This window comes from Lathyrus oleraceus, chromosome 5 (assembly GCF_024323335.1).
Source record: "Lathyrus oleraceus cultivar Zhongwan6 chromosome 5, CAAS_Psat_ZW6_1.0, whole genome shotgun sequence".
Classification (NCBI taxonomy): Eukaryota; Viridiplantae; Streptophyta; class Magnoliopsida; order Fabales; family Fabaceae; genus Lathyrus; species Lathyrus oleraceus.
In genome coordinates, this window is record NC_066583.1 from 166,390,701 (window position 1) to 166,534,879 (window position 144,179).

Here is a 144,179-nt window from a genome sequence, read left to right on the forward strand (position 1 = left end):
AATTGCTGCCAACACTTAGAATCAACAAACTCCCCCTTTGGCAAATTTTGGCTAAAACATATATTTGTCCTTTTTGTTCACAAGGTAAACTATCAGCAGTTAAACAACTTAACAGTAGTTTAAATAGCAGCAGAAGCAAAACAACTACTAGCTATAGCTACTAGTAATACACACATGCACAAGGGTACTTCTCCTCCCCCTAAATTTATGCAACACAAATAGAATTACTAGTTATGGATGCAACTAGTAAGACACACAAATGCACAAGGGTACTCCTTCTCCCCCTAAATCTATGCACACACCAAATAGTCTCTATGAACATAACAGCTACTGTAACTCCACCACCTGTACCAGCCAGAATGTCATTCTAACATCTGCTTCAACAACACCACCTGTGCACCATATCAGACATCCTTTTTGACATCTGTAAACAGAACAACATTCTGTTTTAACACCTGCGCACTTCCTTTAATAATAGCTGTCCTCCAGCTATATACATCTCACAACTTCCACAACAGCTTCCATATCAGCACTTCTCCCCCTTTTTAGTCAAAATTGACCAAAGGTGACCTTTTTCAAAAATAATAAAACTTCAGTCTTTCAAACATCAGCATCAGAATAGCTTCCAACCACACAGTCTAGTCTTCGCCATAACACAGTTTACCCAGTCAGAACTATCCTCTGGGATAACCACAAACTCCTTTACTTGCTATAGGTTCTCATGAACACAGATCCCCAACTTCCCCCTTAAACATTCAAATTGATTGGCATCCAAAGCTTTAGTAAAAATGTCTGCTAATTGCTTTTCAGTAGTAACATGCTCCAGAGTTATGATCTTTTCTTCTACAAGTTCTCTGATGAAGTGATGACGAATGTCAATGTGCTTTATCCTGCTATGTTGAATAGGATTTTTGGAAATATTTATGGCACTCAGGTTATCACAGTATAATGTCATGACTTCTTGTGTGACATTGTATTCAGACAACATCTGCTTCATCTAGACTAGTTGAGAACAGCTACTCTCAGCTGCTATGTATTCAGCTTCAGCAATGGATAGAGATACACAGTTTTGTTTCTTGCTAAACCATGAAATCAGATTTTTCCCCAAAAAGAAGCATCCCCCAGATGTGCTTTTCCTATCATCAGCACTTCCAGCCCAGTCAGCATCACAGTAACCAGTCAACATGGATCCAGATCCATGAGTATGCAACATCCCATAGTCACTGGTGCCATTGACATATTTCAGTATTCTCTTCACTTGGTTTATGTGACTGACTTTTGGTTCAGCTTGATACCTAGCACAAACACCTACATCAAATGCAATGTCAGGCCTGCTTGCTGTGAGATATAGCAGACTTCCTATCATGCTTCTGTATAGACTCTGATCTACACTGACACCATTTTCGTCTTTGGAGATTTTCACATGAGTAGGAGCAGGTGTCCTTTTATGGCTTGCATTTTTCATGCCAAACTTCTTCACAATGTTCTTGGCATACTTGCTTTGAGATAGAAAGATAAAGTCTTCCATCTGTTTGACTTGTAGCCCAAGAAAGTAGGTCAGTTCTCCAACAAGGCTCATCTCAAACTCAGATTGCATTTGTCTAACAAAATGTTCAACCATCTGTTCTGAAATCCCACCGAATACAATGTCATCTACATATATTTGTGCCACCATGAGCTTTCCTCCTTCATTCTTCACAAACAATGTTTTGTCAATACCTCTTTTCCTATATCCATTGTCAGTGAGGAACACTGTGAGTCTCTCATACCAAGCCCTGGGAGCTTGCTTCAACCCATAGAGGGCTTTCTTTAATTTGTACACATTTTATGGAAGATTTGGATCTCTGAATCCTTTAGGCTGTTCAACATATACTTCTTCATTTAAGTAGCCATTCAGGAAGGCACTTTTTACATCCATTTGAAACAGCTTGAATTTCAGAATACATGCCACTCCAAGCAATAGTCTAATGGATTCAAGGAGAGCTACAGGAGCAAATGTTTCATTAAAGTCTACTCCTTCAACTTGAGTATATCCTTGAGCTACTAATCTAGCTTTGTTTTTAGTAACAACCCCTTGTTCATCAGATTTATTCTTATATACCCACTTTGTTCCTATGACATTTACTCCTTCAGGTCTAGGAACCAATTCCCATACTTCATTCCTCTTGAATTGGCCTAACTCCTCTTGCATGACATTGATCCAGAACTCATCAGTCAAGGCTTCCTTGATATTTCTGGGTTCAATCTTTGACACAAAGCAGTCATGTGAGATCACTTCCCTTGATCTAGTAGTGACTCCTTTATCTGGATATCCTATGATAAGATCTTTGGGATGATCCTTCTGAATTCTGATAGAGGGTCCCTTGTTGATTTTGTCATCTTCAGGTTCAACTTGAGGAGGTTCTTCTGTAAGAACAAAAATTGTTCTACAACAGATTCCTTGATTTTGATGATAACAAAGGATGAAACCAAAAATGGCACCCTAACGAAAAGTTTCTAAGTGTGCAGGGTTCTAAAGAAAGAAGGAAGAAATCTGATAATGTCATCAGATACAGAACCAGATCAGAAGCATATTATCATATGATCAGAAGCATCTGAAGTGGAAACACGTTCAAGAAAGTCTAACTCTGAGCAAAACAGCAAAGTATCAGAAGCATCTGAACAAGGAGTAAGCTCTAGAATGTTCTGACTCTGAACAACGCTATCTCTAACTTCCAGAAGTTATCAGCGCTGTCTGAAGAAACTATCTGAACTCAACATCAGAAGCAAGATTCCAAGATTCTCCAGAAACACAAGTACTCTGAGCATGGAATTGCTAATCATGAAAGAGTAACGTTAAAGTCAAGTAAAGATTTGCAAATGGATTTCCTAATAGAGAAAGAGACGTTAATCTCCAATTTCAATAAAGAAGATACTACTTGTGGTAAGTAGTCATTTCAAGGAGAGAAAGTTATCCTGCAAAAGCTATTTAAGTGATGGCGTAAATTCATTTTAATATCCACCAGTTTCAACTACTACTTCAACTGATATATAAAATGAGCTGCAATCAACTTTGAAGAAAAAAGCCAACAAGCCAAATTATACTGAAACATCAACGCTCAAGAAAAACACTCTTGCTCTCTAAGATCTTCACGAAGCTTTTGCTTATAACGTGAAAAACTCTTGTTCTTAATACTGTAATATTTGCTTTCTTAGAAGCACTCTAGATTACATAAATCTTTTATCTATTGTTTGTTTATTTCCTCAAGTGACTCTGTGAAGTCTGTATACTTGAGAGGACTAAGAGATCTTTCTCTTAGACGTTGTTTGTAATCTTTCAAGATTAGTGGATTAAGTCCTTGTTGAAGGCGAAATCACCTCGGCCGGGTGGACTGGAGTAGCTTTGTGTTATAAGCGAACCAGTATAAAATCCTTGTGTGATTTCCTTTTTGAAAAGCTCTTATTTTTCCAAACAATTCAAACCCCCCCTTTCTTGTTTTTCTCACCTTCAATTGGTATCAGAGCTCCGACTCTGTTATTGATTTTCTAATCAAACACTTAACAGTGTAGAGAGATCCAGTGCGAGAAAAACTATGGCCCACTCAAATGAAAGAGATAGTTACAATGCTAAGCCTCCTGTCTTTGATGGAGAGAAGTTTGACTACTGGAAAGATAGAATCGAAAGTTTCTTTCTGGGTTATGATGCTGACCTCTGGGACATTGTCACAGATGGATACACACCTCCAATCTTAGAAGATGGAGCTGAAGTTCCCAGAAATAAGATGTCTGAAGATCAGAAACGTGTCTTCAAAAATCACCACAAGGCCAGAACCATACTTCTCAATGCCATATCGTACAACGAATATGAAAAGATCACCAACAGAGAAACAGCCAAAGATATACTTGACTCTCTGAAGATGACTCATGAAGGAAACTCCCAAGTCAAAGAGACGAAGGCTCTGGCGCTTATCCAGAAATATGAAGCCTTCAAAATGGAGGATGACGAAGCTATAGAGGCTATGTTTTCTAGATTCCAAACTCTTATTGCAGGTCTCAAGGTGCTAGACAAAGGATACACAACTGCAGATCATGTTAAGAAGATAGTCAGAAGTCTGCCAAAGAAATGGAGACCTATGGTTACTGCTCTGAAGCTGTCAAAGGATCTGAACAATATCAGCCTTGAAGAACTTGTCAGTTCTCTCAGAAGCCATGAGATAGAACTAGAGGAGGATGAGCCTCAGAAAAAGAACAAGTCCGTAGCACTAAAGTCCAGATCTGAAAGACGGAAACCTGACAGAACCAAAGCTCTCCAGGCAGAAACTGAAGATACTGACGACTCTGAACCAGAAGACTCTGATGATGAAGAAGAGTTGTCCCTACTAACCAGAAGAGTTAAGCAACTCTGGAAAAAGAGGAACAACAACTTCAGAAGACCAAGACCCAGAGGGGATCGATCAGAATCTACTTCAAAAGGTAAATCTAACAAAGATATTACCTGTTATGAATGTAAAGAAACAGGTCATTACAGGAATGAATGCCCCAAGCTAAAGAAAGACAACTCTAGAAAAGAAAGTATCAAGAAAAATACCTTCAGGACAAAGAAAGGACTGATGGCTACCTGGGATGATAGTGAATCTGGATCATCAGAATCTGACTCTGATGAACAGGCCAACGTGGCACTTATGGCTACCACATCCAGGAGTAGCTCAGATGAAGAATCTGAAGAGGTATTTTCTGAACTTTCTCGATTTGATCTAGAATCTTGTTTGTCAGAAACTCTTAGCTCATATCAGAAATTAAAACAAAAGTTTAAAAACATTAAAGGTTGTCTTAAAGCAAAATTTGAAGAATGTAGTGAACTTGAGATGACAATTCTAGCACGAGAAGATACAATCAGATCTTTAACATTAGAAAGAGATGGAGCAAAGAGAAAAAGCTTAAAATTAGAAGAAGTGTTGTCTCAAGCACCACAAACTTCAAATAAAATAATTTATAAATACGAAGAAGCCTTTCAAGAATTTCTGAAGAATGGGATAGATAGGAGTATTATGGCATCCATGATTTATGGAGTAAGTCAGAACAATAAAAGGGGAATTGGGTATGATCCTAAGGAAGATAAAACTTCTACCAGTGACCAACTTAAATCTCCCTTTTCATATCATTACACACACACACAAGAACAAAAATTTAAAAATGCTAGAAAACCCAAAGTTATAAGAAACTCTGGGAAAACTAATCTGAAAGGACCCAAGAGATTCTGGGTACCGAAAGATAAGATTATCTATGTTGCAGATATCCTATGCAGCAAAGTTCAGACACCAGTCATGGTACCTGGACTCTGGATGCTCGCGACACATGACGGGAAGAAAGTCTATGTTCCAAAGTCTGGAACTTAAAGACGCTGGATTTGTAGGCTTCGGAGGAGATCAGAAAGGAAGGATCAGAGGCTCCGGAACTATTGGTAATGGTACTCTTCCCTCTATATCTGATGTTCTTTATGTAGAAGGATTAATGCATAACTTGTTATCCATAAGTCAATTAAGTGATAACGATTATGATGTAATCTTCAATCAAAAAACATGTAAAGCCATTAATCAGAACGATGGCTCTGTCCTTTTCACAGGAAAGAGGAAAAACAACATTTACAAAATAAATCTTTCTGATTTAAAAGATCAAAATGTTAAATGTCTAATGTCAGTTCACGAAGAGCAATGGGTATGGCATAGACGCTTGGGCCACATTAGCATGAGGAAACTTTCTCAGCTAACTAAACTCGAGTTAGTCAGAGGCCTACCTAAACTGAAGTTTTCTTCAGATGCTCTGTGTGAAGCTTGTCAGAAAGGAAAATTTTCAAAAACATCTTTTAAAAAGAAAAATGTTTTTTCTACCTCTAAGCCTCTGGAACTTCTTCACATTGACTTATTTGGTCCTGTGAAAACAGCATCAGTTAATGGAAAGAAGTATGGACTAGTCATTGTTGATGATTACAGTCGCTGGACATGGGTAAAATTCCTAAAGCACAAGAGTGAGTCTCACTCTGTATTCACTAGTTTCTGTTCCAAAGTGCAAAAAGAATTTGACTCTAAAATTATTAGAGTCAGAAGTGATCATGGTGGAGAATTTGAAAACAAAGATTTTGAAGAATTATTTGATTCTAATGGAATATCCCATGATTTCTCCTGCCCTAGAACTCCACAACAAAATGGAGTTGTAGAGAGGAAGAATAGGACACTCCAAGAGATGGCCAGAACCATGATCAATGAAACTAATGTAGCAAAGCACTTTTGGGCAGAAGCTGTAAATACAGCGTGTTACATTCAGAATAGAATCTCTATAAGACCTATTCTAGAAAAGACTCCCTATGAACTGTGTAAAGGAAGAAAACCAAACATTTCATATTTTCATCCTTTTGGATGTTCTTGCTTTATATTAAATACTAAAGAACATCTGAACAAGTTTGATTCCAAAGCACAAAAAGGTATTATGTTAGGATACTCAGAACGCTCTAAAGGCTACAGAGTATACAACACAGAAACCAAAATTGTGGAAGAATCAATTCATGTCAGATTTGATGATAAGCTTGACCCTGAAAAGTCAAAGCTAGTTGAAAAGCTTGCAGATTTGGAAATCACTCTTGTAGAATCTTATAAAACTCCAGAAGCAATTGTCACTCAGAACTCTGAAGAAATCAAATCTCCAGAAATCCCAAAGAAAGTCAAAAGTCGTATCAATGTATCTGAAGATTTGATTCTGGGAAACAAGGACGAACCTGTCAGAACCAGATCTACCTTCAGGACTTCTGAAGATACTCCTCTGGGACTAGTGTCTCTGATTGAGCCTACGTCTTGTGATGAAGCACTTCAGGATAACGACTGGGTGGCAGCTATGCAAGAAGAATTAGATCAATTCTCAAAGAATGATGTCTGGGATCTCGTTCCTAAACCCAGAGGCACTCACGTCATTGGAACCAGATGGGTATTCAGAAACAAGCTGAATGAGAAAGGAGAAGTCGTCAGAAATAAAGCTCGACTGGTAGCTCAAGGTTATAGTCAACAAGAAGGTATTGATTATAATGAAACTTTTGCTCCAGTCGCAAGGTTAGAATCTATTCGTCTTCTTGTATCCTTTGCTATTAATCATTCTATTAAATTATATCAAATGGATGTCAAGAGTGCATTCCTTAATGGTTATATATCAGAAGAAGTGTATGTCAACCAACCTCCAGGTTTTGAAAATTCAAATTTTCCAGAACATGTTTTTAAACTTAAGAAATCCTTATATGGACTTAAACAAGCTCCCAGAGCTTGGTATGAACGATTAAGCAATTTTCTTCTGGAACAAAATTTTATCAGAGGGAAAGTTGATTCTACACTCTTCTGTAAAAACCTTAATAAAGATCTCATGATATGCCAGATTTACGTTGATGATATTATTTTTGGTTCTGCTAATATTTCTGTTTGCCAAGAATTTTCTAAGTTAATGCAGGCAGAATTTGAAATGAGTTTAATGCAAGAACTAAAGTTCTTTCTGGGAATTCAAATTAATCAAACTCCAGAAGTCACGTACATTCATCAAAGCAAGTACATTAAAGACGTTCTGAAGAAGTTTGACATGACTGAATGCAACTCTGCAAAAACTCCCATGCACCCAACTTGCATTCTTGAAAAGGAAGAGGTAAGCAACAAGGTTTGTCAGAAGCTCTATCGAGGTACGATAGGCTCTCTTCTCTATCTGACTGCTACTCATCCTGATATTCTCTTTAGTGTCTGTCTGCCAGATTCCAATCAGATCCTAGAGAATCTCATTTAACAGCAGTTAAGAGAATTCTCAAGTATCTGAAAGGAACTCCTAACCTGGGCCTGATGTATGAGAGAACATCAGAGTATAGACTCTCGGGTTATTGTGATGCAAATTATGCAGGAGATAGAATAGAACGAAAAAGCACTTCTGGAAATTGCCAGCTTCTGGGAAACAATCTGATATCCTGGGCTAGCAAAAGACAATCAACAATTGCTCTATCAACTGCAGAAGCAGAATACATCTCAGCATCACTGTGCACAACTCAGATGCTCTGGATGAAGCATCAGTTAGAAGATCTACAAATCTTTGAGAGTAACATTCCTATCTTTTGTGATAATACTGCTGCTATTTGTTTAAGTAAGAATCCCATTCTACATTCCAGAGCCAAACACATTGAAATAAAACATCATTTTATCAAAGACTATGTTCAGAAAGGGATAGTAACATTGAAGTTCATTGATACGGAACATCAATGGGCAGATATCTTTACTAAGCCTCTAGCTGAAGATAGATTTCTTTTCATCTTAGAAAATCTGAACATTAAAAATTGCCCTGAATGAAGTGTGGCTCTGAAAATGTAAGATGAGACTCTGATAAAAACAAATATACTTCTGCCTCTGACTCTGATACTTCTACCAGTTAAGAAGATATCTGGGTTAGAAATCTCCAGGAATCAATCTTTTGGTATTCCTGAAGATCAGATACATCAACACGTGGAGCACTAAGCGTCTAACCCTAGAACTTCTAGACAGCTGTCAAAAGAAATTCAAAGGACAGACGTTTGAAATCTCCTTGAGCAGTGTGCGTACTGTTGGGATTAGACATTCATTAATTAGCTGTAATCATTTTTCCCCCAAGCGTGCAATCTTGAGCCTTGTACTAACGCAATTTGATGTGTCGTTTTGCATGTGTTTTACTTAGAGTATATAAACACTTTTCTCACATTTCACACACTTATCACTCTCACTCACTCTAAAACCCTAAACCTCTCTGAAGCATTCTCTGCAAACTCTCAATATTCATCTTCTTCTTCACCATGGACGCTCAACAACAAGAAGTGTTTAACTTTTCTCAACAAATAGAATCAAGCTCAACTGCTCAAACTTCAAGCATTCCAACTCCAACGGTTACAGGCGTCTCTATCACCCCTGTTTACAAAGAACCCCACGTTCTTGACCGTGAACCCCATATTAACCTATCAACCCCTTTTGAAGGACTGGAAGTGTTGTGTGAAACGCTAGTAGATTTCGACAACTTGAGGAGAAATGACGTTGATCTTACTGGAGAACTTCGTCAACAAGGGTGGGAAAACTACTTCCAAAGGCTTTATGGTCCTGTTTACCCACTTCTCATCAAGGAGTTCTGGAGATTTGCAGATGCTGATGACCATTTCATCGTCTCCTTTGTTTTGGGAGTAAAGATAGTAATTACTGAAGAGTCAATTGCTTCTTTACTGAACATGGAGAGAGATGGAGGAAAAAGGATTTACAACATCCCTCCTAGGTCAAAGCGCATTACTGATGTAATCAATCCAACAATCTTCAAACCCAACACTGAAGGAAATCTTTCAAAGAACAAAGAGCTGCATCAGAACCTCAGAGTGTGGCTGAAGATCATTCTGGGAACTATTCACCACCGTCCAGCCTCTAACTCCTCTGACTACATCAATGCAGATCAGAAATGCATTCTGTATTGCATTCAGAAGGGTGTGAAGATCTGCCTCCCTGCTCTCCTTTTCAGATACCTCAGAGATTCTGTCAAGGAAACCAGAAATAACATGAAGCCCAGATCCTACATTCCTCTGGGAAGGCTCATATCTGATGTCTTCATTGAGAATGGACTGGTAGATCATCTGGAAAAGACCAAACTGATGGATGATCTGGCAATAGATACTGGGAAGCCTCTGAACGCCAGAAACCTCAAAAGTATGGGAATAATCAAGAAGATTCAAGTCAGACCCACTCTGGACACATCCTGGGATTCGTTGAAAGATCAGAGGAAGCTGCCTCATGGTCTTGCTAGGTTCTACAAGAATGAACCCAGAGATGCGGTTGCAATCTATCTTCAGCGTCTGCTGGATGAAGGTGTTGACATATCTGACTTCAGCCTCGACGATTGTCTGGATTCAGAAGAAGACTTCGTCAGATACAAGAGAGGTCTCTCTGAGAAGAAGATTGCATCACAGGCAAAGAAGGCCAGAATTGGAGAATCTTCTGGAAGCAGATCTCCAGCTCCTCTGAAAATCTCTACTGGTATGTCTGTTCCTCCTATTTCCTCTGTACCTCCGATGGTTTCCTCTACCCCTTCCTCTAATCCTCTCCCAACACCACCAATTTATACAACTTCTGAAATTCCACCTTCAACCATCAGAACCTCTCAGCCTTCACCAGTTTTAAATATCGCCCGTACATTCATACCTCCTTCTGAACCTGAACAAATGAACCAAAGCACTTCCTCTTCTTCATCTTCCACAGCCCCAGAATCACCACCATACCTCAACATTTCTTCTGACCAAGAATACTCAGACCCTAACTCTCCAACCATAGCTCAAATTTATGCTTAAAAACTCGCTTCACAACAACCAACAGAACCTGAAATAACTTCACCACCACAACAAACAACTACCCTTACTTCTGAAATACAACCTTCTGAAGACCAACCCTCTGACCTTCCCACTTCTGATATCAACCCACCAAACACCTCTGCTGCACCTGAATCAGAAACTGAAACTGTACCCTTAGATTTAAACCCTCTTTATGCTTCACCCCAAAGATCTGAACCTCACCCTGAATCAGAAACTGAACCATAACCTCTAACTCTAAATCTCAGCCCTCCAACATCTCCACCTCATACCTCTGAACCTGACCTTTCTATACCTACCCTTGAGGAAGCCATCATGCTGGTTGCAGGGGCTTCAGTACAAAAGGTCAAGTCTCTGACCACTAACTCTGAAGTCAGTGATGATCCTAAATCTGTAAGGACACACTGGAACAGAGTCATTGGCTGGATGACCTCTGAGGCTTTTAGACTGAAGAACATCTCTGAACAAGTCAGAAATGGCTACATCAGAGATGCTGAGGCAAGACTCCAGGAAAGACTTGCCAGAGAAGCTGCTGAAGAAGCCAGAAGGCTAGAGGAAGAGAGACTTGCGCGAGAAGCTGAAGAAGCTAGAAGGCTGGAAGAAGAAAAAGCAAAGGAAGCTGAAGCTAAGGCTCTGGCGGATGCTGAAGCGCAAGCTGCTGCTGAAGCTGAAGCGCAGGCTGCTGCTGAAGCACAGCAGGCTCTGACTCTGGGGGAGTCCTCTTCTGTTATCCCTATGGTTCTTCAGACTCTGAAAGAACTTAAGCAAGATCAGAATGAACTCCGGGCCAGAATGGACAAGCAAGATACTGTCAACGACAACATCCAGAACATGCTTGCTATGCTGCTTCAGAGAATGCCTCCGCCTCCAAACCCTTAGGCACTTAGGATTTATTTTGCTTGCCTGTTGTTTTATTTTATCTGAATCTGATGTTTTCTAGTTCTTGTTGCCTTTGTGCTTTTATCTAAATACAATGTTTTTCTCTTCAATTATTTATTTTTGCTATGTCTTTTTGATTCTGACAAAAAGGGGGAGAAGTCATTAATAGCTCTGATGAAAATATTGTCTAATACCTTAAGCATTCTGCAACATATTTTTTCTTATATTTATCTAACCTGGACTTAAGAACTTGCAGAAGGTATCAAGAAACCTCTTTACTTAGAAGCTCTGGTAAGAACTTCTGAACTTCCAAGCACTAACTCAGGGGGAGCTTCTGTCTATCTGATCTGATATTATTCATGTTTCATCTGCTAATTAAGTTTGTTTTGTCATCATCAAAAAGGGGGAGATTGTAAGAACAAAAATTGTTCTACAACAGATTTCTTGATTTTGATGATAACAAAGGATGAAACCAAAAATGGCACCCTAACGAAAAGTTTCTAAGTGTGCAGGGTTCTAAAGAAAGAAGGAAGAAATCTGATAATGTCATCAGATACAGAACCAGATCAGAAGCATATTATCATATGATCAGAAGCATCTGAAGTGGAAACACGTTCAAGAAAGTCTAACTCTGAGCAAAACAGCAAAGTATCAGAAGCATCTGAACAAGGAGTAAGCTCTAGAATGTTCTGACTCTGAACAACGCTATCTCTAACTTCCAGAAGTTATCAGCGCTGTCTGAAGAAACTATCTGAACTCAACATCAGAAGCAAGATTCCAAGATTCTCCAGAAACACAAGTACTCTGAGCATGGAATTGCTAATCATGAAAGAGTAACGTTAAAGTCAAGTAAAGATTTGCAAATGGATTTCCTAATAGAGAAAGAGACGTTAATCTCCAATTTCAATAAAGAAGATACTACTTGTGGTAAGTAGTCATTTCAAGGAGAGAAAGTTATCCTGCAAAAGCTATTTAAGTGATGGCGTAAATTCATTTTAATATCCACCAGTTTCAACTACTACTTCAACTGATATATAAAATGAGCTGCAATCAACTTTGAAGAAAAAAGCCAACAAGCCAAATTATACTGAAACATCAACGCTCAAGAAAAACACTCTTGCTCTCTAAGATCTTCACGAAGCTTTTGCTTATAACGTGAAAAACTCTTGTTCTTAATACTGTAATATTTGTTTTCTTAGAAGCACTCTAGATTACATAAATCTTTTATCTATTGTTTGTTTATTTCCTCAAGTGACTCTGTGAAGTCTGTATACTTGAGAGGACTAAGAGATCTTTCTCTTAGACGTTGTTTGTAATCTTTCAAGATTAGTGGATTAAGTCCTTGTTGAAGGCGAAATCACCTCGGCCGGGTGGACTGGAGTAGCTTTGTGTTATAAGCGAACCAGTATAAAATCCTTGTGTGATTTCCTTTTTGAAAAGCTCTTATTTTTCCAAACAATTCAAACCCCCCCCCTTTCTTGTTTTTCTCACCTTCATCTTCTTCCTTATTTTTGTCTGAGAAGTCAGCTGGAGAATCATTCAGAGATGTCTCGCCATTGTCTGTGACATCCGTCTGTTGGTCATCAACCACAACATTAATGGATTCCATCAATACATTAGTTCTGGAATTAAAGACCCTGTAAGCTCTGCTGTTTGTTGAATAGCCCAGAAATATTCCTTCATCACTTTTGGGATCCATCTTCCTTCTTTGCTCACGATCAACCAGGATATAACATTTGCTACCAAATACATGGAAGTATTTGACTGTAGGTTTTCTTCCTTTCCAGACTTCATAAAGGGTTGTGGGAGTCCCTTTCTTTAATGTCACTCTGTTGTGAACATAGAAGGCTGTGTTCATGGCTTCAGCCCAAAAATGATAGGGCAATTTCTTAGCATGAATCATAACTCTGGCTGATTCTTGAAGAGTCCTATTTTTTCTTTCCACCACACCATTTTGCTGGGGAGTGATGGGAGATGAGAACTCATGATGAATTCCTTCTGAAGAGCAGAATTCAACAAATTTGTTGTTCTCAAACTCCTTCCCATGATCACTTCTAATTTTGACAACATGAAACTTTCTTTTTCCCTTTGAAGTTTCAAACAAAGCTCCTTAAAGACTTCAAATACATCAGATTTCTCTCTTATAAAATTGATCCAGGTGTATCTTGAGAAATCATCCACTACCACATATGCATATTTCTTCCCACCAAGGCTTTCCCACCAAGGCTTTCTACTTGCATGGGTCCCATCAAGTCCATATGAAGGAGTTCTAGGACTTTGGTAGTTGTGTCATGTCTGAGCCTCTGGTGTGACATCCTTGTTTGTTTTCCAATCTTATAAAATTGATCCAGGTGTATCTGGAGAAATCATCCACCACCACATATGCATATTTCTTACAGAATTTGTCACCAGTGGGGTTCGAACCCAGGACCTCCCTGAATCTGTACATGCCTTACCACTAGGCTAGAGAGGTTGTTGTTGAATACTTATGCAATGAATAAATATTAATCTAAACCTTAATTAAGATAGATTAATGAATTAATTGAGCATTATAGCTCCGTTTTGAATGCGGACGGATGCATTAGTAAGATAATGAAAAAGGCTATTATTATGATATCATATTGTAGTGTATTATGCGTCTTACAAATTCTATGAATTTTATTTTGATGGGTGTTAAACATGGTTGATATGTTTGATTGTGAAATAACATGACTAAAGATAACGTAAAGGATTATTATTATTGTTCCATGTTATAAAATATTATGTGATTTATAAATGCCATGAATTTTATCATGATATTGTATGAATGTGTATGTATACCATTATTGGATTGTGAACAATTTCTGGTTATGGATGTGCATATGTAATCATAGATGATGTGTGGTGATGAATGTGTATATGTACCAATTGTGAGTTATGGTGGTATGTGGAATGTTAAGATGGTATAGGTCTTAATTGCATATGTGTTAGTATATGTGCATTCATTCATAGCATGGTTGACTTCATTGTGGAAGTGGTGAAACTGTGGGTTCACATGAGCAGACGTTGATTCTTAATTGGAATCAGGCGTAGTATTAAGCGGTGATCCTTCATTAGAAACAGACGTAGCAGACGTTAATCCTTAATTGGGATTAGGCGTAGTTTTAAGCGGTGATCCTTCATTGGAAACAGACGTAGGGCTTTGGTCTTGTCTGGATCGGAAGCGTGGCTTGGATTCTAGATATTGAATCGGAAAACGGTGAAACTTTGAGTTCACATTGCGGTACCACATGCATAGAGTCACATTGTCTTGCATTGAGTCGTCTATAGTTATGTGATCATTGAATGTGTGTATTAATGTGAGTGTGATGTACATTTGAATTATGTGAAATGATTGTCTGTTAATATCAGTGATATAATTATACAAAGTGTGATGAATCTTAAATTGTGTTTTAATTCATTGTGCCTTATTATGCTATTTCATAATGATTTGGAATTCTCACCCTTTCTGTTTGAATGTTACCTTTACATGGGTATCGTGCAGATACTATCGAGTAGTATTGCTGGAGTAGGTGGATGGTAGCTCGTTCAAGATTAGCTGGAGAGTTCCGTATTTAGTTTGAAGTTAGGTAATGAGTCAATGCTCTGGTCATGTAACACTGGGTAGATTAGTGGTATTGAACTCCTATTTTATTTTGATATGCTTTATGTCATTGATTGTTTTATTTTATTTGATCATGGTATGGGACATGGATCATCTTATGAAATACATGAGTATTCTTTATTTTCCGCTGCGAACGCATATTGCTTGAATATTCATGTTGAATGAAATGTGTTATTTTGAATGACCAGGTGTATTGTTGGTTTTTGAAAGTTTTAAGTTTCGAAAACGTCGATGTGACGCCCTTTTCTTTATATGCGTGCTTATTTACTCTGATTATATGCTAAATAATTTGGGGTAGAAAAAGGGGTGTTACAAGATCCATTGTTAAGCATTCTTACATACTTAGTCATCTCATCTAGTTTGGAATTCAAGAATACAGCTTCAGTCTTCAATTTTGAGATGGTTTTCACAAACTCTTCCTTTTCATTTTCCAGCTGAGCTATCACTTTCTTCTGGCTTTCAACTTGTCTGCACACTCCTGCACTTCTGTGGCACAACTCTTTGTAGGTAGTGGCCAGCTCTTCAAAGGTTCTTTCATCATCAATTGAGTCTTCCTCAGACCCCCATCTTCCTGTCAATGCAGTCACATGGTTTGTAGCTTCTTCTGTTTCACTTCCATCAGACCAAGAGGCCACAAGACTCCTCTGTTGTTTCTTGAGGTAGGTCCCACATTCAGTTTTAATATGACCATACCCATTACACTCATAGCACTGAACTTCTTTGGGCTTTTCTTCAGACTTTGTTTTCTTACCAAAGCTGTTGGATTTACTGATGTCAGATGTGATGTTCTTGACATTGCCCTTTGCTCTCACATCTACCTTTTTCATCAGTCTGTTGAACTGTCTTCCCGGCATTGCTATCTCATTTTCCAGGTCTTCATCAATATCTTGACCACCTTCCTCATCTTCCTCTTCAGTGTTTGACATAAATGCTATGCTCTTGGCTTTCTTTTCAGCTCCATCACATATTCCCATCTCAAATGTTTTGAGGGATCCAATTAGCTCATCAACTCTCATATTTGAGATGTCTTGAGATTCTTCTATGGCTGTTACTTTCATAGCAAATCACTTGGGGAGTGATCTGAGTATTTTTCTTACTAACTTTTCATCTGACATCTTCTCACCCAAAGCTCCAGAGGCATTGACAATTTCAAGGATACTCATGTAGAATTCATGAATATTTTCATCTTCTTTCATCCTTAAGTTTTCAAACTTGATGGTGAGCAGCTGTAGTCTAGACATTTTCACTCTAGAGGTGCCTTCATGAGTGGTTTTGAGAATGTCCCAAGCATCTTTAGCTACTTCACAGGTGTTTACTAATCTGAAAATGTTCTTGTCCACTCCATTGAAGATGGCATTCAATGCTTTAGAATTTCCAAGGGCTAGGTCGTCCTCCTCCTTGGACCATTGTTCTTCAGGCTTTTTCCTAGCAATGGCTTCTCCTTCTTTAGTAACTACAGGGTGCACCCAACCTGTCAACACAACCTTCCAAGCCTTGTTATCAAGAGATTTTAAAAAAGCTATCATTCGAGGTTTCCAATAGTCATAGTTAGAACCATCCAAAATTGGGGGCCAATGAACAGATCCTCTATCTCTCTCCATTGTACCAGAAAGTATTATCCCTAGATCTCACCCAGAACCAGAGCAGGATGCCTGCTCTGATACCAATTGAAATTCTGGTATCATATATAAGATGTCGAAGGTAATGTCACGACACTAATATCTGTTACCACAAATAGGATAAAGATACAGAATGGTAAAGCAAATGACACAAGCAATTGTTAACCCAGTTCGGTGCAACTCACCTACGTCTGGGGGCTACCAAGCCAGGAAGGAAATTCACTAAAATAGAATTAGTTCAAAGACTCTCCGTACACTTCAACAAGTTACAGTCTTTCTCACCTAATCTCTACCCGTGCAATTTCTACCTAAGCACTCTTAGATATGTGAACCCACTCACTTCCCTACAATCACACCTGTGATCTTAAACAACAATCCCTTGAGAAAAGAAAATACTTTTCAATTACACACTCTTGATTTTACTTCACAATTTCAATCAAGAAGACACACTCTTGATCTTGCTTCACAGCTTTGATCAAGAAGACACACACTCTTGCTTAACATCTTTAGAGTGACAAATTACAACCACAAATCAGTCCAATTCAATCATCAATGGATGACTTGAATGGCTTACAAGTCTCACGACTAAACAGACACAAACCCTAGCTCTCTCTCTATATTTCGCTCAGTATTGGTTGTGTGTACAAACAGGTTTTCTAAGTCCCTTTTTATAGAAGCATCCTGCTGGGCTTGGACATCTTGAAAACCCTAAATCTATTTTCCAATCAAATCCTTTTATAACAGCTGGTTAGGTCTCCTTGGCAAATAAGTAAATTTGGTTGTAATCCATGATTGAATGCGCCAGCTAATCAGATCTTCAATCATACAAAGATTGCCATTAATTGTGCAATCACAAAACACCAGACATTCACACTGAATGTTCTGTGTACAGTATGTCGTGACATCGGGTCTGACATCCTGGAAAAATCTTGCATAATCCAATAATTCCTTTTATAACTTCCAGCAGGTACAACCATATCAGATGCCATGACCTTGTGTATGTCATCTGAAACAATCCTGCATGAACATGTCTTTCATTTAAGCTCCAGCAGGTACATCCAATATCATAAGCCATGGCATTGTATGTGGCATTCTGAAACAATCCTGCATGAACATGTTCTTGAACTCCAGCAGGTACATAGGATATCTCATGTTAAGACATCACACATAACATCTTGTGAACATTCTTTGTTTTACCAAAATTGCTGCCAACACTTAGAATCAACATTAAGTATAAAGTCAAAAGGTTTATCTGTGCAACAAAAAAGAAACATCATCATCAAAAATACACCAAACCTCATAGGACCTTCAAGGGAAAGAAAAGGAAGGCTATGAAGTTCTTTATAATAAAACCTTTTAGAGGAAATGAGAAGAATCATAAATGCTTTGTTTATTGGAAAGTAGGTCATTTCTCTAAAGAGTGTTCTAATAATACCCACAAAGTCACAAACCTGATCAACTCTCTTCAACCTCTAGAAGGAGACTTAAAATCTTTGTATTCTGAACAAAGCTCTACTTATGAAGAAACAATTTTTGGCCTTCAGGACTCTTCGTCTGATGAAGCATTATTTTCAAAATCAAAAGATGACAAATATTTCCCTGTTGACTCCTTCAAAGAGATATGAAGCTTTCTTCCTACTCCACCCATCCCTTGTGTTGAAGTTCATGTCCTCGTAACAAAGTTTTCCCGTCCGAAGAAAGTTATAGCTTATATGGACACTAGGGCCCAAATTACAATGATGAATCCTAGCATTCTCCCAGCAGAATCATAGGTGACACATGCTACATACTTTGTAGCAGCAAATGGAAAAGTTTTCAGGAAAAATTTAATGACCAAAGAAAAGATATGAATTAAATTCTTCCTAGACTGTATAGTCTGGACCAAAGTCATTGGCAGTAATCTTCCAAACAAAGATATTGTAGTAGGAATTTATGTATATTCAGTCGCAAATAAACTTCAAATTCTCCCCATAGGAATCAAATTCAAAAGATAATTCAAACCTTATTCTGGAATGTTGAAATTATATTCACTTTCTAAAATCCCTGCTGGCTATGAAGAAATCAAGTCCAACCTAATCAAACTATGCGCAGACAACCATGAAGACTTTTTTCTAAATTCCTTTTAAGATCAATGAAGATGTTAATCCAACCAAGGCCACTCATCCATAAAATTTTTCATTAGCTAGGGAAGATTGCAACCAACTACTTATATAAGGTCTGATAGAACCCACCAAATCAGAATGGGCTTGCCAAGCATTTTACATAGAAAAGAGATCTGAAAAGTTGAGAGGAAAAAAGGCTAGTAATTGATTACAAACTTCTAAATCATTTTCTCAAAGATGATAAATTTCTCATTCCAAAGGCCTCGTCCTTAAATGTTTTCATCAAAGATGTCCAAATCTATTCCAAGTTCGACCTTAAGTCATGATTTTGGCAATTGGGTATCGATCCTGAGGATCATTATAAAATAATGTTTTGCATTCCTAACCTCCAATACCAATGGACTGTGTTACCATTTGGGTTTAAGGTAGCTCCATAACTTTTTCAAAAGAGCATGACTAGAATTTTTGAGCCTATTATCAATAGTATCATCATCTATATTGATGATGTTCTATTGTTTTCAAAAGATGAAAAAACCCATAAATAATTATTGGGCCAATTCCTTCAAATAGCTCAACAACATGGAATGATACTCTCTGAAAAGAAAAGCCAATTGGGTCAAAAAAATTGATTTTTCATTTCTCCCAAGGGAAATATAATTCCCAGCCTCACATTGCTCAAGACGTGCTAAACTTTCCAGATGAAAATCTTACGATCAAACAAATTCAACAATTATTTGGTATTATCAATTATATCAGAGATTTTCTACCAAGACTGGCAATGTATACCAGTCCTTTGTCCCAATTACTCAAGAAAAAGTCGCCACCATTGGGAACAAAGAAAAATGAAGTTGTTAAGGCTTTAAAGAAGATCACACAAACTCCTCATGCCCTGAAAATCCATGGGAATGGTAAAATGATTTTGAAGACCAATGCTAGTGATCACTATTGGGGAGAAGTCTTGATAGAAGAACTTGAAGGAGAAAAATACTATTGCGGTCATGCCAGTGGCCAATTTAAAGAAGTTGAAAAACACTATCACACCACCTACAAGGAAACCCTCGCTATAAAAATGGGAATCCAAAAGTTCGACTTCCACCTAAGAGGTTACCAATTTGAAGTCCAGATGGATAATTCCTCTTTTCCCAATATCCTTGAATTCAAAAATAAGATGCCATCATATCCTCAAACCATTCGCCTCAAATATTGGTTTTCCAGATATGATTTCTCTATAAAACATATCAAAGGAACTCAAAATGTGATCCCTGATATATCATCTCGACCTATGAAACCTATCTAGATAATCACAGCCAAGCACATTTTCCCTCTTATTCTTATGGTCAAAACCACTACCAGCCTATGCATCCACAACCAAGAATCTTCCTTCAAGAATCAATGCATCCTCTTCACCGTCCCAACTCAAGCAGTATTCCAGGAACAATCTCTTTTATGACATGACAAAAATCATAAGAAATAAACTCTCGGATCATACTCCTTATTTCCAGACACACCTTTTCTCCTACCAATTTTAATAAATGTAAATGCTAAATTCACAAAGAAAAACCATTCATGGTATATCTGGTGTGCCACTAGTTTGTACTTTATGCCTGTTCTTATTCCCATATAAGCCATGTATCAACATATAATGGAACCCGAGAACCACAACTCCCTGATTTGTACTACTCTTGAATGGTACTCTCCATTACAATGGTGGGGAAATCAATTAAAATCAGTCATAGACAAGGTCAAAGAGCGAAGATTAGCCTTAGAAGCTATTAACTAACTTAAGACTATTTTCTTTTTATACAAACCTTATCAAACATATCCTGCAACTAAGCTACTTGATTGTAAGAGTTATGTTCACCTTTAGGAAACCATTGATGGTTATACAAAGAACATAAATAATAGTACAACTTGCATAAGTCATGAAAATTTCAGAAGACCGGAAGTTGGAGAAAGCTCAACTCAAGCCACACAGCAGAAACGAGATTCTCCAATGGAAGTTGAATTCTAAGAAGAACATGTGGAAGAAACTCATAGAAAATTAATGGATCACACTTACATGATGGATGACATCTGGCAGCATAAGTCATCTCATTTTAGAGATTTCTTTTATGATGAAAACTTATCCGATCAGAATATGTCTCCAAGTCATGAGTCCATCTTTAAAGACTAATTGGGCAAGTGTCCCTTATATGTCACAAGAATGGTTATGAATAGTGTTTTTTTGTCATTTTGTGTAATAATACTCCAATTATGTATCCATAGGTGATAAGTGTGTCAGAATCTTGAAAAAAAGGCATTTATATAGTATTAAAGATGTTGCTTGTAAATAATGTTGTTTTTGTCCTATATGTACCTCTTTGGCTATAAAAAGGAGAGCTCTTGTAACATATTTTTCACGAGGAATCACAAATAAATCTTCTTTTGTGCTTAAGAACAACTATGTTCTAAAAATCTTTTATTTCTCCCTAAAAGCTTTAGTTATTATATTCATATCATAATTGCCCCACATAGATGTAAGTATGCTCTACACTTGCCTCAAAATGAGGATCTTGTGTATCAGAAAACATTTGACCTTCGATCCATACTACGATCCTCGCTATTATGGAATGTCAATTTTAATTGTTAGTTTGTGTTATACTTATAGTTGGCTATTTGATGACGATACAATTAAGCTGGTTTCATGATATGTGAGGCTTCAGGTCAACATGGTATCAGAGCCTCGCCAAGAAGAGGGGGTGCATATGGTATGAATATAATAAAGATAATGAGTAGCGGAGATAACCATTTAAACATGGGTTGAACTTGTCTCAACTATGGATGGAAAAACAGGCCCGACCCTCCGTACATGTCCATTTTACCTTAATTTTTTTGCGGGGTGGACCGAAATTTTAGGTTTGCATCCTCTAATATGTCTGTCACGCCACATCCCATTTTTTGTGAGATTTTACGGGTGTGAACATTAACAAAAATTTATGCAACTTAGCCTTTAAGGATGCAAGGCCCACATGCCTGCCCCACCATCATTTTTTCACGGAGCGGACCAAGGTTTTAAGTAGCACCCTCAATTATGTCCTTTTCCCCATCCAATTTTTTATGGGGTGGATATGTTTGCTACCCTTAGTGTTAGCTTCTGATGTAACAGAAGTAATTAAGTATGTGGGATTTGTCAAACTATTTTTCCATCTCATATGTTCGTTCCTTTGAGAAGATTTATATACCAACATATGGTTGCATCCTCCAGGTTCCTAAAGGATCTTGCATTTGAGTGATCATGATGCACCTATGATGGTCATCTGTGTGAATAAGGCAATGCCATGTTCTTGAGGGTCACTCTTCCCACCAAATGTCACCAAAGAGAATGGTTTGAAAGTATTTTGGACAAAGGCTTCTATGATTTTAGTAGAGAGAGTTGGAGGGTATTTAACCTCCATTATATCATATAGTACATCTTCATGTTTCTTTTTATGCTCTAGTTGTTGGATGATCTAGATCGTGACTTGTAGATTTTGGTTTAGGAGATCCATAGCGGCTTGCATCTCTGCTAGGGCTTCTTGGTCGCCAAAACATGATGCAACATATGCGACAACCATTATGAAACAAAGGCTACGTCAGCAAAACGTTTGAACATGTGCAATCCAAAACTGTTTTATCGAGGTCCCATAGTGGATATCAACTATATTTGTCGTGCTTACAACAGTATAGACCATGTATTTGATATGAAAAACAAAAAGTCATACATAGTTGATTTATAAAGAATCACATGCTTAGCCTGATACTAAAGGTTGATAAATATATCCTTTCATTACCTAATGAGAAATGATGAGTCATGGGGATATTTTCTCGACTATGAACAATGTGATCTCACTTCATATAGCAAGGTGGTGCATGACTCACTTCTGAGACTATCTCAGAGCATGTCGACTTTGCCCACATGTTGCACTTGTGATCTAGCTTACCTAACCTAAGCTAAAACCTCTCGTATTCCTGACATGACTGGAAGTGAATGAACCAAATTAGATAATAATAAAAGGGTGAACTGCAATATTTACGACGCTCCACAACCCCTAACACAAAATCTATAAAAGAGAAATGTTTAAAGAGAAACATAATGGTCCACTCATTATAATAAATGTTTCTTTTACACGTTGTTATAAAAATTATTAGTTAAATGGGCAAAATTTCCCCCTTAAATATACGTAAAAAAAATTATTAAATAAATAAAATTTTAAAAATAAAAATATCTAATTATAATATTAATACATTACTTAATCATTTATTTCAGATATATTATTTAATCCATTCATATATATATATATATATAATATATATTATATATATTATATATAATATAATATATATAATATATATATATATCAACCGATATCTAATAATATATTTAAAAATAGTTACATTAATTTTAAATAAATTAAAATAAATAAATATTTCCTCCGTTCCTTTTTAAGTGTCTCATTTTTAAAAATAAATTGTTTCTGTTTAATTGTCATTTGCAAAAAGTTCAAAGTAATATTAATTGTATTTTTATCAAAATTATCCCTAATTAATTATTACATAGAGAGACAAAATAAAATAAATATAATAAATAATTAAGGATATTATAAGTAAAAGAAATATTATTTTTTGAAAAATAATGATAATGATTAACTTTTTTGATATGGATAAAAAATCAAAAAATATAATTTAAAAAATAAACTTATAATAAGTTAAAGATAATAATCTCACAAATTTATTGAAGTTAGATAAATTTAAATAAGAAAAGTATGAGAAAGAGTATGAAAAGTTAAAATGGCAAAAAGCATTTGAACATGGGCTGGACCCGTGTCGACGGCTGATGTAACGGAAGTCATTAATTATGCCGGATTACCAACCAAACCCTTCTCCCTTTTCAATACAATAAACAACTACTACAACTATTTAATTTTCGAATGGAGTTTTTTTCATCCATCAATTAATAATAACACGTTCGTAATTTTAATACATTTAAATATCCTAAAATAAAAATTGATCTTTTTAATTACCAAAATTATATAATTTCGTACATCACCGATTCATGTACAAAGCGCGTATACTGAAAATAAAATAAAAACTGCAGTGTGTGAAGTGTTGTAGTTGTAGTGCTAGTAATTCACAAATCTCTTCTCTTCTTTTTCTCTCTTCTTCAATGCATCACAAATTCATAGGAACATTCCAAAACCCCAATCATTATAATTCCTCCACTTGCTTACTTTACAACTCTTGATTCGATCTAAATCACAAAACCCCTTTTCACTCATTTCTCGGTAAATTTCTCTTTTTCCTTGGGTTTTCCGCTCTAATTCGTATCTTGTTTGATTCTTTTTCTGTTTGCTTTCTGTTGTAGTTGGTTAGGGTTTTGAGCAGAGACGAAGATGGGTGAAGGTGAGCGTTTTCAGCTGGGGACTGTTGGCGCTTTGACTCTCTCTGTGGTTTCTTCTGTCTCCATTGTTATTTGCAATAAAGCGCTCATGAGTTCATTGCATTTTATTTTTGGTAACTTTTCCACTTTTCGTTGTTGCAATTTCTTTTCACTTTGTATTTTTTTTTTTTACTGATTTTATGTTTATGTTGTTTCGTTTGTGTTCTGATAGTATCAATTGAGCTTTGTTTTGTATGATTTGTTGTTGGAATTGGATTTTTTTTTTTTTTTGAATTTTGTACTTCAGCTTTTGCATCTTTTGTTGTTAGAATTATTCAGTGATGATGCTACTTCATCTTAGGGTGTGTTTGTGGAAAATTTGGATTGAAAGTTATGTTTTACCTGCTTGGATTAGTAGAAATATGAGAAAGTGGAAATTGAAATTGAAATGTACTTCATTTTCGGTTTTGCTCGGCAGTCGTTTTCCACCAACTTAACCTATTATGCATGTAGTAAGAGTAGAACTTTTAGTCGGGTTTGTCGAATTTTAGAATCTATCTTTTGGCTTTATGTTTGGAATTGGAATGTAGTTTTCTTGATACGCTTCGTGGGAACGTGGCTTGATTAATCAATTTGTTGGTGTCCTTTCTTTTTCGAAATTAAATATTGGCACTTTGGAAGTATAGATTATTGTTGTATTTGTAAACCGTTACGGAATCTAGGATTATGTCATTCTTCCTGAAGTTGACACTGCAACTGAGTAATTGGAATATTGTATAAGTTGCCTCATAAAGAATACCACTATTGAAAATTTGAGCTTTCACTTTTATGTTCAGTGAATTGTTTGAGACTACAAGCTGAAATTGTCTTTTTATTGCAGCTACAACTTTGACAAGCTGGCATCTACTTGTCACATTTTGTTCTCTTCACTTGGCACTTAAAATGAGATTCTTTGAGCACAAAGCTTTTGAGCAGAAAGCTGTTGTTGGATTTGGGATTTTAAATGGAATCTCAATTGGACTTTTGAATTTGAGCTTGGGCTTCAATTCTGTCGGCTTCTATCAAGTATGGTTTTGGTTTTGATTCTGTTTGTCTCACATGTTGATTTGATTGTTCTTGACTTTGAATGTCTTTGATATTTGTATTCAGATGACTAAGCTTGCAATCATTCCTTGTACTGTACTCTTGGAGACCCTATTTCTCGGGAAGAAATTCAGGTTCTATTTAACTTCCTGTCCATACTAAGCTTTTTAAGACTGTTTGTCGTTATATACTTAAATATCTTAATGGTGTCGCTACATACTTAAATATCTTAATGGTTAAGTATGTATCAGTCAATAATTGTTTATTAACCTACCTAATTTGTCCGTTTTCTTTTCTTGTTCTCGAATTTTCCATGCCCTCCCTGGTTCATTGTTTTGACCTGAAATATTATGGTATCCAGTAGTCATGCACCCGTGCTCATTTTTAATGCCCTAACGTTGCTTTCTTTAACAGTTTTTCCATTAATTTTTAAATTGTAAACTAGATTAATTGTTCTCTTTTCATTGTCATTGCAGTAAAAGAATTCAATTTTCCCTATCTATCCTCCTTATGGGTGTCGGGGTCGCAACAGTCACAGATTTGCAGTTGAACGCTCTGGGATCTTTCTTATCTCTTCTGGCCGTGATTACAACATGTGTTGCTCAGATTGTATCCTTGAAAATACTTAGTTTCACTTCACCTATGTTTAGTACCAACACTGAGATAAATTTTGTGATAGATTGAATAGAAATATATATCACCGGAGTCAAAGTTTTGAACATGCTTCTCTGTGCACTATTTCTTCCCCAGTAAGATGTTTTTTGACGATATGATCTGCTAACTATATAGTGAAAGAAACGCCTTTGGGCACTTGAGAGACGATAACCTGTTCTAAGGTGTACATGAAGTGCTCAAAGGGTTAACATGCAGAACATCCCTTGCCTCTCTTTTTAACTTGCAAGCTCTCTTGTGCTCACTCTGCTTGTCTTTGATCAAGTGCCGTTTTTTTTAATCTAGAGACTATCATTTATGTCATTTGAACACAATTAGGAGACACATATCTCCATATTGTACTTGAAATATCTCCATATTGTACTTGAAATGTTTACAAAAAATGGTTGACTGATAAGTTTGTATGGTTAATCGGCTCTTTTTCTTTGAGTGTATTGTCCTTAATTAGCTGCTTTCAGATGACAAACACTATCCAGAAGAAGTATAAGGTTTCTTCCACCCAGCTTCTGTATCAATCATGTCCATACCAAGCAACAACCCTGTTAATCTCTGGTCCCTATCTGGATAAACTTTTGACCAGTCAAAATGTATTTGCTTTCAAGTACACAACGCAAGTGACGGTAAGAGTTGAAAAGTATTCCTTAGCTTCCTTTTTCTCCTCCACATAGGCTCGCTTTTCATTGTTTTTTTTCTTCTTTCTGCTTTGCAGGTTTTCATAGTTCTTTCATGCCTCATCTCAATTTCTGTCAATTTTAGCACATTTCTTGTAATTGGAAAGACATCTCCAGTCACCTATCAGGTTCTTGGACACCTAAAGACATGCCTTGTATTGGCATTTGGTTATACTTTGCTCCACGATCCATTCAGCTGGAGAAACATCATGGGTATTCTGTTGGCCATGGTTGGGATGATTCTATATTCTTACTATTGTACTCTTGAGAATCAGCAAAAAGCCGTTGAAGCTGCCGCACTAGCATCCCAGGTTGGTTTTACTCGACTGACTTTACTTGGGTCTTTGCACTTTCGCATTATCATTTACTAAAACAACATTTGTGACACTGTTTTCACTAAATCTTTGCAGGCAAGGGAAGGTGAATCTGATCCTCTAATTAATTTGGAAAAAGGAAGCAGCGCTGTGACTGACAGTGTTGGACATATGTCCCCTGTATGGAGCAAAGACAAAGACTAAGATGTTTATGACCTCTGTTAAATCATTGTGGAGAAACAGTTATAGTTTCTATAGAGGGTTAAAACCTGTAAACCATATGGAATTAGGAAATGCTGCCAAAACCGTCTTATTTCTTAGTCTAGTGTACTGTGAATCGTTTGCCAACTATCGATATTAGGGAGAGGAACAATTACATGATCATGTCACAATTCTCTTGGCCACAAATATGGCTCGTACTAGTAGCAGACATTTCTTGGTGATATTTTCACATCATGTTACATTCATAATTTTATATATACATATATCCAAACGTTTTTCCCTCTCGTTTTTTAGCTTCTTTTTGTTTCAGCTATATCATGTCTTGATTGTGATCCTAACTAGTTCCCTTGACCAAAAAAATGGTGTGGGGGAGTACTTTTCAAACCCTCACATTTTAAAAATGTTCACACATGTTTGGAACTGTATTTTCGGATAGCATATAAAACATAAATAAAAAAGAGAATTTCTTAAACCACCATAATGCACTGTGAATTTCAATAAAAGTTTTTTATTACGAAAATGCATATTCAGATACACTCCAAGACACACTTAACAAAGACCATTCCGAATTATGTTTTTTTTATTTACTTTTGTTTGGAGATGCATCTCTGGAATGATTATGTAGTTACATCAACAGAAAAGTAATTTTTCAAAATAAAATTGACATTCATAATATAAAATAAACATTGCAATGATGATTTCAACATAAATTACAATATTACATTTCAATATCTCGGTGGACGCTTGCACATCTTTAGAATATTTTTTATCGATCTTTGTAGCGTCGCTTTCAACTAGAACGAAATTTTTGTTTCAAAACGGAAATACATATTCCATATTCCACATAACCCTAACATCCGCTTGCATCTTGAGTTTAAATTTCCTGAACTCAATCTCCTCTCCGTTGTCAATGGACGATGAACGGTACTTGAGCTTCACAATCCTTTGTTTGTCTCCGTAAGGTAGGAGATGGTGGATTCCATCTTTGATATCTTCAAGTGAGGTGAAATCGGTGAGCTTAAATGTGCGCCCGGTGTAGAGCCGTAGAAGGAAACATTTGCGACATACCATTAGATGTTTATTTGTGACATTTGAGGTTTTTTCAATTTGTGTGAAATATAACATAAGAGCATCTAAATTTATAGAAGGCAAAGATCAATATGGACCACTTATTAACTGACATATTAATTTTGGAGATATATCTTAGGAACCACACTCTATTATCTTATTCTAGAGATGCATCTCCGGAACTTGTCATGAACCAGTTTCAAATTAGAACACTAAAACATAATCTATTTTTTATTGACAAAAACACAAATGTTGTCACGGGGAAGATAAAAAATGCATAAAGACAAAATATGAACAAAAAGTGAATATATAACACTTCATTTATATTGAGACACAATTACATACAATTATTTGTCCGGTTAAATAAGAAATTAAAACGAATCGAAACATATGTCATCGGTTAAATTTATAGAGCGCCTCTTAGAATGGTCTTACTTGAGTGTGCAAAAGGTGCATCCAAAGATGCATCTCCGAAAATGGAGGGCGTTTGTGGAAATTCACGTGGTGCAGTAGAAAGTTCTAAGATGCTTTAAGAAATTGTCAAAATTTTAAATATGATTTTAAAAGTTTTTTTTGCGGTATTTAGGGTCAGATTATTTTAGCTTTAAAAAATATTTTTTATTTTTGAAAATAGATTCTACAAAAATATTTTTTAAAATATTACAAGTTTTTCTAAATTTTTTTTTATAAATTAAAAGACTAATTTTGACATTCTATAACATAAACATATATTCTTGAAGATCAAAACATAGTCAAAATCGTTTTTTTAAAGTTATATTTCATAATTTTTTTTATGAAAAGTTATTTGAAATACTTCAAAATTAAGTATTTTTTTGAAATTTCGATATCCAATTTTTTTTCCCGATAAAGTGATAAAATATCTAAAATAACATTTAAAAATAATTATTCAAATCAAATCTGTATTTGAAACTTTTATGAAAAATTTATTTATAATTTTTTTTTATAATAAAATATGTAACACTATAAAAATCATTTAAAAAAAAGTCAAAACAAACGGACCTAATAATCAAGATTAATATAAAATTCAAATAGGTCTATAGAACTCAAATAACTATTATGGTATTATTCACACAATTAATTATGTTGTATGAAAAATTGAAAAAGAGAAATGTAGTAATTATTTTTTAAATAACATATAATAAAAAACACATAGAATGGTATTTACAATCTAACTCAAATTCTTGAGACATATTTCATATTATATTAACTTTTTTCTATTCATGTTTTTTTCTTTCATCATACTTCAAATGGTAGCTTTATACAGATATTGATCGAAATCTCGTGGTGAATTTTGGTATGATTAATGTTTTGATATCAAAGAGAGATGGTACTTGCAAACACTTTGACGTTCAAGTTGGTAACTATCAGAGGTAGGCGACATTTTTAAGTTTAAGAAGTGTGTACCTAAATTTGAAGTCCTTGTGAGGTTTTTATGGTGAGGTTTTAGGGTTCTAAAAAACATAGAACGTTCTATTTGTTATAGTTGTTAGAGATTTAACAAGTCTATGTTACCGAACGCTCTACAGTGATCTTAATAAGTCTTTATTAGGTTGACCTATCTTTCGGGATGAGTACACTTTTTGGACTGGACACACTTTATGAACCTATCATCTTTTAGGTCGGTCACACTTTCTAGGTTGAGCATCTTCTGGGCGATCACACTTTCTGGGTCAAGCATCTTCTAAGCTCAACACACTTTCTAGGACGACCTACCTTCAAGGCTGAACACCTTTCTGGGCCAAGCACCTTATAAGTTTGGTACACTATGGATTGGACACACTTTCTTGACCTATCACCTTCTGGATAGGTCACACTTTCTAGGGCGAACACCTTTTAGGTTGAGTACACTTTTTGGGTCGAGCACCTTATGCACATATTTTCTAGGTCGACCTACCTTTTGGGTTGAACACTTTTCTGGGCCAAACACCTTCTAGGTTTAGTATACTTTTTGGGGTGGACACACTTTTTAGACCTAACACCTTCTGGACCGTTCACACTTTCTAGGCCGAACACTTTCTAAGGTGAGTACACTTTCTAGGTTGAGCACTTTCTATGTTATATACACTTTCTTGGTTGACCTGCTATGTGGATTGATCACCTTTATGGATCGATCACCTTCTGGGACGAAATAGCTAGTGCGAAGCTTAAATAACCCTTAATGTATTGGACTTAGATCACCCAAATATCTTATGGGGCCTTATAACATAGGCATTTTGTTTTTAGGCCTTTTGTTATGTAGGAACAAATATTATCATTTTTAAATACTTTTGATTTGATTTAATATTTTCAATTTAACAAACTTTTTTTTAAATCATTAACATATGTCTAAGTTGTTATTGATATTATTTTTAATATTTTCAATTCATATTATGTTATGATATCTTGCGTGGCTTTGAATAATGAGGTTCCAGATAAGATTTGATTTGGAAAGAATTCCAATTATAATCATTTGAGGGTTTTTGGTTGTAAGACATTTATGCATGTTCCAAAGGATGAAAGATCCAAGTTGGATGCAAAGTCAAAGCAGTGTATCTTCATTAGTTATTGCAAAGATGAATTTGGTTACAGGTTGTATGATCCTATGAGTAAAGCTTATTAGGAGTCGTGACATAGTGTTCATGGAAAACCATATTATTGAAGACCTTAATAAGGTGAAGAAAAGTACTACGCTTGAGAAAGATAACATCGTGTTTGATGTTGATCAAGTTTGATTACCTAATCCTAATTTGGATACTATTGATGGCAATGTTTAGAATGGTGAAACACATGATTATGTTGATGATCAACAATTTAGAGATGAATAAAATATTCCAGCATGTGACAATATAGTCAGAAACATGAGATGTAGAGGATGAAAATCCTAGTGATGCTTCTGAATCATCCCAATCCCAACTTATAAGGTCTAATAGGTAGACAAAACATTCTACATGGTATGAGTCTAATGACTATGTGACTTTGACTGGTGAAGGGGAACCTAAATTGTTTGGAGAGATCATGGAAAGTGAAGAAAATCAAAAGTTATTGGATGTAATGCAAGACGAGATGAAATCTTTGCATGATAATCACACTTACAATTCTGTGCATTTGCCAAAAGACTAAAGGGTTTTGGAAAATAGGTGGATCTATAGAGTGAAACATGAAAGTAACTCTAAATATCAGAGGTATAAAGCTAGATTGGCGGTGAAAGGTTTTCGTTAGAGAAAGGGTGTTGATTTTAGGGAGATTTTATCACATGTGGTAAAAATGTCATCAATTAGAACTGTGTTGAGTTTGGAATCTACTATTGACCTATAGGTAGAGCAAATGGATGTGAAAACAAACTTCTTTCAGGGTAATTTAGAGGAATTTTTTTTATATAAAACAACCAAATGCTTTTCTTGTTGAAGACAATGAAGATTATGTGTCTAGACTTAGACAAATTTTATATGGTTGAAGCAAGCTCCAAGGAAGTGGTAGAAGAAGTTTAAGTCTGTTATGTCTTACCAAGGATACATGAATACTACTTCTGATCATTGTGTCTTTATTAGGAAATTTTATAATGTTGATTTCATTATCTTGTTAATATAACTGAAGTAGATAGAAATGTCACGAGAAGAAGGGGTTGAATTGTGACCCTTTTAAAATTTAGCTTTACCTTAATAAAAAAACATAATCTCTCAAGAAATTATTGGAGAAGAAAGGTTAGTATAAATCTCCCATAATATTTAGTGTTGTGAGTTTGAGAATATGATTGATAAAACAATAAGTAAAAATAATAAAGTTTAAGATAGAACACACAAAAGATTTATATTGCTTCATCAAAGTGACTAATTTAGTCCTCATAATATGTTGTGAGTGCACTATCCTTTTAGAAATGTTTTAAATGATGCTAAAATTAGGACACTTAGTATTTGTGTACATTGGACCTATCTAACCTGTTTTCATCTTATGACACTTAAAAACATGTTAGATAGGTTTTTATAAGTCAAAATTATGGTTTTATATGAAAAAAAGGTTATGAGTCGACACATCCATGTTATGGGTCGACACATACTGAATGGATTTTAAAATCAAAGTTATTACATTTTATGTGTCGGTACACAAGGCTTTTGGGTTGACACATAGCACGGGTAGGTCAATACATGATCCATTTAGGTCGACTCTTGCTGAAACTTTTGCAAGCCAAGTAACTCTGCCTTCTTCGGGTCGACTCCTAGGCAACATAGGTCGACACATAAAAGCTGAAATACTTATATGGGTCGACTTCCACATACTTGAGGTTAATACATACTGTTTTAATTATTCCAAACTTGTAATTTTGTAAAAATATTTTTTTTCCTGTTATTTTCCTTCTTACACACACACGCACACGCACACGCGCGCGCGTGCACACACACACACACACACGCATACGCACACGTACACGCACACACATGCATATTCACGCACACACACACATACACACATACACACACACAAACGCACACGCACACACACATGCACACACACACACACACGCACAAACACACGCACGCACATGCACACACACACACACAGACACATACATGCACACACGCACACACACACACACACACACATCACACACACATACACACACACACACACACACACACACTTCTTGTTCAATAGTGTTTATTATAAGCGTTGAAAGGATCAGAGGAGATGGATGCTGCCCTATCAAAGGAGGAGAAGACGATGATGATCGATAAAGCCTACAACTCCATATTGAACCTTAGTGATAAGGTTCTCCTACAGGTTTTGAAGGAGAAAACTGTAGCTGGTGTATGGACGAAACTCAAAGGTCTGTACATGACGAAATAGTTGGTAAGTATTTTCTACTTGAAGCAAGATTTGTGTTTATTCAAGATGACTGAAGACAAGTCTTGGATGAGTAGCTGGATACGTTCAATAAGTTGATTCTTGATCTTGAGAATATCGAGGTCAAGATTGATGATGAAGATCAAACATTGTTGTTATTGTGTACTTTACCTAAGTCTCATGCTCATTTTAAAGAAACTCTTGTAAGAACAAAGTTGGTTCTACAATGTATCTCTAAGATTTTGATGATAACAAAGGATGAAACAAAAATGGTACTCTAACGAAATTTTTCTTAAGTGTGCAGAACTCTGATTAAACAATCAGATGGATAAAAACATCAGATACAGAATTCAACAATCAGATGCTGCTCAGAGGAAATGCGTCCAGAAGGTTATGACTCTGATCAACATAGGTACCAGTAAAATAGAAAGAAGTCATCAACTCTGGTAAAGAAGACTGAATCCAGACTCCGAATCTGAAGAAGTCAAGAGCATAGAGAAACTCTGATGTGGTCAGATAAAAGCAACCTCTGAAGTTAAACTCTGACTAATAAGACTCTGATACAGATTCACCAGTTCAGAACGCGTAACCATGAAGAAATATGATTTTGGAAAGAAATTATTTCTAGAAGGAAATTATGACGCGCACAAAACTATTTTAGAAAGAAACAAGGAGAGTAATGACAATAAACAATCTTCAATGACCAAGATCCTGCCATCACTCCAACGGTTCTTCTCAACGCCTATATAAAGGACTGAATACTTCACAAGAGAATACACCTGAGACACACAAGAATACATAAACTCTTATTCATCCTCCCTTACGTTTTCACGAGCTGCTGCTCTTACGTGAAAAACTGTTGTTCTTATAACTCTGTAATATTTGCTTTTTTTGTTAGAAGCACGTTTCATTACAATCATATTTTTTGTTAAGATACTTCCTCAAGTGACTCTGTGCAGTCTGAATACTTGAGAGGGCTAAGGGATTATTCTCTTAGACAGTTGTTTGTGTAATCTTTCAATATTAGTGGATTAAGTCCTTTTTAAAGGTGAAATCACCTTGGCTGGGTGGACTCGAGTAGCTTTGAATTTCAAGTGAACCAGTATAAAATTCTGTTTCAATCTATTTTTATTCTGTGTGTGTCTAAACTGTCAAAAATATTTTATTTTCCAAAACAATTCAAACCCCCTTTCTTGTTTTTCTCTACCTTCAATTGGTATCAGAGCTTCGGCTTTGTTATTGATTTTTTAATCAAACACTTAATAGTGTAGAGAGATCCAGCGTGAGAAAAACTATGGCCAACACCAATGAAAGAGATAGTTACAATGCTAAACCTCCAATCTTTGATGGAGAAAAATTTGATTATTGGAAAGATAGAATTGAAAGTTTCTTTCTGGGCTACGACGTTGATCTTTGGGACATAGTCACAATTGGCTACACACCACCTGTGACTGACGCTGGCGTTACCATTCCCAGAAGTAAAATGACAGATGATCAGAAGCGCGAATTCAAAAACCATCACAAAGCCAGAACGATACTACTAAATACCATTTCCTACAATGAATATGAAAAGTTCACCAACAGGGAAATAGCTAAAGAAATACTTGACTCCCTGAGGATGACTCACGAAGGAAATTCTAAAGTCAAAGAAACAAAGGCTCTGGCTCTAATTCAGAAATATGAAGCCTTCAAAATGGAGGATGATGAAGTTGTAAAGGTAATGTTTTCTAGATTTCAAACTTTAATTGCAGGACTCAAAGTTCTGGACAAGGGCTACACAACTGCAGATCATGTCATAAAGATAGTTAGAAGCTTACCAAAGAAATGGAGACCCATGGTCATAGAGTTAAAGTTATCCAAAGATCTGAACAATATCAGCCTTGAGGAACTCGTCAGTTCACTCAACAGCCACAAGATAGAACTTGAGGAAGATTAACCTCAAAAGAAGATCAAGTCTGTAGCACTGAAGTCCATATCTTAAAGACGTAAACCAGAAAGAAACAAAGTCTTCCAAGATAAAGAGGAATACAATGACGACTCTGAAAAGGAAGACTCTGACGATGAAGAAGAGTTATCCCTTTTGATCAGAAGAGTTAAACAACTCTGGAGAAAAAGGAATAACAACTTCAGAAGACCAAGACCCAAGGGAGATCACTCAGAATCAACTTTCAGAGGTAAGTCAAACAAAGAAATAACATGCTATGAATGTAAGGAAACAGGTCATTACAGAAACGAATGTCCCAAGCTAAAGAAAGAAACCTTCAGAAGAGAGAATTTCAAGAAAAGTTCATTCAGAACCAAAAAGGGACGGATGGCCACCTGGGACGACAATGGATCTGATTCATCCGAATCAGACTCTGAAGAACAGGCAAATGTTGCACTCATGGCTACCACCTCCAAAAATACATCAGATGAAGAATATGACTCGTAAGAGGTATTTTCTAATCTTTCTCGCTCTGACCTTGAATCATGCCTTTCTGAAACCCTAAACTCATATTAGAAACTTAAATAAAAATTTATAGCTTTAAAAGGAGTTCTTGAAAGAAACATCGAAGAATGTGATAAGCTTGAGATAACTGCTTCAGAACTAAAAGATGAAAATCAAACTTTGATAAAAGAAAGGGACTCCACAAATAAACAATGCTCAAAACTTGAAGAAGCACTATCTCAACCCCCACAAACTTCGAACACAATAATATATGAATATGAAAAATCTTTTCAAAAGTTTCTGAAAAATGGGATAGAAAGAAGCAGAATGACATCCATGATTTATGGAGTCAGTCAGAATAATAAAAGAGGAATAAGGTATGTTCCAAGTGAAGATAAATATTCTATAGATGACAAACCTAAATCTCCTTTTTCTTATCATTACACATATACACAGGCACAACGTTTTGATAATGCTAGAAAACCCAAAGTTCTAAGAAACTCTGGGAAAACTAATCATAAAGGACCCAAAAGATTCTGGGTACCAAAGGATAAGATTGTTTATGTTGCAGATATCTTATGCAGCAGAGTTAAAACACCAATCATGGTATCTGGACTCTGGATGCTCGCGACACATGACGGGAAGAAAGCATATGTTCCAAATCCTGGAACTTAAAGATGCTGGCTTCATAGGTTTTAGAGGAAATCAGAAAGGAAGAATCAGAGGCTCCAGAACTATTGGTAATGGAACTCTTCCCTCTATATATGATGTTCTCTATGTAGAAGGATTAATGCATAATCTGTTATCAATAAGTCAATTAAGTGATAACGATTATGATGTAATCTTCAAGCAAAAAACATATAAAGCAATTAATCAGAATAATGGAACAATCCTATTCACTGGCAAGAGGAAAAACAATATTTACAAGATAAATCTTTCAGACCTAAAAGAACAAAATGTAAAAATGCCTGATGTCTGTTCATGAAGAGCAATGGGTATGACATAGACGCTTGGGCCACATTAGCATGAGAAAACTCTCTCAGCTAAATAAACTCGACTTAGTCAGAGGCCTACCTAAACTGAAGTATTCTTCAGAAGCTCTATGTGAGGCATGTCAGAAAGGTAAATTTTCAAAAACATCTTTCAAAAAGAAAAATATTGTTTCTACCTCTAAGCCTCTGGAACTTCTTCACATTGACCTGTTTGGGCCTGTTAAGGTAGTGTCAGTTAACGGAAAGAAGTATGGACTGGTTATTATCGATGACTTTAGTCGTTGGACATGGGTAAAATTCCTAAAGCACAAGAGTGAGTCTCACTATGTATTCACTAGCTTCTGTTCCAAAGTACAAAACGAATTTGACTCTAAAATCATCAGAGTCAGAAGTGATCATGGTGGAGATTTTGAGAATAAATTTTTTGAGGAACTATTTGATTCTAATGGAATATCCCATGATTTATCATGTCCTAGAACTCCACAACAAAATGGAGTTGTAGAAAGGAAGAATAGGACACTCCAAGAGATGGCCAGAACCATGATCAATGAAACAAATGTGGCTAAGCACTTTTGGGCTGAAGCAGTAAATACAACGTGTTATATTCAAAATAGAATCTCTATAAGACCTATTCTAGAAAAGACTCCCTATGAACTGTGTAAGGGAATAAAACCCAACATTTCTTATTTCCATCCTTTTGGATGCTCTTGCTTTATTCTGAATACTAAAGAACATCTGAACAAGTTTGATTCAAAAGCACAAAAAGGTATTATGTTAGGATACTCAGAACGCCCTAAAGGCTATAGAGTATACAATACAAAAACCAAAATTATGGAAGAATCAATCCATGTTAGATTTGATGATAAGCTTGACCCTGAAAAGTCAAAGCTAGTTGAGAAACTTGTAGATTTGGAGATTACTCTTGCAGGTTCTGACGAAAAGACTAAAGCACCAGAGGTATCTGAAAGACAAAAGCTAGGTGAATCTGAAGCCTCAACCATCCAGAAGAAATCAAGAAGTCACCCTAACATCTCTGAAGATTTAATTCTGGGAAACAAGGATGAACCTGTCAGAACTAGGTCGACATTCAAAGTATCTGAAGAAACTCCTCTAGGATTAGTTTCTCTAATCGAACCTACTTCCTGTGATGAGGCACTTCAAGACAGTGACTAGGTTCTGGCTATGAAAGAAGAGCTAGATCAATTCTCAAAGAATGACGTCTGGGATCTTGTTCCAAAGCCTAAAGGAACTCACATTATTGGAACCAGATGGGTGTTCAGAAACAAACTGAATGAAAAAGGAGAAGTTGTCAGAAATAAAGCACGGCTGGTGGCACAGGGGTACAGTCAACAAGAAGGCATTGACTATAATGAAACCTTTGCCCCAATCGCCAGGTTAGAATCTATTCGCTTACTTGTTTCATTTGCTGTAAATCATTCAATCAAACTATATCAAATGGATGTCAAAAGTGCATTTCTTAATGGTTATATATCAGAAGAAGTTTATGTCAATCAACCTCCAGGTTTTGAAAACTCTAAATGTCCAGAAAACGTTTTTAAACTAAAAAAATCACTGTACGATTTAAAACAAGCTCCTAGAGCTTGGTATGATAGATTAAGTAACTTCCTTTTGGAACATGACTTTATTAGAGGAAAGGTTGACTCTACACTCTTCTGTAAAAACATTAGAAATGATCTCATGATATGCCAGATATATGTTGATGACATTATTTTTGGTTCAGCTAACCCTTCTGTATGTCAAGAATTCTCTGAGCTAATGCAGGCAAAATTTGAAATGAGCTTAATGCAAGAACTAAAGTTCTTTCTAGGGATTCAAATCAATCAAGCTTCAGAAGCTACCTACGTTTATCAAAGTAAATACATAAAATACATTTTGAAGAAGTTCAAAATGGATGAATGCAAACCTGCTAAGACACCCATGCATCCAACCTACATTATGGAAAAAGAAGAAATTAGCCAGAAGCTCTATCGTGGTATGATAGGCTCTCTTATCTATCTGACTGCTACACGTCCTGATATTCTGTTTAGTGTATGCCTCTATGCCAGATTCCAATCAGATCCTAGAGAATCTCATTTAATAGCTGTTAAAATAATCCTCAGGTATCTAAAGGAACCCCTAACCTGGGCCTGATGTATGAGAAAACATCAGAGTATAGACTTTCTGGTTATTGTGATGCAGATTACGTAGGGGACAAAATGGAACGTAAAAGTACATTTGGGAAATGCCTGAAGAAGATTCTCAAAAAGTTTGGTATGTCGAATTCAAAGTCTGTTGCAACACCGATTAATCCTCAATTCAAGATGAGTTCGACTTAAAGTCCTATTATTGAAGTCGAAAGAGCCTATATGAATAACATTCCATATGCTAGTATAATAGGTTCTTTGATGTATGATATGGTCTATATGAAGCCAAATATAGCTTTCGTGGCAGGAAAATTTTGAGATTAAACTATTGATTAACCCAACTCAGAAAAAGCAAGAGTCGCCACTGAACTTTATTGTATCTATAGAGAACGGGAAAAAGGTCGAACAAAACCCAGAAAAGGTAAAACAAAAGACAAATCTGGATAAGGGGGTTGGTTATGCAAGAGGAAGGTATTAGCACTCATCACATATATGGTAGTCCATAGGAACCACTTGCAAATCTGTGTTTATGGAAAAGCTAGGTTGTCTGTTGATTGGTTTTAATTTGAAAAGACATTTTGTCGTATTTGAGTGGAAAACCCAACTTACTACCCACAAGTATGAGGAAGTGAGTATTTGCATCATCTTGATATGGAGAACTTTTATTTGGACTTTCTCACAAGCACGTCTCAACATTCAAGTGGAAAATGTCAATCATTTCTCAACATATTGTAGAAGTATAGTGGTTTGTATCACTACAAGAATAGACTAATATCCAATCTTTTCAAAAAGAGGCTCTTAAATAAAAATGCACAAAGGCACAAAAAGAAGTTTGGTGAGGTTTGTCTTTTTTAGAAGTTTGAGAAGAGTTTAAGTATGCTTAAGTGTTTTAGCATTTATTGAGAAAAAGGTTTTCTGGATCACTCGACAAAGTCATGGTTTATTAAGAAAAGGTGTGAAGTTTGAAAACAAGAAGTTTTTTGAAATAGGTAGAAGTTTTGAAAATTGAAGAAGTAGGAGGGAGAATAAGAGACTATCATAAAGCATAAAGTAAGTGACATGAAATAAAAGGTATCCTAAGAGAAAACCTTTGTGTGTGCAAGTGCACTAACCACAAGATAGAGCAAGCATTCGACATTGGTCAAAACAAGCATTCCTTTCCCTTTGGATTAATCCACAAGATGAAAAAGAACATAAGCAGATTAATATCAAAAGATCCAAATGAATAATAAAGTCACAAAGCCACAAGGAAATATCCAAGTCTTGAAGTGGAGATCAAAGGGTCAAGAGGAATTACAAAGTATTAGACATACTCCGAGCAAGGGGAAAGCACCAAGTCCTAAGGTCCAAAGTCCAAAATACTCCTCAAGCAAGGGATAATAACATCAAGTCCAAAAGATCATATTAAAGCTTTTTAGGGTTTTAAACATTTTATCATGTTTTTGTTCTTTTGAAATAAGAAACCAAAACAAGTAAAAAGTCAAAGGCAAGAATGCAAATGACATGAACGCAAAGTGCATAAAGTAAATGCATAAAGTAAATATTAGGAGGTTAAATGTAACAAGTTAGTGATCATAAGGCAAGCAATGTATGTGTCTATCATGTTAGAGTGTTGATACAAAACCAAACTCCCAAGGCATGAAGCACAATTGTTCAAAACTCAAAGAAGAAAGAAGAGAACAAAGGGAAAAATTAAAACAAGCTCAAGTGTTTGACTTAGGATCCACTATCAAACAATTCAGGGGACCCAAGCATATGGCACAACCTAGGGATCATCTATCACTAACTCAAAGTGTAAAAAATATGATCAAATGATCATCTATCAACATATTAAATTAGAGAAGATTGAATCAACTTAAGAGACCATTTATGGATGACTTGAAATATAGAAGCATTGATCAACCAAGTAAACAACTCAAATCAAACAAAAGTCAACCAAAAAATCAAACAAAAGTGGATTAAAAGGCAAATAAAAATGATTTTTAATGAAGAATAAAGAGAAAATTCAAATTAAGCACCAAAACATAAAATAAATGGTTGATAAAATTATGGGAGATCAAGAAAAGTATGAGTAATTGAACCTCAAAAGTTGGATGCAAAAAATATTTGAAAATGGTTTAAAAATAAATTGAAAAATGAAAAAAAAAATGAATCAAAAATATTAATAAATGCTAAAAAGATTTTAAAAATTATGAAAGAAATGTATGAGATGCAAAATATTTATGGTTTTTTTGTAAAACATTTGGATCAAAATGAATTAAAATCAATCAAAATCAAAATAAAAAAGTAAATGAAAATAAAATAAAAAGAAAATGTTTGAATTACGACGCGCCAACGGCTAATACGCATGTCAGGCAATGATTGGATGGATTCAAACTTTGGCACAAAAGCGTGCATATCTGAACTTCATCTTCAACCTCCCTTTGATTTTGCAAGCTTTATGAACTTGGAGCTTTTAGGCTCAAACAACACACGTTTAAGCATCAACATCCATCATAGTTGATGTCTCTTTGCTTCAGAGTCATTGATTGACTATGAGCAAAGAGAATTTGCTCAAGAACATGAAGAACCCTAGTTCTTCAAAGTAAAATTAAATGACAAATACGAAGAATAAATTCAAGGTAGTTAAGGGCTTTTGATAAGTGAATCACGACGAACACACCGGTAACTTGTTTGCTCAAAAATGTAACTCGTATCCACCTTTCCTGTTGAAGCTTCAGAGGTCAACAATGGTGGATTTGGAAGTTAGGTTCTAATGAGTTTTAAGCCACGACAATGCTTCAGTCAGCTTCAGAAGGTGTCGATGAGTGATTATGGATGGAGATTTGTAGCTAAAAGAGCTTGGATCAAAGAAATGGTTAATTGGTTTTTTGAGGTATCAGGTTTAAATGGTTTCATAGTTTTTTTGTCTCTCAAAGCTTGCAAATGAAGGAAAATTCTTCCTCTATTTATAGTAAATGAAGTGAGGTCGTAGTACGCGTGAAATGGAGGCAAATTTGTGTGAATTAGTTCATAACTTTGAGGATTTGCCAAGCGTGTGAGATGGAACATGAAATGCGTGAATTGATAATGAAACCAAGTTATTTTGCACTTATTTAGACGCGTTTTTCTTTGCCAAAGAGGTTACACATGTGCAGGTGGTCCCAAATTGAACATGGCATGAAATTCATGACCTGAAATTTGCACAAGAAGCAGAGTCCATGGTACCATGTTGGATCTTAGGCCAAATGAAATTCACTCGTTCACTTTGAGATATTCCTTGCGCCAAATCATCTCCTCATGGAGAAGAATCAAATGCAAAAAGAATCACATCAAAAGGATGCTTGAGTTGAAAATGACATGGATGTAAAGTTGGGGTTGTGACCTGAAATTCTAGGCCAGGCATTAGGTCGACCAGGTCTTGGGCCTACATTTGTGCATACATGGGAATCTTAAAAATTACAAAATTGATGGACTTAGAGGCAAAATTGATGTTTGACCCTTGAATCAAAGTTGTATAGGAGTTTAAATGTGACATTTGGATCAAAGTAGATTCAAAAAATGTTGAGAAATGAGAGAGTTATGGTGTTGGTACCAACTGGCATGCCATACTTGATTTTAGGTCAACCAAATATGTACCAACTTGTGATTTATCGCATCCAAAGTCCCAATGATGAACACTTGAATACCAAATGAAGGAAACTTGATTATCCCTTAAAGAATCTTGATAATGTCTTGAAAATTAGATGGAGATGGCATGGAAATAAACACATGAACCATACTTGAAATAGTTTTGAAAACATGCACCAAATTTGAACTTCTCTTGATCAAATGATGTTGAATGAAGCTTGACATGAATGTGACCTAAGATTATAGGTCATGCCTTGGAGTAAAAGCTCTTGTGGGCCACTTGTTGACCCAACTTTGACCTTGGGAATAAAAACCCTAATTTAGAAACCAAGCTTGATCCTTTGATTGCAAGTCCCTACCTTGTACAATAAGAAAAAGGAAACAACACATATTTTATATTTTGAATAAGGTTAGCAAAGTTAGAATACAAGGAAGTAAAAAGGTAAAAAGAAACACAAAGGGTGCTTGATGATCTCCCCCAAAGGAAAACCCAAAGAGGTGAAATTTAGGAGGATACCATGTTTATGGTCTTGGTTGAAATGCAAATGGTATGATAGGTGGAATCTTAAGGGTAAAATTAGGGTATGATAGTTACCCCTATTTAAGTTTCTTCTATCGGAGATATGAAGATTGGAAATCTCTGTATCAATAAGATTGAAGAGACTTAAATACAGAAGACCCGATTTTTGACCCTAAGATGTCGCACGATGTTATGATATGAATGAAAATGCTTGGACTCTGCGAGGAAGTCACCGCGGGAGACACACCCTATGCAAATAAACTGCAAATTTGATATTGCTGGAGAAAAACTTGAAGGGAGTCTGACAGGGAGACAAAATTCACTAGGGAACAATAGAACACCACAAAGGCCTATGCTAAGGAGAAAACTAAGTCACCCGTAAAATAGATAGTAAACAGCAGCAGAAGACTCCACTGAGGAATATGCAGTAGGGAAAAAACACCGAACTTACTGGGGGATAAACCCTGAGTAAACGGTCAAAAAAGGAATTACTACTAACTTATAGTGTAAGGAAGTAAACATGATATGGATATACTACCGACTCATAGACGAATGCAGTGATAGGATTTGAATTGATAACAAACTTCCCATAACTTCCGGTCTTCAACCTGGAACGGGTCTCAGTTTCTTCTTTAACCAAGTCTTCCACCTGGAAAGGGTAACAAACTTCCCATAACTTCCGGTCTTCAACCTAGAATGGGTCTCAGTTTCTTCTTTAACCAAGTCTTCCACCTGGAAAAGGTAACAAACTTCCCATGACTTTCGGTCTTCAACCTAGAATGAGTCTCAGTTTCTTCTTTAACCAAGTCTTCCACCTGGAAAGGGTAATAAACTTCCCATGAATTCCGGTCTTTAACCTGGAATGAGACTTAGTTTGCTAGAGATCCATGTTTTAACTCTGACCGGGGATCGCAACAGGCTTCTAAAATAAAGAGACAACCACCTGTTAGAAGACGAGCATGTGTTAACTTTAATTTTTTGAATCACAAACAAGCTTCTCTGTTGGGAATTGACTGAAGAGATAGCCACTTGATGCAGGGATAAGGATTGATATATCAGGAACAAACAAACTTCTCAAATAAAGAGACTACCACTTGTTGTTGAATAAAATCTCAGGGAGATTGCTTAAGCGATACTTGTTGGAGAATTAGATTCTTCGTTCATTGAACAAGTCTTCTCTATTGAGGAAAACATGATCCAAAAGGTGTAGAACATGCTTTCTTAGTAATCTATGTTTTCATTCTGGAGAAGTAGTCGAAAAAATGCTACAAGGGACTAAAGTTCAACCCAGGCATGAACTGAAGAGAAGTGGTCAAACAAGACTCTACCCGACGAGGAATGAACTCGACTGAGGATTTTTTCCATCCAGACAAATGAGCTGGAGAGGAAATATGGAATATAATTCTTACCATGAGATATAAACTCCATGGGGAATTTAAAAGACAAACCCTCTTTTAAGGGGAGAGTACAACCATAAAAATGGATTAGAGACACCCAGGACATGCGAATGAGCACGAATCTACCTTCAGCCATGCATGTCAATTGTTTGTGAATGCTAAAATGCATGCAATGTTATGCTTATTTTGACAAAACATACATTGTGTAAAGTGGGAGACCAAAGTAATCAACAAACTGGATACTAGACCAAATCTCAACTAGATGAAGACTCTTCCACGAAGCTTGTCTTCTGCCATATCTTCCAAGACAAAAGATCCTCCACTGGGGAAAAAAGATTCGCCGGGGATAAAAGATCCACTAGGGATACTTGAAACAAAAACCTCCAGGAATCAAAATTTCTCTGAGGGCGTAGAAACTTTTGTTGGCTTTGTTATGGGAGAACCCCAAATCAACATTGCAACAATAAAACTGGCTGGAGAAAATCCACCATTTGACAACAAATCCGTTGGACAAAGCAAGATTATCAAACCAAGGATAAACCACATCAACTGCTGTACTGGGGAATCTGGGTTCCACACTTCAAGACTCGATCAATCTCGAGCAACTGCTGACATTCATTTTAGTTTATTCAAAAATCAAAGGAAAACATTTTGTAATTTTCAAAAACATGTTTATTATTAAACCTTTGTTTCAAAAATTATTACCGAAAGTAAATGAAGTTTTGCAACATAAACAAATATATAAGAATTAAAATCAATTGGAATCCATGGATCATTCCAAAGTTTGGAAAATTGTAAATGGAAAGGTTACATTAAAATACAATGACCACTATTCTCCATAACAACTTTGAATTCCTATAATTAAGCTTCTATTGAGAGAGATTGAACCGAGACTTCCTGATCGATGATGCTGCTACTCCAAGTGATCAAGCCTTGCCTGATGCAGTTACTTGCCATAAAATCCTTAACTTTTGCCTAGATTTCCCTTTTGGATTTTCAATCTATCGGGATGAATTATTTTTGTTTATGTCTCTAATTTTTGCCTGGACTGCCCTTTCGGGTTTTCAGTCCACTGAGACACTCAATTTTGCCTAAGTCGCCCTTCTAGGTTTTCAACTTAATGAGTTGTTCTTTTGATTATTTAGACGAAGTTTTTCTTGACTGCATCGACATTCACCGGACTATGGAGCTTCTCACCATCCATAGTTATAAGAACCAATGCACCTCCAGAGAAGGCTTTCTTGACAACATATGGGCCTTCGTAATTGGGATTCCACTTACCCTGAGATTCATTGTGGGGAGGCAAGATCATTTTGAGCACGAGGTCACCTTCTCTAAATTCACGAGGACGGACCTTCTTATCAAACACGTTCTTTATCCTTTGTTGGCACAACTGACCATGATATAAGGTTATCATCCTTTTTTATTCAATTAAATTCAACTGGTCATATATGTTCTGACACCATTCAACTTCTGTCAACTTGGCTTCCATCAAGACTTACATTGATGAGATCTCAACTTCTATAGGGAGTACTGCTTCCATGCCATAGACTAAGGAGAAATGAGTTACGTGTGTTGAAGTGCGGAAATATGTCTGATATCCATGCAAAGAAAAAGGAAGCATTTCATACCAATCTTTGTAGGTTACAACCATCTTCTAAAGGATTTTATTGATATCCTTATTCCCCGCCTCAACAGCCCTGTTCATCTTGGGTCTGTAAGGTGAAGATTGTGATGCTCAATCTTGAAGTTTTCACAAAGTTCTCTCATCATCTTGTTGTTCAGGTTTGAACCCTTGTCAGTAATGATTTTACTTGGAATTCTGTATCGGCAGATGATTTGATTCTTTATAAACCGGACCACCACTTATCTAGTCACATTGGTGTATGATACTACTTCAACCCATTTGGTGAAGTGATCAATAACTACCAGAATGAAACGATGTTCGTTTGAAGCTTTGGGCTCAATCATGCCAATCATGACAATTCCCCACATAGAGAATGGTCATAAAGACAAAATAAGCTTAAGTAGAGTCAGAGGCACATGCACCTAGTCCACATAAATCTGACATTTATGACACTTCTTGACAAATTGACAACAACCAGATTCCATTGTCAACCAATAATAATCGGCTATAAGCATCTTTTTATCCATAGAATTTCCATTGGTATGAGTACCGAAGGACCCTTCATGAATGTCCTGCATTAACATGGCTGCTTCATGTCTATCCACACATCTGAGCAAGACCATGTCATAATTCCGTTTGTATAACACATCCTCATTAAGAAAGAAGTTGTATGCCAATCTTCTCAGGTTTTCTTATCTTTATCGGATTCCCCCGCTGGGTATTCTTGACTCTGGAGGAAACACTTGGTATCATGATACCATGGTTTATTGCCTACTTTCTCTTCTACTAAGAACACATGAGCAGGTCTATCTAGACATCTGATCTTTATTTGAGGTGCCTCATTATGGAAATTTACTAGGTACATGGAGGACAGGGTGGCTAAAGCATCTGCCATTTGATTCTCCTCTCGAGGTATGTGATGGAAATTGACTTTATCAAAGAAAGGTAACAACAACATAGCATAATCTTTGTATGGAATCAAACTTGGATGGAGAGTTTCCCATTCACCTTTAATCTGATTGATAACTAAAGTTGAATCCCTAAAGACATCAAGGATCTGAGATCAATAGCTTCTTCGAGGCCAAGGATACACGCTTCATATTCTGCCATATTATTTGTACAATCAAAATATATCCTTGTAGTAAAAGGAATACGAGAACCTCGAGGAGTGATTATAATTGATCCAACTTCATGACCATATGCATTTAAAGCTCCATCAAATACCAAACCCCATCAGGATCCAGGCTCTGGTCCTTCTTCAAGCCTTATTTCATCATAATCTTTAACTCTAATGGCCATAACATCTTCATCCAGAAAGTCAAACTGGATAGGCTGATAGTCTTCAATCGGTTGATGAGCCAAATGATCTGCCAACACACTTCCTTTAATAGCTTTATGAGTATGCTGTTCAATGTCATATTTTGATAGCAACATCTGCCAACGGGAAATTCTTCCTGTCTATGCATGCTTCTAAAAAATATACTTGATAGAATCCATTTTGGATGTCAACCAAGTAGTATAATTCAACATATATTGCCGAAGACGTCAGGCAGCCCATGCCAAGGCACAACAAGTTTTCTCAAGCAAAGAATACCAGGATTCTCAATTTGTGAATTTCTTACTTAAGTAATAAATAACATGCTATTTCCTACCTGTCTCGTCCTATTGTCTGTGGACACAACGCATCGATCCTTCCAAGACTGTTAAATACTTAATCAAAGGCTTCCCTTCCACCAGTGGGACAAAAGCAAAAGGCTCAAGAAAGTAACCTTTGATATTATTAAAATCCTTCTGACAATCTTCATTCCAAACAATGCTTTGATATTTATGAAGAAATTTGAAGATCGGATCACAAGTGACAGTCAAGTGAGAAATGAACCTTGAAATATAATTCAAATGCCTGAGAAATCCTCTGACTTACTTTTCTGTTCTAGGTGCAAGCATATCTCGAATAACCCTCACTTTATTTGGATCCACTTTTATGCCTTTTTGTCTGAAAATGAAACCCAAAAGCTTCCTGGAAAGAACACCGAAAGTGCATTTGTTTAGATTCAAGCGGAGTCTGAATTTTCTCAAACGCTGGAACAACTTCAACAAATATTCTACATGATCTTCTTTTGTCTTCGACTTGACAATCATGTCATCAACATATACCTTAATTTCCTTATGCATCATGTCATGGAATATGGTAGTCATAGCCCTCTGGTATGTAGCACCAACGTTCTTCAAGTCGAAGGGCATCACTCTGTAGCAGAATGTTCCCTAAGGGGTGATAAACATTGTTTTTTCCATGTCCTTAAGTGCCCTTTTAATCTGATTATACTCGGAAAAGCCATCCATAATGGAGAAAACATTGAACTTAGTTGTATTGTCTACCAACATGTCAATATGTGGCAAAGGAAAATCATCTTTCAGACTCGCCTTATTCAGATCTCTATAATCCACACACATTCTGGATTTTCCGTCTTTCTTGGGAACTGGAACAATATTGGCCACCCATTAAGGATAAATAGATGTGACAAGGAAATCAACATCAATCTATTTATGCACCTCTTCTCTAATCTTTACAGCCATATCAGGATGCGTTCTTTTTAACTTCTGCTTCACTGGCGGACATTTTGGTTTAAGCGGCAGTCGATGTTCTACAATATCAGTATCCAATCCTAACATATCTCGATACGACCAAGCAAATACATCAACATACTCTTTCAATAACTCTACATACCTTTTATTGATATCTTCACCAAGCAATGCCCCAATCTTGACTTCTCTCTTGTTCTCTTCAGAACCCAAGTTGATCAGTTCGATAAGCTTTTTATATAGCTGAATAGTCTTCTCCTCGTGCTAAAGCAATTGAGTAATTTCTTCTGGAATATCATCATCTTCCTCACTCTTTTCTTTCACTTCATATATAGGGGATTCAAAGTTGGGAGATGGTGCAGGGTCATTGTTCTCAATGGGTTTATTGTTCATTAATCTGCACATAATTTATGCTTTGCTTTATAAAACAAACAAATTTAAAAGTGATATGCAAGTACTGAAATTGTTTTTAATAGGTTTTTTAGTTACCATTTTCCAGAAAAATGGAAAAAGAAAAAAAACAAATTGGATAACAAGCTTTATTTTATTAATGATCTTAAAATTTGAAACAAAGGACACCCGAACAATGTCACTTTCACCTTGGGCACACTAAAAGGAATTATTTGAAAAAAAACAAATTACTTTGACAAATGAATGACACTAGGAACATCCACAATAATCCAATTTTGACTAGCCTCTCCATGCGTCACAAAGTAAGGTCATTCTGAATTTGAATCTCCTTCACTGATGGCAACAACGTTTTGATCTCCGGGGTGAATGCAACCATCACTATAGAACATCTCTTAGATAGGTATGATAACAACTTCATGCTTCAACACCCTTCTAGCTATACAGGGTGAGAACCTTAAACCAGCTCTGTTCTTATTCTCGGGAAGCTCGACAATATGTCCCCAACCTTCGGCTTGACCGCTCTTCACAATCTATAGTGCATCTTTCAACGAACCAATAGATGCCCCATTCTTCTGGACAACATTGACTATATCAAGGGCTTGGAACTCAGTCCCAACAACTTCCTCATCTGCATCTATACACCTAAAACAAGAAAGGTGACTGACTAGCAAGGTCTGCTCACCATAAATGATTATCAGCTTATCATTCTTAACAAACTTGAGTTTCTGATGAAAAGTTGATGTTATTTCCCCAACATCGTGTATCCATGGTCTTCCCAATAAACAACTATACGTCAGGTAGATATCCATCACCTGAAAAATGACTTGGAAAACTTGGGGACCTATCATCATTAGGAGATCTACTTCTCCAATTATTGTCCTCTTAGAACCATCAAAAAGCTTTGACTACCACCCCACTGGGCTTAATAGAAACACCTTAATAATCCAACTTAGACAAAGTTGTTTTTGGCATAACATTAAGCGAAGAACTCGTATCAACTAAGACATTAGACAGGGAGTCCTCTCGGCACCTTACAGATATATGCAAAGCATAATTTTGTTTCCTACCCTCTAGCGGAAGTTCTTCTTCACTAAAACTCAAGACATTATAGGTCATGATATTTCCCACTATGCCATCAAATTGATCTGTTGTCACATCATGATCCACATACGTTTGCTCTAACACTTTCATCAAAGATTTATGATGAGCCTCGGAGTTCAGCAACAAAGACAACACTGATATGTTTGGTGGAGTCTGAAGGAGTTGATCTGCCACCTTGTAGTCACTTCTTCTGATTAACCTTAGAAATTCTTCGATATCAACATTCTTCTTAGGTTCATTAGACAGGCCAGTGACCACAAGTTCTTGATTAACCACAATAGGATCTATACCATGCACTTTCTTACTTGCTGACAAAAAATCAACCGTTCAGAGAGGTGCTGGACCAAACATATGACCACTTCTAGTCATGCCACTGGCCTCTGCTATATTCTAGGCAAATCAAGATGCTTCACTCATTACCTCCTTACAATCTTCCAGCATAGTAGCATTATACCTCCAGGGAACAACTTTGTTAGATTCATATGGAATCGGTCTAGGCAAACAAATTATCAAGGGAGTCACAACACTTTCCTTGCTCTGGTAAGTGATTTCCAAAGGCTTTGGAATACCAAACTGAGGAACCATAACAACAAATTCATCTTCTTTACATTTAGTACTGATTTGTAAAATATCCTAGTCCATCAAGCCTTGGATATCTTTCTTGACTAACGCGCATCCTTTAGGATTCTGTTCACACAACTGGAAGTCTGTATGGTCATCTCCGAACAAACCAGCCTTGAATAACTTGGCTTGCATATCAGCCAAAGTAGTCTTCACCAAATTAACATAAGAAATCAAGTACTCTTTTAGATAAACTTCTACCATGCTGAAAGAAGCTTCACCATGTTCTGGTAGAGGATTAACTTGCACATTGGGTCCGCCATCTCAAAACGTCAACAAACCATTCTTGATGAGCTTCTGGACTTCTGCTTTTAAGGAGAAACAAGTTTTAAGATCATGCCCTGGTGCTCCCTGATGAAAAGCACAAAGACGTTCAAGTTTATAGCACCATGGAAGTGGTTTAGAATAACTTGTGGATATCTAGTTTTAATCAACCCACTCTGTAACAATGCTAGATACAATTCCATATAAGTCATATGAATAAGATCAAATTGATTCTTCCTGGGAATACAGGCTTGCTGATTCTGTTGAAACTGTGGTTAATAAGTCTGAACAGCAAGAGTTGGTCTAACCACCGGAGTTACTATTGTAGCGGTAAATTCATGATCATCAAGCTATGAATAAGCTAGAGATCAAATAACAAGAGTTACCACCGCGCTTTTATTGTTTCCAAGGGAAAAGGGAAAAAGTACGAACAAAACCCAAAAGTCAGAAGTTTTCAAATCAAAACTAATATTTATAATTTTCTCGGGCTTTTCATTCTTCGGGCTTTGTGGAGACATCTTTGGACCTGTCCAACTGCTGCTGGGAACTTTCACTATAAAAAGAGGTCTTCTGCCAAAGGAAAAATCATCTTGGAATACAGCAAACCACAGTATTGTGAAGCAATCAAGTATTACAGAGATTAAGGCATTTGGAGAGCTGAAGAGATTCATGAGCGGGAGCGATTGAAGATCAAAGTCATCCAATTACTTGTAATGTGTAATTTTTATCTTGAATTTGTTTTAAACAATATGAGTAGCTAAACCCCCCAATGCTAGGGGGGTGTCCCTGATTTAGAATTGTAATGAATTTGAGTTTACATTTGCATTTATAATATTTTGTTTACGGTAACCTTTTAATGTGTTTATTGCTTTCTCTTTCGGACCAATTGAGATTGATCTATGGTTATCACTTAGGCTGGACCGCCAGTGATAAGGTTTTCATCAAGTTACTCTACAGTAGATATCACCTAGGACTAGGGATACCCTGTATGAACCAGAGCATTCTTGATATTATACAGCTTAACTTCACCCTAATTGGCTATGGACATAAGAATTAGGGTAGATTAATTAAAGGTTTTCTCACCAAGGACTTGGGAGAAAATACCCTTGAGAACTGGTAGTAATTGATATTTGTTGATGCAATAGTAACTCAGAGTTGTTACAGGGATACATCATACACCTTCCCTGGCATTGTTCCTTTTTCTCTATAAACCCTTATTTTCATATTTATTTATTATTTCCTTTTTACACTCGAAAAAACCAAATTAATACTTTTTGTTTAATTGAATAATAATTTAAACTCAATACTAACATGCAGTCCTTGAGATCGACATTCGGGGAATTTCCCCATTATTACTATAAAAGGCAAAATAGTACACTTGCTATTTTCTCGATCACTTATCCATTCCATGATCTTCTTCAAGGTAGTCCATGTAACAGATGAATTTCACAAGTCACAGGTTCAAAATAACAACTTTACAATGATCATGTTGCAGATGAACTCAGAGAGATCTTGAATGATGTATCAGATAAAGTTTCAAATTGCAAGCACTTGGTTTCTCAATAAGTTGGCATTGGCCAAGTCCTTTAGCATAGGAATGTTGCCTAAATTCTAAGTCCATTTGTCCAATATCAAACCAATAGTCAACACAAAAGTTTTTTAGGGTTCTTTGTTGTAATTATGTACATTAATGGTCAAAGACCACACAAACAAGCCAAGTACACACAAACAAAATATATCACAAAATATGGTCCAAGTGGACAAAGTGAAAATTGCATTAACATAAACAATTAGAATGATATGAACAATGGCAAATGTATAAAAGCTAGAATTAAATGACATTGAAGTAAAGGGTTTAAAATTAAAAGTTAGTAGTTAATAGGTTAGAAGTTAGTATTGATTTGTTTTTGCTTTTCATTCTTAGACATTCTTTGGAGAACACTCATCTCACTTATCACAAGCATGAATCCTTGAGCCAAAACATCTTCCAAAGAAAGGAAAGAAGGTCAAGTTTCCACACAATACCATGAAAGAGGTGAGACTTACAATCTCACTAACTAGAATGTTATGCCTTTCATGTCATAAATTTAACGCTATATTAAGCAATCGTAATTGGACTTATGTAGAAGTCAAAACTATTTGAGACTGGGCAATAGAATTTTGGTGTTAATGCATGTTATAGACATAGTATTATTGAAATTCTGGTGTAGTCAGAATTCAGATGTTCTACTCCAAGTCATGACATCTGATCCAACATTGTAACTCATACAGCCAGACAGTTAACACATTAAAAACCCTGTACTGACGCACTCTTTCACAGATGTCACGACATCTCCTTCTATGTCACCCTAGAGGGAAGGAACCTCTAGTCCTGTGCATCTGGTATACAAACTCAGCACAGATCCCTCATAGCACTCACTTCTGTTGTCTTCCTACACAGTTATCAGCACGATTTCTTAATCTTGGTTTGGACATCATCCGTTACATTTTTCCAGTTTGTTGGCTAAGTACTTGTATTTCCTAAGTTAAAGGCTGAAACAAGTTAAACTAATCTCCACTTATTAAGGAGCTTGAGCTTAGTTGTTAGTTTCCTGGATTCTAGATAAGCTGTTGGATTCCTAAGGAATAGCCTGAGAAAAATCCTGAAATAGAAAAACTAACCATCCAACAATTTAGCATATGTTGTCAGGAATGAATGTCACAACATTCAGTTTGACAACTAAGTCCAGGACTATATGTTAAGTCTGTTAAGTTCCTGAAAACAGACTTTGCTAAATTTGCTGTACTGTTAAAGACCAACCAGTCTCTACTTCAGTATCAGCTTACTGGAAGAGCTGTCAAGACATCCATTGTGACAGTTTATCAATGATCCTTTGGCCAGGTCTGTTATACTGTTGGAGACCAGACCTAAATACTGAATTGATATCAACCTGCCAATCATTCAGTACATGCTGTTAATGATGGATGTCAAAACATCCTGATTAACATTCAAACAGAAGGCTATGTACCAGGTCTGTTATCATCTGGACAAGCAGACTGGAATACCAGCCGTGTTAAGGCAGAAGGATTACGACATACAGAAGGAAAACAAACACAGGAAATTGTTAACCAAGTTCAGTCCAACATGACCTACATCTGGGGGCATACCAAGCCAGGAAGAAGATCCACTATCAGCAATATTAATTCAGAGTTAAACTCCCCCGTTTACAACTCTTCACTTAATCCCTACCCAATGCAATCTATACCTAGGAACTCCTAGATAGAAACCTCCAGTTTCCATTCCTATCACTACAAATACAATGTAATGTTAACACACCTTGAACTTGCTTCACAGCTTCATTCAAGAACAAAATCACTCTTGCCTACAGGCTTTGAGTTACAAATACTCTCAGCTTTTACCACTGAGAAACACATTGTAACCTTCCCACAGGTTGGGAGGTTTACCTCACACACACCCCTAAATTTTCATTCTAAGAGGCTTACAAAGACTAGATTACAATCAGCTATTTATAACCTAATCATCCAACTGGATTTGGGCCTTCAGAAGTCGCAGCAGACTTGTTCTTTGCTGTTACAACTTCAGCAGAAAAATTCTGCTACAAACAAGGTCTTCAAGTTCCTAAACTCTCTCCATACATATCTCCATATTTAGAGCCTATATATATTCTGATTGAGTCTTCAAGACCTCCACATGGGAGTTAGGATATTCACCAGATATCCTTGCTGATCCCAGAATATATACTGAATTAATTAATTCAGTTTTCTACACAAGTGCGATGTTACAGACCTGATGTCGTGACATCGTACAAGACATGTTGGTCCAGATGTTGAATTTCTTCAACCCAACATATTAAAACAACAGAGGTGATTACATTATTTGTTTTACTAAAATTAATGCCAATCCTAAGGTATTAACAATCTCCCCCTTTGGCAAATTTTAGCTAAAACAAATAAGCCTCTGTCATTCTCTCCACCACCACAAACACTTATGTTGGTGTACATGAGGAAGTAGAGGAACAAGACTCAGTTGTACCAGAACCCTTCCCCTCAACAGGAGAGCTTCCTGAAGAGTATGTAATGCTGAGTACATAGACAATGTAACTCAGATCACAAGGCACAACTGTCTTCTTAACTCAGATCACAAGACACAAGTGGTAAACCCAGTTGGTGGATTTTGTGCCTGACCCCAACTTCTGTTTGCTACCACACTCACAGTTGGCTTGCTTATGGTACATTCTCAACCTCAGGACTATATTTCTCTCCCCCTTTTTAGCTAAACATTTGTAAAGGAACCCCTCACAAAACCAGATCCAGACGCAGCTTGCCCAAACCTTAACATACATCACAGCATCCTGATAACTGACAAGGTGCCATACCTAGTTATCTGAGTACACATAAACCACAAGCTTGATGATTACTTGCAGCTTCAAGGACAGAACTCCCCCTGTCATGGACGCCCTACTCTCCTCTTGAAACTTGGAGGTCACACATGAGCATATCCAACACCCCAAAGTTGGACCTTCACATACTTCCTGATTCAAAGAGAATCCTGACCACTTGATGAATGGAAAACATAAGACGCATCTTCATGTCTTCAAGAGCACACCCTCTGTTCAACCCTCTTAGCTGAACATATTCACACTCTGTGTCAATCTCTTTTCTAACCAGAACAGAAGACCACTTCACAAGATGTTCTGACATCAGCTGGGACATCCTTCACAACATAACAAGGAATACCATCTGAGAGTCTTCAGATATTGCTGAGTCACCAGCTTGATCAAGAAGAACCCAGACATAAATTGGGACATATACATTTTCATCCCATTACAAGAGATACTCTTCCATAGATAGCTCAGAACTCCTACCACAAGCTCCAAGAGATGAATAGAAAACACCTCCTTTAGTCTTCAACTTACTACTTTTCTGCTCAAAAGTAATTTGTCTCAGACTTTCCTCAAGAATAATCAGCTGCCATATGTGGATTATCTTGATTCTTCGAACTCACTTCTGAGATAGACCAAATGCCACTGGTTGATTACCTCCTTCATGAATCCTCATATGAAAAGGTCAAATGCTGCTTTTTGACCTCCCCAAGTTTATCAGACTTCTCCCAAAGATATTCTGACCTTCCAAGTGAGATTTGAACTTCAAGTTACATGTTAAACAAAGCTTAGGGTCTCTAAGACATGAACATGTACCATCTTCTCCAACCAGCAACTCCTAATAACTGCAATGAGAACGATCCTTTTGAAGTACCCAATCTACAACTCTGTAGACCCTTCTATCTTAAGTTGATGTGCCACTTCACCAACTAAGAATCTGATGTTAAACCAAATGTCACAACATTGTGTTTAGACATCTAGCTGTTGAATTCAGCTCATTCTTCTGCCACTTGAAAGAACTTCCTCCCTTCACAGAACAAGAGTTCAATGTTCTCATAGACTTGATTGTGGAACCAAGTTTAAGTAAACAACCTCCATCCTGCAGGTTTGCAGTTAAGTCATCCAAGCTCACACCTTGATGAATTACTGCTTCTTCTCCAAAGACATCAGACATTCTGATGCATGAGTCTTCAGAAGGACCAGTTAGAAACTAACCCTTCAGCTATACCAAGGATTCCACTTCCTAAGGCAAGGCTGTTTCCATGATGTTAAAAATGCTGCCACTTGTTCTTAACTTCATAGTGTGCATTAGCCAATGCACTTCCTTACTTAGATCAGAGATAACCTGATCCAAGTGACCACCATCAAGACTATGATGTCTTCTTCTTCTTGTACACACCCAGGTTGAACATGTTTCTTGCCAGGAAACCTTTTCAGAGATCATATGCTTTTGCTGCCACCAAGGAGATAGATCATCAACCAGTGTACTATCCTTCCTGTGATTCTGCACAGGGTCTTGAAGAAGAGATGTTCCAACATCTTTAAGAACATCGGTTATCTTGAGTTCCAAGGATAATCAATTATATACTTGTACTTGGCACAAGTTGACATTGATCTTAAATCCTTTCCCAATATTCCTTTCAGATACTTCCACCATAAGACTACTTTGAAAATACTCTTCTAGTGTCAACATCTTCTGCTTGCAAGCACTTCAACAGTTTTGAAACTCTTCTCAGATTAAATTCACCCTTAGGAAAGAGAGAGATGAATTCTTCCTTGCAAACGTGTCACACACCCACCAGAGCCCATGTGACACAGGTCAGCAGCTAACCAGACCCTAGGCTGACCAAACTTGAGGAGGTTAACCAAAACTCCCCCTCAAATTAACAATCATGGAAACTCCACACCAATATCCATGTATTGTACACAAATGTCTCAACATGACATGCACTATCCTACCAGTGGCAACTAACTCCCCCAATCAGACTCCAGCTGACCGTAAGTACTAGTGAGACACACAGCACCAGTCAATAGTAGATATGCATTGCCAGAGCATACTACCTCAACCAACCTCTGAATCTTCATATTCTCACTCCTTGTAAGAACTTCCACTTCTGAACGTGGTGTTTGAATAACAAGATTCATGGTTCCAATCCTCTTAAATGATATAGCAATTAGGTTACCCCAATATTGACTTCTAACATTCAAGGGACTTGTCTTCCAAAACAACATAGTACTTCAGGGAACAACTATTCCACCCCGATCAATCTACAGGAGTAAGACACCCAGCAGGAAATTGCACAATGTCACATCTCAACCAGCTCCACTTCTAGAGATCAGACTTCTACAAGTGACCTTCTTGAGCATACACACAGTTGACCCTACCCTTGTCAACTGAGCACACACAAATGTCTCCTCTTCCAGGTCAGGAGTAGGTTCCAAACAAGAGTATCCCTTTGTTTGACACCTAGACACATCTGCTCTTCAACCAGTAGCTGCATACTTGTTGAACAACATGTTCTAACATCACATAGAACATTAGTTCCCCCTCCTTGGAACACACCTTCCTTGAAAGACTTCAAGGTCTTCACATACACTACTCAAGGGAGTAAAGGAATCAGTGATTAAGTGATTCTTACCATCCTGAATTGAGGACGTCATTATGAGTGGACTTGAGGGGACTCAAGTATCTTTGACATCTTCAGTAGATTATGCTGGGATCATGAATACGGCAGCCATTCATCCACATGCGGGGAAACTACATCAGAGTTTGAGTTTTCCCAGGTATTATGCAGTGGAAATCATAATACAACTCACCCAATGAGCACACACTTCATCAGATCACCCTCCAAGAACATACCAAGTTTGAATATGATTCAATACTTGCACAGCTGTCCCACACAAAGGCCAATTGCCAATCTCCAGAGGCAGGTGCACACAGTTCCTGTCATGAATAGTCCATCCACCTACTTCAAGGGACCATTCAGGGAAACCGCAGAACCATCTTCAGGTTCCAACATAACTTCTTGCCAGACACCAGAAAGTATCAGCCATGGATCTCATCCAGAAACAGAACAGGATGCCTGCTCTGATACCATTTGAAATTCTGGTGTAGTCAGAATTCAGATGTTCTACTCCAAGTCATGACATCTGATCCAACATTATAACTCATACAGCAAGACAGTTAACACATTAAAAACCCTGTACTGACGCACTCTTTCACAGATGTCACGACATCTCCTTCTATGTCACCCTAGAGGGAAGGAACCTCTAGTCCTGTGCATCTGGTATACAAACTCAGCACAGATCCCTCATAGCACTCACTTCTGTTGTCTTCCTACACAATTATCAGCACGATGTCTTAATCTTGGTTTGGACATCATCCGTTACATTTTTCCAGTTTGTTGGCCAAGTACTTGTATTTCCTAAGTTAAACGCTGAAACAAGTTAAACTAATCTCCACTTATTAAGGAGCTTGAGCTTAGTTGTTAGTTTCCTGGATTCTAGATAAGCTGTTGGATTCCTAAGGAATAGCCTGAGAAAAATCCTGAAACAGAAAAACTAACCATCCAACAATTTAGCATATGCTGTCAGGAATGAATGTCACAACATTCAGTTTGACAACTAAGTCCAGGACCATATGTTAAGTCTGTTAAGTTCCTGAAAACAGACTTTGCTAAATTTGCTGTACTGTTAAAGACCAACCAGTCTCTACTTCAGTATCAGCTTACTGGAAGAACTGTCAAGACATCCATTGTGACAGTTTATCAATGATCCTTTGACCAGGTCTGTTATACTCTTGGAGACCAGACCTAAATACTGAATTGATATCAACCTGCCAATCATTCAGTACATGCTGTTAATGATGGATGTCAAAACATCCTGATTAACATTCAAACAGAAGGCTATGTACCAGGTCTGTTATCATCTGGACAAGCAGACTGGAATACCACCCGTGTTAAGGCAGAAGGATTACGACATACAGAAGGAAAACAAACACAGGAAATTGTTAACCCAGTTCAGTCCAACATGACCTACATCTGGGGGCATACCAAGCCAGGAAGAAGATTCACTATCAGCAGTATTAATTCAGAGTTAAACTCCCCCGTTTACAACTCTTCACTTAATCCCTACCCAATGCAATCTATACCTAGGAACTCCTAGATAGAAACCTCCAGTTTCCATTCCTATCACTACAAATACAATGTAATGTTAACACACCTTGAACTTGCTTCACAGCTTCATTCAAGAACAAAATCACTCTTGCCTACAGGCTTTGAGTTACAAATATTCTCAGCTTTTACCACTGAGAAACACATGGTAACCTTCCCACAGGTTGGGAGGTTTACCTCACACACACCCCTAAGTTTTCATTCTAAGAGGCTTACAAAGACTAGATTACAATCAGCTATTTATAACCTAATCACCCAACTGGATTTGGGCCTTCAGAAGTCGCAGCAGACTTGTTCTTTGCTGTTACAACTTCAGCAGAAAAATTCTGCTACAAACAAGGTCTTCAAGTTCCTAAACTCTCTCCATACATATCTCCATATTTAGAGTATATATATATATATATTCTGATTGAGTCTTCAAGACCTCCACATGGGAGTTAGGATATTCACCAGATATCCTTGCTGATCCCATAATATATACTGAATTAATTAATTCAGTTTTCTACACAAGTGCGATGTCACAGACCTGATGTCGTGACATCGTACAAGACATGTTGGTCCAGATGTTGAATTTCTTCAACCCAACATATTAAAACAACAGAGGTGATTACATTATTTGTTTTACTAAAATTAATGCCAATCCTAAGGTATTAACAATTATGAACTATGCTCATGAAACATACCACACACAAAAAGAATATGCAAAAGGTGTGGCCTAATCTCATCCATACTCATGTTAATTTTTCAATCAACTAGCATTAGGACTTTGAGATATCATAGGCCAAATGAGATGAATGCATAAAGAAGGGGAATGAGATGAAGAAGGAGGGGAATAGATAAAATCTCAAATTGATCAAAGGAGGACTTTTACCAAATTAATATCATTCATTCATTTTGGGAGATGGAATGTACATTCCATCAATCCCATAAATCCAATGATATTAATTTGACAAAGTCAAATCAACCTTGATCAAGGCCCAACAACAAGAGTCAAACACCAACAAGTCATCACAATTGGTCAACAAATTTATTTGGCATTTATTCCAATTAAAAATACTAAAATAATGCATTTAAATTAAATATGGTTTTTCAAATTCCTAAAACCTCATCAAAACACCAAATAAATGGCCATGAGATTTATCATAGGTCAAACAAGGTTAAAGGAGCTTGGAGAAAAAATTTCAAAATTTTAAAAGACTTAAAAGTATTTTTAAACAATTAAAAACAAATGAAAAATTTATTAAATCATGAAAAATATTAATAATGATCCAAAAAATAATTTTAATTCAGAATATGAAAGAGGAAAATATTTGAAATTTTTTGGTGAAACTCTCTTATTTTTTGGATCAATATTAAAATTAATACGAATTAATGAAAATAAAGCAATTAAAATGAAATTCAAATAATCAGAAAAAAACGTGGACCACTTGATCTCCCTCATTAATTGAGGTGACATATCAAGTGGCCACCAGCGTGCGTTCCATGGTGCGCCTGAGTCAAACGTCCACACGCTTGGTAATTAAAACGCACGCTCGTGATTAAAACAATTTAAATGGATCATATGGTTGGAGACGTGCCAACACACGGCCGGAGCTGTAGCTCCGGTCTTCTTCTCCGGTGGACCTCACCGGACTGGTCCACCTTTAACCATCACCAGAATAAAAAAGGAGGACATGATCTGAAAGGAAAAATGGCGTAGATCACGAATATCACCTCAATTTTAACTAACTCCTCACATATAGAAAGATATGAGGAGTTGAAATTTGAGGTATGTCAATTGAGTTGCTTCGATTTGACCCCTAAGCAACTCAATCTTCTTGCCTATATTGGTAGGACTTCAGACAACCAAAGAATCAAGATAATTGAGCAATATTGAGAGAGAATCAAAGATATAAAGTTTTCTAAAAATTACCTTCAATGCAGTGCAATTCTTGACGTTGCTTGCTCCAAACACGATCTGATCACACTTGAGAAGCTAGCAGGAAGTGATTGATGAGGTTGCAAGGCTTTGGATCCTGGAGTTTTTGAATCTCCAACAGTTGAGATTCAAACTCAAATTTCAAGTTGAAATTTATCAAGTTTTCCTTTGGAATGAGAGGGTTTCAATGAGGGGCAAAGCTGGCGCGCAAGGTGTGTTCAATTCTGAGCAGAAGGGGCTCTATTTATAGCTGCAGCAAGTGATAATTGCACCTTCAAATTCACTTTCCAAAATTGGCAATTGATGATGCATGGGTGCATGGGCGTGTACAAGCCCATGAGATCATTGCTTAAGGTTCATAAATGAGTGTGAGAGAGTCTGAAATCAACTTGGATTGCAAGGCAAGTGTGTGTGAAGATTTGAAGTTTGATCTTTGCCAAATGGTGATACCATGTTCATGCCATGCGCAGCCCTAGCAATTCTTGTCCAAAATGGATGAAATTAGACTTTTTGGAAAGGCTAGATCAAGAGTAACAACTTTCATGTTCAAAACTTTTCAATTTGGAGCTTGTATCAAGATTAATTTTGAGGTGTAAGTTTGGAAATTTCAACATGTTGAAATTATTTCTAAGTGTCAAGCCATATATCTCAATATTCCACCTTGCTTAACTTTCTATGTGAGCTTCAAATGAGAAAAATGTCTTCATCAAAGTTGTAGCTCTTTCAAATACCTTCAAAAGGGTCACCAATTGCATGTCATTTGGATTTGAAATGATAGAGTTACGCATTTTTAAAGTTTGGAAAAATCACTTGTTCAATGGTATAGGTAAAAAGTGACCTATAATGTAGCCTCATATCAAATGCTCATAAAAGTTGAATTATCTCTCAATCAAAACATCAAAGTTGAAGTAGACATATTGATTTTGATTGTGAAACTTGGAAATATTTCATCTAATAAAAATTGAGCAAGTTATGGCCTTGGGAAGTTGACTTTCAAATTAGGGTTTAGACAAAATGACCTATAATGCTTCAACATAGAAAATGATTTTCCAAGAAAAAATAGCTCTAGGTCTCAACATTAAAGTTGTTTGGAATGTCATTTAGAGTAAGTTTTCTCTTGGAATCATTTTCATATGGTGAAAATTGTAGGAGATAGGGTCTAGGGAGACCCAGTTTTGATCAGATGAATTCATTTGGCCAACCACCATCAACCAACTTACTAACCTTCAATTCTCTTGACTTTATAGGCTCATGGTAGATCATATATTCATAAGGTGATGAAATTTGAAGTGTCCCTTTAGAAATTTGATCAATTGGTGAGATAGCTTGTTGGAGAAGTTACTCAAGATACCCAGTCAAACTAGGGTTTCCAAGGCAAATCACCCTCAAACTCTTGAAGAAAACTTGATCAATATAACATGTAGGAATCAATGGAACTCATGTATGATGATCATAACCATTCTTGTATCAATTAATGGTTGTGCTCTTTGTCATGAGGGTCTCAAACCCTAGATATGAACTTGATAAATCAATGGGGATCATGCCCTACCTACAAAAGAGTTAGGCAAATGCAAAGACATATTTTTGGTATTTTGGTTAGTAAAAACATGATAAAATACAAGTATGATATAATCACAAAGTGCTTGGTGATCTCTCCCAAATCAAACCCAATGAAAGAGGGGTAAGGAGGATGCCAAGATATGATCCTAATGCTAATGCTTATGATGAAATTGCATGAGGGATCTTAGGGTCAAAATTGGGGTCTTACAGCTGCCCCTATTTAAGGACATTCTAACTGAGGAGGCGAAGGTTAAAATATTCATGTCGACTCAGTAGAATGGGCTTAAATAACAACATATAGAAACAAATTTTGGTCCCTAAGAGACCGCATGATGCCTATGATATGAATGTAAAAGTAAATTCTTTGTGGGGAAATATTGCCACAAAGGAAAAGAAATCAGAGAGACCAAGAGTCCGCAGGAGTATAATACATTCCGTAAGGAAAACTCACTGGGGAGACAGAGACTCTAGGGAAAAAGGATTATGCGTAGGCCAGGCTACGACTTAAAACTACTAGGGGACTCGAGGGATTCCATACAAACATGGAAAAGACTCAGCCGGGGATTTAACAACATCTGCAGGGGATACGAGTAAGTCAGGATAAAACTGAAATACTTGAATCATGCAGGGAAAAGCGATTTCATTGAGGAAATGTGCACTCGACTCGACTGGGGAAGAAATAAACTTCAACAAAGGAGGAGCAGAAATCTATTATGTACTACTTGTTACTGGGTAAGGAGATAATAAAGATCTGACAAAGAGAACATCTGTCATCGGTTAGGATGAACATATCAAGGATGACTCGCTGAGAAACAACAGAAGGGAATATTCATTACCAGTTACTGGGTAAGAATAGCCTTTCTGGGGAGAACTGCAGAAAATAGGATTTACAACTACCAATTATTGTGCAGAAGACCAAGGGTGAGAGTATCCGTCATCGGTTAGGATGAACATATCAAGGATAAACTCAACAGGGAAGAAAATCTGTCATCGGTTAGGATGAACATATCAAGGTTAGACTTGCCTGGGATTGTCAAGGAGGATACCTGTCATCAGTTAAGATGAACATATCAAGGATAAACCAACTGAACAAAAAGTAGGAATTACATCTATCGAATGCTAGATAGAATACCGTTAAAGAGAAAATCTATCACCGGTTAGGATGAACATATCAAGGATAGACTCTGTGAGGATATAAAATAGGAATTACATCTACCAGTTACTGGAGAGAATACCAAGAGAGAGAATCTGTCACTGGTTAAAGTGAATATATCAAGGATCAACTCTGCGGGGAATAAAGGCAGGGTTTACAACTACCGATTACTGGGTAGAAGACCGCAGAGAGAAGGAAACCCGTCTTCGGTTAGGATAAACATATCAAGGATTAACTCTATGGGAAACAAGAATAGGGATTACAACTACCGTTTTACTGGGTAGAATATCGAAAAGAGAATATCCGTCATCAGTTAGGATGAACATATCGAGGATAGACTCAAGCAGAGGAGAGAAAGATATCCGTCATTGGTTAGGATGAACATATCAAGGATATACTTCCTAGGGAATCAGACCCACTGGGGACTCTACTGCTGGGACACTTTTGTCGGGTATTGGGAAAAAGTAACAAACTGCAAACTAAGGAGAATATTACCAGTTACTGGGTAATAGACTCTTAGGGGACTCAAAGTATCTATCTAGGTAGGAGCTAGAAAGAAACAGTCAATTAAGACTCAACCCAATGAGGACATAACCCAAGGGGAGTGGTTCCATCCAGATAAACAACTGGAAAGGAAACTGAAATAATAATCATCCACGAGGAAACAACTCAGTGGGGAAAGGGAGAAAGGTTAAAGTCTTTCTACCTAAGGGGCTGACGCTCTACAATTGAGGGAGGACAAACACCCAAATTTGTAGGGGGATAAAGTACCGCCATACAGATGTCAGACCCGATGTTAAGACTTGTGTATACAGAACATTCAATCTGAATGTTATGTATCTTAATGTTGCGCTTTTCATGCAAATCTGTGTGTGACTATGTGGAGATGGAATGCGCTATTCAAGGACTAATTTTATTTAAAATCAGAATGATCTATTTTCCAATAAGGGATGATTAGCTGTCATTAATAAGAAGATACGCAAGGAAAATAGATTTAGGGTTTTATGGTGCCCAGGCCCATTCAAAAGCTTCTATTTAAAGTCCATGTAAAACCTGGTTTTAACATACAAGAAACGAACGAAATAGTGAGAGAGTTTTAGGGTTTTAGTCTTGTGTGAGCTTTTGTATTGTGAGCCATTCATTCATCTTATTGATGTTTGAATTGGACTGACTTTTGTGTTGTAATTTGTTCACTCTAAGCTTTGAAGCACGAGTGTGTGTTTACTTGGTTGAAACTTTTAAGAAAGATCAAGCATGTGTTCTTGAAGAGTGTCTTCTTTTTTTGTAATATTTGTTTTTATATCACTGTTGTGATTGAGGGGGAGTGAGTAGGGTCTCATATCTAAGAGTTCTTAGATAGAAGTCACACGGGTAGAGATTAGGTGAAAAGACTGTAACTTGAAGTTGTTTACTGAGAGTCTTTAAACTAATTCTGTTTAGTGGATTTCCTTTCTGGCTTGGTAGCCCCCAGATGTAGGTGAGTTTGCACTGAACTGGGTTAACAATTGCTTGTGTCACTTGTTCAATTGTTTCTTTGTTTTCTATCCTGTTTATATTTTAGTTGTTGTTCAGATATTAGTGTCGTGACATTACCTTCGACATCTCATATCTGATACCAGAATTTCAATTGGTATCAGAGCAGGCATCCTGCTCTGGTTCTGGGTGAGATCTTGGGACGTTACTTTCTGGTACTATGGATAGAGGTGGATGATATGTACACAGACCACCAATTCTGGATAGATCTAACTATGACTACTGGAAACCTCGAATGGTATCCTTCTTGAAATCTTTGGATAATAAGGCTTGGAAGGTTGTTCTAACAGGCTGGAAACATCCCTTCATTACTAAGGAAGGAGAAGTTACAACTGATAAGAAGGCTGAGGAAGAATGGACCAAGGAGGAGGATGAACTAGCTCTTGGAAAATCTAAAGCATTGAATGCTATATTCAATGGGGTTGACAAGAACATCTTCAGACTGGTGAACAACTGTGAGGTAGCTAAAGATGCCTGGAATATTCTCAAAACCACTCATGAAGGTACCTCTAGAGTGAAGATGTCTAGATTGTAGCTGTTTACTACTAAGTTTGAGAATTGAGGATGAAAGAAGATGAAAGTATTCATGACTTCCATATGAATATACTTGAAATTGCTAATGCCTCAGGAGCCCTGGGTAAGAAGATGTCAGATGAAAAGCTTGTAAGGAAAATTCTCAGGTCACTTCCCAAGAGATTTGCCATGAAAGTGACAGCCATAGAAGAATCTCAAGATATCTGCAAGATGAGAGTGGATGACCTAATTGGATCCCTCCAAACATTCGAGTTAGGAATGAGTGATGGATCTGAAAAGAAAGTCAAAAGCATAGCCTTTATGTCAAACACTGAAGAGAAAGAGGAAGACAGTAGTCAGGATACTGATGAAGATCTGGAAAATGATGTAGCATTACTTGGGAGACTATTCAACAAACTCCTGAAGAGGATGGATGTAAGGTCAAAGTCTAATGTCAAGAACAACTCATTTGACATTAGTAGGTCGAATGATGCTGGAAGAAGAACAAAATCTGAGGAAAAATCCAAACAGGGCAAAGGAATTCAGTGCCATGAATGTGAAGGATATGAACACATTAGAGTTGAATGTGGGACCTATCTCAAGAAACAGAAGAAGAGTCTCGCTGCTACTTGGTCTGATGAAAGTGAAACAGAAGGAGAGTCTGCCAATCTTGTGACTGCCTTGACTGGAAGATGGGATTCTGATGAAAACTCCAGTAATGATGAAGTAACTTTTGATTAATTAGCTACTACCTACAGAAAGTTGTGTTTCAGAAGTGAAAAAGTGTGTCAACAAGTGGAGAATCAAAAGAAATTGATAACCCAACTAGAGGATGAGAAGACAGAACACTTAGAAACCATTTCTAAGTTGAAGATCAAAGCCGTGTTCCTGAACTCCAAACTGGATGAGATGACCAAGTATGTCAGAATGCTAAACAATGGTTCTAACACCTTAGACATAATCCTCCAGATTGGAAAGATGGCAGGAGACATGACTGGCTTTGGGTTCAATGAATCCTCTCCTGAGGGTAGTCCCACTGACAGCAAACCAAAGATGTCACATCAGGTGTCTCAACATCACAAGGAAAGACAACATAAAGGAAAACACCAAAGATGGAGATGTCATTACTGTGGGAAATTTGGCCACATAAAACCATTCTGCTTTAAGTTGTATGGTTATCCTAGTCCTACTCATCATCAACCTAGACCCAAACATCACATCGCTGTTAACAGAAAATAGTGGGTTCCTAGGGCTGGTGCTACTAACTTGATAGCTCACACTTCCTTCAGAGTTTCAGCCAAAGAAGACTGGTATTTTGACAGTGGATGCTCCAGACACATGACTGGAAGCAAAAACCTGCTAATTGACCTCCAACCTCATGCCACTAGCTATGTAACTTTTGGTGATGGAGCAAAGGGTGAAATCAAGGGGATTGGAAAGCTAAATTGTCTTGGAGTCCCTAACCTTGATAATGTGCTGCTTGTTAAAGGATTGACTGCAAACCTGATTAGCATCAGTCAACTATGCGACCAAGGTCTAAATGTGAACATCATAAAAACTGAATGCTTGATTACTAATGAAAAAAATGAGGTGATCATGAAAGGAGTCAGGTCTAAGGACAACTGCTATATGTGGAATTCTCAAGAAACTAGTTATTCATCAATGTGCACTCTAGCTAAAGAAGAAGAAGAAGTGAAACTATGGCATCAAAAGCTGGGTCATCTGCATCTTAAAGGAATGAAGAGGATTATATCTATTGAAGCTGTTAGAGGAATCCCAAAATTAAAGATTGATGAAGGAAGAGTTTGTGGTGAGTGTCAGATTGGAAAGCAGACAAAGATGTCACATCAGAAGATCAAACATGACACCACATCTAGAGTGTTGGAACTTCTCCACATGGACTTGATGGGACCTATGCAGGTGGAAAGTCTTAGTGGGAAAAGGTATGCTTATGTTGTGGTGGACGACTTCTCCAGATATACCTGGGTAAATTTTATAAGGGAAAAATTGGATGTGTTTGATGTGTTCAAAGATCTTTGCATAAGACTCCAAAGAGAAAGAGAGAGTCATGTTATCAGAATTAGAAGTGATCATGGGAAAGAATTTGAGAATAATAAATTTGCTGAATTCTGTTCATTTGAAGAAATTGGTCATGAGTTCTCCTCTCCCATTACCCCTCAGCAAAATGGTGTGGTAGAAAGGAAAAATAGAACTCTCCAAGAATCTGCTAGAGCTATGATTCATGCTAAGAAGTTGCCTTACCACTTCTAGGTTGAAGCTATGAACACAGCCTGCTATGTTCACAACAGAGTAACCTTGAAGAAAGGGACCCCAACCACTTTATATGAAGTCTGGAAGGGAAGAAGACCTACTGTCAAATACTTCCATGTGTTTGGTAGTAAATGTTATATCCTGGCTAATCGTGAACAAAGAAGGAAAATGGACCCTAAGAGTGATGAAGGAATATTTCTGTGCTACTCAACAAACAACATAGCGTTTAGAGTTTTTAGTTCAAGAACAAAAGTTATGATGGAATCTATCAATGTTGTTGTTGATGATCAAGAGACTGATGTCACAGACGATGTTGAAACATCTCTGAATGATGCCCCAACTGATCTCCTGGACAAAAGTAATGAGAGTGAGTCCATTCAAGCTGAACCTGAAACTGATAAAATTAATAAGGGACCCTCTATCAGAATTCAGAAGGATCATTCGAAAGATCTCATTATAGGAGACCCAAATAAAGGGGTCACCACTAGATCAAGGGGGAGTGATCTCACATGGTTGTTTTGTGTCCAAGATTGAGCCCAAGAATGTCAAAGAAGCCTTAACTGATGAATTCTAGATCAATGCCATGCAGGAAGAGTTGGGCCAATTTAAGAGAAATGAAGTGTGGGAATTGGTTCCAAGACCTGAAGGAATAAATGTTATTGGAACAAAGTGGGTTTACAAGAATAAATCTGATGAAAAAGGCATGGTTACTAAAAATAAAGCAAGATTGGTAGCACAAGGATACACTCAAGTTGAAGGAGTTGACTTTGATGAAACATTTGCTCATGTAGCTCTCCTGGAGTCCATTAGATTACTGCTCGGAGTGACATGTATTTTGAAGTTTAAACCGTTCCAAATGGATGTGAAAAGTGCCTTCTTAAATGGCTACTTAAATGAGGAAGTGTATGTTGAACAACCTAAAGGGTTCACAGACCCAAATCTTCCAAAGCATGTGTATAAGTTGAGGAAAGCCCTCTATGGGTTGAAACAAGCTCATAGAGCTTGGTATGAGAGAGTCACAGTGTTTCTCATTGACAATGGATACAGGAAGGGAGGCATTGACAAGACTTTATTTGTCAAAAATGAAGGAGGAAAGCTCATGGTGTCTCAGATATATGTGGATGATATTGTGTTTGGTGGGACGTCAAGTAAGATGGTTCAACATTTTGTTGAACAAATGCAGTCTGAATTTGAAATGAGCTTTGTTGGAGAACTAACCTATTTTCTTGGGCTACAAGTCAAGCAGATGGAAGATTCTATCTTTCTATCTCAAAGTAAATATGCCAAAAATATTGTCAAGAAGTTTGGCATGGAGAATGCAAGCCACAAAAGGACACCTGCCCCTACTCATCTGAAATTGTCTAAAGATGAAAATGGTGTAAGTGTGGATCAAAGTCTCTACAGAAGCATGATAAGGAGTATGCTATATCTCACAACAAGCAGACCTGACATTGCTTTTTTTGTAGGTGTATGTGCTAGATATCAAGCTGAACCAAAGGTGAGTCACATAAACCAAGTGAAGAGGATCCTGAAATATGTCAATGGCTCTAGTGACTATAGGATGCTATATACTCATGGATCTGAATCTGTGCTGTCTGGATATTGTGATGCTGATTGGGTTGGAAGTGCTGATGATAGGAAAAGCACATCAGGAGGATGCTTCTTCTTGGGGAACATTTTAATATCATGGTTTAGTAAGAAACAAAATTGTGTGTCTCTGTCTACTACTGAAGCCAAATACATAGCAGCTGGAAGTAGTTGTTCTCAACTGGTGTGGATGAAACAAATGCTGACTGAATACAATGTCACGCAAGATGTCATGACATTGTACTGTGACAACCTGAGTGCTATAAACATTTCTAAGAATCCTATTCAGCACAGCAGGACAAAACATATTGATATCCGCCACCATTTTATTAGAGAACTTGTGGAGGATAAAATTGTAGCCTTAGAGCATGTTGCAACTGAGATGTAGTTAGCTGATACTTTTACAAAGGCCTTGGATGCAAATCAATTTGAATTCCTAAGAGGGAAATTAGGGATTTGCATTTATGAAAATTTGTAGTAATTAATATGGAGTGGAAAAGGTAATCAAATTATTGTCTACTTTCTTAAAATAAAGCGCCCCTTTATGGTAAATCATCACCTAGTCTTGGAAATACCATCTATTACCTTTTCACACGCAACGTCACTACCTACTCCAACTTTTCCAACTCCCTGCTTCTTCCTCAAACTCCTCTGCTAGGGCAACTGAAAATTTTCCACAGAAACATCAAGATGTCACAACATCAAACTCCATCTGGTTCAAAAACTACTAAGCCTACTCACAAGGATATCACTCCTTCCATGGAAATTCACGATGATGAGATTTTAGATGTGGTCCCTCTGTCTGTTATTCCATGCGAATCCCTTGATTTAAACCATCCCATGGATGCATCAGCTTATGCATGCCCCAATCAAGGTAACAACTCTAGTATCCCTTCTAGCTCAACTCATGCCACTAGTTCTAAGGAAGATATGCACCACACTGATCATGTCATAAGAAACCTAGTCACTAGAATCCTTAATGAAGGACATTCTGTGAAGGGAGGCTCTACTCCCCTGTCTAAAATGTACCCCTCTCCTAAGGTTGAACATCATAGTGAGAAGGACGACGATTCCTCTAGATCTGAGAAGGACATGGTTGCTGAAGGTTTGTGCTCTCTAGGGAAAACTGTGTCTGGTAAAGGAAAATCTGTGGCATCTACAACTGCCAATGCATCCCACTCTGAGAAGCATGATGCTGCAAACAATGTGATTGACCTAGAGGATGATAGGTCTGATGATCAAGGGGATAGCTTACTTCAACACTTAAATCCTAGTGTGGCTAAGCGTATGAAGACTAGAAAAGGTAGATCTGTGGCTGAAATGATGTCAGCTAAAACTGCTAAGAAGACTGCTGGTGTTGGTCCTTCCAAATATTGGAGAAAGGTTTATGTTAAGAAGAGGAAGGTTAGAGAAGTTTCTGAGTCTGAAGAAGATGTTGAGGAAGATGTCCCTGACATATCCCCTGTAAAGAGGACCACTGCGAGAAAGTCCCCTGTGAAAGTTGCTGTTGTGCATTTGGATAATATCTTTTTCCATCTTGAAGATGAGCTTCCAAATGGAAAGTTGTGATTCAAAGAAGGGTGGTTGTAGAGAGGGAGTTAGGAAAGGATGATGTTGAAGTCAAAGAGGTCACAGACCTAATAAAGAATGTTGGATTAATGAAGACTGTGGCTGGGTTATCTCAGTGCTATGAGGGATTGGTTAAGGAATTCATTGTCAACATTCCTGAAGATATTGCTGATAAGAACAACAAGGAATTTTGCAGAGTATTTGTGAGAGGTAAGTGTATCACATTCTCTCCCACCGTCATTAACAATTTTATGGGGAGAAGAGTAGAGGGTGCATGTGAATTGGAAGCTACAGACAATGAGGTATGTAGAGAAATTACAGCAAGGCAGGTGAAAGGGTGGCCTATTAAAAAGCATCTTCTTGCTGGGAAGCTGACTGTCAAGTATGCTATATTGCATAAAATAGGATCTGCAAATTGGGTGCCTACCAACCACATTTCCACAATTTCTAATACCCTTGGAAGATTTATCTTTGCTGTTGGAACCAAACTAAAGTTTGACTATGGTAGATTTATGTTTGAACAAATTGTCAAGCATGCATCTACTAATGCAGTTAAGCTGCCTATAGCCTTTCCCTCTATGATTTGTGGGATTATCCTAAGTCAACATCCTGGGATTCTAAGTACTAATGACCTACCAAGTAGAAGAAAACCTGCTCTATCAATGCACTATAAATTGTTTGAAGGCAGTCATGTTGAAGACATTGTCATGACATCTGCTATGAAAAAGCCAACTTCAAAAGTTGGACTTATTGCTGAGCTGAAGGAGACGTGTAAAGAGTTGGGTGAAGGGATAAGGGTAGCAACAAATAGGAAGAAACCGTTGGAAGCCCTGATTGCAAGCTTGGAGCAAGCTGAAGGTGAGAATATTGAACATGCTAAGGAAGCTGAAGCCCACACCTCTAGTGAGAGGTCTGTAACTAATGATGAGACAAGTGGAAATTCTGTTTCTGATGCTGATGAAGCTGAAGCCCACACCCCAAAATTTGCCCTCCTCATTCATGCATTCATTTAGCATTTCATATTGCATTTCATCATGTCAATCAGAATTAGATCCAAGAAACTTTATTTAAAAAAAATAAAATAAATAAATAAATAAATAAAAATAATAATAATACATAAAATAAAATAAAATAGAAAAAACTTGGACTTGGACCTCTCTCATTTGAGCCCACAAAGCCATGAAAATCAGGTTATAAAAGAGGGAGATCAGACAGAAAAAGGAAGAGAAGCAAAATACTCTGAGGTTTCCTTGAAACAAAACCCTGGACAAAACCTGAAGAGAAACCTGACAGAGAACTCAGAGCAACCCCCAGGCAGCTCTGAAAAATTCAATCTGACTCACACATTTTCATCTCACGCAAACCCTAACATTGCCTTGCAAACCCAGCCGTGCCATTTGATTTCAACCGGTCTCTCCCATCAGGTTTGCCTCATTCCCATGATTTTATGCTCTTAATTTGGATCATCTGAATGTATGAGGTATGATAGATGAATTTCATTATGTTTTTGCCCACGGGTTTAATTATGCATGAATGGGTGGAACTTATGCCTTGAATGTTTAATCACATGATTTCTGAAATGTATGCCACAGGGTTTGAGGTTTCTGAAACCATACTGTTATCCATGAAAAAAATGCTTATCGTGTTTCACTAACCCTTTTGTTGAGTTTTTGTGAGGGCTCACAGACTCTTGCAGAGATGGTTTGCGTGGTTTTCCCACTTAATTTGTGGGATACCCCCTGGAGGTTCATTCTGATTACCTGTACTGACTCACCTTTCTTTGATGGCATTAGCTTGGGAGATCCCTGGGTTTCTTACTCCTTTAATTGTTGTTACTTCAGATCTTTATCCGTGTGGTACTTTTACCTCTTTTTCCTCATTTCATCGCTTTCTTAGCTGGAAGACCTCGATAGGAGGCATTTGTTTTCTTTTGTTTATTTACTTCTTAGCCCCTTGTTGGCATGTTTACTTTATAAATGTTTATTTTGTATGTGTTCGTATCCCCACAGGTAGCGCGGTTCCTTCGTCGAGGACTGCCCTTTTGCCCTTGAGCATCCCAAACCCTAACCCTTCATTGATTTTCCTTCTCCTGAGAACACGTTAACTCCTTCTACTACAGGCGAGTAAGTCTCCAAAGGTCGAGCATCCGGTAGATTGCGTAGTAACGTCGTTCGTCCAAAACCCACTCCATAACCCCGTAGTTAGCCGAACTACGGCTTGCTCTGATTCTCATTCCAGATGAGATACGTAGGCATAAGACGCAATGTCTTAGCGAGCACACATCCCTACAACCCATAGGTCAGCCGAGCTACGAAGACTCTGATTCTCATATTCAGATGAGATACGTATGCAGTGGATGCGACATCCGCGCGAGTCATTTTTATTTAACCCTTTTTTTTCTTAGTAAACAGCACAAGGTAAACTCACACCCTTTAGACAAGAACTACAAAAGTGGATCCCGTAGAGTACTACGGATGCGTAGGGGTGCTAATACCTTCCCTTCGCATAACCGACTCCCGAACCCAAGATTTGGTTGCGAGACCCCGTCTTGTCCTTTCCTTTTTCAGGTTTACTTCGAGCGTTTCCTTTCCCTCCTTTGGGATGAATAACGCACAGTGGCGACTCTTTTGTCATTTTCTTTCGCCGGTTGTTTTTTCGCGCACTGTATTTTTCAGGTTGCGACAGCTGGCGACTCTGCTGGGGACTGAAAGAAGTTGACCTCTTTCTGGTCCATCTTCCCTAAGCGAGTCCCTCCTAGCTTGTGTGATTTCTTGTTTATTGGGTGTTCATGCTTTTGTACATTTATTTGCTTACCTGCTTGCATGCATCTGTTGGATCTGTTTGTTTGTTTGTTGGGATGGGGTGTTCTATGAGAGATAAGCCCATTACCCAGGCTTGAGTGTACACACAGGTTTTAGAATGGATAATCATGAGGCTTGCGTGGCGTGTTGCTACGTTAAGTCGTTCGTGAAGAACCACACCCAGACGAGGTTTCTTTTGGATATATTATGTCTTACGGGTGTTCCGTAACGGCAGGATGTTCCTCTAGAAATCGTCGACTCTGGTGACCATTTCCCGAGAACTCAGTCGAGGCCTCTCCTCTGAGACGTGATTATGTTAGCTCTGGTGGGCGCATTCTCGCTGCTCAATCCGAGGATCCCGAGACTAGGAACTTGCTATTAGGATGTCCTGTTGAGGGGAGTCAATGGAGGTCTTTTGTCCCGTAATAATACCAAACCTTCAGTGGTAAACGTATTATTCGCGACTGAAGGGCTGAAGCTGAAGAACTTCTGTTCTTAGAACCTACCAGTGAGGGGCGGGCTAAATTCAGGAAACCTTAACCTCCAACCAACCCGGTTTTCTGGAGCAGAGTTTTGGTCTTGTATTATATTCCTCAGTGAATTTCTCTCCAGGCAGTGCAACCTGACAGATGTTCAAGCGGATCCATCAATTCTAATTGACATGCCTTTGCATTGCATAACATCATCTGCATATTTGCATCCAACATCTCATGCTTATTCATTTGCAGGGTATTCCCTTTCAAAACGGGGGTGCCTTAAAACTGAACAAGCAGTGCGTCGCATACCATGCATATTAACCCTTGTCTGTTTTGCAGGTGTCACCATAGTGTCTAATGTTTGTTCCCTGAATCAGGCAGTTATTGGTCCCAAGCGAGTCCACAGGTACCCGACAAAGGAAAATCGTCCACAGCTAGCGATGGACCAAGTACAGAAAGAGTTGGCTGATATGCGTGAAAGGATGGATCAGTTCATGACATTGATGACTGGTATGGCAGAAGGCCAGGAAAAGCTGAGGGAATTGGTTGAGCAACCGAGACCCGATCCGGAGGTGGAGATACCAAATGCTGAGGGAAACCCTGGTAACCCTGGGAACGCTGATAACCCTATGAACATTGGTAACGCGGGTAACGCAAATGCTGATGGAAACCCGGGTAATGTTGGCAACACAGGGAATGTTGGAAATGGTATTGGCGGAAGGTACAATGTGAATCAAGGAATTCGGATTAACGGGCGCCCCGTTACTGAAGATTATCAGTATGATCAATTTTCTTTGCACGACGAGGCCCTCGAGACCACTCGCCGTATGGATGAGCTTGCTGAGAAGCTCAAATCTTTGGAGTCTCAAAATTCCTTAGGTTTTGATGTCACCAATCTTGGTCTGGTTCAGGGAGTAAGGATCCCTCACAAGTTCAAACCCCCTACTTTTGAGAAATACAACGGGGCTTCTTGCCCACGCACTCATCTCCAATCTTATCTGGGAAGGTTGGGAGCTCACACTAAAGATGAAAAGCTGTGGATGTACTATTTTGAAGACAGTTTAACTGGAGCTTCTCATGAATGGTATTCTCATTTGTCTCGTACTACCATCAAGATCTAGAAAGACTTGGCAGAGGCTTTTGTCAAGCATATCAATATAACTTGGACATGGCTCCAAATCAGACCTTGTTGTAAGGAATGTCTCAGACTGCCAAGGAAACCTTTAGAGAATATGCTCAGCGTTGGAGACAGATTGCTGCATCCGTCCAACCTCCTATGTCTGAAAGGGAGATGGCGGACATGTTCATGAACACTCTTCAAGGCAATTATATTGAGAGATTGGCTGCTTGCCCGTCAATCAGCTTTGCAGAGATAGTAATTGCTGGAGAAAGAATCGAGAGTCTGTTGAAGATGGGCCGAATTCAAGACAATAGTGCTTCCAACTCATCAGGTCCCAAGAGACCGTTTGCTGGTAACGGTCAGCGAAGAAAAGAAGGCGAGGCAAGCGTTGTGTATGCCGGCAGAGGCAGGGGTAGAGGACGCCCTAATTATTATCAAGATCAAGTGGCCGCAGTCACTATTCCAACATCTGTTCCTCAACCGCAATATCATCCGCAACAACAACCCAGGTACAACAATCAACAACAAGGAGGTAATCCGGGTCAGCAGAGACACTATCAACAACGTCCAAGGCAGACTGACCGGGTCATCGAGCCAATCCCAATGCCTTATTCAGTATTACTTCCCAAGCTGATTGACATGAATATGGTTACATTGAGAACTCTGGCCCCACCAATCGATCCCAATAATTTGCCTAGAGGTTATGATGTCAATGCCAGATGTGCTTTTCACTCCAACGCACCTGGCCATACTACAGATAATTGCAAGGCTCTCCAGCTAAAGGTACAAGATTTGAGAGATGCCCAGGCCATCAATTTTTCTCCGGTGCCTAATGTTATCCAAAACCCGATGCCAGCTCACGGCGGGCAGAGGATTAATGCTGCTGATAGTAGGGAAACTTTGAATTTGGTTTCTGATGTGACTAAGGTGAAGAAATCGCTATCGGTGGTTAAAGACCGACTTCTGAAAGGACAGATTTTCCCGGGCTGTGGGGAAAAATGCAGAAATTGTCAAGCTGCCGAAAACGGATGTGACAGTTTGAGAAGGGGTATTCAGCAACTGATAGATGAAGGTTGTCTTCAGTTCGATCAGGCCCGTCCAGTGAAGAATGATGTATCGACGGTGACGTTTTATTTCACTCCTGAAGAAATATATGTTCCCGAGAGACTCGCTCCGGCAACAATATATTTCCCAGAAAGTACAGAACCAGCAACGGTGAACATCGAAAGTTCAGCACCAGTTGCAATTTACTCTGACAGCCCTCAACCGACTTTGGTTGGTCCGATCACCATCACAATACCAGGACCTGTTCCGTATGAGAAAGACAGTGCTATCCCGTGTGTCGCATCCGCGAAAAACAACCGGCGGGCTAAAACAAAACAACACAGAGCCACCACCGTGCGTTATTTATCCCAAAGGAGGGAAAGGAAACGCTCAAGTAAACCTGGGAAAAGCATGGTCTCGCGACCAAAGAGAATGGGATCGGGAGTCGGTTATGCGAAGGGAAGGTATTAGCACCCCTACGCATCCGTCGTACTCGACGGGATCCACGCTCAAACGATAGAAAAAGGTTGCTAAAACAAACATCACACACACACACAGAAGACAACACAGGTGGGGAAAGAGGGGAGAGGGCTCGCTAGGATATCGCATCCTATGCCTACGTATCTCGTCTGGAACGAGAATCAGAGCTGCCGTAGTTCGGCTCACGCACGTCGAAACAAACACACACAAACTCAGGCAAACATGGAACCCGAACGCCAATCGCTGGACTTACATCGGCTTCCGAACCAAACAAACCCACACTGGAAACCAGATGCCACTTGATGGACTTATACCGGACTCCAAGCACACAACAAGAGGATACAGAATGCCAATTGTTGGGCTTACATCCGTCTCCTACACACACAAGAAGAAACAAGCAACAAGTTACTAGGGAGTCGGGAACTCGAGCCTAGCAATTGTCAAGCAAACACACACAAAAAAGAAAAGGGTTTAAAAACAAAAAGGGTGCCCGGAGAGATCTCGTGCGACCTCCTGCCTACGTACCTCATCTGGTATGAGGATCAGGGCAACGTAGTTCCCCTTAACAGGGGAGAAAGACTAGCCTAACCAGATAACAGAGGGAGACACAACTAGGGAGACTAACTCGAGCCTAGATGTTATCATGCATAATCATCCCTAAGTTAAGGTTTGCTATCTACTTGCACAACAGCAAGCTAATCCTAACCAGGAAAAAGCAAAGCACGCAAGCATAAACAAAACAAATCAAACATTCACAGTTAGCACACACTATATACAGACAGATGTGGCTCAATCAAGGGTTAGACTGCCAAAGCAAGTCAACTGTATCAGGGTGGTGTTAGCTCTTAACCCTGACATTGAGAGTCAGGGTGAAGCTGATGAAAGGTGAGTGAAGATTAGACTTCACAGCTCTTATCCCTGGTCAGGGAGAGCTTCAGACAATGAAGTGTGGGTCCAGAAAGTGGGAACCCTTCTACACTTAAGACACTGACTCAACTGATCTTGGGTTAATGTCCACAAGGAATCAACATGTGATGTGAGCCAAGGGACGACTCAACAGAATAGCAGGAGGTGGACTACACACCTCTTGTGTCTGCCAATTGCCTTAACAAAGGTCTTTTCCTGCTTGGGGACAAAGATAAACAAGCACAAACATCGCCTCTTAAGGAGGACTTCAGACAGGTGCCTGGCCAAGTAACAGGCCAGGTCTTCCAGACTACATGGAGAAAAGAAATTCTACCTCAATTGGTTAACACAACCAAGCAACAGCACAAGCAAGTTCTCAAGGAACTATTAGCAACTAATGTACCTGAAATCAATCAAATATAATCAGTATACCAATCACAAAGTCAAAACAAACAGATAAGAGCCAACAGTCAACACAATCAATCACATGTGCAAAGCACAAGCCCAAAGCAAGTGAGCTAAGCATCCTACAAAATAGAACAAGTTAGTTCATAACAATCAACCAAACTCAATCAACTTGCATTAATCTCCTTAAAGCATTTGCTTCCTAACCTGAAAAGCAAACTCAAACATGAGAAACAAGACCACTAGGACAAGCCTAGGGTCAAAAGGAGGTGAAAAATTCAAAACAGCAAGTGAAAATTGATCAAAATCAAGATTTATCAAACAAGAGTAGAATACAATTGGTCTCACATCAAAACTATGCACCAAATCCATTTCATACACAAAACATGTCAAACTATGCACTTTGGAATCACATTGGAGCAAACAGAATGATCACAATCAAAACAATACCAAAATAGCTCAATAAATTCCAAGAAAATTCAAGCTTAAAAAGAACGCATTCAATGAGCAACATATCAAATTTCAGGCTATTTGGACAAGAGGAAGTATGGAAATTAAATTCACTAAGTCAAGTCATGCTTATACAAGTCCAATCAAGGCACAATTTCATGTATCACTTTCAAGCAAGCATAAAACAGTGTAGGAACATGATAAATGCACCAAACGAAAACCATGATACACTTCAATGTGTCTAAAATCACTCCACAAAATTTCAAGTCCATCCAATACATATCCAGAATTTCACAAATCAATTAAAAACATGTCTCACAAAAAGTTCACAAATGGCTAAACAGCAAATAAAATCCCAATCAAATAGGAAATGGATTCAAAAATTCCAGAAAACTTCACATGCATTCTCAACATTCACAAGTATCCTCATGCAAAAATCCAGCTCAATTCAAGTTCAATAAGCATAGCAAATAAAATCAAGAAGATGCACAAGACATGGTGTGATACAAAATGTCACACCTCAAAAGATCATGTCATAACTCTCAATCTAGGAACTCAAAAATTACAAACCACATATCAAAATTACCAGGAACATGTCTAGTTTAAGCACAAAAAGTTTCATGAATTTCTAATGAAGCATCATCATTTCATGAGCAAAAGAGTAAGCATGGTGCACAAAAGGACATGTGAACATAAACCCTAGCCAATTATTTTTTCTACACGTGCACAATTTCCACAAAAATATTCATTAAATTTTAGAGACTACAAGGATCATTCCACAAAAAATCTCACATTATTTGGACAATTGGTTCATGAGATATGAATTTTTGAATGTCATGAAAAAAATAAAAAATGAAATAAGGCATGTGGATCATGTGGAGGCAAGGAAATTAATTCAAAAGGCCAAAAGCGAAAATGACACAGCCAGGACTCGAAGGGAGTCCACTTTCAAAAGCCTGGCGCGCTCAAACACTTTGGAGCGTGAACAATAGCGCTGGAACGGATCTAGCAAGGCTTTTTGAAAATTTTCAAGTGTTCTTCATGTTCTTCATGTGTTCATAGGCTCAAGAACAAATGTTCACCAAATTGGACAAACTTTATATCAACGGAAAGGTCTTTCAACGTACATCATGAATCCATAATTATTTAAGCCTAATTCTTGCTAAATAAAAAAACGAATCAAAACATATTTGTGCACAAAACTTCAAATCATCATAACTTCCTCGTTTCTCAACCAAATTTAGTGGTTCAAATTGCAGAATTCTCTACTAAACAAGATCTATCCAAAGCATCAATCAATTTCAAGAATTATTGAATTCGAAAAATCACCTTAATTTGAAGACAGTTGCGAATTTGCGTGTTTTTGGCCTTGAAATTGCAAAATAGATGCGCTATGACTCTTGTATAGGTGAATGGAACAAGTCTTGTTGCTCAATTACGCACGATCTTGATGAAATCTTGAATTGCCATTGTTGCACCTCACTTTAACAGTCCAAAATTTGGCTTGGAAATGAAGAAATCTTGCTTCAATTAGCTTCAATAATGCATGTAGATGATGAATTGATGAAGAACAATGCAATGTTTATGCAATTTTTTGGAAAAAAAAGTGAGAGAGAAAGTGAAGAGGTTTTGGAGATCTAGATCTAGAATGTTGAATTCTGTTATGGTTAATCAAAAAACAGTTAGGATTATGTTTATATATGCCTTATTAAACATGTTAGTAATCACAATTAGTGTTAATGAAGTGGATTAGTGAAAATGCAAACTCATGCTAAATGCCAATTTTATCCTTTCACCTCACTTAGGCCAAACCAATGTAACAGTGGAATTTCTTTGTTGCAGCAAGTTACAAATGGTGTATGTGAGCTAGTGCAAAAGGAATCATGTGAAAACAATGAATATTTTGCAAACTCACTTTTTCCCTCCACTTTTTAAAATTAAGTCCACTTGAAAAATGGCCTTTTTATGTGATGCGTTTTGATGAAATGTGATGATGGATTATGATAAAGCATGTCAAATGGAGTTTACTCAAAAAAGAACCACATGAATTGGCCTTTTGGTTCAAGAGTTATGCCACTTTGAAAATCAACTTTTTTGGACAATGATCAATCCATAACTTGCCAACCATAAATGAGAAATTCATGTTCTTGGACTTTTTGGAAAGGTGAGAGCAAGATCTAAAACTTTCATGTTGAACAAAATTTCATTTGAAGCATTTTTGGACACGTAATTTTGAGGAGAAAAACTTTCCATTTTTGGCAATTTTCAATTACAAGTCACTTTCTATTTTTGGAAAGTTTTCATCTGACTTTATTTTCTTCATTCTTGATGTTTGAAATGTCAAATGAAACTTGTTTAGACATGAATGAATTGTCTCTTACCCTCTCCCTCCTCCAAATCCATGAATTCAGGCATAGTTGACCACAGTTGACTTTTCTGACTGATAGATGAATTTCAGCTTGACTGATGAACTTGAGCCTCAAACTCCTGATGAAATGGCTCAATGATGAAACCCTAGCTTCCATAAGCTCAATATAATCACATGGTGATCCCCATATCCATTGAAAACCTCATCTCCTTCATAAGCCCTGATTGACCCAATACAACTGATTAGGGTTGACCAGAGGTCAAAACCCTAATCTCAAGGTATCTGATCAATCTCTTGGTGATGACAAGACCATGATGATGATGATGTACCATTTCAACCAATATAAAGCTCAACCCTCCTTGAGGAACCATGAAACCCTGATTTGAATCACCAACCCTCAGATGATTAGTGATCAGTTCAATGAAACCCTAGCTTGCACCTTAACCTCTTTATCTTCTGATCAAGACCTAGGAGGATGACTTGCTCAATGTAGCCACATGATATGCAAACATGCAATGCCTAATGACCTAAGAAATGCAATGCAATATGTTAAGCTAGTCCCAAGAGAGGAGGGCAAATTTTGAGGTGTTACAGTTGCCCCTATTCAATCCACTATGAACCTGTCGATATGAATAGCCTCGGCTTTCAGATGATCAGGATGAAGAGTGATTGAATACCAAGAACAGACGAACAATTTGCACTCTGATGGGAAATAATTAACAATGCCTGTCAGAATCGGCAAAGAACACAATCTTGAAGAAAAATCCGTCTGGTACGGAGCAAGTCGGCCTGATCATCGAAACAAAATGTCGACCTGGATACCAAAATAAATGGTAACGCAGGGATAACCATGGCCTGAACACCACATCCGCTGGGGATTATTATTTTTTCCTTTTCTTGAACCCCGAAAATTTTCTCTTTTTCGTTTTCTTGAACCCCGAAATTTTCTTTCGCGTAAATGATCCCGGACCACTGCATTTGAACCCCGGCATCTTGTTTGCCAAAATAATGAACCCCATTCTCCATTTGAACCCCAGTCGCCTGACGATAACTTGTCATCGCCATTGTGAACCCCATTCTCCAGAAAATGCCGCAACATTTCCCTTTCTCCATTTGAACCCCGCTCTCCAGAAAATGCCTCAACATTTCCCTTTCTCCATTTGAACCCCGTTCTCCGCTTTCTCGTGATAATTCCGCTGGCAACGCCGGAAATAACACCAAACACCACTCTGAGGGCGACATATCAGAGGGTACACCTTCACAAAAGGAAGGTAACATGTGCATCTCTTCCTCAGAAGACACCCATAACGACCTCCATTGGCCTCAGCCAAAGTCTAAGGTGACACACGAACAGAAGATAATCCTGAGGACCTCATCCCGGATATAATCTTCAACTCCAATCTCCATTTGGACCTCGCTCTCCAGAAAATGTCTCAACATTTCCCTTTTCTCCAATTGAACCCCGATCTCCAGAAAATGCCTCAACACTTCCTTTTCTCCATTTGAACCCCAATCTCCAGAAAATGCCTCAACACTTCCTTTTCTCCATTTGAACCCCAATCTCCAGAAAATGCCTCAACATTTCCCTTTCTCCATTTGAACCCCGTTCGTTGCGCTGATCGCGTAGCGTCCTTTGATTTTATTTCCATCTCCGTCCGACGAAAAAATTTCCTCCAGTATCGCACTACTGGGGAACATTGCTGATCTGACGTCATGATGCTAAACTCCTCAGAGTAACACCTTCACCATCCGGCGAAACTAAATCTCAAACGGTAACCACGGCTTGAGTCGCGCTGATCGCGTAACATTCCCATCTTTGTCCGACGGAAAAGTTTCCTCCAGTATCGCACTACTGGGGAAGTACTGCTGATAAAAAACAGTGCCAAACTCCTCGGAGCAACACCTTCACCCTCAGGCAACCACTTCTCAAACGGTAACCACGGTCTGAGACTAGCTCATGCTTGCAATATGATGCATGATTGATTTTTCTGCGTAATGCTCCATAATTATGGAAATGCTACGCGATTTATTATGCAATATGCTATGCTATTTACATGATGCATGTATAAAAAGCATCCCCCTCAAGGGACTTTTCTGGGGAGCTCGAGACACTCTGCTGAGGAACTCGCCATCGCTCCGATTCCGCCCTGCTGGGGAATAGCACTGCTGCTGGGAAATAGGCAACCCTTGCTGAATAATATCTCCTTTGCACCCGATCCGCTTGGGGAATTGCTGGGGATAGAACCACCAATGCACTCTGTGGGGAAACAACAGTCTTAGACTTGCTGGGATGCAACACTCCAGACTCTATTTGGGGAACCAACCCTCACAGATACCTCCGCTGGGAAACAGCAACCTTCAGGCCTGGCTGCTGAGGAAGCATCGATCTGAAACCTGCTGGGGATAACCATCCTGACCCTGCTAGGGAATCCACAGACCTTGAATCTGCTGGGGAATTAGTCATTTCGACTCTGCTTTGGGAGGAGGACAGTCTGGTACTGAACACTCGTCGACTCGTCGAACCATGGTATTCATATCCAACTCCCATGTCAGTTTTCCAATTTTGAGAACTCCCAGACTCGTCTGGACCTTTTCTGCTCCATCATCTTGTATTCCCCACCGCTCCACACTCGACGGAGAGCGAACTCCTGGGGACTGAGACAGACTTTTCAATTTTCAGACTTTGAAGAGTCTTCTTGATTAATTCCAAGGATCGTCTTACGTCTCGCCGTCTTTTCACCATTCTTCAATCCATCCGCCCCTGACTGGACTCCATGGGGATTGATTCGTCAAAAGCTTCCACATCACAACCTGCAAGTGAGGGAAAATACCTAACAGTTCCTGCAAAAGAGATCGTTAGATAAAAGCGTGCCCCAGGCGTGTCAAGATTTCAACACTTGGGTCACTCAACCTTCCGAATAAGATTTCAAGCTTCAATCTTATAAGCATGCATTGGAAGGAACCTGTATGTCTTAAAATGCAAGATTCTTTATCAAAGATAATCGGATGTTTTTGCAATCAAAGCGGTAATGAAAAACAAAAACAAAATTATTTGACTGAATATGCATTTTATTGATTGAAAAGTGTGGCTCAAATTGAGCAATACAAAGGAAGCAATTCCTGAAAAGAGGTAATTGCGCACAAAAGGAAAAAATCTATCCTAATGACAATGTGAAACCCGTAATCTCATTGAGTTCCAACCCGGTTACACCCCATATGTCCTCAGACTCTCCGTGCTTTCTGCCTTCTGAACAAGACGTTTCTAATTGACCCCCACCGGGTATTATCCATGATGCTTTAACTAAAGCGCAAACGATCATGCCAGACGCAGTTGTTCGTTTCAATCCCTCTTTTGCCTGGACCGCCCTTTCGGGTTTTCAGTCCACCGGGATACCCTTTTTTGCCCAAGCCGCCTTTTCAGGTTTTCGACTTGCCGGGTGTACAGTTTTTTTCATTTTATCCCTAATTTTTGCCCGAACCTTTTCTTTCTGTTTTTTGGTTCGCCGGGATGCCCATTTTTGCCTGAACTATTTTATTCTTTTCGTCCAGCGGGTCTCTTTATACGAAGTATTTTTTAACTGCGTCCGCATTCACAAGGGATGGAAAATCCTCGCCATCCATGGTCGTTAACAACAAGGCTCCGCCAGAGAAAACCTTCTTGACCACGAATGGACCTTCATAATTGGGTGTCCATTTGCCCCTTCGATCGCTTTGAGGAGGAAGGATCCTTTTCAGCACCATATCACCTACGTGATATACCCGAGGTCGTACCTTTCTGTCAAAAGCACGCTTCATCCTCTGCTGGTACAACTGCCCATGATAGATGGCTGCCAGCCTCTTCTCTTCTATTAGGCTCAACTCTTCGTACCGGGTTCTTACTCATTCAGCCTCTTACAATTTTACGTCCATCAGGACTCTCAAAGAGGGAATCTGAACCTCAACCGGTAGCACCGCTTCCATCCCATATACCAAAGAAAAATGAGTTGCCCCAGTAGACGTACGCACCGATGTTCGATACCCATGCAATGCAAACGGCAACATTTCATGCCAGTCTTTATAGGTCACCACCATTTTCTGCACAATCTTCTTAATGTTCTTATTGGCTGCCTCAACCGCCCCATTCATCTTCGGACGATAGGGAGAAGAATTGTGATGTTCAATCTTGAATTCCCGACACAGTTCTACCATCATCTTATTGTTCAAATTAGAACCATTATCAGTAATGATTCTCTCGGGAACCCCATATCTGCAAATGATGTCTCTCTTGAGAAATCTGGCAACGACTTGCTTCGTCACGTTCGTATAAGAGGCTGCTTCCACCCACTTGGTGAAATAGTCGATAGCCACTAATATGAACCGATGCCCATTCGAAGCTGTAGGCTCAATCTTTCCGATCATATCAATGCCCCACATAGCAAACGGCCATGGAGACGACATTAAGCTCAACGGATTCGGAGGCACGTGCACCTTATCAGCATAAATCTGGCATTTATGACACTTCCGCACGAAATTGAAACATTGGGCCTCCATTGTCACCCAATAATAACCTGCCCTCAGTAGCTTCTTTACCATTGCATTCCCACTGGCATGGGTACCGAACGATCCTTCATGAACCTCTTTCATCAATTGGCTTGCTTCTCTATCATCGACACATCTGAGCAAGACCCAATCAAAATTCCTCTTATACAGAACCCCATCTTTATTTAGGTAGAACACCATGGCCAACCTCCGCAGAGTCTTTCGGTCCTTCTTGGATGCTCCCTCGGGATATTCTTGAGTCTCTAGATAGCGCTTGATATCGTAATACCACGGCTTCTCATCATCAGGCGTTGTATCAACAACAAACACATAAGCCGGTCTATCCAGACGACCTACCTCCACACTGGGGAACTGATTCCACCATTGCACCTTAATCAAGGCAGCCAGCGTAGCCAAAGCATCTGCCAAAGGGTTCTCTTCTCTAGGCACATGATGCATCCTCACTTTGGTGAAAAACGTCAACAATCTCCTTGTATAATCCCGATATGGAACTAAATAAGATTGATGCGTATACCATTTTCCGTTAACTTGATTCACCACCAGAGCTGAATCTCCATATATGACAAGGTTCTTGATCCTCAAATCAATCGCCTCTTCAATCCCCAATATACAAGCTTCATATTCAGCTACGTTGTTGGTGCACTCAAATGTTAGCCGGGCAGCAAAAGGAATGTGAGATCCTTTCGGCGTAACCAAAACAGCACCAACACCGCTACCATTCACGTTAACGGCCCCATCAAACATCAGAATCCATTCGGATTCAGGGTCAGGCCCCTCCTCCGGGATTGGTTCCTCACAATCTTTCGATTTGAGAAACATGATGTCCTCGTCAGGGAATTCAAACTTCATTGGTTGATAATCATCAATGGGTTGCTGGGCGAGGTAATCAGACAATACACTCCCCTTGATAGCCTTCTGAGATGTATACTGTATATCATATTCTGTCAAAATCATTTGCCACCTCGCAACCCGTCCGGTCAATGCTGGCTTCTCAAAAATGTACTTGATTGGATCCATCTTGGAAATCAATAAAGTGGTATGAACCAGCATATACTGCCTCAGTCGGCGAGCAGCCCAGACCAAAGCACAACAAGTTTTCTCGAGCAGTGAATATCTTGTTTCACAGTCGGAAAACTTTTTGCTAAGGTAGTATATGGCATGCTCTTTTCGACCAGACTCGTCATGCTGTCCCAATACACACCCCATAGACCCCTCGAGGACCGTCAGGTACAGAATTAACGGTCGTCCCTCCACAGGAGGCATCAGAATCGGAGGCTCCTGCAAATATTCTTTTATTTTTTCAAATGCCGCTTGGCAATCATTATTCCACCTGACCGTTTGATCTTTTCTCAACAACTTGAATATAGGTTCACACGTGGCTGTTAGATGAGATATGAACCGTGAAATGTAGTTCAATCTACCTAAGAAACCACGAACCTCCTTCTCTGTTCTCGGTTCAGGCATTTCTCTTATTGCTTTTACTTTAGCAGGATCAACCTCGATTCCTTTCTCACTTACAATAAACCCCAGCAATTTACCGGACCGCACTCCGAAAGTGCACTTATTCGGATTCAACCTCAGTCTGAACTGTCTCAGTCGGTCGAACAACTTGGCCAGATCTACCAAATGCCCCTCTTCTGTTTGGGACTTTGCTATCATATCATCAACATAGCATTCAATTTCATGATGAATCATATCATGAAACAAAGTCACCATGGCCCTCTGATAAGTAGCACCGGCGTTCTTGAGACCGAATGGCATCACCTTGTAACAAAAGGTGCCCCACGGTGTGATGAACGTTGTTTTCTCCATATCATCTGGCGACATTTTGATTTGATTATAGCCAGAAAAGCCATCCATGAAGGAAAACACCGAGAATTGAGCTGTATTATCTACCAACACATCAATGTGAGGTAATGGAAAATCATCTTTCGGACTAGCTCTGTTCAGATCTCGGTAGTCCACACACATTCTTACTTTCCCATCTTTCTTCGGGACCGGCACGATATTTGCGACCCATGGTGGATAATTGGTAACGGCAAGGAAACCAGCGTCCCACTGCTTCTGCACTTCCTCTTTAATCTTCATCGCCATGTCAGGTTGAGTTCTGCGCAACTTCTGCTTCACTGGAGGACAATCTGCTCTCAACGGTAGCTTGTGCACAACGATATCGGTATCCAACCCTGGCATATCTTGATAAGACCAGGCAAAGATGTCGACATACTCTTTCAACAATGCCACCATTCTGCTCTTGACACTCGCCTCCAAAGCAGCCCCGATTTTCACTTCTTTCTTGACCTCGTCGGTACCCAGATTCACAACCTCAATCGGTTCCTCGTGCGGCTGAATCACCTTCTCCTCTTATTTCAACAACCTGGCTAACTCCCCTGGCAGTTCACAATCTTCTTCGTCTTCTTCTTCAGCATGATAGATTGGATTGTCGAAGTCATACAAGGGTGTAACAGGATTGTTATCAATGAGATCCGGAGAATGATCGCATCTGCATGAATGTGGATTCATGCATTGCTTTAGAACCGGAACGAGACAAATTGAAAAAGAAAAATGAAAACATTGCCATTTTTATTTTGTTTTTATTTTTAAACTGTAAAAATAAATGAAAAACAAGGAACACCGCTTTTAACTGAAAAACATCCTTTTATTAACGATGCAAACTTGCAAATTTTAAACATGAGGTGACCCTTACAATGAACCATTACGTGTCGAGCAACACGTATGGCTTTCATGCAAATAAAATCAAAACAGGAAAAATATTACTCTTCCAGCAGAGTGACCCGGATGATCTTTTCAGCCTTTCAGTTCTGGATTCCCATCCCTGGTGCACACGGCTTTATCCACCGGTCAATGTCGCAGTCACTATCAGCGTCATCACCCATCATGCAGATGTGATCCGGATCCAGCATTCCGGCACTGGTGAATGTGACTGACGTACGACGACCTCTTCCTTGTCCAGATGAGCCTCTACCAGGCTGATACCCCACTCCGAAGCGGTCTTTCTTTGCGGAGATATCCATCATTCTACCCCAACCAGAAGCCTCTCCATTTTTCACCACCTCAGCGGCCTGTTTGTACGAAGCAATGGACAGTTTCTCCTCCTCTCTTGCAAAAAGAGCATTCTCCACCTTAACGGTTTCGAATGCTTGACTAGGCGTCTCCCATATCTCACCGTCCATTTCAACATATTTGAATGAGGACAGGTGGCTGACAAAAATGTCCTCTTCTCCGCACACGGTGACAACCTGTCCTTCCCAGATATATTTCAACTTTTGGTGTAAAGTCGATGTTACAGCCCCAGCAGCATGGATCCATGGGCGACCCAACAGGCAACTGTATGCCGGCTGAATATCCATGACATAGAAAGTCGACTTAAACACCTCGGGGCATATCTTCACAGGAAGCTCAACTTCTCCAAACACGGCCCGCTTCGACCCATCGAATGCCCGCACTATCAGATCGGTGGGAATCAGGATCAACCCGTCACAATTCAATTTAGCCAAGGCCTTCTTTGGCAACACATTCAGTGAGGAGCCGGTATCAACCAGCACATGCGAAAGCACGGCCCCTTTACATTCCATCGCAATGTGTAAAGCCCGATTATGATTCCTCCCATCCACAATCAAGTCCATGTCTGTAAAACCCAACCCATGGCTGGCATGCACATTAGACACTACTGTCTCCAACTGGTTAATGGTTATCTCTTGAGGAACATAGGCTTTCTTCAAAATTTTCAACAGAGCCTCTCTATGCCCCTCAGAACTTAACAGCAAAGATAAGATTGAGATTTTGGAGGGAGTTTGCTGCAGATGGTCAACAAGTTTGTACTCAGACTTCTTGATGACTCTTAAGAATTCTTCTGCATCATCATCAAGCTTCTCTTCCGACCCAACAGGCGCCGGTGTCACCACTGGAGTACCATCATTCACCATTGCTTTCCCTTTCGCCCTGGCTAAAGCCTCGGCCTTCTCTTTTTTCTCTTTTTCTCCTTCTTCTCTCCTCAACGCGTCCGGTGCAAACAGTCTTCCACTGCGAGTGAAACCGCTGGGACCGGCATTATCCACCTTTGACACGGTGGTTTCACCTGCAGTTTGGTCTTCCACCTTCTCTCCGTTACAGTAAACTTCTCCCCCATAATGCCATGGCACGTCATCATCTTTGTCATACGGAATTGGTCCAGGTACTGTGATGGTAACTAGAGCCGCCTCAGCTAGATTTGACAAATCCACCGGATCAAAATAAATTGTTATGGTGGAGACCTCTTCTTTTCCCATATCAGCCCTCTCAATCAGAATACTTCCATCGTCCATCAGTCCCTGGACAGTCTCTCTCAACAATTCACATCCATTGACAGAAATAGCGCACACAGCGCAATCAACACCGCAGCCCGGATGAACCCCATTCAACAACAACTGCCGTTTAACCTCAGCCAACGGAGTCTTCAGTTGATCAACAGACAACAGCCCCACTCTGTTCTCCTCCGAGATAGCATTCACCCCCCTTTGTCCATGCGCGGGCATGGGATTAGCATTGACGTTGAGAGATGGTGCGATGTTGATAGCTTTCGAATCCACCAGGTCTTGAACTACGTGCTTAAAAGCTTTGCAGTTCTCTATGTTATGTCCGGGCGCACCTGAATGAAATTCACATTTTGCATTCTCATCATAATTGGCTGGCCTCTGATCAGGTCTCAAAGGTGCCAAAGTTCTTAGTTGTACCAACCCCAGATCCTGCAATTTCTTCAACAAGAAAGAGTAGGTCACAGGAGGCCTGTCAAACTGCCGGTCGTTCATTCTTCCCCGCACCTGATAACCAGCCCTCTGAGGCCTCTACTGAAATGGTTACCTTGGTTGTTGCGGTTGTTGTTGTTGCTGCTGCTGATTATCAGCAGGAATAGTTACTGCAGCAGTGTGCTGAAAGTAACGATCCCTACTGGGTCCTCTCTGAGCATAGACCGCGCTGGTATCACCCTCCTTCTTTCTCTGGCCATTACTGAAGGGCTTCTTCGATCCTGAAGAGGAAGTACTACCCTGTATCTTTCCAAGCTTCAGCCAGCTCTCTATCCTTTCACCAGCCACCACAATGTCTGAAAAGTTGGTCACCGGACAACCAACCATTCTTTCAGCAAACGCCCCTTGCAAGGTACCCATGAAGAGATCAGACATCTCTCTGTCCACCAAAGGAGGTTGCACTCTGGCAGCCAATTCCCTCCACCTCTGAGCGTATTCTTTAAACCCCTCGTTATTCTTCTGAGACATACCCTGCAGCTGGGTACGACTCAGAGCCATATCAGCATTGAACTGATACTGTTTAAAGAATGCGTCCCCAAGATCTTGCCAATTCTTGATATCTGAGGACTTGAGCTTGGTGTACCACTCCAGTGAGCCTCCGGACAGACTGTCCTGGAAGAAGTACATCCACAGCTTTTGGTCCATGGTGTATGCAGAGATCTTTCGGACAAACGCCTACAGATGAGTCTTGGGGCAGGAACTCCCATTGTACCTATCAAATGTGGGCGCTTTAAATTTCTGTGGGATCACAATCCCCTCCACTAGCCCCATGTTTGACATATTGACCACCCCAGGAGTGGCATAACTCTCCAAAGCTCTGATTTTCTCAGCCAGCAGCTGAATCTCTTTGTTCTGTGGTTGGGCACCGTATTGACCGAATGGTTCGTTGTGCATGGAGAATTGGTCAGCTTCTCGGTCTTCCTCTCTGTCATCTTCAACCCCGAAGAAAGGCGGGAATAAACTATCTTTCATATTCTGACCCATCGGCCCAGGTTGACCACCAGCAGCACCAAAACCAGCAGTATTATTCACTATACCCACGGTTGTTCTTTTGCCACCATCTCGAGAACCACCCAGCCCCTGGTTGGAGACACCATCCAGGTTGACACCACTATTTGCCGCTGAAGCCCGCTCGAGCTTCTCGACTTTGTCAGCTAGAGCCTTCTGACCAACTGCAAACCCCTGCATGATGTTGATCAGCTCGTTCATCTTGTCCTTCAACTCGAGGATATCTGTGTTCGGGAGATCCATTAGTCTGGGAGTATTGCGTCGCGTGAAGTATCTGTGAGGACGGGTTGAGTGCAAAGGTACAACTCTGCGAGCACAAGCAATGACTCCTGAAACAATCAAGCACGTTAGAACTGATACCTGCAAAATAAAAACACGTTATTATGATCATGCATGAATGCAGTGTTTATCCATATGAGGAACACTTTGTCTCTCGATCCTGGCTTCATCGAGACAAATAATAATCCGGCAGCAATATTCTGACATTCAGCATTTGAGTTCATCATACAGATCAGAGATATATGATTTAGCAAAAAAAACCCCAACCATGTGTGTGTGCTGTGTGAGTGCATACGGGAAAGCAAATAAAGCTTGAAGATCAACCACTGAATGAAAATAACCATCACATAGAAAAATGCATAATAAGTGCCATAGTCATACATCAAATCAGATACAAATCTCCAGAATCAGGAAAGAAATACAAGTAAATGAATTCCGTCAACAAGCCTGACGGTAATCCTCACAAACAATACAGGCTATCCTGATGAGGGTCCCACAGAAGGCCCTATATCATCAACCATCTTCGCGAACTCTGCGGCAAACCTGAGCTCGGTGTTCTCTTGCTGTAATCTCCCCACCTCCTTCTGGTGAATCTTCATCTGCCTGAAGTAATGATCTCTCTCAGCAATGTAATGATCCCTTTCGGCGATGATCTTCGCTTTCTCCGCCTCCCATTCTGCAGCAAGTACTCTGGCTCTGGCGTCTCTCTGATCTCTCACGAGGATTTGCCTCCTCTTCTCATCTTCAATGACCCTTGAAGCTCTGGCTAGCTTCTCCTTCGTGATGTCGTGCTCCTTTGTCGACGACGCTAAGGCTTGGCTGATCTTCCCATAGTAGGCGGTATCCATCTCAAAGCGCTTTGCTTCCAGGGCATGTCGCTTGTCTTGATCTTCCATTCTTACTTTGATCTCTTGATTAGCCATCTGAATCCGAGCGACACTCATCTCCAATTCAGCTTTCTCTGCAAGCAACTGATCTCTGGCTCTCTTTATCTCGAGGAATTCTTCCATACTGACAGAAGAACGCGGACCCTCAATCAAAGGACACCCAGGATCACCTCCCGGAAATGGTAGATGTGTGATCTCGATCCTCTTCCGAAGCCAATCATCAAATAGAGGAAAATACCGGCTATTGACCTTGCCATAAGGAACCTTACCCTTTCGCTGAATGTCACGCCACTCATCCAATACTTGCCTCAGCTTGGCCTGATTCCCCTTAATTGGGAAGTAGAAGGACTCCTGAATCTCTCGTCCAAGAGGAGGACCCTCCACAGCAAACCCCATCTGTCTCCTGAGAAGCACCGGGTTGTAATTGATGCAACCCTGAACTCCTACAAGAGGCACATTGGGAAGACTCCCACAACTGCATATGAAATCCCGTCCTACCATACCGTTATGAGTCCATGCTATATCAGCAGCCCGCAAACCCATCAGTCTGAATGACCACTTGACAGTCGGATCGAGATGAGCAAAAGCACCTCGGGAAGGCAAATACCCCATAAACCACCTGAATAGCATCTGAGCACAACACCGGATCAGACCACCATGCCGCTTCTCGTTCCTGTTATGAACCGAGTAATAGACATCTCCGATCAGAGTAGGAATAGGGTTCCTCTGTATAAACAATCTGATAGCATTATGGTCCACAAAGTTCTTCTGATTAGGAAACAGGATGACACCATAAATGCTCACAGCAATCAAAGCACAGACCGTCTTCCAATTACCCGCAACAGCATATTCCTTAGCTTTGGCTTCCAAGAAACTCAAATGAAAACCCGGTAATTTTCCCTTCTCCTTCAAACCCTCCTTGATCATCTCCGGGCTCAAATAAAGAGCACGAGAGATCTCCATAACAACAGGCTCCACCTTAGTGGCAAAGAAAGGAATCTGATCTCGGATCTGGATACCCAGGATGCTAGCATAGTCCTCCATCAGAGGTCCCAACAAGTAGTCCGGGAACACAAAACATCTCAAACCCGGGTCATAGAACTGAAGAAGAGTATGAATGGAGCTCCTGTCACTGTCTGTGAGCCTGAAAACCATCTTCAGAATACCACCGTATGCCTCACAGAACATCCCCACATGGTCGGGTGTAATCAAGGCTATCATATCTCTCAGCACACCAATCTCTGGGTCGAAGAAACTGTAAGCGACGTCATGCTTCAAACCGGTCCTCATGTCGGAGCAGAAAGTCTCTCAACCAGGATCTCGATCAAAAATGTCCCTGCATATGGATAAACATGTGTTAGATGCAGGTAAATGCAAAATGTGATGATGTTGATGAATGAATGCAATGCATTGCCATCCTCCAAGTCATCTGAACATCTGTTGCACTGAAACCCGATCTCTGAACTGATCATAACCACCTGAAGGAATATATAATCACAAATCCGACTTGAGGGTTCCGAAATAAACGGAACTGAAAGATACATCACCATCATCACCAGCCAATCTCTGAGCAGATACCCATAACCATCTCTGAATCGGCCCGGGGAATCCTGAAATAAATGGATCCCCACTGATAAATAACACGGACAGCACTCCGGCGTCTCGGAAATAAATGTCCATAAATCCGACTTATAAATATGACTCTGATCCGCGGAACCATCAGTCACCAACAAAGTCACCATCTGAACATGCATCTGTACGAATCACCCTCCCCTCACAGGTAAATTCTAATCAGGTCATCCTAAGGCGGATAATAGTATCGACAATCGGGCAAAGATACTCAATGGGTTTGCCCTTTCGGGTGTGCCATTGTAGCTCTCTTGAGATCGTCTAAACCAAAGATCCGGGAAAGATCGGTCACCGAAGTCAATAGTTCAGATGAGGTGACTCAACCAGAGTGGAGTACCCCACAAAGGAAGAGCACTATCAAATGAACCTCGTCCGACTTGTGGTACATCACATTGCCAAGCACATGTTAACCTAACATGAAGGAGGCAACATGAGACCACACTACTCCTAGGTGTATACTCGGGCCTGGGTTTTAGCCCCACTCAGAACACCCACCCCACAACAGAGGAACCACCTGCACAGAGGACGGCAACATGATAGTATGATGCATGCAAATATTTATGCAAATATATACACAATCAGAATAATAAATGCAATAAATAAAGCACAAGCAACCTAAACTATCCTAGAGCGCTAGGAGAGACTCGCTTAGGGAAGATGGACCAGCACAGGTCAACATCTATAAGTCCCCAGCAGAGTCGCCAGCTGTCGCATCCGCGAAAAACAACCGGCGGGCTAAAACAAAACAACACAGAGCCGCCACCGTGCGTTATTTATCCCAAAGGAGGGAAAGGAAACGCTCAGAGTAAACCTGGGAAAAGCATGGTCTCGCGACCAAAGAGAATGGGATCGGGAGTCGGTTATGCGAAGGGAAGGTATTAGCACCCCTACGCATCCGTCGTACTCGACGGGATCCACGCTCAAACGATAGAAAAAGGTTGCTAAAACAAACATCACACACACATACACTGAAGACAACACAGGTGGGGAAAGAGGGGAGAGGGCTCGCTAGGATATCGTATCCTATGCCTACATATCTCGTCTGGAACGAGAATCAGAGCTGCCGTAGTTCGGCTCACGCACGCCGAAACAAACACACACAAACTCAGGCAAACATGGAACCCGAACGCCAATCGCTGGACTTACATCGGCTTCCGAACCAAACAAACCCACACTGGAAACCAGATGCCACTTGATGGACTTATACCGGACTCCAAGCACACAACAAGAGGATACGGAATGCCAATTGCTGGGCTTACATCCGTCTCCTACACACACAAGAAGAAACAAGCAACAAGTTACTATGGAGTCGGGAACTCGAGCCTAGCAATTGTCAAGCAAACACACACAAAAAAGAAAAGGGTTTAAAAACAAAAAGGGTGCCCGGAGAGATCTCGTGCGACCTCCTACCTACGTACCTCATCTGGTATGAGGATCAGGGCAACGTAGTTCCCCTTAACAGGGGAGAAAGACTAGCCTAACCAGATAACAGAGGGAGACACAACTAGGGAGACTAACTCGAGCCTAGATGTTATCATGCATAATCATCCCTAAGTTAAGGTTTGCTATCTACTTGCACAACAGCAAGCTAATTCTAACCAGGAAAAAGCAAAGCACGCAAGCATAAACAAAACAAATCAAACATTCACAGTTAGCACACACTATATACAGACAGATGTGGCTCAATCAAGGGTTAGACTGCCAAAGCAAGTCAACTGTATCAGGGTGGTGTTAGCTCTTAACCCTGACATTGAGAGTCAGGGTGAAGCTGATGAAAGGTGAGTGAAGATTAGACTTCACAGCTCTTATCCCTGGTCAGGGAGAGCTTCAGACAATGAAGTGTGGGTCCAAAAAGTGGGAACCCTTCTACACTAAAGACACTGACTCAACTGATCTTGGGTTAATGTCCACAAGGCATCAACATGTGATGTGAGCCAAGGGACGACTCAACAGAATAGCAGGAGGTGGACTACACACCTCTTGTGTCTGCCAATTGCCTTAACAAAGGTCTTTTCCTGCTTGGGGACAAAGATAAACAAGCACAAACATCGCCTCTTAAGGAGGACTTCAGACAGGTGCCTGGCCAAGTAACAGGCCAGGTCTTCCAGACTACATGGAGAAAAGAAATTCTACCTCAATTGGTTAACACAACCAAGCAACAGCACAAGCAAGTTCTCAAGGAACTATTAGCAACTAATGTACCTGAAATCAATCAAATATAATCAGTATACCAATCACAAAGTCAAAACAAACAGATAAGAGCCAACAGTCAACACAATCAATCACATGTGCAAACCACAAGCCCAAAGCAAGTGAGCTAAGCATCCTACAAAATAGAACAAGTTAGTTCATAACAATCAACCAAACTCAATCAACTTGCATTAATCTCCTTAAAGCATTTGCTTCCTAACCTGAAAAGCAAACTCAAACATGAGAAACAAGACCACTAGGACAAGCCTAGGGTCAAAAGGAGGTGAAAAATTCAAAACAGCAAGTGAAAATTGATCAAAATCAAGATTTATCAAACAAGAGTAGAATACAATTGGTCTCACATCAAAACTATGCACCAAATCCATTTCATACACAAAACATGTCAAACTATGCACTTTGGAATCACATTGGAGCAAACAGAATGATCACAATCAAAACAATACCAAAATAGCTCAATAAATTCCAAGAAAATTCAAGCTTAAATAGAACACATTCAATGAGCAACATATCAAATTTCAGGCTATTTGGACAAGAGGAAGTATGGAAATTAAATTCACTAAGTCAAGTCATGCTTATACAAGTCCAAACAAGGCACAATTTCATGTATCAACTTCAAGCAAGCATAAAATAGTGCAGGAACATGATAAATGCACCAAACCAAAACCATGATACACTTCAATGTGTCTAAAATCACTCCACAAAATTTCAAGTCCATCCAATACATATCCAGAATTTCACAAATCAATTAAAAACATGTCTCACAAAAAGTTCACAAATGGCTAAACAGCAAATAAAATCCCAATCAAATAGGAAATGGATTCAAAAATTCCAGAAAACTTCACATGCATTCTCAACATTCATAAGTATCCTCATGCAAAAATCCAGCTCAATTCAAGTTCAATAAGCATAGCAAATAAAATCAAGAAGATGCACAAGACATGGTGTGATACAAAATGTCACACCTCCAAAGATCATGTCATAACTCTCAATCCAGGAACTCAAAAATTACAAACCACATATCAAAATTACCAGGAACATGTCTAGTTTAAGCACAAAAAGTTTCATGAATTTCTAATGAAGCATCATCATTTCATGAGCAAAAGAGTAAGCATGGTGCACAAAAGGACATGTGAACATAAACCCTAGCCAATTATTTTTTCTACACGTGCAAAATTTCCACAAAAATATTCATTAAATTTTAGAGACTACAAGGATCATTCCAAAAAAAATCTCACATTATTTGGACAATTGGTTCATGAGATATGAATTTTTGAATGTCATGAAAAAAATAAAAAATGAAATAAGGCATGTGGATCATGTGGAGGCAAGGAAATTAATTCAAAAGGCCAAAAGCGAAAATGACACAGCCAGGACTCGAAGGGAGTCCACTTTCAAAAGCCTGGCGCGCTCAAACACCTTGGAGCGTGAACAGTAGCGCTGGAACGGATCTAGCAAGGCTTTTTGAAATTTTTCAAGTGTTCTTCATGTTCTTCATGTGTTCATAGGCTCAAGAACAAATGTTCACCAAATTGGACAAACTTTATATCAACGGAAAGGTCTTTCAACGTACATCATGAATCCATAATTATTTAAGCCTAATTCTTGCTAAATAAAAAAAATCGAATCAAAACATATTTGTGCACAAAACTTCAAATCATCATAACTTCCTCGTTTCTCAACCAAATTTAGTGGTTCAAATTGCAGAATTCTCTACTAAACAAGATCTATCCAAAGCATCAATCAATTTCAAGAATTATTGAATTCGAAAAATCACCTTAATTTGAAGACAGTTGCGAATTTGCGTGTTTTTGGCCTTGAAATTGCAAAACAGATGCGCTATGACTCTTGTATAGGTGAATGGAACAAGTCTTGTTGCTCAATTACGCACGATCTTGATGAAATCTTGAATTGCCATTGTTGCACCTCACTTTAACAGTCCAAAATTTGGCTTGGAAATGAAGAAATCTTGCTTCAATTAGCTTCAATAATGCATGTAGATGATGAATTGATGAAGAACAATGCAATGTTTATGCAAATTTTTGGAAAAAAAAGTGAGAGAGAAAGTGAAGAGGTTTTGGAGATCTAGATCTAGAATGTTGAATTCTGTTATGGTTAATCAAAAAACAGTTAGGATTATGTTTATATATGCCTTATTAAACATGTTAGTAATCACAATTAGTGTTAATGAAGTGGATTAGTGAAAATGCAAACTCATGCTAAATGCCAATTTTGTCCTTTCACCTCACTTAGGCCAAACCAATGTAACAGTGGAATTTCTTTGTTGCAGCAAGTTACAAATGGTGTATGTGAGCTAGTGCAAAAGGAATCATGTGAAAACAATGAATATTTTGCAAAATCACATTTTCCCTCCACTTTTTAAAATTAAGTCCACTTGAAAAATGGCCTTTTTATGTGATGAGTTTTGATGAAATGTGATGATGGATTATGATAAAGCATGTCAAATGGAGTTTGCTCAAAAAAGAACCACATGAATTGGCCTTTTGGTTCAAGAGTTATGCCACTTTGAAAATCAACTTTTTTGGACAATGATCAATCCATAACTTGCCAACCATAAATGAGAAATTCATGTTCTTGGACTTTTTGGAAAGGTGAGAGCAAGATCTACAACTTTCATGTTGAACAAAATTTCATTTGAAGCATTTTTGGACACGTAATTTTGAGGAGAAAAACTTTCCATTTTTGGCAATTTTCAATTACAAGTCACTTTCTATTTTTGGAAAGTTTTCATCTGACTTTATTTTCTTCATTCTTGATGTTTGAAATGTCAAATGAAACTTGTTTAGACATGAATGAATTGTCTCTTACCCTCTCCCTCCTCCAAATCCATGAATTCAGGCACAGTTGACCACAGTTGACTTTTCTGACTGATAGATGAATTTCAGCTTGACTGATGAACTTGAGCCTCAAACTCCTGATGAAATGGCTCAATGATGAAACCCTAGCTTCCATAAGCTCAATATAATCACATGGTGATCCCCATATCCATTGAAAACCTCATCTCCTTCACAAGCTCTGATTGACCCAATACAATTGATTAGGGTTGACCAGAGGTCAAAACCCTAATCTCAAGGTATCTGATCAATCTCTTGGTGATGACAAGACCATGATGATGATGATGTACCATTTCAACCAAGATAAAGCTCAACCCTCCTTGAGGAACCATGAAACCCTGATTTGAATCACCAACCCTCAGATGATTAGTGATTAGTTCAATGAAACCCTAGCTTGCACCTTAACCTCTTTATCTTCTGATCAAGATCTAGGAGGATGACTTGCTCAATGTAGCCACATGATATGCAAACATGCAATGCCTAATGACCTAAGAAATGCAATGCAATATGTTAAGCTAGTCCCAAGAGAGGAGGGCAAATTTTGAGGTGTTACACCGTGGCACTATGGGGCTGATATCTACTGCCAGGGGCAGAAAGTTAACGAAGAAGACATTCACATTGGTAGCTCCGCTGTAGACAATGTTGGAGGGATTAGTGGCTTCACTCGCAGTGGACGCCTATTTGTACCATCAACATTACGCGCGAATACTGAAGCCGAGGCAGTTGCCAAGGCTAAAGGGAAACAGATGGCCGCCGAAGAGGTTACTACTGAGGAAGATCCTCCTAAGACCGCATTCGAGAAGGAAGTGGATGAGTTTATGAGGATTATCAAGAAAAGTGACTACAAGGTAGTCGACCAGCTAAATCAGACACCCTCAAAGATCTCCATTCTCTCACTATTGTTGTGCTCTGAGGCGCACAGAGCAGCCTTGTTAAAAGTACTGAATATGGCCTATGTTCCACCGGAAATAACTGTTAACCAGTTGGAGTCGGTAGTTTCCAATGTAAACGCTAGTCGGGGGCTAGGTTTCACCGATAATGACCTGACATCTGAGGGCAGGAATCACAACAAAGCCTTGCATATCACAATGGAGTGCAAAGGGGTGATGCTTTCCCATGTTTTGGTTGATACAGGCTCTTCTCTGAATGTTCTTCCAAAGAAAGCCTTAATGAAGTTGGATTGCGATGACACCATCCTGAGGCCAAGTAACTTAGTTGTGAGGGCTTTTGATGGCTCTAAGAGACCTGTCTTTGGTGAAGTTGAGTTGCTAGTTAAGATTGGACCGCAGGTGTTCAAGAGCACCTTTTATGTGATGGATATCCAGCCCGCCTACAACTGTCTGCTAGGTCGGCCTTGGATTCATGTTGCCGGTGCTGTTACTTCTACCCTCCACCAGAAGCTCAAATATGAACTAGAAGGTCAGGTCGTCACTGTCTGTGGTGAAGAGGATATTTTTGTTAGCCACCTGTCTACATTTAAGTATGTAGAGATGGACGGCGAGATGCACGAGATGCTGTGTCAGGGCTTCGAAGCCATAAACATCAATGAGGTCGCGCCCGAAGCTGTCTTTTCACCTGAGTTTGAGAAGGTCGGGACTTCTATCTCTTCATACAAGTAAGCTGTCGAAGTGGTTAAAGCTGGTAATGCCCAAGGCTGGGGCAAATTTGTGGAGCCAGTCATCAAAGAAGACAAGTTTGGATTGGGGTATGCTCTGGGATCTCAGAAGAATGAAACCGGTACTCTCTCCAGCGGGGGTTTGGTTTCTCCCCACATCGTCAATGCTGCAGATGAAGACAAGGCTGACAGCGACTGTGACTTAGATAGCTGGATTCGCCCGTGTGTCCCGAGAGAAAAGCTCGACAATTGGTCGTCTGAAAAAACCGTCCGGGTTACTCTACTGAAAGAGTGATTTTTATTGTTTTCCTTTATTACATGCATAATAAAGTCTTACACTTTGCCCAAGGTGTAACGGCTCATTTGTAGGGCCACCCATTTAGTTACATTTCGCAATTATTTTTATCATCAATAAAGGACGGCTTTTGCAAACAATTTTGTGTTCTCTTTCTTTCAGTTTTTTTCTACTTTTACAAAAAAATGGCAATGTTTCTTTTTTCGTTTTTTCTTTCTTTCCAAAAAAAAAATCTCTCATTCTAAGGTAAAGCATGATCCTCCATCATGCAGAGCTGACCACCCGGATCTCACTACTAACGACACTGCTATGGCCAAGTATGACTTCGACAATCCTATCTATTAAGCCGAAGAAGGGGTTGAGGAAGATTGTGAATTGCCTGAAGGGTTAGCCAGATTGTTGAAACAGGAGGACCGAGCTATTACACCTTATCAGGAGGTGATTGAGACCGTCAACATCGGTACCGCAGACGACAAGAAAGAGATCAAGATCGGGGCAAGTCTACAGGCCGAGAGGAAAGAACGTTGATCATGTACTTGACTGTGTTAGAAAGGTCAATGGGTTGTGTGCTCAGTCAGCATGACGAGTCAGGTCGAAAAGAGCATGCAATATACTACCTTAGTAAAAGTTTACCGACTGTGAACAAAGATACTCATTACTCGAGAAAACTTGCCGCGCTTTGGCATGGGCTGCTCGCCGACTAAGACAGTATATGTTGACTCACACGACTCTATTGATATCAAAAATGGATCCAGTCAAGTATATTTTTGAAAAGCCAGCACTTACCGGAAAGGTTACTAGGTGACAAATGATACTGACAGAGTATGACATCCAATACACTTCACAAAAAGCCATCAAGGGAAGTGTCTTGTCAGACTATCTTGCAAAGCAACCGATTGATGAGTACCAACCTATGAGGTTTGACTTTCCTGATGAGGACATCATGTTTCTCAAATCGAAAGATTGAGAGGAACCACTCCCGGAGGAGGGGCCTGACCCTGAATCCAAATGGGTTATGATGTTTGATGGGGCGGTCCACGTCAATGGTCGCGGAGTTGGTGTAGTGTTGATCACACCGGAAGGGGGTTCATATGCCATTTGGTGCCAGAATAACTTTTCCCTGCACCAACAATGAAGCCGAATACGAAGCTTGTATCCTAAGACTTGAGGAAGCCGTCAATATACAGATTAAAACCCTAGATGTATACGGGGATTCAGCTTTGGTCATCAATCAAACCAACGGGAAATGGTATACACCTCAGCCTCATCTGGCTCCTTACAGAGACTACACGAGAAGATTGTTGACTTTCTTTTGAAGAAAACCAATTTGCTGATGCTTTGTTTACCTTGTCTTCGATGATTACAGTGCAATGCTGGAACTACGTACCCAGAATTGACGTATCTCGGTCAGAGACGAATGAAGAAAACATTTGGTCAGAAAGTGCGCCCTCGGGGGTATCAAGTTGGTGAATTGGTACTCAAAAGATTTCTTCCTCCCAACACAGATCACAGGGGCAAATGGACACCGAACTATGAGGGTCCGTACGTGGTTAAAAGGATTTTTTATGGCGGAGCTTTGATGCTAACAACCATGGATGGCGAAGGATTCCCGTCCCCTATTAACTCAGACGCAGTTAAAAAAAAATACTTCGCATAAAATAGACCCGCTGGACGATAAAAAGAATAGTCCAGGCAAAAAAAGGGCATCCCGACGAACCAAAAAAAAAGAATAAAGAGGTTCGGGCAAAAATTAGGGATATAAAAAAAGAGTACACTCGGTGAGTCAAAAACCCAAAAGGGCGGCTCAGGCAAAAATGGGTATCCCGGTGGATTGAAAACCCGAAAAGGGGGCGATCCAGGCAAAAGTTAGGGAATAAGCGAATGACTGTGATCTGAGTTCATCAGTGTTATATCACCGTTTCATTCAATCCGGCAATCTTCGAAGGTTAAAGATCGACTAATCATCCACTTCAGAAAGCAAGATGAGCAGAGCGTCTTGAGGACATACGAGCCATAGCAGAGTCGAAACTCGGTGGGACCCCGTATCCCCATTGCCATTAGGATAGTTCTCTTTTTATAGCGATCACCTCTTTTCAGGGATCAGCTTCCTGATACCCTCGCCTATTCCTGGCACAAATTTTCTCCCCAGTAAGAGTCGAATAATTCAGTTAAAGAGCCTCTTTATTTTTCATTTATCAGTTTGTTTGCAAAAATGTCTGAATTTTTGATAAAACATATTGCATATGAACATAATGGTGGATTTTGCAGATGATTTGCACAGGAAAACATTTAAAATTGCTTTGAATGTACTTAATCCCGGACGGTGAATTCAAACCGAGTAATTCCCCCGAGGCATACGTGTATTTTTGGTTGCAGGTCACAGGAACCGGATGCCAAGTCATGAATCCTCATCCCCAAGCGGTTGACAAAGTCTCTCCTCAGCAGAGCATGTTCCCCAGCAGAGTTGACAGTATCCAGACTATATATCCCCAACGGAGTTGACAGTGTCAGACTGTATCTTCCTAGCAATAGCGGAGTGGTTGCATAACCAACAGATGAGAGGGTGGTGTTCCCAGTGTTCATCTCATTCCCCAGCAGATTATTTTTAACAGATTTGTTAATCCCCAGCTTGAGGGCGATTAGCAAGTTCATATCCCCAGCAAAGGTCGTTTCCTACGATATTTCCCCAGGAAGTGTTTTCCCCACAGACTCTCCTCACAGAGCCTCGCCGAACAAAGTTTCCATAGTTGATACTCCCCCCGCAAGGTCAACTTTTCAAGCAGCCAATTTATTTTTGGTGGCTCATTGGTCCCGGCAGACGGATCATTCCCCACAGAGCATTCAAGGATTGATACAGCGATCTGTTCCCTACCGGAGTTTGCTTCCCCAAGCAGATTTCTTTTTACACCATGCATAACATTTGCATTTGCATGCATATCATATCAAGCATACACATAAGCTGATAAACAGGTTCTTCCAAGCAGACTGAAGAATTACTTTACAACCAAGGTCATGAGATCCAGCCAGAGGATCAAGCGTGAGTGATCCAACCTGAGGGTCGTTTTGAAGATTCAGCCTGAGAATCGTTTTCCAGTAATCCAGCCTGAGGGTCATTTCGAAGATTCAGCCTAAGAATCGTGTTCCAGTGTTCCGGCCTGAGGTTCATTTTGAAGATTCAGCCTGAGAATCGTGTTCCAGTGATCCAGCCTGAGGGTCATTTCGAAGATTCAGCATGAGAATCGTGTTCCAGTGATCCAGCCTGAGGGTCATTTCGAAGATTCAGCCTGAGAATCGTGTTCCAGTAAGCCAACCTAAGGCTCAATTTGAAGATTCCCCAGTGAAGTCGCCTACAAGCTTTATTTCCCCAGCAAGCCCAAGTCTAATTGAGGAGTCGTTACAACATGTTCTAGCCCGAAGAATATGTACGAAGCCCAAGAGTGGAATATTCTCGAAGCTGCATATCTAATATGAAGGTTGGGTGTAGATTTCAAAAGAGGGTCAACCAGCGCATGCCTCAGATGCGGGATCCTAATGATGGGAATTTATCATCAAAACAGTCCAGATCTAGCCAAAAGATCGAAGTCAGGTCTAGCCCGAAGACCGGAAATAGATTCAGCCAGAGAATCAAAACAATTCAGATCTAGCCAGAAGATCGAAGTAGATTCAGCCAGAGAATCAAAGAAAATAGATTCAGCCAGAGAATCGAAACAAAGGAGATCTAGCCAGAAGATCGAAGAAGATCTAGCCAGAAGATCGAAGTCAGGTCTAGCCCGAAGACCGGAAATAGATTCAGCCAGAGAATCGAAACAATTCAGATCTAGCCAGAAGATCGAAGTAGATTCATCCAGAGAATCAAACGAAATAGATTCAGCCAGAGAATCGAAACGAAGGAGATCTAGCCAGAAGATCGAAGAAGATCTAGCCAGAAGATCAAAATCGTATCCAGCCCGAGGATCAAAATTAATATCCAACCAGAGGACTAAATTGAGTATAGGATCAGCCAGAGGATCGAAACTCCAGATTAAGCCAGAAGACTGATTCAGATCCAGTCAGAGGATCGAAAGAAAAATAAACAGCGCGGTGTATTTCCGCGTTTTTGTGGTGTTCTCGGAGCGCAAATTTTCGGTCTGTCTTTGGTATTCAATCACAGCTCACCCCGTTTGTCTGATAAGCTGTTCGCTTTCATCCTACTCGGGTTAGCTGATGATTGAATAAGGGCAGCTGTAACACCCCAAAATTTGCCCTCCTCATTCATGCATTCATTTAGCATTTCATCATGTCAATCAGAATTAGATCTAAGAAACTTTATTTAAAAAAAAATAAAAAAAATAAAAAAATAAAAATAATAATAATAAAAAAATATAATAGAAAAAACTTGGACTTGGACCTCTCTCATTTGAGCCCACAAAGCCATGAAAATCAGGTTATAAAAGAGGGAGATCAGACAGAAAAAGGAAGAGAAGCAAAATACTCTAAGGTTTCCTTGAAACAAAACCCTGGACAAAACCTGAAGAGAAACCTGACAGAGAACTCAGAGCAACCCCCAGGCAGCTCTGAAAAATTCAATCTAACTCACACACTTTCATCTCACGCAAACCCTAACATTGCCTTGCAAACCCAGCCGTGCCATTTGATTTCAACCGGTCTCTCCCATCAGGTTTGCCTCATTCCCATGATTTTATGCTCTTAATTTGGATCATCTGAATGTATGAGGTATGATAGATGAATTTCATTATGTTTTTGCCCACGGGTTTAATTATGCATGAATGGGTGAAACCTATGCCTTGAATGTTTAATTACATGATTTCTGAAATGTATGCCACAGGGTTTGAGGTTTCTGAAACCATACTGTTATCCATGAAAAAAATGCTTATCGTGTTTCACTAACCCTTTTGTTGAGTTTTTGTGAGGGCTCACAGACTCTTGCAGAGATGGTTTGCGTGGTTTTCCCACTTAATTTGTGGGATACCCCCTGGAGGTTCATTCTGATTACCTGTACTGACTCACCTTTCTTTGATGGCATTAGCTTGGGAGATCCCTGGGTTTCTTACTCCTTTAATTGCTGTTACTTCGGATCTTTATCCGTGTGGTACTTTTACCTCTTTTTCCGCATTTTATCGCTTTCTTAGCTGGAAGACCTCGATAGGAGGCATTTGTTTTCTTTTGTTTATTTACTTCTTAGCCCCTTGTTGGCATGTTTACTTTATACATGTTTATTTTGTATGTGTTCGTATCCCCACAGGTAGCGCGGTTCCTTCGTCGAGGACTGCCCTTTTGCCCTTGAGCATCCCAAACCCTAACCCTTCATTGATTTTCCTTCTCCTAAGAACACGTTAACTCCTTCTACTACAGGCGAGTAAGTCTCCAAAGGTCGAGCATCCGGTAGATTGCGTAGTAACGTCGTTCGTCCAAAACCCACTCCATAACCCCGTAGTTAGCCGAACTACGGCTTGCTCTGATTCTCATTCCAGATGAGATACGTAGGCATAAGACGCGATGTCTTAGCGAGCACACATCCCCCCAACCCATAGGTCAGCCGAGCTACGAAGACTCTGATTCTCATATTCAGATGAGATACGTATGCAGTGGATGCGACATCCGCGCGAGTCATTTTCATTTAACCCTTTTTTTTCTTAGTAAACAGCACAAGGTAAACTCACACCCTTTAGACAAGAACTACAAAAGTGGATCCCGTAGAGTACTACGGATGCGTAGGGGTGCTAATACCTTCCCTTCGCATAACCGACTCCCGAACCCAAGATTTGGTTGCGAGACCCAGTCTTGTCCTTTCCTTTTTCAGGTTTACTTCGAGCGTTTCCTTTCCCTCCTTTGGGATGAATAACGCACGGTGGCGACTCTTCTGTCATTTTCTTTCGCCGGTTGTTTTTTCGCGCACTGTATTTTTTAGGTTGCGGCAATTTGTTTTTATATCACTGCTGTGATTGAGGGGGAGTGAGTAGGTTCTCATATCTTAGAGTTCTTAGATAGAAGTCACACGGGTAGAGATTAGGTGAAAAGACTGTAACTTGAAGTTGTTTACTGAGAGTCTTTGAACTAATTCTATTTAGTGGATTTCCTTCCTGGCTTGGTAGCCCTCAGACGTAGGTGAGTTTGCACCGAACTGGGTTAACAATTGCCTGTGTCACTTGTTCAATTGTTTCTTTGTTTTCTATCCTGTTTATATTTTAGTTGTTGTTCAGATATTAGTGTCATGACATTACCTTTTACATCTCATATCTGATACCAGAATTTCAACTTGCCTGGTTACATTTGCATACGATGCCACTTCAACCCATTTTGTGAAGTAGTCAATTGTCACTAAAATGAAACGATGTTCATTCAAAGCTTTAGGCTCAATCATCCCAATCATATCATTTCCCCACATGGTGAAAGGTCATGGGGAAGAAATAACATTCAATAGTGTCGGAGGAACATGAATCTTATCAGCATAAATTTAACACTTGTGGCACTTCTTCACAAATTTGCAACAATCAGATTCCATTGTCAGCCAATAGTAACCTGCTCGCAACATCTTTTTCGCCATTGCATGTCCATTGGAATGAGTACCAAAGGAACCTTCATGCACTTCAGTCATCAACAAGTCTGCTTCGTGTCTATCCACGCATCTGAGCAAAACCATGTCGAAGTTTCTCTTGTATAGTATATCACCATTCAAGTAGAAATTGCTGGCTAATCTTCTCAAAGTCTTCTTATCTTTCAAAGATGCCCCAGGTGGGTAAATCTGACTTTGGAGGAAACATTTGATGTCGTAATACCATGGCTTCTCGTCTTTAATCTCTTCAACAGCAAACACATGAGATGGCCTATCAAGAATGCATCACATAAAAATTAAGAACTTCATTCCAATACTTCACTACAATCATTGATGCCAACGTTGCAAGAGCATCTGCCATCCGGTTCTCATCTCGAGGGATATGATGAAACTCAACCTTCGTAAAGAAAGTTGAAATCCTCCTCGCATAATCTCTATATGGTATTAAACCGGGTTGATTTGTCTCCCATTCTCCTTTGATTTAATTCACAACCAAAGTCGAATCACCGAAGACATCTAAATACTTGATTCTGAGATTCATGGCCTCTTCAAGCCCCATAATGCAAGCTTCATATTCTGCCATGTTGTTTGTACACTTGAAAGTCAATCTAGCTGTAAATGGTAGATGCGTGCCTTGAGAAGTAATAATCACTGCCCCAATTCCATTTCCATGTTGATTAACAGCTCCATCAAATACCATGCCCCAACGGGAACCAGGTTCTGGCCCTTCTTCAAGCAATGGTTCATCATAATCTTTCATTTTCAAGTACAAAATCTCTTCATCAGGAAAGTCATACTGCATTGACTGATAATCTTCAATCAGTTGGTGAGCCAAATGGTCAGCCAAGATACTACCCTTGATTAATTTATGAGATCGGTATTCGATATCATACTCTGATAACAACATCTGCCAACGGGCAATCCTCCCAGTTAAAGCAGGCTTCTCAAAAATATACTTGATTGGATCCATTTTGGATATCAACCAAGTGGTATGATTCAACATATATTGACGTAGATGCTTAGCAGCCCAAGCCAATGCGCAACAAGTTTTCTAAAGCATAGAATATCGAGTCTCACAGTCAGTGAATTTCTTACTGAGGTAGTAAATTGCAAATTCTTTCTTTCCAATCTCATCTTGCTGACCAAGAACACAACCCATACTATCTTCGAGCATAGTCAAATACATGATCAACGGTCTTCCTTCAACAGGTGGAGACAAAATCGGAGGTTCAAGCAAATATTCCTTGATACTGTTAAAAGCTTTCTGGAAATCTTTGGTCTAATCACAAGACTGATCTTTCCGAAGAAGCTTGAATATAGGTGCACATGTGGCAGTCATGTGGGAAATGAATATGGAAATATAACTCAAGCGGTCGAGAAAACCTCTGACTTGCTTCTCAGTTTTGGGTGCAGGCATCTCTTGTATTGCTTTGACCTTGGCAGGATCAACTTCAATACCCTTCTCACTGACAATAAATCCCAATAACTTACCAGAACGAACACCAAAAGTACACTTATTGGGATTCAAGCGGAGTTTATACTTCCTCAAACGCTGGAATAGCTTCAACAAATGCTCAACATGTTCTTCTTCCTCAATCGATTTAGCAATCATGTCATCGACATAAACTTCAATATCTTTGTGCATCATATCATAAAAAAGAGTAGTCATTTCTCTCTGGTAAGTTGCACCAACATTCTTTAGACCGAAAGGCATCACTCTATAACAGAATGTTCCCCAAGGTGTCATGAATGTGGTCTTCTCCATATCTTCGGGTGCCATCTTGATCGGATTATATCTGGAAAATCCATCCATAAACGAAAAGACTTTGAATTTAGCAGTATTGTCTACCAACATATCAATGTGTGGCAGAGGGAAATCATCTTTCGGACTGGCTTTATTCAAATCTCTATAGTCAACACACATGCTGACTTTTCCATCTTTCTTCAGCATTGGCACAATATTGACCACCCATTGCGGATACTCAGCAGTTACAAGGAAACCGGAATTAATCTGCTTTTGTACTTCCTCTTTGATCTTTACAGCCATATCAGGATGCGTTCTTCTCAACTTCTACTTGACTGGCGGGCATTCTGGCTTCAAAGAAAATCTGTGCTCCACAATCTCATAATCCAATCCAGGCATGTCTTGATAGGACCGAGCAAACACATATGAATATTCTCGAAGAAGATCAATCAACCCCTTCTTGACATCTGGACACAATCGAGACCCAATCTTGACTTCCTTCACATCATCCTCGGAACCCAAATTGACTAACTCGACCTGCTCTTCGAACGGATGAATGGGCTTTTCATCTTGCTCGAGAAGACGAGTAAATTCATCACTTACTTCTACACAATTTTCCTCCTCGGCCTCAAACACAGGGAATTCAAAATTTGGAGAAGGAGAAGAATCATTGTATTCAATGGGGTTAGGAACCAACCTGCATAATGATTTGATATTTTGATTTTAGAGAAGTGAATTTGTGACCAAATATTATGCAGATGGACAGTTATATTGTTTATTTATGTTTTTTGTGATTACCATTTTCAAAATAAAGCAAAAAGTAAAAACAAACATCATATATATGGATGAATAGAATTAATTTTATTGATGATCAATTTGAAAAGGCCCAAACAATGTTCACTTCTCCCTTAGGCATAGGAGAAGGATTTTAAAACATATAAAAATAATTACTTAGATTGATGCAAAATAACAGAAATATCAACAGCAGTCCAATTGTTGCAAGCCTTTCCATGCGTCACAAAATTGGTGCAGTCTTCCTCTTCGTCATCCTCTAGCACATAAGCTAAGTGTTGTTCATTGCCATGAATGAACCCTTCGCTACGGAAGTTAAGTTGCATATCTTCAGTCCTTGCAATTGATGAACCTTTCTGGAACCCCAAACTAGTTCTGCCTTTGTTGTCGGAGACCTCTACCATGCGCCCCCACTGATCAACATTGCCTTCTTCAACAATCTTTTGAGCATCTTTCAATGAGGACATAGGTGCCCCAACTCTCTTCTCAGTAGCAATAGATAAGGCTTGGAATGGAGTTCCAACCTCATCCTCAGCTTCCACATAAGAGAAAGATGACAAATGGCTAACCAACAACGCCTTCTCTCCACCAACAATCACTAGCTTGCCATTCTTCACAAATTTGAGCTTCTGGTGCAAAGTTGAGGTAATTGCTCATGCCTCCTGGATCCATGGCCTTCCCAACAAGCAACTGTAGGCCGGGTGGATATCCATTACTTGAAAAGTAATTTGAAAATCACTCGGACCTATCTTAACTGGAAGGTCCACTTCTCCAATAACTGTTTTGCGCGAACGATCAAAGGCTTTGACAATTACACCGCTATACCTCATGGGCGCTCCTTGGTAAGATAGCTTTGACAAAGTTGAATTCGGAAGCACATTTAGTGACGAACCAGTGTCAACAAGCACATTTGACAAAGCATCCTCTTTGCAATTCATCGAGATGTGCAAAGCCAAATTATGATTTCTTCCCTCCTCAGGGAGTTCTTCATCACAGAAGCTGAGATTATTGCCAGAAGTGATGTTAGCCACAATATGATCGAATCGATCCACTGTAACATCATGTTCTACAAAAGCTTACTCTAGAACTCTCTGCAGTGCCTATCTGTGTGCTTCAGAATTCATGAGCAGAGACAACACTGAGATCTTTGAGGGGGTTTAGAGCAATTGCTCTACCACATTAAAATCGCTTCTTTTAACCAAATGAAGTACCTCATCATCATCATTGGGTTTCAAGTTGCTAGATTCACCAGACTTATCTTTTGAACAGCCAACTGGGTTTTCAATAGGAACTTCCACTTTCTTACTCACAACTACTTCTTCTTTATCCTTTGGAAACACCGGCCCAAACACTCGACCACTACGGGTCACCTTAGTAACATCAACAATGCTCATCACTGAACTAGTCGTAGGTAACGAGACCTTTTGACCATCCTTCATCATTGTAGCATTATACTGATACGACACAGCTTTATCAGATGAATACGGGACTGGGCCCGCTAACCGTATTACCAACGACGATATTGATCTTTGATTGTTGCTGTTATTGGAGTCATGCTGAATCACCAACTTCTCAGGTTGCTTGAAAACAGGCACTATGACATTAACATCGTCATCTACATGACAGGATTGAAAAATTTGAATCATGCCTTCATCCATCAGACGTTGGATGTCCTTTTTCACAACCTCACAACCTCTTGGGTTAACACTACAAACAACACAACCATCATGGTCGTGCTCACATTCACTTACCAAACAAACATCCTTATGCATCTGCACTAAGGACCTCCTGATAAAATGCACATCAAAAACTTTGAATTCACCAGGACAACCATCCACCATATTCATAGAAGAGTTCCCATGAGCGGGCAACGGGTTTGGTTTCACATTCGGTGCACGGTCCTCGAAGGACACCATACCACTCTTCATCAATTTCTGAACCTCATACTTGAGTGGATAGCAATTCTCAATATCATGTTCGGGTGCTCCTTGATGAAAAGCACAACGGAGTTCAGGTTTATACCACCAAGGAAGTGGTTATGGAATTTGTGGCGGGTTTCTTGGTTGGATCAGGTTCTTGAGAAACAAGGATGGATAAAGCTATGCGTAAGACATAGGAATCGGGTCAAAAGAGACCTTCTTCCTCTCAAAGTTTTGTTGCTGATGATTATTGTTGGTATTATTGTTGTTGTAGGTGTTTGTTTGTTGTTGCGGTTGTTGTTGTTGACGTTGGTGTTATTGTACTGGTGTTGTTTGTTGATTAGAAAATACCGGGATAACGAAAGATACTTGATGATGATGATGTTGACGGGATGTTGGATTCCTTCTGATCTGAGGCCTCCTCTGCCTCCCACTACTTATTGCATTTGCTGCGTTGTCTTTCTTCTTACCGAAATTACTGTCATACCTCTTGCTTGTTGATTCCTCATCTCTTGACAAACGTCCCTCTCAGACTCATTCCTCAAGCTTCATCCCCATGTTTACCATTTCAGTAAAGTCACTGGGGGCACTAGCAATCATTCATTCATAGTAAAATGAACTCAGAGTTTTCAAGAAGATCTTTGTCATTTCTTTTTCCTCCAAAGGAGGAGTGATCTGGGCAGCCAACTCCCTCCATCGCTGCACATACTCTTTGAATGTCTCTTTATCCTTTTGAGATATAGACCTTAGTTGGTCTCTATCTGGCGCCATGTCCACATTATATTTATACTTCTTAACAAAAGCCTCCCTTAATTCATTCAAAGTGTGAATGCTGGAACTATCCAATCCCATATACCAACGAAGCGCAGCGCCAGTCAGGCTATCTTGGAAGTAGTGAATAAGCAATTGATCATTGTCGGTCTGAGATCTTGCGAGCATACATCACAAGATGACTGAGCGGACAAGAGTTCCCGTTATACTTTTCAAAGTCAGGCACTTTGAACTTCACTAGGATCTTGACGTTGGGCACAAACACAACTCGGCAGCACTCTTCCCAAACAAATCCTTACCTCTCAGCGTCTTCAATTCCTTGCGCAACTCAAGAAACTGATCTTTCATTTCATCCATTTTCTCATAGACATCCGAACCCTCAGACGACTCGGAGTGATAGATGGTGTCCTCTACGCGAGGCAAGGTGCGCACAACGGGAGGTGGCACAGACATGACCGGGCTAGATGCCGGCATGGAAGCAAAGGTAGGCGCGAAGCCTTCGAGCACAAAGTTGGACGACATTCCCCACGGGAATCCAACAGGCATAGTTGGCGCGAAATGGGCGGCATCAGCAGGCACTGTAGAGGTAACCACCTCTAAAATAACAGTCCTCGCGGGAGGAGTTGCGGGTGTTGGAGAAGATTGACTTTGAGCAGCAAGAACTGACTCCATCATGGCAGTCAGGCAGGCGATCTCGTCCTTCAGCTCTCTGTTCTCTTGCTCTAGGTGCTCCATGATTCTCAGATGATTGGTGTAAGACCCTAATTTTGACCCTAAGATCCATCATGGCATCATAGCATTGCTCATTTGCATTTGCCTCAAGGATCATAGCATCTTGGCTCCTTAACCCTAGGGTTGGGACTTGTGTGAGTTGGTTTGAGACCACCAAGCATACTTGAATTGTATATTATTGTTTTTCTTATTTTGTTTACTAACCAAAAGCATAAAAATATGTCACTAACTTTGTTTGTTTTGAAGCTTGAGCAATCATGTGATCCAAGGCTCCTAGGAGGCCCCTATGCTCATTGATGTGGCCAAATGAAGTTGAAAGCAAGCATGACAATGGTTCACAAAGCTCTCAATCATCATATATGCCTCCCAAGTATCTCAATTTGTCAATTTGATCAAGATAAACCAAAGGGCTTGAGGATTGTTTCCCAAGGAAACCCTAATTCAACTGTGCATTGACTGTGCCTTGCTCATGAAGCAACCTCAACCCATGATCAAATACAATCGAGGGAAGTTCTTTTATTCATCATTTTACGCATATTTGAGCTTATGTGAGTGTCCTCAATCATCAATTCATCAAGATTTGAAGTTTGGACTTGAGAAGTTGATCAGTCAATTCATCTGACTATTTTGAAATCCACTGAGACCTAACTTTTGATGTGTTAGTCAAATGAAGATGACCCCAAGATAAAAAATGTTCTTAACAACCATATGAAAAACTTTCATGTTCATAAAAAATCCATTTGAAACTTGTAAGGTCATCATTCATTTCAAAACATTATAGGTCATTTTGACTGAAACCCTAATTTTGGGCCAACTTACCAAGGATCTAACTCCTTCATTTTTCATGATTTTGAGGTGGTATCAAGAGAATTGGAAAGTTTAATATGTATACTTCAATTGTTATGTTGGACAAAATTCCATAATCCTAAAAGAAACACATGTGATAATACAAAACATTATAGGTCACTTTGGGCCAAAGCCATTGAATCTTGAAAAAGTCCAACTTCAAGTGCCCATAACTTTCTCATAAAAAATCCAAATTATGCAAACTTTAAGTCCAAATCGTTTTTTTTAAAAGATCTACAACTTTTGATGATGAAGGTTTTGTCTTTTGAGGCTTGCATCATTGAACCAGAAGGGCTTGAAGTTGGTCCATTTTGGCAAAATTCTCATACACATGTTTTGTACATTGAACTTCATGGCCTGTTTTCATAAATTTCCCAACACCAAATGGATTTTCGTTCAATACAACATTTGTTCCTCATGTCAATACCTTTCCAACCATTACCCATATGACTATGTTTTAATTTGGTAAGAGGCATTTTCGAAGAGGAGAAGATTTGTGTTCAATTATGCATAACATGATTAAATTTCTTGCACACCATATTGCATTGCCATGTACACGTCCAATTTCATTTGTTTCATCATCAGCACTCAATTGCCATTGCATTTGGGCCTCCCATGCGCCTGTACAGGCCCATGCATGGAGGACCCAAGCTCATGCACACACAAGTTTTCCATTGCTTGCATAATCTCTTGCTATAAATACACATGCCTGACTTCATTCAAAACCAACCTCAAGACGCCTGAATTGCTGCAGAAGTAGAATCCCAACCTCCATTAAAAGGAATTTTGCTTTTCTCTTTCAATTTTCAAGTTCAATTTTCAACTTCATTGGTTGATCATTGAACTTCAATTTATAGACCTTGCTTCCTTGCCATCTCAAGAATAAGTTGCATCAAAGAATTGGAGTAGATCAAGTGTTTGAAAGCTTCTCTTCAAAGGTTCTCCCTCAAACTGTTTTGATTCGAAACTCTTTGGATATTGATCATTTCTTGTGTTTGTTGGTACCTCTGAAGTCCTCATGTGAGAGGCAATTGATCTGTGCATTTAATTTCATGAATTGAGCAAACTCAGATTGAAAACCATAAATTTCTATCTCAGATTTCTCCTTCTATGAGAGTCTAGAGTAGAAACTAAGGTTACAAGGGTGATGTACATCACCCCAGCTTTCCAATGATCTATGGATCATGCATTTTAATGAAGTTTTTAAAACCTGCAAGTTTTGGCCGGAACAATGAATCTCGCCGGAGAAGACGGTGGTGTACACCACCGTCCCCACGTGGATGAGCTCTGGACCATTGGATGTTGTTTCCATATTTAATCCTGGCCTTGGAATGTTATGACTTATTTTAATGGTGTGTGTTATGCTGTTGACTCAAGCCTATGGTACGCGCGCGCCTCACAACCATCAGATTGGACACGTCAATTAATGAGCGTTGATCCAAGCGTTGTGGTATTTCTGATTTTTCTAATTTTTCTAATTTCCATTTTATTTTCTTTAATTCCATTTTATTTCAAAAATTCATAACTTCTTCAATTTTAATCCAAAAAATATGGGACTAATTGCATTATTTCCCTTTTTAATTCTAGTTTCTGAAAAATGATATTTAATATTTTTTATGAGTTCATTTAATATTTTTTGTGAATTTTCTCTTTTCTGGTTATTTTTAATTCATTTAAAATAGTTTTCAATATTCAAAAATGCCAAAAATATTTTCTTAACATCTTTGAATGATGATGAATCTATGAAAAATATTCTCATCAATTTCTTAATTGATTTGAGATTTATTTAAGATTTTAGTTCAATTATGTTATATTTTCTTCATTTTTAATTGTTTAAAATTAGTTTCTGTTTTCAAAAAATGATGAAATTTTTTGTCAAACCTTGTTTGACCATGTTGAACTTAGGATGATCCATTTGAACTTTTCCAAGTTAATTTGAAATGGATTTGAAGTTTGACCTTTATTTGTTTATTTTAATTCAAGTATTATTTTAATTCCAAAAATACCAAAAATATTTTTTTGTTTCTTGGCTTCTAAGCTTCATCTCACTTCTATTTACCATTGGTTGATGTTGATTCATTTCATATTTGGTCAATGTATTTTGCTTATGTCATTTGAATTTCAATTATGTACATTTCCATTTCTTCTTCTTCTTCTTCTTCTTCTTCTTCTTCTTCTTTTTTCTTTTTGATCAATGAGTTAATGATTGATGGTTAGCCTTGACATATGAGGGGCTTAACCTTCTTTGATTCAAATCAAATTCATCTTGATCAAAGGTCAAGTGAATTGCTTTGCATTAGAGATAGGTTGCTTATTGGTCAAGCAAAAAACCTAAATCCATACAAGATCATTCTTCTTTTCTTTTGGCATGGCAAGTTGTAGGAGCTTGGCTTACTAGTCATGGTCTCTAACTTGTGTTTGTTGCCTATAGTTTTATTGACCGGCCTCAGATAGGTGTGACTACTACATTAGTCTACTTACGATTGCTTAACATAGCACTAAATTGCCTTATGGCACACTAACACTAACTACTAATTACTAACTTTTAATTCAAGCATTTAATTCTTGCAATTTACTTTAATGCAATTTAATATCTTGTTCATTAATTCATTTGCCTTTGCCCTTTGCTCACTTGAGCTCATGTTTATGTTAATGCAATTTGCCTTTTGCTCACTTGAGCACATTATTGTGTATATACTATTGTGTTTATTTTGTTTTGTTTGTGTGAACCCAATGCAAATGGAGAAAGGACTTAGATTTAGGACCTTACCTATGCTAATGGAGTTTGAAGAGCAACTAGGCCTCATGCCTTTAGAATGCTTTAAAATTGTCAAAGAGCAACTAGGCCTCATGCCTTTAGAATGCTTAATCTTGAAGAAGACATTGAAAGGACCTAATTCTAAACTCACTCTTGTCCATTGTTTCTATTGCATTGTGGAACTTTTTGATTTGTGTGTTCTTGTGTGCTAGGGATCCTAAACTTGAGCCAAATAGAAGAACCATTGTCATGAGCATCCAAAGTGAGAGATACAAAAGCCAATTGAAAGATTCCTAGGAGCTTGATTGATTGTTTGCTTGATTGCTTGAGTTATTTGCTTATTGCTTGCCAATTCCAAAGGAAAGGGAGCAACTTGGATCATCTTTATGATCTCAAGAAGGGAACTCCATGTGGTTTTATTTCTCTTCTCTCATCTTTGCATGTTTAGGACCTAGCCCTTCTCTTCTTCTCTCCACTCTAACCCAAGCCAAAATTTTGTGCAAACATTAACATTATTTTCAAAATTAGAAACCTAGGCAATATGCCTTTGATTTTTCAAACTATTTTCATAACACTTATTTTGAATTGAATCTTAAATCAACTTTGACCTTATTTTGTGAATACTTTTCATTTGTAAATACAACTCACTCAATTGTTTTTGTGGTTTCAATGGCCATTTTTACCAAAGCTTTTCATAAACATTAGCTATTAGGTTTGAGTTATCCTAGAGGTTGATATAATACTCACCTGTATCCTTAGTGATGGACTATAAGTCTTCCATGCTTATTATAGGGTTAACCCTCACTAGCATGTTGAAGCTCTCCTCACATGGTGGATTTGTGGTTTTAGGTTGAGTTTTCTCCCTGTGATAACAAAAGACCTTAAGGCTTTTGACCAATCAATTCACCAACTTCTTTTGAGATTTTTACCCCGAACTACGAGGTTTTGGTCCTACCTTTTTAAGATGGTACGTAGGCAGTGGGTTTATCCATTCAAACACAAAAATTGTAAATAACTCGTATATTCTTTTCTCATCCCCCCAATCATGTTTGCACAAATACTTTTCACAAATATCAACCTACCTTACAACATTTGTAAAAAGGGCTCCCTTAGAGTACTAAGGATGTTTTGGATGCTTAAAACCTTCCCATTGCATAACCAACCCCCTTACCCAGATCTCTGACATTTTTATTAGTTTTTGATTTAATAAAACTTCTCGGTTTTTGTTCGCTTTCTAACCTTTCCTTTGGATAAATAGAAGTGCGGTGGCGACTCGAATTGTATGATTTACTTTTGATTTAGTCAATAAATCTAAAGGTAACGAATACCCCGCTACAATTGGCTCGGGTATTGTACCGGTGAGTCATCTTGGCTAAAGCGCAGAAGAAACACCAATTAGACATCTAGTGAAAACCTGCTTATGCAAATGACGCATGAAATGCAATGCTTGATTATTTTTATTTTTCAAGGAACTTACTATATCATTTGCAAATATATATATTTAAATGGCAATTGCAACAATTTGATATGACCAAAAATATCTTTTTATTTATATAAATTGGAAGGATTACACTGAGTACAATTTCAGAAACCAAATGAAAAATACAAGAGAAAAGGAGACTAAGCATCCTAAGGATCCCTAACAACAATGACAGAAGATCTGGCTGTAGGAGCGAACTTCCTTCGAATGCGACAGATCTCGGTCTCAAAAGAAGCCTTCATCTGAGTCTTCTCGAGGACAAGCTGGTCAACAATCTTCTTCCAAGCAACGGAAGGCTGAGGCATGCTAGAAGATGAAACCTCTGGCTCTCTCTGTCTCTTCGTCACTCGGTCTTCAAGTAGCTCAATAAGTGCATCTTTGTATTTGGACTCCAACTACAACTCTTCATGCTTCTTGCTCAAAGCACGAAAACACTCTTCCCACATATCCTTCTCTTGCTTCATCTTGACGAGCGCGTCTTCCAACTCCTCTATATCTTGATTAGGGAGAGTTAACGGCTCAACCACAACCATAGAAATAGGTCTTTCACAAGGATAAGGCATCTTCAACTCCAAAGCTCTCTTCTTCACCCAGAGAGTGTAAGCTTCCAAAGCTACACAATTGCACGGACCAAGCTCGGATCTTCCCTTCCTATGCACATTATGCCAAGCATGCATAATCTTCGGCTTCAAATGTTGGGGATCTTTACCCTCTTGATAGAAAAGACCTTCTAACAAAGTGTTATTAGGTTTGTCTCTCAAGGGGAACCCAAGTTGACGACGAGCTAAAGCAGGGTTGTAGTTAATTCCTCCTTGTGTACCAATGAGAGGCACATTAGAGAATTCACCACAACTATCAATAATCTCCAAACTACTCAAAGACGGATCATACCAAACTATATCATCATTAGTGAGAGACATAAGTCTCTGAGACCACCTTAGACATTGTTTGTTCTCCACAAAAGCATGTGTCTGAGGCAAGTGCAAAATAAACCACTTGTACAGAAGAGGAATGCAACAGACAATAGTTCCACCACCCTTGGAATTCCTTAGATGTAAAGAGAAATACATATCACCCAACAAAGTAGGCACATGATTCCCAATCAAGAAAAGTCTAATGGCATTAACATCAACAAAACCGTCAATGTTAGGGAACAAAGCTAATCCATAAATGAGCAACACAAAGATAGCTTCAAAGGCGTCCACACTACTGGCTTGAGCAAAAGCAGTAGCTTCCTTGATGAGGAAATCAGATGGCAACCCAAATAACCCTCCTTTCTTCACCCAATGAGCCTCTATCTCAAACTTCTTCAAGTGAAGAGCTTCAGCAATAATACTAGATCGATGAATCTCCTCCAATCCACTAAAAGGAATTCTATTAGAAACAGGTATCCCCAAAAGATGAGAATACTCCTCCAAGGTAGGCACAAGCTGAAAATCTGGGAAAGTGAAACAATGGTAGAGAGGATCATAGAACTGCACCAATACCCTCAAGAGTCCTTCAACCACTTCAGCAGACAAGATGGATAAAAGTTTTCCATGATGTTGTTTGAAGTCCAAGGGACCTAATACAAAAGATGCTAGCTTCTTTAACTCTTTCAAGTCGAGACATCTGAAACTGTACTTCTTAGTGTTCCATCGTCCACAGTCCATGGTCTGAAAATATTTGCAAATAATACCTCAGTTCCTTGAAATTTTCGTGTGATGAATGTTATGATGCGCATGAATGCATGAATGCAACAATCATAAATAAGGGATCACACACAATGAAAACAAAGGTCAAGGGATGAATCAAGTCATTGTCAAGATCAATCGCCCATTTTGGTGGATTATGGTTTACACCTTATCAACACCCAAGTTCCATTGATATTGACAAGACTTGATTGGATCAACCAAGAATCAAGGGTTTGTTGCAAGTCACGAGCATGGAGTCTGGGTAAGAATCATCCCAAAGGAGTGAACTAAGGATAAAAACTTGTAGATCATGTTCTAAAAAGTTCCCAGAGTCTTAATTCCATCTATCGGATATTACAGGTTAAGATGACTGACTCATCGACCCATAATATTCTCAAGAGAAACTCGTCTGAGTGTAGTATCGCGTAACAACTGTTATCAAGTCTACACTTGAATAGTTTCCACACTACGTCCTAAATAGGCCAAGAGGGGTTAAATGTTCTACGGTCCTCGGCTTCTCAGACCCAAATTAGAGATAGTAATGCCTAACCATAAATACTTGTGTGACATTTCCAAATCCAAAAGAGTCTCCACTGAGCAGATAGATCTCAAGCCAACTTGTTAAGGACTACTCCACACAAATTGAAAATGACTATACCATCCTCCTATCTTAATTACACTCAAGTCTGGGTTAGAACTTATCTCACCACTCAGAGATCACCAAGCACAACAAGCAGATTATATCACAAATACATATATACAAACATCACATATATACAAATATATACACATAAAAAGTAGGCTAAACCCACTGGAGACTACTCCCAGCAGAGTCGCCACTTAATTTCTGTAGCGGTAAATTCATGATCATCAAGCTATGGATAAGCTAGAGATCAAATAATAAGAGTCGACCACCGCGCTTTTATTGTTTCCAAGGGAAAAGGGAAAAAGTACGAACAAAACCCAAAAGTAAGAAGTTTTCAAATCAAAACTAATAAAATGTCAGAGATTACAGGTAACGGGGTTGGTTACACAGAGGGAAGCTGTTAGCACCCAAAGTGTCCTAGGTACTCCTAGGGAGCCCTTTTTGTATGCATATGTATTTGGTACAAAGTGATGCTTACAAACAAACAAAATGGGGGGATGAGAAAAGAATTCATTAATTATATTTTTGTGTTTGATAAGACCTTCGGTCTTGTGCCTACGTACCAACATAAAAATGAGGGATCAAAACCTCATAGTTCGTGATACAAATTTCAAAGTGGATGCATTGCTTTTAACAAAATTTAGGTTTGAAAGGCACAAAGGCCTAAAAATGGTTTGAATGAGTTAGTTCTTTTTGGCTTTTTGAAATTTTAAGTCAAGTATAGTTAAGTTTATTTACAAGTTTGATTTAAGAAAAGAAATTTGAAAATGCAATGGCATAAGGCCAAAGTTTCTATCTTTTTTGCAAAAGTGGTCAAAGTTTAGAACAAAATAAGTTCAATCAAAGAAGGTTTTGAAAAAGGAGGGAGATATTTTGAAATTAAAGAAATGGGGAGAAGATGAAAAGACTATCCTATGTACAAAATTAAAAGTTTAGAGTTGAAAAGATCTGACCAAATGGGTAGCAATCCAATAGACAAGAATGTCAATAGAAACCCAGAATTCCCTTGGACTTTTTAGAATCAAGCAATACACAAATGCACAATTATATTATCTTGAAGAGCAGGGCCTCAAATAAAGATGGACACATCCAAGCTTATCCATTCCATCATCTTCTTCAAGGTAGTCCATGTAATAGATGAGTTTCACAAGTCATAGGTTCAAAATAACAGCTACACAATGATCATGTTGCAGATGAACTCAGAGAGATCTTGAATGATGTATCAGATGAAGTTTCAAATTGCAAGCACTTGGTTTCTCAATAAGTTGGCATTGGCCAAGTCCTTTAGCATAGGAATGTTGCCTAAATTCTAAGTCCATTTGTCCAAGATCAAGCCAACAGTCCACAAAAACGTTTTTTAGGGTTCTTTGTTGTTATTATGTACATTAATGGTCAAAGACCACACAAACAAGCCAAGTACACACAAACAAAATATATCACAAAATATGGTCCAAGTGGACAAATTAAAAATTGCATTAGCATAAACAATTAGAATGATATGAACAATGACAAATGTACAAAAGCTGGAATTAAATGACATTAAAGTAAAGGGCTTGAAATTAAAAGTTAGTAGTTAATAGGTTAGAAGTTAGTATTGATTTGTTTTTTCTTTTCATTCTTAGACATTCTTTGGAGAACACTCAACTCACTTATCACAAGCATGGATCCTTGAGCCAAAACATCTTCCAAAGGAAGGAAAGAAGGCCAAGTTTCCACACAATACCATGAAAGAGGGGAGACTTACAATCTCACTAACTAGAATGCTATGCCTTTTATGTCACAAATTTAGCGCTATGTTAAGCAATCATAATTGGACTTATGTAGAAGTCACAACTATTTGAGGTCGGGCAATAGAATTTTGGTGTTAATGCATGTTAGAGACATAGTATTATGAACTATGCTCATGAAACATACCACACACAAAAAGAATATGCAAAAGGTGTGGCCTAATCTCATCCATACTCATGTTAATTTTTCAATCAACTAGCATTAGGACTTTGAGATATCATAGGCCAAATGAGACGAATGCATAAAAAAGGGGAATGAGATGAAGAAGGAGGGGAATAGATGAAATCTCAAATTGATCAAAGGAGGACTTTTACCAAATTAATATCATTCATTCATTTTGGGAGATGGAATGTACATTCCATCAATCCCATAAATCCAATGATATTAATTTGACAAAGTCAAATCAACCTTGATCAAGGCCCAACAACAAGAGTCAAACACCAACAAGTCATCACAATTGGTCAACAAATTTATTTGGCATTTATTCCAATTAAAAATACTAAAGTAATGCATTTAAATTAAATATGGTTTGTCAAATTCCTAAAACCTCATCAAAACACCAAATAAATGGCCTTGAGATTTATCATAGGTCAAACAAGGTTAAAGGACTTAAAAGTATGGTTTATCATAGGTCAAACAAGGTCAAACAAGATTTATCATAGGTCAAATATGGTTTTTTCAGAATTTTAAAAGACTTAAAAGTATTTTTAAACAATTAAAAACAAATGAAAAATCAATTAAGTCATGAAAAATATTAATAATGATCCAAAAAATAATTTTAATTCAGAATATGAAAGAGGAAAATATTTGAATTTTTTTGGTGAAACTCTCATATTTTTTGGATCAATATTAAAATTAATACGAATTAATGAAAATAAAGCAATTAAAATGAAATTCAAATAATCAGAAAAAACGTGGACCACTTGATCTCCCTCATTAATTGAGGTGGCAGATCAAGTGGCCACCAGCGCGCGTTCCATGGTGCGCCTGAGTCAAACGTCCACACGCTTGGTAATTAAAATGCACGCTCGTGATTAAAACAATTTAAATGGATCTTATGGTTGGAGAAGTGCCAACACACGGCTGGAGCTGTAGCTCCGGTCTTCTTCTCCGGTGGACCTCACCAGACTGGTCCACCTTCAACCATCACCAAAAAAAAAGGAGGACATGATCTGAAAGGAAAAATGGCGTAGATCCCGAATATCACCTCAATTTTAACTAACTCCTCACATATAGAAAGATATGAGGAGTTGAAATTTGAGGTATGTCAACTGAGTTGCTTCGATTTGACCTCTAAGCAACTCAATCTTCTTGCCTACATTGGTAGGACTTCAGACAACCAAAGAATCAAGAGAATTGAGCAAGATTGAGAGAGAATCAAAGAGATGAAGTTTTCTGAAAATTACCTTCAATGCAGTGCAATTCTTGATGTTACTTGCTCCAAACACGATCTGATCACACTTGAGAAGCTAGCAGGAAGTGATTAATGAGGTTGCAAGGCTTTGGATCCTGGGGTTTTTGAATCTCCAACAGTTGAGATTCAAACTCAAATTTCAAGTTGAAATTTATCAGGTTTTCCTTTGGAATGAGAGGGTTTCATTGGGGGGCAAAGTTGGCGCACAAGGTGTGTTCAATTCTGAGCAGAAGGGGCTCTATTTATAGCTGCAACAAGTGATAATTGCACCTTCAAATTCACTTTCCAAAATTGGCAATTGATGACGCATGGGTGCATGGGAGTGTACAGGCCCATGAGATCATTGCTTAAGGTCCACAAATGAGTGTGAGAGAGTCTGAAATCAACTTGGATTGCAAGGCAAGTGTGTGTGAAGATTTGAAGTTTGATCTTTGCCAAATGATGATACCATGTTCATGCCATGCGCAGCCCTAGCAATTCTTGTCCAAAATGGATGAACTTGGACTTTTTGGAAAGGTTAGATCAAGAGAAACAACTTTCATGTTCAACACTTTTCCATTTGGAGCTTGTATCATGATGAAGTTTGAGGTGGAACTTTGGAAATTTCAACATGTTGAAATTTTTTCTAAGTGTCAAGCCATATATCTCAATATTCCACCTTGCTTAACTTTTTATGTGAGCTTCAAATGAGAAAAGTGTCTTCATCAAAGTTGTAGCTATTTAAAATACCTTAAAAAGGGTCACCAATTTCATGTCATTTGGATTTGAAATGTTAGAGTTATGCATTTTTGAAGTTTGGAAAAATCACTTGTTCAATGGTATAGGTCAAAAGTGACCTATAATGTAGCCTCATATCACATGCTCATAAAAGTTGAATTAGCTCTCACTCCAAACATAAAACTTTAATTAGAAATCTTGAATTTGATTGTGCAACTTGGAAATATTTCATCTCATAAAAATTGAGCAAGTTATGGCCTTGGGAAGTTGACTTTCAAATTAGGGTTTATACAAAATGACTTATAATGCTTCAACATAGAAAATTATTTTCCAAGCAAAAATAGCTCTAGGTCTCAACATGAACTTTGTTTGTAATGTAATTTTGAGTAAGTTTGATCTTGGAATAATTTTCATATGGTGAAAATTGTAGGAGATGGGGTCTAGGGAGACCCAGTTTTGATCAGATGAATTCATCTGGCCAACCACCATCAACCAACTTGCTAACCTTTAATTCTCTTGACTTTCTAGGCTCATGGTAGATCATATATGCATAAGGTGATGAAATTTGAATTGTCCCTTAAGAAATTTGATCAATTGGTGAGATAGCTTGTTGGAGAAGTTACTCAAGATACCCAGTCAAACTAGGGTTTCCAAGGCAAATCACCCTCAAACTCTTGAAGAAAACTTGATCAATATAACATGTAGGAATCAATGGAACTCGTATATGATGCTCATAACCATTATTGTATCAATTCATGGTTGTGCTCTTTGTCATGAGGGTCTCAAACCCTATATATGAACTTGATAGATCAATGGGGATCATGCCCTACCTACAAAAGAGTTAGGCAAATGCAAAGACATGTTATTGGTATTTTAGTTAGTAAAAAAATGATAAAATACAAGTATGATATAATCACAAAGTGCTTGGTGATCTCTCCCAAAACAAATCTAATGAAAGAGGGGTAAGGAGGATGCCAAGATATGAACCCAATGCTAATGCTTATGATGAAATTGCATGAGGGATCTTAGGGTCAAAATTGGGGTCTTACAACTGCAGTAACATGAGGTTGCTGATAATATTGTTATTGAGACTGGTTCTGACGATCACTTCCATTTTTGGGTCTTCGTTGCCTTCCCCCTTGAGAAATAGCATTAGTATCCCCTTCTTTCTTTTTTCTGTAAAATGTTTCCATACTTCTTCGTCCCATTTGATGAACTTGCTTCTTTTGTTAAACGACCCTCTCTGATGCCTTCTTCCAATCTGACTCCCATATCAACCATTTCAGTGAAATAACTTGGAGCGCTAGCAACCATCCTCTCATAATAGAAAGAACTCAAAGTTTTGAGAAACATCTTCGTCATTTCCTTCTCCTACATTAGAGGGTTAATTTGAGCAGCAACTTCACGCTATCTCTGAGCGTACTCTTTGAATGATTCCTTATCATTCTGTGTCATGGCACGAAGTTGGCCACAATAAGGAGCGATGTCCAAATTATACTTGTACTGACGTACAAACACCTCTACAAGGTCATTAAAAGAACTGATATGAGCATTGTCTAGCCCCATATACCACTTCAAAGTTGCACCAGTCAAATTGTCTTGGAAATAATGGATCAATAACTTATCACCATTAGTGTGAGTAGCCATCTCCCGGTAATACATAGTCAAGTGACTATGAGGACAGGAATTAGCCTTATACTTTTCAAAGTCATGGACCTTGAATTTGACAGGGTTCTTGATATTGGGTATTGTTCTACCCCAAAATTTACCCTTCATTTCTCATATCTCCATCCAACCACTTGACTTGGGGATCGGTTGCATACATTAATAACTCATGCATAAGCATCATTCATTCCATTAAGGGATCACCATAGATTCAAAGTTATTGGCTTGTGGAGCTGGGGTTTGCTTGTGTATTAAATTGAAAGGTGTGGCTTGGACTTTCATCAAAGCTCAAGGGCCTTAAAAACCCTAATTTCTTGATGATGGAGGTATGGATTCAACAAGGGGGTATCTAGGAAATCCTCAAGGCTTCCCAACCCCAATTCTTATTGATATGGTCATGAAGCTTTGTAGAGTTCCTCTGGGCTTTATCTTGGCTATCAAAACCCTAATTAGGAGGGTTTATCCATTGAGGATTTGTTTGTGAAGCATCTTGGTTGATTCAAAAAAACCTTGGTTGAAGGGCATGCTTCAGGTAACCCCAATCAGGGAGGATTTGGTCCAAAGGTATCTTATAACTTGACCATTCATCTAGATGGTCTTCAAACCCTAGTTTCACCTAATTCATCACCCATTGTATGTTTTACATTCTTACTTGGTCATGGCCCCTCATAACCTCTTGTATTTGGTTCATTCATATTGATTTTGGTTTGGTTTCAATCATCTGTGCTTAAGGCCATTGATCCTAGCCCAAGTCTTTGGTCCTATAAACTTCCATCCTTTGCTTATATCCCATGGAATTTCATTTGTACATTTCAAGTGCCTATACCTTGATTTGTTTGGTTTCATCTGGTTAAGTCCATCCAAGTCCACTTCATGACATTTTCAATGTTTAGTGTTTGGTTCATGGATCTTTGGTTCATGTTCATCATTGTCTATGCAAGTCAAGTTGATTCATGTTATTGGTTTATTCAAGTCATTCATGTTCACCCAAAGTCATTCTCTTGGTTCATTTTAATTATGTCCATTCAAGATCAAGTCAAAGCCAATTTCAATCCATTACAAGCCACTTACAAGTCAATATATTCAAGGTTCATGTCAATTCAAATGCCAAATTCAATTCATTCAAGTTCATATAAGACTTCATTCAAGAACCATTTCATTCATAAACACCAATTTCCAGTCAAATAACCATCTATAGTCCATTGCAATGCTAATTACATCCAAAGAGTACAAAAATTACATGTTGACCAAATGTTGACTTTGGTCAATAGTTGACTTTTTGGTTCTAATTCTAATCCTAAAGTCAAATTTTGATCCTTTATCTTTGAATCCCGTCCATTTGTCATGAATGCTTCAAACTCCAATCTTGGTCATCATGTTGTAAGCCCTTGTTCAACCATCCTCCAGGTGCATGATCAATGTTATGAACCTAGTTGTTATGCCTTTACCAAGTCAGAACTGTAAAGCTAATCATGGCCATTGGTGCATTAAACCCAAAAAAAGAAATGGAAATGAACATGTTACAAACCAATTGAACCATGGTGCACATGAACATTACCCTGTTGTTATGTTATCAATCAAAATGCCATGATGGACCTGCAAATGGCCATGCAATAGACATTGGTTCAAAGCTTCGTTAAACAAAAACTGAACCACAAGACATGAATGGAAACTTACAGCAAACCTGCTAGATACCTTTGCATGCTTTTAAGCCAACCAATAACCATAATTACACCTACAACAAAACATATCTACTCCAGCCAGTCATATCATGACAACAACATCATCATACAAACTGCATCATAAATGCAAAACCATGGCAAGACACATTTGTAACATGTTCAATAACAGCATGGCAATTCACCAAGATAACAAATACCAAGTAGTACAGGGTGTGAAGTCATGAAGCCATACCATACATACTTGAAACCACTGGCTGCATGACAAACCTAAATCCTGAGCTGAATACCCCACTGCATGACCATATGAAGTCAGGACAAGTCCAGGTGAGATCCACAATTCAACCTCAAAACTTGTATTAGAATATCACATTGTTTAGACAAGTCCCAATAATCCAATGCAGTTCAGGATAAGGTCAGAATAAGTATTTGCAATGCAGTAAAAGCATAAACACATAGCATCATATACAAAACCTGCAGCAAGACATCATACCACACCAAACCATAACAACCTTGCACAAAATCTGCAAAACCATTGTTAAACACCATCCTGCAGCAACACTGCAGACCAAGGCAAGGAAAATCATGACCAACACCTGCCGACACAAAACCAGCATCCATGTTCTCATCAACCAAGCACAAACATTGGCCAAACATCCTACAAGGGAAAGGCAAAAGCATCATTATTGCACTAGCTAAACATAGGCCTACATAATCATCAAGGTAACAAAACTGGAACTAAACCACACATCATTAACTTAACTCAACCTGCCAAAGCATTATGACTGAGCAAAACTAAAGTTGAACCTACCATTCACCATATCAATGTGACAAGCAATGTCAAAACCATGCCAACACCAACGCCCTGTTTAGAAAACCATAACATCCCTGCAACATAATGCCAACATTCCTAGCAATACATAGCAGCAACATCACCAGCCTAACAAAGATCCCTGGCACACCATGATGTTTCAACTACTGTGACTACTGCACAAACCAGCAAAAGCAATTCACCATCAATGGCTAAAAGAACATGTCGCACTTCAATTCACATTACATGTTCCAAGCATTCATCAACTATCAGCTAAGTTGTCTAGTCAATTTGGAGTAGGAATTGCAACAAGATAATGAGACCAAGAAAACACCTCACAAGCCATGACCAAGTTGCACCATTGGAAGGTTAACTACTTTGGTTCAATGAACTTCTTGTTATGCTTTTCTCTGCAGTAAAACCAGTAGGGTTGTATGAAATACAAAGAGAAATCAAGATATATGTGTTTGAGCTTGTAAGGCATTGGTGACATAACATAACATTGCCCATAAATCACTAACAATTGGCAATAGAAAGAAACCTATTCAACGGGTTAGAGATCAATTTGAAAGGCCAATCCCACTTAAGGAACAACCTGCTACAGCTGTAACACCTCAAAATTTGCCCTCTTCTTCTTGGGACTAGTTTAGAATATTGAATTTCATGTTTTAGGACATTAGGCATTGCATCTTTCCATATCATGTGAATAATAATCAAGTCATCCTCCTAAGTCTTTCTCAGAAGATAGAGAGGTTAAGAGATTCATGCCTGAGGGTCTTATTGAATTGATGATCAATCATCTGAGGGTTGCTCTTCAATTAGGGTTTTATTGGTTCCTCAAGGAGGTTGAGTATTATCTTGATTGCAAGGGTACATCATCATCATCATGGTTATTGTCATCTGTAAGGGGTTCATTGTTCATGCTCAAGTTCCTTAGGATTAGGGTTTTGACCTCTGGTCAACCCTAATCAGTTGCATCCTTCCAATCAGTGATTTTCAAATAGATGAGGTATTCTATGGAGAGGGGGATCACATGATCATCCTATTGAGATTATATGAGCCAAGGTTCATTTTGAAGCAAATTCCTCAAGTGTTAGAGGCTCAAAGCTGATCAGAGCATTGCCATGTCATCAGGGGCCCATAAAGGTCAACAGAAAGTCAACTGAGGGCTAGGAGGTGGAGAAATGAGTTTCAACATCTCATTCATGTTCAAGAGAGGTTCATTTGTCATTACAAACACATATGTTGAAGAATTTGAGGTCAGATCAAAAGTTTCCAAAAATGGAAAGTGACCTGTAATTGAAAGTTTCCAAAAATGGAAAGGTTTTGGACCAAATTCAACTTGATTTTACATCATTAAAGAAGCTTCAAATGAATTTTTATCCAACATGAAAGTTGAAGATCTCTCTCTCCCATTTCCAAAAAAGTCCAATATCATGAATTTATGATGAATGGTTGAGGAGATATGATCAAATCATTGCCAAGTGTGCTTGAAACTTCAAAAGGCCATAACTTTTGACTCATAACTCCAAATTGAGTGCCTCTTTTTGCACTTTGCTCCTCATGACATATATTTTCCAAATCATTCATGGCATTGCATGAAATTTCATCATATGATCATGTGCTAATTCAAGTGCACTTTGGAGGGAAATTGAGAAATTCAAATTTGGTGCATCACATGAGTAAAATTCCACTTGCATTATGTTTATGAGATGGTTTTAAGTGAATGTGAGCATTTGCATGCTACTATTCACGTGGTGCGTGGCCATGATACATCATTTTCCATTTTTTTGCATTCCTTTCCAATTATCACTAATCCTAATTAACCATTACAAATTAGGATTAGCATGGTAATTAACATGGTCTATAAATAGTAAATCATAACAGAATTTTCAGTTTACACATTTTCTAGATCTAGAATTTTCTCTTCCCTCCAAATTTTTCTCTCATTGGAATTCAAATTTTCTCCACACAACCACACATTTTCTTGATAGATCCATCATCTGCATGGAATTTGGAGCATGAATCGGTCTTTTTTTTGTGGAAATTGGTGAAGAATTGTGCATACTCCATACATGAACATGAAAATGGAAATGGCAAATTAATCAAGATCTAGTTCGTTTCAAGCTTCAATTTCAACTTCAGACTTCATAACATCAATATAGGAGTAATTTTGGAGCTTGCAAGGCCTTGAACATGCTGCTGCCATTGATTGATCTTCAAGAGGTTGGAAATTCGAATCTCATAAATCTTGATTTTATGTACATAGACTTGTAGATCCTTGCATGATGGTTATTCTAATATAAATTTCACGAAATTTGGATGAAAAACGAAGAAGTTATGTGGATTTAAAGTTTGTAGATCCATTCTTATTTCCTTCGATTCGTGAAATATAGTGAGAATTAGGCTTAGATTTTGTGATATTTGTGATCTACTCGTCGAGACGATTCCAATGATGTATGCCATTTAAAATTCTGGAAAAAAATGCATGAACAGTAACAACCACCGTCTTCATGAAGAAGACGGTGGAAACCACCACATTGGCACTGTAGCGCAGCCAGTTAGGGCTTCTGCAACTGAGCGCTCATGAACGTACCAGGACCGAGTTCGATTCCCACCGCGCGCGCTTCTGCATTTTTTTCATTTTAATTCCTTATAGCCAAAACGACGTCATTTTGGACGCGCTCTGAACCTCCATTCGATCCTCAGCCATGGCATTTCCCAAATTACATTTTCTTTTCATAATATTTTCATGTTTTCACATTTAATTCCATTTTATTTCATGCTAATTCAAAAAATCATAACTAATTGAAAATAGCTCCAAATTGAATGCAATTTTTTTGCCAAATGTTCATTGAGATGTCTAGTATTTTATCATGTGATTTTCCTGATTTTATCATTTATGGATTTTGACTGGTGAATTGTTATTTGATCATGATGCAAAATGTGACATGCTTCATTCATTCTATTGTAAAATGCTCATACATTAGCCAATTGATTTGAAATTTGGTGTGATGATTCCTAACATGTTGATTGATTTTTGAGGCTTGGTTGTGTATTTTTCTCATTTTTCATTTCTGTTTTATGCACATGATTGTATGGTGTGACAATGTGTGTCACACAATTTGATGTCCTACTTGTGCATTTTCATTGCCTTATCAAATGAGCTCCTCTGTTTCCAATTTTTGGCATGATGATTGTATTTGATATGTTGTATGCTCATGAAAATTTCCAGAATTGTTTGATTCATTTCTGTTTTAATATGGAATTTTGATTCTTGATGATCAATTGTATGCTTTGAAATTGCCTTTGCCTTCTCATGCTCATGAAATGACTTTGCTTAATGCTTTTGACTTGGTCCTTTTTAGGACATGTTCTTGCTTGATTGTAGATGCTTTATATTGAATATTGGTTGCTGTTTTGACTTTTTACTTTGCCTTTGACCCTAGCCTTGGTGCTAGTGGTTTGTACTCACATTTGAGCTTTGAATTTCAGGTTCAAGCATTCATCTCCATGATTGATGTTGCCTCATCATTTGAGCTTGGCTATTTGCTATGTTTGCTAACCTTTGGTTCTTTTGTAGGTCCTTTGGTGAATCACTTGAGTGTTTGCCTCTTATGGCTTACATGTTGTACATATTGGGATTGTCTGTCTGTTGTTATCTGTTAACTGTTGGTTGTTTGTCTGAATAGAATACTGCTGGTTTAGATTTTCTTACAGGTACTTTAGCCGCTTTAACTCATTATTTGAGTTGCTTTGCTTTGCTTGTGGTTGGCATACCACTTAGGTAATCTCTTGAACTCCATGTAGTCTGGAAGACCTGCTATCTTTGGCAGGCACCTGTCTGAAGCCCTCCTTAAGAGGCAATGTCTGTGATTGTTTATATTTGTGCCATGTACTTCAAAGACCTCCTAAGTGAAGAGGCATTGGCAGATAAAAGGGATGTGCAATCCATCCCCTGCTAGTCAGTTGAGTCATTCATTTTGCTCGCACTACGTGCTGATGCAATTTGAATAAACACCCAAAATCTTGTTGTGTCAGTCATGTGGAATAGGGTCCCTCATTCTGGACCCCCACACCTTCTTTGATTAAAGCTCACCCTGGCCAGGGTTAAGAGCTATGAGGTCTTACCCTCATTACCTTTCATCTGCTCACCCTGACGGTCAATGTCAGTGGTTAAGAGCCTCGGACACCCCTTCCAGTATTTGGCTTGTTTGTCAAGGTCGATATGACCCCTTGACTAAAGCCCAGCCTTGTATGAGCCGCTTGTTTGCATATAGCGTATGGTGATTGCTTTTGATGTTTATCTGCTTTCTGTAGGAGTCGTATGATCAACTTTCGAGGAAGTTGAACGTACATAGAGATAGACTTGAGTTGACTCACTGCCTGTGTGAGTCAAACTCTTGTTAGAGACCTCAACCTAGGGATCATTTGCATGACAACTTCTAGGCTCGAGTCGTATGCTCCCTTGTAGTTGTTATCTCCCTAGTCTCTGGTTAGGAGAAAGTTTCTCCCCTGTTAAGGGGAACTACATCGCCCTGATCCTCATACCAGATGAGGTACGTAGGCAGGAGATCGTGTGAGATCTCTCCAGGCGCCTTTTTTTCTTTTTGTGTGTGTTTTGCTTGACAGCTATTAGGTCCGAGTTCCCGACTCCCTTTTAGTCTGTGTGTTCAACTTCTTTGTTTCTTTTGACGTCTCAGTGTCTTCTTGGTGTTTGCTTGACAGCTAGTAGGCTCGAGTGCCAGACTCCCTGTTAGCTTGTCAATTTGATAACCTTCTTCCTTTTTGTGTGTGTTAGGAGGTGGATGTAAGACCAGCGATTGGCATTTCGTTTCCTATTTGTAGTGTGCTTGGAGTCTGATGTAAGTCCAGCCATTGGCATTCGGGTTCCTGTTTTTGTTTGTTGTTTGGAGTCTGATGTAAGTCCAGCCATTGGCATTCGGTTTCCTGTTTTTGTTTGTTGTTTGGAGTCGGACGTAAGGCCAGCCATTGGCAGTCTATTTCCATTTGCGAGTTTCTTTTGACGTCTCAGCGTCTTTGTGTTGTGTTTTGTTTCGGCGTGTGTTAGCCGAACTACGGTAGCTCTGATTCTCATTCCAGATGAGATACGTAGGCATAGGATGCGGTATCCTAGCGAGCCCGTTCCCCATTTCCCCGAACTACGTCGACTCTGATGTTTGTTTCTGACAAACTACGTAGGCCCAGGATGCGACATCCTGCCGAGTCCGTTCCCCTCTTCTTCCATCCGTGTTTTATTCTAGTGTGCGTGCATTCTTTTGAGCAGTTATTTAGCAACCTTATTCTATCTTTCTGAGCGTGGATCCCGTCGAGTACGACGGATGTGAGGGGTGCTAATACCTTCCCCTTGCGTAACCGACTCCCGATCCTTGCAATCTCCGGTCGTAAGACCATTTCCTTTCCAGGTTTACTTTGAGCATTTCCTTTCCCTCCTTTGGGATAAATAACGCACAGTGGCGGCTCTGTTTGTTTTGTTTTTTCCCGCCGGCTGTTTTTCGCGGATGCGACAGCTGGCGACTCTGCTGGGGACTATAGAAGTTGACCTCTCGCTGGTCCATCTTCCCTAAGCGAGTCATTCCTAGCGCTCTCTAGGATGGTTTTGGTTGCTTTTGCTGCTTTATTTATTGCATTTATGATTATTATGTTGTGTATATATTTGCATAAATGTTTGCATGCATCATATTATCATTATGCTGGATTCTGTACAGGTTGGTTTCTCTGATTTGGGGTGGGTGTTCTGAGTGCGGCTAAAACCCAGGCCCGAGTATACACCTAGGATTAGCGTGGTCTCACGTTCCTCACATGTTGGTTGGGCATGTTGTTGCGACGTGACATACCACAAGTCGGACGAGGTTCCCCTGAGAGAGCTCTTCCATTGTGGAGTATTCCACTTTGGTTGGGTTATCTCTTTCGAGCTGTTGACTTCGGTGACCGTTCTTTCCCGGATCTTTGGTTTAGACGATCTTATGAGAGCTGCAGCGGCACACCCGAAGGGGCAAACCCGTTGAGTATCTTGTCCTATTGTCGAGACCATTATCCGCCTTAGGATGACCTTATAGAATTTACCTGTGAGGGGAGGGTTGATTCTTACAGATGCATGTTCTGGTGGTGATGTTTTGATGGTGACTATTGGTTCAGTTATTGATCTGGGTCCTATTTATGAGTCGGATTTATGGATATTTATTTCTGAGACGTCGGAGTTCTGTCCGTGATATTTATCAGTGGGGATCCGTTTATTTCAGGATTCCCCGGGTTGATTCAGATGATTTTGTTGTTGTCAGATCGGTGATTTTCTGGTGATGATGGTGATATATCCTTCAGTTCCGTTTATTTCGGAATCCCAAGTTGGATTTAGGGTTACTCAGTCCCTCAGATGGTTGTGATCAGTTCAGAGACCGTAACTCAGTGCAATTGATGTTCAGATGACTTGGAGGATGGCACTGTGACTTGCATTCATGCATCTGCATCATTCACATTTTGCATTCATCTGCATCTAACCCATGTTTATCCATACTCAGGGTACATTCTCGATTGAGATTCTGGTTAAGAGACGTCCTGATGTCAGAATGTTATTGTCGAATTTTTATCCGTCTCGATGAAGCCAGAATTGAAGTACAGAGTGTTCCTCATATGGATAGACATTGCATTCATGCATGAATCATAATAACTTGTCTTCTATTTTGCAGGTGTCAGTTTCTAACGTGCTTGATTGTTTCAGGAATCATTTCTCGCGCACGTAGAATCATTCCTTTGCACGTAGCACGCCCGCACAGATACCCTACCAGGCGCAACAAATCCAAGCTGATGGATCTACCCAACGCAGATATTCTCGAGTTGAAGGAGAAAATGGGTGAGCTGATAAATGTCATGCAAGGGTTGGCATTGGGACAGAAAGCACTTGCTGATAAGGTGGAAAAGCTCGAGCGGGTTTCGGCTGCCAAAAGTGGTAATAATCAGGGGTGTTTCCAACAATGGTCTCGGTGGTTCTAGGGATGGTGGTGATCCCGGAAGAAAGACTACTGCTGGTGTGGTGATCAATAACAGTGGGGGAGGTTTTGGTTTCGCTATAGGTGGTGGACCAGGTCCTATGGGCGATAATCTGAAGGATAATCAGTTTCCTCCTTTCCTTGAAGCCCTGGAAGATAAAGAAGCGGATCAGTTCTCCATGTTGAACGAGCAATTTGGTCAGTATGGTGTCCAACCGCCAAACAAAGAGATTCAGGTGCTGGCAGAGAAGATCAGGGCTCTGGAAAGCCATGCTACTCCTGGGGTTATCAACATGACAAACATGGGGCTAGTTGAGGGGATTGTGATCCCACAAAAGTTTAAAGTGCCCACGTTTGACAAATACAATGGGAGTTCTTGCCCGGAAACTCATCTCCAGGCCTTTGTCCAGAAATTTTTTGCCTATACAATGGATCAGAAGCTATGGATGTACTTCTTCCAGGACAGCTTGTCTGGTGGGTCTCTAGAGTGGTATACCAAGTTGAGATCATCTGATATCAAAAGTTGGCAGGATTTGGGGGATGCCTTCTTTAAACAGTATCAATTCAATGCTGACATGGCACCTAGTCGTACCCAGCTGCAGGGTATGTCTCAGAAGCCGAACGAAGGGTTTAAAGAATATGCAAAAAGGTGGAGGGAGTTGGCTGCCAGAGTTCAACCTCCGCTGGTAGATAGGGAGATGTCTGATCTGCTCATGGGTACCCTGCAGGGGATTTTTGCTGAAAGGATGGTGGGTTGTCCCGTCACTGGCTTTGCAGACATAGTAGTGGCTGGTGAGAGGATTGAAAGCTGGCTGAGAATGGGGAAAATACAGGGAAACGCTCCGTCATCTGGAGTAAAGAAGCTATTTGGGAACGGTCAACGCAAGAATGAGTGTGAATCGAGTGTTGTGTATGCCCAAAGGGGGCACGGTAAGGATCGTTACCACCCGTATGTTGCTGCAGTAAATATTACTGCTGGTAATCAATCTGTACTACAGCAACAACAGCCACCTCAACAGAGAGTACAGAAAGCCGGGTGCCAAGTGAGAAAAAGGAAGACAGATCGGCGGTTTGATAAGCCACCCATGACGTATGCTCTTCTGTTGAAGAGGTTGAAGGATCTTGGATTGGTGCAGCCAAGGATGTTGGCTCCGTTGAGACCTGACCAGAGGCCTGCCAATTATGATGAGAACGCCAAGTGCGAATTCCACTCTGGTGCCCCTGGACACAATGTGGAGAATTGTAAAGCTTTTAAGCATGTTGTCCAGGACCTGGTGGATTCCAAGGCCATCAATTTTGCACAATCTCCAAACGGTAATACTAATCCCATGCCCGCGCATGGTTAGGTGGGGGTGAATGCAATTTCTGGGGATAGGAGGACGATTGGGCTGATGAATGGGGATCAGTTAAAAACTCCAATGTCTGTGGTCCAGAGACATCTGATGAAGAGTGGAGCTTTCCCTGGTTGTGATAATTGGTGTGCGGCTGTCGCCACAAACGGGTGTGTAATGATGAGGGAAACGACTCAGAGAATGATGAAGGTGGAAATGGATGGTAAAGAATTTGAAACACCATGTCAGGCAGTTGAAACCGTCAAGGTGGAGAATGCCATTATCACTGAGAAAGAGAAAAAACCGGCCATTTCTTCTTACAAACAGGTCGTGGAAGTGGTGAGAAATGGAGGGGTCCCAGGCTGGGGAAGAATGATAGACATTGCGGTGAAAGCAGATAGGTTCGGGAATGGTTATCAGGCCAGACCAAGACTCGTCTGAGAAAACCAGAGGACGTCGTCAACCGTTCACATTCATCAGTGCTGGAATGCTGGATCCAGGTCACGCTTGTGCGGTGGGTGAAGAGATTGGCAGTGACTGTGAACTTGACTCGTGGATAAAATTGTGCGTACCAGGGAACTGGAAGGCCTCAAAGATCATCACTGTCACTCATCGTGAAGAGTAATATTTCTGTTTTTCAATTCTGTTTGCATGAAAGCCATACGTTTTGCCCGAAACGTAATGGTCCATTGTAAGGGCCACCTCATGTGTTTCATTGTGCAACATTTTGCATCATTAATGAATGGATGTTTTTGTAGTAAAAGCGGTGCTCCCTGTTTTTCATTTATTTTTGCAATTTAAAACAAAAATAAAAAATGGCAATGTTTATTTTCATTTTTCCTTCCTTTTGATTGGCTTCGTTTCGACTTTCGTATTCTCCGGATCTCATTGATAACAATCCTGTTACACCCTCGTATGACTTCGACCATCCGATCTATCATGCCGAAGAAGAAGGCGAAGACGATTGTGAACTGCCAGAGGAATTAGCCAGGTTGTTGAAACAAGAGAAGAAGGTGATTCAGCCGCACGAAGAGCGAGTTGAGCTTGTTAACCTGTGTACCGAGGAGGTCTGAAAGGAAGTAAAGGTTGGGGCCGCCTTGGAGGCGAGTGTCAAGAGCAGAGGTGATGCCATTCGGTCTCAAGAACGCCGGTGCCACGCATCAAAGGGCCATGGTGACTTTGTTTCATGATATGATTCATCATTAGAGTGAATGCTATGTTGATGACATGATAGCAAAGTCCCAAACAGGAGAGGGGCATCCGGTAGACCGGGGCAAGATGTTTGACTGGTTGAGACAATTCAAACGGAGGTTGAATTCAAATAAGTGCACTTTCGGAGTGCGGTCCGGTAAGTTGCTGAGGCTTATTGTGAATGAAAGAGGAATCGAGGTTGATCCTGCTAAAAAAAAGAAAAAGAAGAAAAAAGCAATACGAGAAATGCCTGAACCGAGAACAGAAAAAGAGGTTCGTGGTTTCTTAGGTAGATTGAACTACATTTCACGGTTCATATCTCATCTAACAACCACGTGTGAACCTATATTCAGGTTGTTGAGAAAGGATCAAACGGTCAGGTGGAGTAATGATTGCCAAGCGGCATTTGAAAAAATAAAAGAATATTTGCAGGAGCCTCCGATTCTGATGCCTCCTGTGGAGGGACGACCATTAATTCTGTACTTGACGGTCCTCGAGGGGTCTATGGGGTGCGTACTGGGGCAGCATGACGAGTCTGGTCGAAAAGAGCAAGCCATATACTACCTTAGCAAAAAGTTTACCGACTGTGAAACAAGATATTCACCGCTCGAGAAAACTTGCTGTGCTTTGGTATGGGTTGCTCGCCGACTGAGACAGTATATGTATGTTCATACCACTTTGTTGATTTCCAAGATGGATCCGATCAAGAATATTTTTGAGAAACCAGCATTGACCGGACGGGTTGCGAGGTGGCAAATGATTTTAACTGAATATGATATTCAGTATACTTCTCAGAAAGCAATAAAGGGGAGTGTATTGTCTGATTACCTCGCCCAGCAACCCATTGAGGATTATCAACCGATGAAGTTTGAGTTCCCTGATGAGGACATCATGTTTCTCAAATCGAAAGATTGTGAGGAACCTATCCCGGAGGAGGGGCCTGACCCTGAATCCGAATGGATTCTGATGTTTGATGGGGCCGTTAACGTGAATAGTAGCGGAGTTGGTGCTATTTTGGTTACGCCGAAAGGATCTTATATTCCTTTTGCTGCCCGGCTAACATTTGAGTGCACCAACAATGTGGCTGAATATGAAGCTTGTATCTTGGGGATTGAAGAGGCGATTTATTTGCGGATCAAGAACCTTGTTATCTATGGAGATTCAGCTTTGGTTGTGAATCAGGTTAACGGAAAATGGTATACACATCAATCTCATTTAATTCCATATCGGGATTATACGAGGAGATTGTTGACGTTTTTCACCAAGGTGGTATTGCATCATGTGCATAGAGAAGAGAATCCTTTGGCAGATGCTTTGGCTACTCTGGCCGCCTTGATTAAGGTACAGTGGTGGAATCAGTTCCCTAGTGTTGAGGTGGGACGTCTAGATAGACCGGCTTATGTGTTTGCTGTTGAGGCAGCGCCTGATGATGAGAAGTCGTGGTATTATGATATCAAGCGCTATCTAGAAACCCAAGAATATCCTGAGGGAGCATCCAAGAAAGACCGAAAGACTCTGAGGAGGTTGGCCATGGTGTTCTATTTGAATAAGGATGGGGTTTTGTACAAGAGAAATTTCGATTGGGTTTTGCTCAGATGTGTTGATGACAGAGAAGCAAGCCAATTGATGAAAGAAGTACACGAGGGGTCGTTTGGTACCCATGCCAGTGGGAATGCAATGGTGAAAAAGCTGTTACGGGCTGGTTATTATTGGATGACGATGGAGGCCCAATGCTTCAATTTCGTGCGGAAGTGTCATAAATGCCAGATTTATGCTGATAAGGTGCACGTGCCTCCTAATCCGTTGAGCTTAATGTCGTCTCCGTGGCCGTTTGCTATGTGGGGCATTGATATGATTGGGAAGATTGAGCCTACAGCTTCGAATGGGCACCGGTTCATATTAGTGGCTATTGACTACTTCACCAAGTGGGTGGAAGCAGCCTCTTATGCAAACGTGACGAAGCAGGTCGTGGCCAGATTTCTGAAGAGAGACATCATTTGCAGATATGGGGTTCCTGAGAGAATCATTACTGATAATGGTTCTAATTTGAACAACAAGATGATGGCAGAACTGTGTCGGGAGTTCAAGATCGAGCATCACAATTCTTCTCCTTATCGTCCGAAGATGAATGGGGCGGTTGAGGCGGCTAATAAGAATATTAAGAAGATTGTGCAGAAAATGGTCGTGACCTATAAGGATTGGCACGAGATGTTGCCGTTTGCATTGCATGGGTACCGAACCTCGATGCGTACATCTACTGGGGCAACGCCATTCTCGCTCGTATATGGGATGGAAGCCGTGTTACCGGTTGAGGTTCAGATTCCTTCGTTGAGAGTCCTGATGGACGTGAAATTGCAAGAGGTTGAATGGGTAAGGACTCGGTATGAAGAGTTGAGCCTGATTGAGGAAAAAAGGTTGGCGGCCATTTGTCATGGACAGTTGTACCAGCAGCGGATGAAGCGTGCTTTTGACCGAAAGGTGCGACCTCGTGTGTATCATGTGGGAGATTTGGTGTTGAAAAGGATCCTTCCTCCTCATAACGATCGTAGGGGCAAGTGGACACCCAATTATGAGGGTCCATTCATGGTCAAAAAGGTTTTCTCTGGCGGAGCCTTGTTATTGACGACCATGGATGGCGAGGATTTTCCATCCCCTGTGAATGCGGACGCAGTTAAAAAATACTTCGTATAAGAGACCCGCTGGACGAAAAGAATAAAATAGTCCAGGCAAAAATGGGCATCCCGGCGAACCAGAAAAGAAGAAAAGGTTCGGGCAAAAATTAGGGATAAAAAGAAAAAAACTGTACACCCGGCAAGTCGAAAACCTGAAAAGGCGGCTTGGGCAAAAAAGGGTATCCCGGTGGACTGAAAACCCGAAAGGGCGGTCCAGGAAAAAGAGGGATTGAAACGAATAACTGCGTCTAGCATGATCATTTGTGCTCTGGATATGACATGGATAATCCTCGACAGGGATCGGTCGGAAGCGTCTTATTCAAAAGGCAGAAAGTGCGGAGAGTCTTGAAGATATATGGGGTGTAACCGAGTTGGAACTCGATGAGATCACGGGTTCACATTGCCATTAGGATAGATTTTTCCTTTTGTGCACAATTACCTCTTTTCAGGAATTGCTTCCTGTGTATTGCTCGGTTTCGAGCCACCTTTTTCAATCAATAAAACGCATATTCAGTCAAATAATTTTGTTTTTGTTTTCATTACCGCTTTGATTGCAAAAACATCCAGTTATTTTTGATAAAGAATATTTGCATTTTGAGACGTACAGGTCCCTTCCAATGCATGTTTATAAGATTGAAAACTTGAAATCTTATTCGGAAGGTTGAGTGACCTAGGTGTTGAACTTTTGGCACGCCTGGGGCATGTTTTTATCTAACGATCTCTTTTGCAGGATCTGTTGGTTATTCTCACTCACTTGCAGGTTGTGATGTGAAGCCTTTTGACAAAAGATCCCCGTGGAGTCCAATCAGGGACGAGGAATGGAGGAACGGTGAAAAGAAGACGGCGAGAAACGTGCGACGATCCTGGAGGATTAATCAAGAAGACTCTTCAAAGTCTGAGGACTGGAAAGTTTGTATGAATCCAAGGAGTTCGATCTCCGTAGAGTACGGAGAAGTCGAGAATACAAGGTGATGAATCAGAAAAGTCCAGACGAGTCTGGGAGCTCTCAAAAGTGGAAAGCTGACATTGGAGTTAGATGGTGAATACCAGGGTTCGACGAGTCGACGGGTGTTCTGTGCCAGTTATTCCTTGTTTCCCCTAGCAGGGTCGGGATTGTTATCTCCCCAGCGGGTTCGAGATCGATGTTTCCTCGGCGGCCAAGCCTGAAGGTGGTAGTTTCCCCAAGCAGTGTCGGGATTGTTATATCCCTAGCAAGTCGAAGGTTGCTATTTTCCCCGCAGAGTGCGTTGGTGGTTTTTCCCCAGCGAAGTCCCCAAGCGGATCAGGTTCAGTGGAGTTCATCCCTGTTGAGGGTGGTCCTTTCCCCAGCAGCAGTGTTATTCCCCAGCAGGATGGAGATTGGAGCGTTAGCAAGTTCCTCAGCAGAGTGCCTCGAGCTCCCCAGAAGAGTCCATTGAGGGGATACTTTTTATGCATTCATCATTTAGATAGGCATAGCATATTTCATATCTAATTGCGTAGCATTTCCATGGTTGTGGAGCATTACGCCGTAAAAAAATCATGCATACGCATTGCAAGCATAAACTAGTCTCAAGCCGTGGTTACCGTTTGAGACGTGGTTTCGCTGGTTGGAAGATCAACATCAACATTGCAAGCATCAATTACTCAAGTCGTGGTTACCGTTTGAGAATTGGTTTCACTGGATGGTGAAGATGTTACTCTGAGGAGTTTAGCATCGTGTTGGTAAGTCAACAATATTCCCCAGTAGTGCGATACTGGAAGAGATTTCTGTCGGGCGAGATGGAAGTTGGAAGGTGTTACTCTGAGGAGTTCAGCATCATAACGTTAGAGCAACAATATTCCCCAATAGTGCGATATTGGAGGAAAATTTTCCGTCGGACGGAGATGGAAATACAATAAGAGAACGTTACGCGATCAGCGCGAAAATCGAAGAATGGAGAAAAGGAAGTGTTGCGGTATTTTCTGGAGAACGGGGTTCAAATGGAGATTGGAGTTGAAGATTGTATCCGGGATGAGGTCCTTAGGATTGTCTTCTGATCATGTGTCACCTTAGACATTGGCGAGGCCAAGAGAAGTCGTTATGGGTGTCTCCTGAGGAAGAGATGCACATGTTACCTTCCTTTTGTGAAGGTGTACCCTCTGATATGTCGTCGTCGGAGTGGTGTTTGGTGTTATTTCTGGAGTTGCCAGCGGAATTATCACAAGAAAATGGAGAACGGGGTTCAAATGGATAGAAGGAAGTGTTGGGCATTTTCTGGAGAGCGGGGTTCAAATGGAGAAAAAGAGGCACGGGGTGTTTTCTGGAGAGTGGGGTTCACAATGGCGATCGTGAGTTATCGTCAGGCGACTGGGGTTCAACTGGAGATTGGGGTTCATTGTTTGGCAAACAGGATTGTTATGAAGTTGTCGGGGTTCAAATACGGTGATCGGGGATTATTCGTGCGGAAATAATTGTTCGGGGTCCAAGAAAAAGCAAAAAAAAAAAATCAATCAAGAGAAGTTTCGGGGTTCAAGAAAAGCAAAAAAAAGAGAAAGAGAATAATCCCCACCTGAGCGCAAATTGTTCGTTCACCGTGGATTAAGTAGGGATGGCATGCTCATGGCTTATTATCCCCAACATGA

At 39.3% G+C, this 144,179-nt stretch overlaps 1 protein-coding gene across 1 annotated transcript; it reads left to right on the forward strand.

Annotated features, from left to right (window-relative positions):
* Nucleotides 1–23,567: 23,567 nt before the first annotated feature.
* Nucleotides 23,568–27,244, forward strand: LOC127080635 (UDP-xylose transporter 3). Its single transcript, XM_051020949.1, has 8 exons — nt 23,568–23,903; nt 23,984–24,132; nt 24,879–25,063; nt 25,148–25,215; nt 25,558–25,690; nt 26,212–26,373; nt 26,463–26,735; nt 26,835–27,244. Exons 2-8 carry the CDS (start codon nt 24,012–24,014, stop codon nt 26,940–26,942), a joined length of 1,050 nt encoding a protein of 349 aa, XP_050876906.1. The 5' UTR covers nt 23,568–23,903; nt 23,984–24,011; the 3' UTR covers nt 26,943–27,244.
* The last annotated feature ends 116,935 nt before the right edge of the window (nt 27,245–144,179 follow it).

Bases quoted from the DNA above. Each gene is read 5' to 3' on its own strand.
- LOC127080635 (XM_051020949.1), top strand. From the start codon at position 24,012: ATGGGTGAAGGTGAGCGTTTTCAGCTGGGGACTGTTGGCGCTTTGACT. The intron at 25,691-26,211 runs GTATCCTTGAAA...AGCTGCTTTCAG, and splicing joins CAACATGTGTTGCTCAGATT to ATGACAAACACTATCCAGAA. The intron at 26,736-26,834 runs GTTGGTTTTACT...AAATCTTTGCAG, and splicing joins CTGCCGCACTAGCATCCCAG to GCAAGGGAAGGTGAATCTGA.